General features: G+C 43.6%; 8 protein-coding genes across 23 annotated transcripts; 2 read left to right on the top strand and 6 right to left on the bottom strand.

The window, feature by feature from the left end:
• Nucleotides 1-3,092: 3,092 nt before the first annotated feature.
• inab (internexin neuronal intermediate filament protein, alpha b) lies at nucleotides 3,093-7,194 on the bottom strand. Of its 2 annotated transcripts, XM_040186556.2 has the most exons (4): nucleotides 6,045-7,194; nucleotides 5,464-5,588; nucleotides 4,988-5,282; nucleotides 3,093-4,737 (listed from the first exon to the last, which is right to left on the bottom strand). In XM_040186556.2, exons 1-3 carry the CDS (start codon nucleotides 7,152-7,154, stop codon nucleotides 4,997-4,999), a joined length of 1,521 nt encoding a protein of 506 aa, XP_040042490.2. In that variant the 5' UTR covers nucleotides 7,155-7,194; the 3' UTR covers nucleotides 3,093-4,737; nucleotides 4,988-4,996. The 2 variants fall into 2 exon arrangements, with proteins under 2 accessions (XP_040042490.2, XP_040042489.2); XM_040186555.2 differs by having other exon boundaries at nucleotides 3,093-5,282; nucleotides 6,045-7,175.
• On the top strand, nucleotides 5,873-31,230 carry nt5c2b (5'-nucleotidase, cytosolic IIb). 7 transcript variants are annotated; one of them, XM_040186551.2, is made up of 18 exons: nucleotides 5,873-6,542; nucleotides 15,123-15,242; nucleotides 19,747-19,820; nucleotides 23,818-23,935; nucleotides 24,230-24,325; nucleotides 24,442-24,533; nucleotides 24,696-24,753; nucleotides 25,329-25,422; nucleotides 25,888-25,941; nucleotides 26,065-26,148; nucleotides 26,254-26,295; nucleotides 26,407-26,514; nucleotides 26,739-26,805; nucleotides 26,890-27,060; nucleotides 27,360-27,411; nucleotides 27,727-27,787; nucleotides 28,047-28,223; nucleotides 28,800-31,230. In XM_040186551.2, the coding sequence occupies exons 2-18, from the start codon at nucleotides 15,142-15,144 to the stop codon at nucleotides 29,022-29,024; spliced, it is 1,674 nt and encodes a 557-aa protein (XP_040042485.1). In that variant the 5' UTR covers nucleotides 5,873-6,542; nucleotides 15,123-15,141; the 3' UTR covers nucleotides 29,025-31,230. The 7 variants fall into 7 exon arrangements, with proteins under 7 accessions (XP_040042485.1, XP_040042484.1, XP_040042486.1 ...); XM_040186550.2 differs by lacking the exon at nucleotides 5,873-6,542 and adding an exon at nucleotides 13,298-13,501; XM_040186552.2 differs by lacking the exon at nucleotides 5,873-6,542 and adding an exon at nucleotides 13,593-14,966.
• Nucleotides 31,231-33,831: 2,601 nt separating this feature from the next.
• Nucleotides 33,832-62,525, bottom strand: cnnm2b (cyclin and CBS domain divalent metal cation transport mediator 2b). Of its 2 annotated transcripts, XM_040186547.2 has the most exons (8): nucleotides 60,822-62,525; nucleotides 43,650-43,793; nucleotides 42,010-42,147; nucleotides 40,308-40,477; nucleotides 39,135-39,228; nucleotides 38,134-38,196; nucleotides 35,987-36,165; nucleotides 33,832-35,573 (listed from the first exon to the last, which is right to left on the bottom strand). In XM_040186547.2, exons 1-8 carry the CDS (start codon nucleotides 62,311-62,313, stop codon nucleotides 35,286-35,288), a joined length of 2,568 nt encoding a protein of 855 aa, XP_040042481.1. In that variant the 5' UTR covers nucleotides 62,314-62,525; the 3' UTR covers nucleotides 33,832-35,285. The 2 variants fall into 2 exon arrangements, with proteins under 2 accessions (XP_040042481.1, XP_040042482.1); XM_040186548.2 differs by lacking the exon at nucleotides 38,134-38,196.
• An 875-nt stretch (nucleotides 62,526-63,400) lies between these two features.
• Nucleotides 63,401-67,730, bottom strand: as3mt (arsenite methyltransferase). Of its 2 annotated transcripts, XM_040186558.2 has the most exons (11): nucleotides 67,462-67,730; nucleotides 67,178-67,226; nucleotides 66,868-66,995; nucleotides 66,643-66,793; nucleotides 66,341-66,477; nucleotides 66,184-66,253; nucleotides 65,981-66,062; nucleotides 65,768-65,899; nucleotides 65,125-65,264; nucleotides 64,913-65,035; nucleotides 63,401-64,019 (listed from the first exon to the last, which is right to left on the bottom strand). In XM_040186558.2, the coding sequence occupies exons 1-11, from the start codon at nucleotides 67,476-67,478 to the stop codon at nucleotides 63,912-63,914; spliced, it is 1,137 nt and encodes a 378-aa protein (XP_040042492.2). In that variant the 5' UTR covers nucleotides 67,479-67,730; the 3' UTR covers nucleotides 63,401-63,911. The 2 variants fall into 2 exon arrangements, with proteins under 2 accessions (XP_040042492.2, XP_040042491.2); XM_040186557.2 differs by having other exon boundaries at nucleotides 66,184-66,477; nucleotides 67,462-67,634.
• A 403-nt stretch (nucleotides 67,731-68,133) lies between these two features.
• On the bottom strand, nucleotides 68,134-80,508 carry wbp1lb (WW domain binding protein 1-like b). Of its 3 annotated transcripts, none has more exons than XM_040186626.2 (4): nucleotides 79,848-80,508; nucleotides 74,693-74,795; nucleotides 72,864-73,025; nucleotides 68,134-71,421 (listed from the first exon to the last, which is right to left on the bottom strand). In XM_040186626.2, exons 1-4 carry the CDS (start codon nucleotides 79,905-79,907, stop codon nucleotides 70,583-70,585), a joined length of 1,164 nt encoding a protein of 387 aa, XP_040042560.2. In that variant the 5' UTR covers nucleotides 79,908-80,508; the 3' UTR covers nucleotides 68,134-70,582. The 3 variants fall into 3 exon arrangements, with proteins under 3 accessions (XP_040042560.2, XP_040042561.2, XP_077965029.1); XM_040186627.2 differs by lacking the exon at nucleotides 79,848-80,508 and adding an exon at nucleotides 76,757-76,951; XM_078108903.1 differs by lacking the exon at nucleotides 79,848-80,508 and adding an exon at nucleotides 74,906-75,042.
• Nucleotides 80,509-80,553: 45 nt separating this feature from the next.
• Nucleotides 80,554-86,069, bottom strand: poll (polymerase (DNA directed), lambda). 2 transcript variants are annotated; one of them, XM_040186622.2, is made up of 9 exons: nucleotides 85,894-86,069; nucleotides 84,951-85,091; nucleotides 84,547-84,844; nucleotides 84,253-84,361; nucleotides 83,768-84,106; nucleotides 82,903-83,076; nucleotides 82,434-82,562; nucleotides 81,638-81,806; nucleotides 80,554-81,547 (listed from the first exon to the last, which is right to left on the bottom strand). In XM_040186622.2, exons 2-9 carry the CDS (start codon nucleotides 85,063-85,065, stop codon nucleotides 81,186-81,188), a joined length of 1,695 nt encoding a protein of 564 aa, XP_040042556.2. In that variant the 5' UTR covers nucleotides 85,066-85,091; nucleotides 85,894-86,069; the 3' UTR covers nucleotides 80,554-81,185. The 2 variants fall into 2 exon arrangements, with proteins under 2 accessions (XP_040042556.2, XP_040042558.2); XM_040186624.2 differs by lacking the exon at nucleotides 82,434-82,562 and having other exon boundaries at nucleotides 85,894-85,965.
• On the top strand, nucleotides 85,909-88,100 carry dpcd (deleted in primary ciliary dyskinesia homolog (mouse)). The gene is made up of 7 exons (XM_040186628.2): nucleotides 85,909-85,967; nucleotides 86,109-86,238; nucleotides 86,624-86,704; nucleotides 86,801-86,922; nucleotides 87,083-87,216; nucleotides 87,370-87,472; nucleotides 87,845-88,100. The coding sequence occupies exons 2-7, from the start codon at nucleotides 86,172-86,174 to the stop codon at nucleotides 87,932-87,934; spliced, it is 597 nt and encodes a 198-aa protein (XP_040042562.2). The 5' UTR covers nucleotides 85,909-85,967; nucleotides 86,109-86,171; the 3' UTR covers nucleotides 87,935-88,100.
• Nucleotides 88,101-89,838: 1,738 nt separating this feature from the next.
• Nucleotides 89,839-94,113, bottom strand: fgf8b (fibroblast growth factor 8b). Of its 4 annotated transcripts, none has more exons than XM_040187698.2 (5): nucleotides 93,370-94,113; nucleotides 93,243-93,279; nucleotides 92,459-92,639; nucleotides 90,928-91,034; nucleotides 89,839-90,693 (listed from the first exon to the last, which is right to left on the bottom strand). In XM_040187698.2, the coding sequence occupies exons 1-5, from the start codon at nucleotides 93,426-93,428 to the stop codon at nucleotides 90,397-90,399; spliced, it is 681 nt and encodes a 226-aa protein (XP_040043632.2). In that variant the 5' UTR covers nucleotides 93,429-94,113; the 3' UTR covers nucleotides 89,839-90,396. The 4 variants fall into 4 exon arrangements, with proteins under 4 accessions (XP_040043632.2, XP_077965027.1, XP_040043634.2 ...); XM_078108901.1 differs by having other exon boundaries at nucleotides 89,839-90,690; nucleotides 93,382-94,043; XM_040187700.2 differs by having other exon boundaries at nucleotides 93,382-94,036.
• Nucleotides 94,114-105,315: the final 11,202 nt, after the last annotated feature.

Below are 105,315 nucleotides of genomic sequence, written 5' to 3'. Positions count from 1 at the left end.
CACAGGGCCTGCCTCAAAATGAATCAGCATTTTTTTTGCAAGGCAGAAAATAGAAAGAACAGGTAGCAACAGACTATCTTTAGCCGTACTACCCCGGTGTACCATTAAAGTATGATCATCTGATCCCTATAAATGTTCCTCTATGCCTCCTAAATCCTTTCATATTGCTGCGTTTTGATCTCTTTGTCTACAGACTTTGTCCCTCTGAAAGGTATAAATCACAGAGGCTTCTGAAGCACAGCAGGACGCTAGCAACTGATTCCAAGGCAACAGCGGCTTCAACTCACAAATTAACACTTTGATTACAGGTGCAGCGAGAACGTGCATCAGCATCTGTTGCTGATTCTAATCGTGAAACTATTCATGCTCATTTTTTTAAATGTGCCCGGCCGCCAGTGTTTAAAGGTTAGCAAAGCCAATAAGGGATTCATCTATGTGCAGGCTCAGTGGTGTCTTTGACCTAGCTTAGCATAGCACAAAGCAATAGATATAAGGAAAAACACCCAGCGAGACCTATTTGGACATTTTAACTTTTGTTTCATTTGGAAAAGAAAATAATACAGTTTAATAGGCCGTTATCTTGGACTCACTGACCTCCGTGCTTTCATGAAGTCATGCTGGAGTTGCTGGCTTTGCACATTTCCCCCAAAATCCAGTTGTTGTTTAATTTGCAAAAAGACAATTCTCTTCTTGTGGAAAAAGTATTTTGTGGAGGCTACATATGCGCTTAATTTCATTCCACAGCAATCGGTGTATTCACATTAATGTATTTTCTATACAGGGCTCTAAATGAATAGATCTATCAATATCTGTTTCTGTGACATATGGTTAGCAGAATAAGGCCGTTAGTCGCTACGACGATGTCCGAGAACATCTATTGGTTGCTTGAGCGGATGGTCTTATTTAAAAATTTCACAGAAATATAACCAGTTGCAGAGAAATACCACACATAGAGTTTCGGATTCAGTATGTACAGACTGGTCAAGATAATTGGCTTCAAAGTTAAATTTGTCTGAATAAATCATTTGCGTTTGGTCCTAAGTAGTCTTAAAACTTATATTTCAAAAGGGCAATAAGACCATTTCTGTTTTTAAAAACATCCTCCTGCCCTTTTTTCTATTTCTCGGTTTGCTCTTCCAAATCCACAAGTTAAAATGTGTGCAGAACCGACTCTTCAGTGCAGAGAAGAGGGATGGCTTTGATCGAGAGACGCTGACAAACGGGCCAGATTTACAGCCGCCTCGCTCTGCTTCCTGATTCTCATTTCCACCACCAGCACAGCCCCGCACAGACACTTATTAACAGACAGAACATAAAACATGCTTCTCCCTCAACACAGTCGCCTTTGTACCTCAAGATAGCAAAGGCAAAGACATGAAAAAGGAACAATTCCCATAGTCAGTGAGCAGTGTGTTTGCAGAGATTATATTTATATTACCCTCAAACTCCAGGTACAGCCTAAACAATAAACTTACAGAACTTAAGACAATTGTCCATTTGGCGTTATGCGGTATCGGGTTGGGTTTAAATATTCCCCTCATTCAGATGAATGCGTTCAGATGAGACTTACCGGGATGTTAATGTATTGAGACGTGAGTGTATCTATGAACTAATAGGCACAGTTTATTCTCTGTTCATTTCATTTTCATTTATCACAGCATAAAAACAATATTTTGAAAAACACGAGGTATTTTAACACAAGAAAGTGGCAATAATTAAAGAATGACGCACTTGAGAAATCAGCCAACTGCAGCGTTTGCTGATTGCATTGCTACTGAAGGACTAAACACCCTCAAAGTAATCTGAGATCCTTGAGGAGGCAACATTTGCTGCATGTAACTCATGTGTTTTTATTTCCCTGTAATACTCTTGTTTGTCGGTGGTGATCAAAGGCAGAGAGGCTAAGATCAGACTCAGAATAGAAAGTTGAAGCCCTCTTGAGGTTTGAAGCATGATGAGGGAGGACTGTTTCATAAGAGGGCTTTTACAGTGAGCATTTCACCCAATGGATCCCGCCACACCTTCTAAGCGGCATTGCAGGGGTATAAATCTTTGAAGAACTGCAATCTGCGTCACACATGCACACCCAGCCCTGTACGAGTCCCGCCCCGTTACAGAGACAATCCAAGCGGCCTGAGGTCTTAAGGTCTAGAACTGTGTGCGTGCGTATGGCACGGCAAGGTACAAAGATCAACGTGCAGTACAGCAGCAGGTAAACCATCGTCAGAAGGAACAACAAAGAAGTAAAGGAGACGTTGCTGTCTGGCCTGAGTTGGTTTAAAGCAAAATGTATTTTTACGGATAAATACTGGCACTCAACATTGGACCTAAGAGGTTTTCTTACATTTGCTGCATCAAGTGTGCAACAAAAGAAACTCGCTCGTGCTGAAAAGCGTGTTAAAATCTGCTCAATGTGCTCCTGATATAGAAATCTGGGAAAGGTCTCTCTCTCCTTTCCTTAATATTTCAGAGCATTAATGTGTGGTATAGAAAGCAGTGACATATTTTACTTAGCTGTGAGTAGCGATATCACGGAACAGACAGACATTATATTTCTATATAATATTCTTAAAGGACCAATACAACATGTACTAATTCTGAATTAAATTCTGAATTATGTGTTATGCTAAGTTACGTATTTTCTAAAACAGTTTATTATGATATTGGATTATTATTAGTGATGCAGTAATAACTTTGGCAGCTGGTAAGGACGGGTGGAATTGGGTCATCAGTACTGCTGGGTGACTTGTGAATTTGCCTCCAGGAGTCTGTAAAGTTTATCTTACATGAAATAATACCACATACTTTATTTGTTGATTCATTTTTCTATTATTGCGTTGAATCTGCAAAATAAACAGTGACTATCAAATGAATTTAGTGGAGTAAAAACCCGTAAACTACATTGTTTGCCTCTGGAAAATGGTGGAGGAGCATCAGGAAATAGTCGGGCAAAGTACACGTACCACTGAAATGTACTTAAGGACAGTACTTGCATTAATTTACTTTACACCACTGTCATTAATGCTGTTACACATATATGTAGAACATCAAGAAAGCGACATACAAAATACTCCAATGAAATCCTGCGTAGCCTCAGTAATTTCATGTCTTTATTGAGTTTTTATTATATGTGTCATACAGCAATACATGAGAATAACATCAAACAGAATAGCATGTAAACCACATTCAATTCCTATGCCTTTGTTGTCTAATAAAGATATAATAATGCTTACACATTCCACTGAACATAATCATACACATCACGCACATGGCTAGAAAGAAAGCTGCTGGTGTTTTAAGGCATTTTACATCCTATGGTTATTTGTTCTGTGGCTAAACCTTGATTGGTGTATTTTATATTTGTGACAAACCGGGTTTTCAGAAGAAATGCTTAAAGTTTTTTTCCCCTGAAGGGATGTTGCATGTGCACTTAGAAAAGTTTGGCAGTGCAGTAAGAGTGAACTCTACCTCTTCAGACACAAATGAATGGCGGTTTTGGTCTACAGTTTAAAGATAAAGAAGAAAGGAAGAAGAACCATTCACCCACTGTTACAGCTGTGTATTACAAAATGCAGCTTACATTTAAACTTCTCGTACATTTATTCTGCTTTACACTGGAATCCACTGATTCAAACAAAATGCCCAACTTTCAGGTTCGCTGCCCTCTACATAATTATGATAGGCCACTGTGTAGAGACACAGAAACACTCACTACAGCACTAACACACTATCGCAAGCCTCGAGTATAACAACAGGAACCCAATCCACACCAGTGTGCCGTAGTTTTTTGTTTTCAACGCATGTGCGGTTTGTCAGGGTGAGGGTCGCCGTGATCAGCAGCAGGAGAATAAGTTGTGCTCGAGTTGGCAAAACACAAGCAGAGAACAAAAACAAGCTACAAGACACTCATACCGCGGGATTTCTAGTGGGGAGGTACAGCAGACATTTTGTCCAGCCGCAGTTATAAAGCGAAAATGAAAGTTGTTTCAAAGTTGTGGTGTAGCAGCGTTTCCCTCCTTTGCACCATCTTTGCTTCCCCTTTCCCCGTATCCCTCGTAGCATATTGTGCAAACTGTTTACCAAATTTGGCTGTTGTGACATTCTTACATAAGTGCATTAAAGTGGAACTTTTTATTATTATTATCTTCATAGCATGGAGTTCTACTCAAATCACATCCTTTATGCTTACAAGTATGTCTATTAATGTTATTTATGAGTGTTGTGCATGATGATGCTCAGCACGGTAGATGGTGTCAAATGAGCAATGGGCCGACGGATTCCATGCAAGCATGACATCTACATACACCATGCAAATTATGCTTGATTAATGCATTTGCTTTTTTTCAATTCTCTAATGGCTTAACATACTGTCATGAAACATGTTCATCTTGGCTGTAGACTGTGTGCTTCCTCATTGAATTGTTGTTTCGTATAAGTGGATGCACACGCATGCTTCCATTGGAATGTGTTGAGAGTACTTCACAGTTTGTGGTGGTAGTGGATGACCAGTCCATTATTTACGTCTGTAAGTATCACATATTAAAGTAACATCAGCCCAAAGTGTGACACACCAGCCTATTGGTGTATTTTGAAGGGCCGTGCTTCTGTAAGAGATGTTACCTACGATAAGTGCTGGTTATTGTTTGATGTTGAGTGTGTGAAGGAGAAAGACAGAGCACTGATGTACTGTTGGTTTTTGTGTAGAGTGGTGGTTACAGAAGAGTTACCATTGATTTCCTTTGAGGATCACATGTGGGGGATAAAGGACAGAGAGAGAAAACAACACGTAAAACCAACATATAGATCCCAAACTCAACACACAAAAGTGCGGATGGAAACCAGGATGATCTTATGCTTATCATAAGGGGGCAAAGCCATCCTCTGAGATCCCCACAAGTGTTGGAATGTAAAGGCTCAGGGTTTATTTTAGCTTGGGAAATGAAAAGTGGTATGGGTTTGCAGGGTAAAATGTGAAGAATAAGCTTACAGGAGGCCCTTAGATTTTCTGATTGGTTGAAATGTCGCTGGGGTCTTGCTGCTTCTCCATCTTCTTGGTGGTGGTGACCACGGTCTCCTCGTAAACTTCACGCTGGGACACCTTGGCTCCGGACTTGCTCTGCTGCTGCTGGTCCTCGTCCTTTGCCTCCCTCTTGTAGCCCTTGCTGGGGCTGGTGTATATACGGCTCTGGTAGTTGTAGCCTTGCCCGAGGCCTGCGCTCATGGAGGAGCCAGGATAGCCTATCCCTGTCCCGATGCGGGTCTCCTCCCCTTCCAGTAGTTTTCTGCAGAAAGGGAGCGATGGAGAGAAGGGTTTACGTAGGATTGAGATAACATGCAGAGGAAAGGTGTTGTTATGGGACGGCATTTTAACAAGGAACGAGGGGGATTTTTTAAATTTGAGTGTTTTTGATTTACATTTTACAGAAGAACTGTTAGTGATTTGTCTTTGTGAGAAGAACGTACCTGTAAGCTGCAATTTCAATATCCAGTGCCATCTTGACATTCAGCAGGTCCTGGTATTCCCTCAGATGACAAGCCATCTCACTCTTAGTGGCCCTCAGGTCATTCTCCAGCTCCAGCATGTTGTCCTGTCAACCATCAAACAACACCGGGGTTCCAGATTTCATTCTTAACTTAACACATTTCATGGTCAAATAAAGAGCTCTGTCAATCCCTTTGTTAGCCTCTCATGGCCGAACATTTAAGTCGTTTATGAGCATAATTTGCTTTGCCCTAAAATGTATACTCTCAGTTGGTAAAGCTTCATCTAAAACCACACCAAAGTTGCACACACACACACACACACACACACACACACACACACACACACACTCAGAGGGCGTTGTCTGATGCAGCATCTGAGCCCGCTGTCCGGGGGGAATGAGCTTCAGCACCACGGACAGAGCGCAGCTGTTCCTGGTCTATTGTTCTGAAAACCCTTTACGGTGTGTTAATATTAATACAAATATTTGTTTCATGAATAAAAGATGTGCAGATGTGCTATTTTTAGAAAAACGGTAACCAAGTCATTAAACGATTTTTACCTGGTAATTTCCGATCTCCATGTTGTGCCTCTCCTCCATCTCCCGGAGCTGCTTTTCCAGAGACTCGTTGGTTCCCCTCAGACTCTCCGTCTCAATCGTCTTCGATTGCAACTGCCTCCTGAACTCGCTCAGTTCCTCCCTGCTGGCGCGGATGGCATCGTTGCTCCGGGTGGCCTGATCGGAGAGGTCGGCGAACTTGGTCTTGTACCACTCCTCGGCGGAGTGCAGGTTCTTGGACGCCATGGACTCGTATTGGCCTCGAATCTCCTTGAGGGCCGAGGTGAGATCCGGCTTGGACACCTCCATCTCCACGGACACCTGGGCGGCGTGGATCATTTCCGTCAGCTCGACCACCTCCTCCTCGTGCACCTTCCTGAGGAAGTTGATCTCGTCCAGCAGAGATTCCACCTTCTTCTCCAAGTCCAGGCGCACCATGGTGGCGTCGTCCACATCCTTCTTAAAGGCCTTGAGGGTGACCTCCGCGTCCTCCCTTGCACGGTACTCCTCTTCGTATTTAGCCCTTAACTTCTGCAGGTCGTCTTCAATGCTATCCCTCTCGATGACGAGCTGGGACTTCTCCCCGTTCAGCTCTTCGAGCTGCGAGCGCAGTTCACGGATCTCCTGTTGGTAGAGCTCGGCCAGGCGGGACGGCTCCGCCTGCCGCTGGCGCAGGGCGCTCAACTCCGTCTCCAACACTTTGTTGTGCTGCTCCAAGTTGCGCACTTTGTCGATGAACACCGCGAAGCGGTCATTGAGACCCTGCATTTGTTCCTTCTCATTGGTGCGGACAATTTTGAACTCGTTGTTGAGGACGCTGCTCTGCGTCAGGTCGAAGGTCTCCAGTGGCATGAGGCGGCCGGACTTTCTGTTGTACGCGCCGACGGGTGAAATGTTGCTCCGGGATACCGAGGAGGACCGGTAACCTCCCCGGGAGGACACGTTCATCGGTGTCCGTGATGGAGAGGAGGCATAACGGGGAGAATCCCCGAAAATCTTCCTGTAGGAGGAGGAGGAGGAGGAGAAGGCTTCAGATCCGTAGCTCATCTTGGCTTGAATGGAGACAGAGCAGAGCAGTGGGCGCGTCTCGTTTTTATAGGGGGACCGACTCATTAAAATCCGGACTCCACATGCGCCATTTAGCCCGATGAATATGCCCTTTAATGCTGAATATTGTTCTCGATGTGTTTTATTAACAACAATTAACATCTGTCTACAACAATTCTTCCTCTGGTCCATGGAGGAAGAATTGTGCATATAACACTGTTCTACTGTTCTTTGTGTGGAGCAGATGGAACTGTCCTTTTGGCGCAGTGGTGCGTCGGTGTTTCGTTTCACATATACATTTTAAACTGAAGAGTCATACTTCCTCCAGAAGCATTTCTGTAGAGTAAAGAAAAATATTACGAACAGAGACAGCTCTAAAAATTCCCAAATAAGTGCCCGCCTTAAATGTAATGATGATTCAATTTTCTTCAAAACTTTATCGGTTGTGCATTGTTTTAAATAGCAGGTTACATGCGTTACTGCTTTTTGAAATCATTACAGTGACACTTTCCATGGGTGTCTATGCTAACTTCAAATTAAATAACGTGTGTTTTATACCTGTTCCCAAACGTCTCGAGTGAGAATAAAGAGATGCTGAACTTGACTTTAAGAGTAGCATGTGAGTTTAACTAGAAACGTTTAGCTTGGTGACAAAAATCAGAGGGGTAGCTAAATAGAGAGTACTATCCATGTTAAGATGATGCAGGCGTAAGAAGCAACCTGCATCTTCTTTTAAAGTATTGCATTCGAGGTTGCACTTTAGAACTTTAAAAATAACGTTTAACGTTTAAAAATATTTTTTTTCAGTTAGTGATCTGAATTCCTCTACAGGAATTGAATGGAACGTATCAGTTTTGTCTTGCGCATATTTGGTTTTGCGCAGCGTCCCTTGAAATCAGCGTCCCGGTGACAGGTCTTTGCTGACCTCTGCTGTCAGAGAACAGCACACTACAAGAAAACGAGAACGCCAAAGAAAGATTAGGTTCAATACATATGGGGCGCCGTTTGTAAAATGCCGCACGTTCTAAAATCCTGTGCAGTATTGGTACATTTAGCATTATCATATGGGGAAAAAAAGAACAACGATATTCATATGGCACTTTTTCAAACATTTAGAGAGAAATTCATGTAAATTCATGCAATAACTTTTCCAAGGATAAGGTTTGGCAGTAACACAAAGTTGTTAAATAATATAGATGTTACTGTAAATGTAAATTTCACTGAAGTAAATGTAGCCTCCTGGCAGCTGGATGTTCAGATTAAATGATGATGGAGGAATTGTGAACTGACATGAGTCATCAGGGGCCTTAGACCCCCAGGGGGCCCAAGGCAAGAAGGACCTTGGGGCCCATGGGCACCCCAGAATCATGATAAATGAAGTCCAGGACTACGGATCAGTAAAGAAATCTTTTATTAAACAATTAACATATAAAATAAATAATCAATAACATAACTTTTTGAATGCAAACTTTACACACATTTAAATAATAGAAAAACAAAGATAACATAACAATTTTCAGAATAATAAAAACGGAACTAAGCAAAAAAAACAAACAAACAAGGAATTGAAGTGGAAAGGAAGAACTTAAGACTTGCTGTCACACCGTGGTCCTATCCACAGTCCTGTAGTAGTGCCTTTTTTTTTACTTAAAACTGCTGCTTATGGGCCTTGGCTTCTGCAAATGCAGCCACTATGTCTTTTATATCTAAGGACCTCCAAACATCTCTTTTTATTGAAATCAGTGCAAGTCCCGTGGGCCTTTCCCGGCACATGGTTGAACTCGAATAGGGTTTGATCAACTTCAAAGCAGAGGCAACAGAGACAGGAAGAGTCAAGAGGAGGCGCAATGCAATGCTTAGATCCAGGTTTTCATTGTAAATTAACATGTCATTTGAGCAGGTGGATGCATGCGGCAAAGTGTAGACAGCAGAATTGATCTCAAATTCTAAATAATCTGCCTCGATGTCATTGTTACGTCCTGCTGGGGGTAGACGGACATAAACATAACACAAGATATAATCGGTATTTATAAAGGATATTTATTTTTGAATTGGACAGAACTGAACAGAGCTTACAAAAAGAGAATGGGGCCAATGGGTGCTGTGGAACTCAAAAACAGAAGACAACAAAAAGGAAGATTATCCCAGTCTATTTAAGAAAACCAAAGGTTAAACAAAAAAGTCCTCACTAACTTAATTATTTAATAACCGAAACGTATAATACTCCCAGCACCCCTGAACCTAACGGGACTAGATAACAAAATCCTTTAAATGCAAAAGGTGGTATCAGTATTCGTAAACTTATTCCTCACACTCTCCAACCTGCTCTTCCACAATCTGGTCTGGCAGCCGCTCTCCGCTGCGACCAGTCAGGCCAATTGAGCGGCGGGAACTGCAATGCCCAATTTATCCGTTGAAACAACGTTTAAAAGACGTCCATGGCCGGACGTTGAAAAGAGGCTGCTAATTGGTTTAAAAGTGAAAGGTTTTTTTCAACTTCTATTTGTAGATCGGTGGTAAACTTACAAATGTGGACATAGTTTCTTTTTAACCCTCTAAAACAGGGGTCTCAAACTCACGGCCCGCGGGGCAATTGCGGCCCGCGGGACGATATTTTGTGGCCCCCACCGTAATATGAACGTTTAATGTTAGTGCGGCCCGCAAGTTTTATATTGTAGCAACCCCGTTGTTAGCTGCTGTGTGGGACAATGTTATGATGTTGATGACAATGTTATGATGTTCTGGTTTCCTACTGTGAGCCTGTCCAGTGAATGCGGCATGCATGTGATTGACATGGGGGGCGTGTTTGTGTGTGCGTCGTCACTACCAGACGCCATTGTTTGCTGACTTCGGACCCGTTGGGTCCCATGCTTCTGCTTCTGCGTCTGCGTCTTTACACACCGTCGTGTCGACGCACTCGTTTCAAATCATGGTTCTAAAAGTCTTGCGTGTGTTGCAGAGCAATTCACCACCAGAACAACAGGTGGAGTAACGTGTTTTGTTGAGGACGACCTAGACAGTCACGTCTTTGTGTGTGGAAGTCGTTGGTTTGTTTATATATTTATCATTACATTATTACATCACATCACATCACATGTCATTTAGCTGACGCTTTTATCCAAAGCGACTTACAATAAGTGCATTCAACCATAGGGTACAAACTCCGAAGAACAATAAACAAGAAAGTGCAATTTCCTCAAATAAGCCAATTTACAATTTGCTATAGATGAGTGGTGTTGTAAGTACAATTTAGGTGCTACAATTTGTTAGTCTTTTAGTGGAGGTAGAGTCTGAAGAGGTGTGTCTTTAGTTTGCGGCGGAAGATGTGAAGGCTCTCTGCGGTCCTGGTGTCTTCAGAGAGCTCGTTCCACCATTTTGGAGCAAGGACAGCAAAGAGTCGAGATCTAGTCGAGTGTTTTGCTCTCAGTGAGGGAGGAACGAGTAGTTTTCCAGATGCAGAGCGGAGAGTGCGGGTTGGGATGTCGGGTTTCACCATCTCCTCGATGAATGCTGGACCCGATCCATTCACAGCATGGTACTTGAGTACCAATGTCTTGAACTGGATGCGGGCAGCCACCGGTTGCCAGTGAAGAGAGCGGAGGAGTGGAGTAGTGTGGGAGAATTTCGGAAGGTTATAGACCAGTCGAGCTGCTGCATTCTGGATGAGCTGCAGAGGTCGAATGGCGGTAGCAGGGAGACCTGCCAGGAGGGAGTTGCAGTAGTCCAGGCGGACGATGATACAAGCCTGAATCAGTACCTGGGCAGACTTCTGAGTGAGAAGGGGACATATTCTCCTGATGTTGTAGAGTGAGTATCTACAGGATCGTGTTGTTGCACTGATGTTGGGAGTCAGGGAGAGTTGGTTGTCGAGTGTGATGCCGAGGTTCCTAGCGGTCAAAGTGGCCGTTAGTTGCCAAAGTTGACAGTCAGGTCTTTTCCCGGAAAGAGAAGTAGTTCAGTCTTGTCGGGGTTGATTTTCAGATGGTGGGCGGACATCCAATGAGAGATGTCAGTCAATCAGACAGGCAGAGATCCGTGCCGCCACCTGGGTGTCCGAGAGAAGGAAAGAGAGAATTAGTTGGGTGTCATCGGCATAGCTGTGGTAGGAGAAGCCATGCGAGCGAATGACAGCGCCGAGAGAGTTGGTGTGGAGCGAGAAGAAGAGGGGACGCAGGACGGAACCCTGAGGAACTCCAGTAGTAAGAGGACAAGGTTCTGACACAGATCCTCGCCAGGTTACCCGGTAGGTGCGGCCGTCGAGGTAGGACGAGAGAAGGGAGAGAGCAGAGCCTGAGACACCAAGTTCCTGAAGGGAGGAAATAAGGATCTGGTGGTTGACTGTGTCAAATCATAGACTTTATTGCCCCGTGCATCACCACTGCTGCTTTTCATCACGGACACATTTGTCCCGTATTTTCCTCCTCAACTTTGTGCACTTCTCGACCGGCAAACCGACATTTGTGGAGACCTCCCTCCATGGATGCGTCGAAAGCGAGGCAAGCCTAGAGAAATGGGTCGACGCACGCAAGGAGGTGTGAAAAGGCACGCAAGGGACACGCAAGGAACACGCAAGGGACACGCGAGGGGGTCTTGCGTCTGCGTCGCTCTGAAAACGCAGAAGCATAAACTAGGCTTCATGGCTCCAGTGCCCTGGAGATTGTCTCTGCCTTTCTCTTAAAATGTGTGCTGATATTAAAAAATAAGGTTGCAAGGTCAGTGCAACAATAAAATATCATCCTGCAAGCCAAAGTAAACGTGCAGCTTTTGACGGGGAGGCACGTAGTTATTACGACAATGGAACGCTGATTCCCCGAATGAATGAATTGTAGACCTGTATTGTGACATTTTTATAGGCTATTTATTGAACACTGTCACAGACAGTTGTAGTTTTGCATCTTTGGCAGAATGAATACAATGGCTTTAAGTTTTAAGAGAAGGTTTTTCTAATCCAAAGGGTATAACAGAAGTGAGCGGCCATGAGTAAACACCAAAGCCATTGTTTTATTTTAGAAGGAATGTGCTAGTGGTATTTACATTTTATGCAGCTTTAAACTTCTGCACTCAAAAACATTTCAGAGAGTATTGTGCTTTTTACTCCATTGTATGACAGCTAGTATATAGTAAGTTTTTAGATGAAGAATTTACCCAAAAAATAATCACAGTAATAACCTCAAAAAACACATTTTAATTTTTAACTCCAATAAAAGTTTTGATTCACAGAAAAAGAACAAAGATTAGACAAATGACCACACATTTGTGTGACAGAACTTTTTCTTTTTTCTCATTAATCATGACTCATCAGATGTATCAGGTGACCCTTTGGAGGAGGCCTGAGCCCTAGATTGGTGATATCTGAGATTGACCAACCAAACTCCACCTCTATCAGGTGTAAAATACTTTTGCATTACAACACTACAATGTCACACGTAAAAATAAATAAATAGTCAATTCACATCATTTTGTTTCAGTAAAGGAGTGTTTCTGCCGCCGCTGATGATATCAACCACAGAATACAAGTGTCATCACATTTATCTGCACCGTAAGCACCCAGCAAACCAGAGACAACTTATCTTGACGTTGTCATTGACGTCCATTGTGCTTTCTTGAGTTGTTTCAGTTGGGTTAAATACATACATGTGAGTACTATCAAGGGTTCGGAAAGCCCTCGAGGAGGCGTCACTCCTTTGTTCTCGTCCTGGCCGGAAAGGATGAATCAAAAGAGTCAACTTGCTCAAATTTAAAAATCCAAAAGTATTTAATAACTAAACAACGTGATAATGGATACAGTTACAAAGTGAAATACAATGCAAACAGTGACATCCATCCATCCATCCATCATGCATGCATGATTTACACGACTCTACATTGTGTTTGACTCATATTGCATTCACTTCATCCAACATGCTAGTGTAATAACTACTATCTAATGTCACACAAATTACAATTCTAGACTAAACATTTCTACTTTACTTTCTTCTACACTTTCCATCAATAGGTGTTCTACTTAAATGCCTAACAATACTTCGCGACAGGATTTGAACTCGAGCACTATTCTTTACGATGCTGCGGTTCCCCTACAAGCAACAATTGACTTTTGCATCCAGGTGCATGAATGTTATCCGCCCAGGTGTGCCGAGCCCCGTTGCAGCGCACTACGACACTAAGCCCCGCCCCTTTGAGAGGACGATCTACTCCGCGACCTGAACGTCACATAACGCACAGCTGTTCGCACACACACACACAGAGAAAGACACCGCAGAGAGCAGGTGCAACACCCGTCCGCTGCCCGCCCGCCCCCCCCACACTGAAGACAGAAGGAAACGAGCCCCCCCCCCACACACACGTCGACTCGGCTCACCGCGCATGCTCAGAACGACCGACTGTGCGGTTGTTGTATTCAGGAACTCAAGGAGGTGAGTACAGTGATGCCAGTCACGGCTGATCGCAGTTAAATCTGCCTCCACCCCCTCCTCCACCCTCCACCCCCCAACCCCGCGACACCTTGACGCTGTTGCTTAGCGAGCTACGCGATGTTTTTTTCCCGCTTGCGGTCGGAGCGGAGGAGCCGCACGGAGGCTGCTAGCTCTCTCTCTGTGTCTCTCTGTGTCTCTCTGTCTCTCTCTGTCTCTCTCCCGGTCCAGCGACACGTCGGTCGCTGCGTTGACCTTAAAGAACGAGGCTTCCCTTTGATTTTAGCTCACGACACTTTCGCAGTAAATTAGCATAAAATAATCCGCTCGGCTTTCACCGCGGTTTTTGTTCACAGAAAAGCCCTTTATGTTTACAGGGCCAAATACGACGGTGAAACATACGTGTAACGTTCACATTGTCTTGGGATACACGTCGAATTCATGTTTTGACAGTGTAACACGGTGTTTGTGTGGTTTGCCTCCGCCTGACCTCCTCTGCCTAACTTACCGGGAGGGCGATGAAGAGTCAGCAGCCCCCGCAAAGGCTTCACGTCCCACTGAGGCGGGCGTTCACAAGGCTTTCCAGAGATTGTTGTCTACCTCTTCGGGCTTTAGTCTAAGCCAGGGGTCTCAAACTCCGGCCCGGTACCCCGCGGGTGTCCGTTGGCCGTACCCTTCGCCCCCCCGTTGACCCGTGGAAGTGGGCTGCATCTGGCCCGCACCTGATTTGAGTTTGAGACCCCTGGTCTAAGCCTTTCTGGTTGATAACCGGTCAGTTGACTTCATCACATTACTCACGTGAAGTTTTTCCTTTCACGTGCGTAACATTAGACGGACTAGGTGGAATCGCAATATTTGTAAGTGTAATGTCTTTTTTTAAGTGTAGCAACGCACAAATAAAATGGCAGACTTATGAAGTGGCCAAAATCTGAATGATCAAAGTCCGGCAGACCTGGGTAGTGCTGATCCTGTTGAACAAGTGTTGATGTACCGTAACACACATTACACAGACCTGAATAACTTGTTGGTGACAACCCGTCATAGAACTACTAATAGCCAGCGACACCTTTGTGCAAAATACCGGGCAAGACGATGGCACGGCAAGCCTGGGATGGATGTCACCAGGCTTCTGATGTTTTTGGCAAACTCAGCCGGTAGCCACCGATAACGGAAGATCCCGACGCCGTGAAGGTCCGGGACAACTTTGTTTTCCTGATGTGCAAGAGGTCGAGGACAGCTGATTCATGCCTCCTACTCAAGCTGCTCCTTTCCAGCAAGTAAAGCTTGCTGCAGGTCGATCAACCAGAAGCACAAAGTACGGGCGACTAGAGGTGGATGAAGAGAGGCCATCCCTAAAAATGACATCCAGTTTGAAAGATATGTGGTTAATGGAATTTATTGAAAAGGATTACCCAAGAAATAACCGTAAAACATCAAAAATGTAGAGGCTCCTGTTCAGATCAGAAAGGTACTATTTTTTGGTGTTATTCATGTTGCACAGAACACTAAGGTTTAGTTGCTTGTTTAAGTAAATATGCTGCGAGAGGTTAGGATTTGAATGTTTGTGGTTGACCACACGTTCTTAAACTGAGCCCCTCCGTATGTGCTGCTGCTTTCTCCTCAGACACTGACAGGTTTAAAAGATGACCACTTCATGGAGTGACAGACTGCAGAACTACGCCGACTTACCCGCCAACATGGATGGTGTGTCGATGAAAAAATACAGAAGAGAGCCGTACCACAGGTAAGAAACACGTGTCGAGGTATAATGTGCATTTCTGAGTAACTCAAACTATATCGAGATGAGATAGCAGAGTTTTCTGTGTCATAAATGGAGCAGCCAGACAGTATATGAGATAGACATACATGCATTAATGGGGTTCCCTGGTCAGTTAGGATTTGATCAGGGATACACACTCAGGAAAAAAGCATGACCAACTCGCGTGCAATTCCCTTGGTAGTGGTATTGGTGTATTGTACGGTATTGGTCCCCTCGGTTGCTCTTTGGTAACGGGCCCACCAGGTCTATGGCGCGACTGTCTGACAAAAGGGACGGGGCACCAATAACAACTCCAAACATTCATCATTCGTCTTGACTATAACAATTTGTTCTTTATCGAAAAGTCAATTGGTTTTCCGTCCACTACAGTAACTTGCGGGGGGCAGATTGGGGTCCTCTAATTGGGCTCTACCAAACGGACCTGCTAGAGAGGCAGGCAGAGGCACCTCTTGGTCCATTGGAAACATGTTGTTCAGACTCGCCTCCACTTCCTCCTGACTTGCTTCGGCCAAGTCCCCCTCCGGGAGTTTGGGGGGGTTCCGTTGGCTCTTTGTTGTCCACTTCCTGCAATGTGTGTCACTGTGTATGCAGGTAATTGCAACTGTGTTTGTCAGGGTTGCGTACTGAGCAAAGTCAGGTTGGATCAGGGTCACCATACTCCCCGTGGTGTCCTTCCCGTTGGCTCTTACCGGGGTGACGGGTGAAGGCCCACTCTCCTCAGCCCAGCACGTCGTCGATGTATTAGAGGTACGGCCCCCGGCTACCTCGCTGGCTGAGGCCGTAGGCATCAGGGCATCACGGTTTGGGCAGGACCAGGCGATTTGCCCCGGCTTCTCGCACTCATTGCGCTTCCTGCTGTCAAGAGTCACAAGAAGGCGTCGTCTCTGGAAGCCACCTGTGGGTGTTCCTTCCTGATGAGCCCCGTTAGTCCCAGCGTGCTCCTCCATCCTTTTTCTCTGGCCTTCTCATCGTCCTCTTTTCCCAGGTCATACACAAGCAGGTCCTCTTCCAGAACATTTCGGTACACAGGGGGTAGTCAGCCAGTCCAGATCAAGCCAGTTAATCTTACACTTGGTTAAATCTTATTTTTTCTACTTTCCGCAACTACGTCTCGGTCTACTTGGTCTGGTCTGGTCTATTCCCTCTCTCCTTCTTCATCTCCAGTGGGTTGTTTATTCCCCTTCTTATACCTCAATTACTAAACTGCTCCCACCCTCTCCCCGTTAGGCAGGAAGTCCATACAATGCTCAGCGGGGGAGCCATCTGGCCGCAAGATACCTCCCCTCCATCAGCAACCCCCTCACCTCTCCCTGTAATCTACCACAATATATATGTATATATACATTTGTTAATCAACAGATCACATTCCATGTGACCATATTTACCATGATTCTTAGAATATATAATGTATGAAATCTGATGCTGGACAAACAGAGGCATTTGCTATTCATTTCATTGAGAGGGGGGAAATCATCACATTCAGAAACATAGTGCTAAAACTAAGAATATGTACAGCTCGACTGGCATCATAACAAAGTTTCTTCTCGTCATGTATACCCTGTCTTACACACGACTTGTAATTCAGAGCACAAGCTTTAGGTCATGCCGCCTCAATTTGTGAGTGTTGGTTTTTAAGCAAGTCATGCTGGTTCTTTCAACTCTTCCGACAAATTCCTAAAACGAAATATCACGGGTCTGCTGACGTCAGAGGAGTCCGTTCATGAATAAGAAGCTTGTAGTTGGCTTGAAGGAAAACCCTCCACAGTTGTTCTATATTGATCTCAATGGTTTAACAGATGAAACAATGGCGTCTTTCCATGGATACACTACCTTGTTCCTGTACCCATTGACTAGGAAACGGAAACACCCATGTAGTACTAAAACATGTAATAAATATTTTACTCAGCTTACGACATTCATTAAGATACTCATATGCAAGCAATCATGCGTGCAAAGATTACAAAGGTACAGAGGTGGTGTTCACTAAGACGACTTGCAACAGCAGTTTTTTATCTATCTCACAGACAGACTGGGGCCATTACTTCAAATGAAGGGCTCAGCTCCGACAATGCAGCCCCGAGATCACAAAGCGGAGGGCCGGCGACTCTGCCAAACACACAGATACACGTTCTATCTCTGGGACTCGAATCGCTGTCTGCGAGAGATTAGAGCGCAGCGGATAAATCTGTCTGATTTGGCGCGCAGCTGCACTCGGGGGGAGCGTGAGCGGTCGGGGGATTCTGTTGTGGGACTCGGCCAGGACCAAAGTCGCGGCGGACTCCGGTAATCAGCCACCCCACCCTTCGTCAATATGGGCGAGAGAGCCATAATCTCCCCTGCGTTACGATGCATGAATGTCCTTTACCGCCCCCCCCCCACCCCCCCACGTGCGTTGAGAAAGAGGTCACGTGTGAAATGACAACAGCTCAACAAGATAGAAGAGATTTAGATTTAAATGCCACTCAGAGGGAGTTGGATTTAAAGCAGAGGGATTCTGACAGCGGTAGTGCATTTGTTTTTCATTGAGGTGACTCTATATTAGTGTCTATGGAAGCAGCGTGAGGCCATAATAATGATCTCATAAGCAAACAAATAACTTAAAATATACATTCCACTGTAAACGTTAACGTGTTATTATTTAGGTTTTGCTATTTCTAAAACTAGATGCAAAACCACTCAGTTCAAAGTCTCTTATCTAAACTTGATTTATTTTTTGGATCATACGACTGAATTGTCTGAATTTGATCTGTTTGGGAAATCATAGTCTAAATATGATTATTAATTTGAGCAAGTGGAACAGCCTTTATTGATTATATAAAATATGATCAGCACACTCCTGCTGAATGTGTTGGTAAAAAGTAAGAAAAAAAAGTTTGCTTTTATATGAATGTCATAAAGCGATTCGTCGATGTCGCTCAGGTATTCAGTTGCCTGTTTTTTTTAAATTCCCATAAAAAAAGCATTGCTGTTTAATAAAATGTGCTCCTGTGCAGCCGTCGCTGTGGGTGTTTTCTTGATTCTACCTGACTTGTGATTGTTCTGGATGTCTTTGAGGGCCCACAAACATCGTGCTGCACAACAACAAACCCGACGGGCAACACGCAACAACAGAGAAGGACACGGAATGACCACAATCATTTTTGCAACAAGTCCGAAAATTTCTGAATGGCAAGAAAGCAAAGCGAGAGAGTGGGAGAGGGAGAGAGATGGTGAGGGGGGGGCATTGTTTTTCTAGCTGCCCTGTGTAGGTCGAGCAGGTTTACACCAACAGAGTGTCAAACTGAGGTTTAATTTCGCACAGAATGCATCACCAGGCATCTGCTGGTCTGTCCTCCAAGTGGGAGCTGGTTCACTATGGGTCTGCTGCCAGGTATTTCAACCTTTTTACACTTGAGGAGATGCGTTGCTTTGCAGTCGGGTCAGTTTTGTGTGACGTAGGCTAGTTTGTGTTTCAGCGCGGCATATTTCATTTCCCTTTAGCCGATAGACTTGCGTGTAAATATCAAGGGAGTGTCCCAGATGCTGAAGATGAGATGTGTCGGCCCCGTGCCAGCGGTCAGAGCAGCGGCTCGTGTTTTCTCTGTGCACGTCCTGGCAACCAGGCCATGTCAACATCGTCCCTCACCGTGTCCACGACAGACTTCAGTGTCCCGATTGATCCGTGAGTCAGCGCACCAGAGCGCCGTCTGTCCGGATTGCGCAATCTTCTGGTTGAGTGTTTTGTAAACTTCCTGTAGGTTTTGGCAGCCACTGAACTCACGAGACATGTGGCTTTGGGACACTCAACCGCTTTTCTCTTTTCTTACCCGTTTTAGTGCTGCGCAATTGTGTAGTTCTATGCCGCTGCTGTAGACGCAGGATTTATTTGAAGATTTGAATTGAATGTTGACGTAGAATGCCGAACAAATATTAAGGCCATAAAGTCTTCTGACATGCAGTGTTTGATTTTATGTTCAGTTATCGCAGACATTCCCATGACGGATTACTTTTTGTGTGATATCTTTTACTTGACTTTTCTTAAGCGAGATGTCTTTGTCAGTGAGAAACACAGCGACAGCGACCCGCCTCTTGGTAACTCAAGCTGTGGTCTTCTCTTTCACTATATTGTTTTTCAACAGCTTGTATTCATTTTCAATAATACATTGATAACTCTTGCAATGCATAATCTTTTGCTCATGCTGCAACAAAATATTTTGTCATGTTACCATTAAACCAATCTTGATATAATGGATTGAAGATGATAAGAAGAGTGACAGACTTGAATGGGCCTTTTGAAAATGTCAAAATGAAATTGTTTTTTCCACTAAAAGCACTAAACATCTGGTGTATAAATGTATTTGATAGACTTTTTTTACAATATTGTTTTAGTAGGTCGATTGAGTTCCTTTGAGTCTGCCGGATAAATACTAATCTTATGGAGGCATTTTGCATTGTAACTAAAACATTTACCTCCACTTGTTTCCTGCAGAGTGTTTGTCAACAGAAGCTTGGCAATGGAGAAGATTAAATGCTTTGGCTTTGACATGGATTACACTTTAGCAGGTAAGTTGAATACACATTTACCTAAATAATACTACTAGTGTGGAAACAAAATAATTGCATGATTTCTTTTGAATGTACTCTAAAAGTTAGGATGAAGGAAAGATCGTTTTGTGGTTGTTACCTTTCAATTTGAAGATTTAAATGCTTGTATCACTGTCTTGTTGCTAATTAAATGTGTTTGGATTCTTTTTTTTTAACTTTTACCTTTCACAGTTTGGTACTTATACATTTGGCCATCTCTCTAACATTTAGAAGGCTAAATAATGAAACCAGAAAGGATCAGCCCGGTGCTATAGGTCGGCAGGACGGTTGCGTAACATATTCTCACTTTACATGCACTGTCCTTCCTGTGTTCCTATTAATAATGTAGACCGTTCCAATGACACTTGTAGCCCACATTGATGAAAATGTTTAGCTATGTAGTAAACGTATCCATGCAAGTCAATCCCAAAAACATGTATTGTTAAAAAAGAAAGAAAGAAAAAAGCATTTTGTTATTGCCTTTGTACGACTGAGGGATTTTCAGATCTGTCGCCTTTTTCATTCTGCCCTGAATTCCCAGTTATTGAGTTTCTCATCACCTCGTGGTGTTTGTGTGGATGTTAAAGTCAACAGTATCCCTCCTCTTCAACTCTATATTAGGCTACCCTGCCGTCCCCCCACGCAACTGCAGGTTATTGACCACATTTCATTATCTAGGTCAATACCAGTGGCACATCGAGCTCCCGATAACAAAGTTGATTTTTGGCGAGATGTTCTTTTCCCTACCGACCTGTTACCAGTTAAAAAGTATCCTGATTAACGGGAGCTCTGTGACTCAGCTCCCGGTTTTGGTCTCTCCGTCCTTATAAATAGACCATCCCTGACTTTGAAAAGCAGGTCGCGCTTGTTTACCGAGTTCTCCGGCGATGCCTCCCTGGAGAACAGGGATCACTCGTAGTCCCGGTCCGGCTCCGCACCCCCCCGCGATTTCACACACGCTCAGCTGTTGACATGACTCTCTTTATGGGTGCTCATAACCAAGTGTTGATGTTTACTGGAAGCTCGGCTATCGTATGTCTTTACGGCGGGCGCTCAGGTTTCGATAACAGAGCTTCCCGCCTCACAGAGTGCCGGAGGTGAAGCTTCTTCTCCCGAGACGCTGTTGTTTCACCGTCCTCAGCTTCGCTTTTACTAAAATTACGCTTTTTTTTTTCTTCCGGTTTATCCTCAAAATACACAAAGGTCAATAGTGGCCAACTATTGCAGTGGATGCAAACACATCACACCGTTTAGTCGTATTTGACGCTACTGTGAACCAGATCAACATTGCCTCAGTCACTCTGTGTGCTCCGCAAGGAGAACACGCGGTGACGCTCAGATTGCATCGAGAGCTCTACATAGTTCTGTCCTAGTTTGGCTGCAATGTAGCTCCCCGAGGCCGTGCTCCTTCCCTGCTTTTTGCACCATTAGTTTGACGGTGTTATGAATCTGTGACAAAGGCCTACATTTGCTTATTGTATTCCACAGATGAGTTGACACGGTTAAGAGGTTTGGTGTCTGTTATGTGTGACGTTATTCAGATAAAGTCCCGGTGTGGTCCAGTGGTCAATTAGTTGAAGGGTGCAGGTTGTGTATCTAGAGTAGCTGTGTGTGTTGTGTTTGGGGGGGTACATTAGGCGACCACGCCACCACACCCTTCAGCAAATGGAGCAGAGGGGGTATAATTAACTGGCAACAATGTCATGTGAGACTCAAGGTAAACGATCCCTGAAGCTGAGCGCGCTTCTCGCCCAGATTTTAAGTAGATGGCCGTGTGTGTTTATGTGTGTGCGCGTGCGTGCTGACAGCGTGAGGAATGGGAGAAGGGATTGTCTGAAAGCCGGGGAGCAAAGACGCCTATAAAACAGAAATGCAGGAGGCAAAGACACTGGAACTTATCGGAACGATGCAACTTTTCCACGTCGCTTCCAGCATGGAAGCAGAAATCAATCCAGACTCCCGCTGGAGTCCGTCGATGTGTGAAACCGTGAGTGGCGTCTAGAATTACGCTTCAAAGGGATTCGTCGAAGCCAATTGGTGTCACGTGTCCGTGTGGAGGTGTTTGGAGAAGGCCTTGGTTTTCAATTAAAAGAAGGGAAAAGGTCATACAAATTGGCTTAAGTGGATTGTGCTCAGTGTTTTATGGCCTGTGAGAGCTTCGGTTATGTCACACGAGGGAATTTCTCTATTTGTTTTCCACTGCTCTTCCTTCGGGTCTTAAGTGAGCAGGGCTCAGACAGACAAACAGCATGTCGCACCCATCCGATTCTGTGATATTTTAATCACTATTTTTCAGATTTTTTTTAAAAATTACAGCTATAGATAAAAAAAAAACGTTTTTTAATTATTGAAATATTAAATCATGTAATAAGACAATACTTTGGGATTGACACCAAGTTGTGTGGTGCTTTTCATTTCATGTTCATGTTATATAAAGAAACTAGACGTACTACTTTCAGAGGCCTTAATGGGCCTATAACACTGTGTGTCGAGGTCAACAAGTGGAAAGAGCCACCCGTGAACTAAAGAAAGAGAGTGAAAATAGCAAAGGTGACGGAGGCGAACAGCTCTCGAAATAGTTTTCTATGTACTGTATAGCCCCAGATCCTCCACAAGACTATGATAAGTAGGGGTGGAACGACACTGGATTTAATGGCTATGAAAAGCACTCACAATAAGTCAACGAGATTAGAGTTATTTCTGATTGTTGGACTTTTTTCAATGTAAGCTGAAGTGATTCCAGTATGTTTTTGTTCCATTATGTGAGTGTATTTTATGATTTTAGGGATAATATTGTGAATTGCAATCTGTTTCGTCTGAAACAATCAGGGAAATCAAGTTATTCCACCGCCCCGTGCCTCATAATAAGGGACGGGGCCCCGAGGAGCAAAGGCAATTAAGTTGATGTTCGCTTCTGCTCCGGGCACGGGGCCGAAAAAGTGTGAAAGCTGACGTGATCATAATGCAGAAACGATCTTAAAGAGAAGCGGTGTCCACTGAAGCACAAGCGCTCGACTGAACTGGAGCTCGTCCTGCGACTCCGGTCCGCACCCGTCATGCTTCTGTGTGCGAACCCTGCGTTGGAGAGTGAGACACCGATGTGTGTTCCTGCTTTGTCCCGCGGTGCTGCCCCGCCGCGCACCAACTTTCCTCCTGTCCCAGCAACGTCAGCCAATAGCCCTTCCGTCTCCAGGGGACCTCCAGCACCCCGTATTTATAACATCTGACATATCCTTTCCCCCTGCGCCGCACACCCGGCTTTGTTTTGGTCTCTCGCGCGTGAAGGGGCGGAGGAGAGGGCTTGTCATCGGCCTCTGCAGCGCTCGTTAGGGCTGCTGAAGGTTGGGTGACTTTCGATTTTCACGCATGATCTTGTTTCTTTGTGGATTTTGTGTGCAGGACGTAGTGATCCTCGTGGAGGAGGGAGGAGGGAGAGCGCGGGGCGACAGGGGTGTGAGATTGGGGGCTAGAGGTGGGGGGGGGGGGGGGGGGGGGTCACATGAGAGTCATATCACTGGAGCAACAGAACAGACTCTCAAGTGGAGCACGTTGCCTTAGGAATGTCTCATGCTGGTGCAACACGAGTGTATGAGCCTCTAATGACAACACAGCGCTCATCTGTATACATAAGACAGTTGTGAGCCGTGTGCTCCTCAGGCCCTGCCCTCAGCAGATAGATCGCTTAATCAATGACCTGATTTTTGGATTGAAGGTGTTTTAGATTAATTATCTGACAATCGCCTACTTTATAAATCAATTAATTCTGGGTTTTTACTTTTTTAGTTTACGGTGGCTAATAATTGCTTCTGAATAAAGCAGATTTACAAGCTTTGTAATTCTTTTGACATGCATAATAGTTTTTTTTTTTAAAGTCAACGGCAGAGTCATTTTGTTGGAGATCATACACATGTACTCTGATTCTATTTTGGGGGGGGAATTTAGTAAAAACATTGCTTGTGCTTGTGTTTATTTGTAGTGTACAAGTCCCCAGAGTACGAGTCACTGGGTTTCAAGCTCACGGTGGAGCGCCTGGTTTTCATTGGTTACCCCAAGGAGCTGCTGAGCTTTGTCTACGACCCATCGTTCCCCACCAGGTGAGACCAACCGACCCCCCCCCCCCCCCCCCCCCCCCACAACAATGATCCTCACGAGGATGCTTCCTTTAGTGCCGCCGCTCATCTTAACCCCTTTCACGAGCAAACCGCAATGGATGTAGCCAGGATATTAAGCACCTGTTAAAAGTAAATTTACTTTAGAGCATTTACAGGAGAAAATCCTGCTGACTGTAATGGAAATGATAGAAATGATAGCAGTTAAAATATTAGATATTATGATGTTTAATTCTGTATTGTAGACTTACAGGAGCATTCATTTCCTCTGACTTTCAGGGGTCTTGTTTTTGACACCATGCATGGAAACCTGCTAAAGGTTGACGCCTACGGTAATATACTGGTCTGTGTCCACGGATTCAACTTCCTCCGAGGGTGAGTTTTAAATCACATCCCTGCAGGCCAGATGTGCACATGTGAAGTTGTGTACATTTGGCTGTGCACGAGACACACACGAAGGTTTAGTCTTTGTCTTTTTCTCTTTTTCCGAGGCCTGAGATCCGGGAACGTTACCCAAACAAGTTCATCCAGAGAGACGACACGGAGCGCTTTTATATCCTTAACACACTCTTCAACCTGCCAGGTAGGGCCTCTGAGCACCGAGGGGGAGGCCGTGGGACTGCTTAAGACAATTACAATGAGCGAGAGAAGACGTTTTATCCGGAGCGAAAGCTGACTACCAGAGTGCGTTTATTGGCGGTCCGAGTGCTGACGACGTCTCCCTGCCCGTCTGTTTCCTTCACAGAGACCTACCTCTTTGCTTGTCTTGTGGATTTCTTCTCCAACTGTGACAGATACACCAGGTGAGGAGCCGTTGGTAAACACGCCGCGTCACGCAACACGTTTCTGGCCACCGCACGGTGACGCACAGGGAGTCGCAGGCCAAACCGGGTGGAGAGCCAGCCCTGCAGCATGGGAGGGTCCGGGTGTCTCATCTGCTAGTCTGAGATAATTAAAAAGGTTTAAAAAGGAAATAAATAAATGGGAGTTCAGTCAAAGAGACAACGATTTATTAATCTCTTCTACTGATTTTGTAGAAAAAGCATGAACTCTTTATCATAATGAAATACGGATGACAAATGTTCTCACTAACTAAAGAGAATCACATCTCGATATACTCAACGGTGATCTTTTTTCTAATGTTACTCCAAGGAGACGCCTGTAAATCGGTAGAGAATGTAATCGGGAATGGCTACATGTCCTTTGTCCTCTGAAACCTGGTTGTTGGTCTTTTAGGGGGAGAATACTTTCCTGTTTGGCTGGGGACCCCTCCAACAAGGGAAGGCTATCCCATTTAAAAGCAAACAAAAAGCAGATGTCATGTTTTGAAAAGCTTCCGACGGCTGTGTACGTGTGTGTCTCTGCTCCCCTCCCCCAGCTGTGAATCCGGCTTCAAGAATGGCGACCTCTTCATGTCCTATAAGAGCATGTTCCAGGACGTCCGCGACGCCGTCGACTGGGTCCACTTCAAGGTGAGGTGCTCTTTGAAGGTTTGGGGTTTCGGTCATGGATGTGGACCTGCGGTTGGGTTCTTTTGGTCCGGATCAAGGCCGTATCATGCACTCTAGCAAGGGCTTCAGGTGTGGAGTTGTGTGGTCACACGGGGACGTTCTCTGGTGCTCACGAAGGACTAACTGCTCAAACGCTTTCTCAATCAACACGGCAGGTGATCTTATATATTTTCGGAATAGATCAGCTTTTGTTAACCACCTCCAATGTGTGCTGTCACAACACCATTTTACGTCTGCTTTGCTTTCGCTAAACACGGCAAATGCCACAAGTCATCACCTGTTGCGTCCGGGCGGTCACTTATGGCTGTTACTGAACAAAATGAGATACAGTTTTACAATAACTAACTAGAAGTCAGAATGTTGCAGACTGTCAGTCATTTAAATGTGGATTTTCATTTAGTCTGACTGCCGTTTGTCACGTTGCAGGGTACACTGAAGGCCAAGACCGTTGAGAACTTGGAGAAATATGTAGTGAGAGATGTAAGTAGTTTGTAATCATTGTGCTGTGTTAGAAAACACACACACACACACACACACTTATAGTACAATACATACTCTGCTAGGATCTCTTTTTATTCATTTTCATTTATTCACTCCAACCAGGGGAAGCTGCCTCTTCTTCTCAGCAGAATGAATGAAGTAGCCAAGGTGTTCTTGGCTACCAACAGTGACTACAAATACACTGACGTGAGTACAGGCGGCGATCAATTAAGGTCGAGACCCGTTGCCTCGAATGGATTTCTGCCGGACTTTCGGCAGCTGAATGACTCTCAACAATTCTGTTCCTCACAGAAAATCATGAACTACCTGTTTGACTTCCCCCACGGGCCGAAGGTAAAAACACCAGCTTCCCTTCCATCACACAGTTGTTGTTTTATAGAGGTGGGGTGGGGGGGGACCCCTTTAATATTCGTATGCGTGACTGTGTTGATGGTTTGTGTCCAGCCTGGCACCTCCCACAGGCCCTGGCAGTCCTACTTCGATCTGATCCTAGTGGACGCCAGGAAGCCGCTGTTCTTCGGAGAGGGTACGGTGCTCAGACAAGTGGACACGGTGAGCAGACGCTGAGACAGCTGGTTACCACTGGGTTCACTGCATGTGAATGCCGGCATGTCCCGACAAATTCAACTCTGAAAAATATAACAATTCAAACTTGATTGCCTGATATGGTGCATATTCCCCAAATTGAAAACTTGTGTTTCCCTCCGTGGGATAATTAATTTGGTAATGGGCCGTGGTTCCGGTCACTAATCCGATGTATGTGCTCTGAATTTCAGACAACGGGGCGTTTGAAGATAGGAACCTACACAGGCCCTCTGCAGCATGGCATAGTCTACTCCGGCGGTGCGTCTCTATTGCTCTATTGGAGCGTTAAGTCGTGTGGCCCAGTCGCGGTTGCTAAACCAAAGTCTTGTCATCTTTCTCCAGGTTCCTCCGACATTGTGTGCGACCTGCTGGGGGCCAAAGGAAAGGACATAGTCTACATAGGGGACCACATCTTCGGAGACATCCTCAAGTCCAAGAAACGCCAAGGCTGGAGGACGTTCCTGGTCATACCCGAGCTGGCCCAGGAGCTGCACGTGTGGACCGACAAGAGCTGTGAGTTTTCAGACGCAACTCTACAGTCAAATAGAGAAACACGGGACAAACAGTTTGCTATTCCCGACTTGTATCCTGGTTGCAACTGCGAATTTCAGAACAGGTCATAAAAAGACATGAGTAAGACATGAGCTAATTGGATAAAGGTCATATAATGATTAGGTGCAAAGTCAAAAGCCTGACGCTGGATAGTCCCGTTCTCATGCGTCAGCAGCATTTGTACAAGAGCTAACTTATTGCAGAACACTGGACATGCAGCGTGAATCTACGTCGGTTCAGCGTTTTGTTGTGTTTTTCAGCATTATTTGAGGAACTGCAGAGTCTGGACATTTGCTTGGCAGAACGCTACAAGTAAGAACTCCGTACTTTAGCCTCCCCTCGCCTTCACAATACCCCCCTCCTCAGCACGTCTCTTACATCAGGTTTGTCCCGCTCTTTGCTCTCTGCTGAAACAAGAGTGTTTGTCAGAGAACAAAGGGGTCAAAGGGGTGGGGTCAAACGGGCAGGCTTTTCTGATAACCTGGTTCACTTGTTTGTAGCCTGGAATGACGGGAATAACTCCCTTTTTTTACATTTTTGGCCTCACCCGTTACCTTTCAGCAAGCTTCATATCAATGTCCTCCCCTCCACCACCTTCCTACCGTCTTTCTCCTCCTCCTTCCTCAGACATCTGGACAGCAGCAGTAACGAAAGGCCAGACATCAGCACGCTTCAGAGTAAAGTCAAGGTGCGGCCTTAATCGCCTCTGTTTCTATGACAACGGGTTGTCAGAGACACCTGGACGCACCTCTAGAGACGGCCTAGTTATCAATGCCCATATTCAAAGTGTGTCCATGTGTCTATTGTAGTCTAATGATTAACATGATTGAAGGTACCATTCTTTCTGTAGTTGGGATGATAAACCCTTTTAGGAGTGAGCATCTCTTTTGTTGATATGCCTTTGCAGGCTCCTCACGTTCACCGCTTCTCCTTCTTGCCCTTTTTAGAAAGTGACACACGACATGGACATGTGCTACGGCATGATGGGAAGCCTCTTCCGCAGTGGCTCCAGACAGACTCTGTTTGCCTCTCAAGTGATGCGTTACGCCGACTTGTACGCAGCCTCCTTCATCAACCTACTGTACTACCCCTTCAGCTACCTCTTCAGAGCCGCACACGTGCTGGTGAGTCACTGAATGTCCATTAAAGGAGCTGCAATAAACCGTGTACCTTTGCACCATCTTACTGATACGGACACGAAAGTCTAGCCTGTAGACTTTTCTCTCGGGTCCAAGGCCTTTGAAGGTTAATACAAGTCTCATTAAGTTGGGGAAAATACTCCAATATCAGACTTTAGTGCGGGAACGTCAAGCTCTCTGCTCCTTAATGTTCAGTCGTCCGGTCTTCTCAGTTCACAGAAAATCCATCAAAGGGTCTCCACTGATGTTATTCATCCTAGTACGGCTCTATCTGCCGAGGAAGGGATTTGTATGAAGCCACTTCTGATAAATGTCCGAAAGGTTCCCTCTCCAGTCAATCGGTCCAAAGAGTCAACCTGAGACTGAGGGGGATTGCTGCTATCTTCCTTTTGAAGTAGAGAGAAGCTTTCTCGATAAATAATCTGACGCTTTCCTCCAAGGGAAATGAATTACGATCCAAGCAGGTCCCAGCGGAACACCCACACAAAGGCACTGCGCCGGACCCGCTGGTTCATTAAAGAGCAGACTCTTCCTTCATGTGTTGTCCTCGCTCTTCCTCAGATGCCGCACGAGTCGACGGTGGAACACGCCCACGTGGACATCGACACGGAGTCGCCGCTGGCCACACGCAACCGCAGCCACTGCAGCGACTGCAAGGACCTGGGCTGCAAACGCAACCAGCTGACCCGCTCCTTCAGCGAGATCAAACCTCCCAACCTGTTCCCCCAGACTCCCCAGGAGATCACCCACTGCCACGACGAGGACGATGATGAGGAGGAGGAGTAACCGTATGCTGGACAATACGGAGCGTTTCTGCCTCCTCGTGTTTCCCAGCAGAGTTGGTTAGAGTGAGGCAGGAGATGTGTGTGTGTGTGTGTGTGTGTGTGTGTGTGTGTGTGTGTGTGTGTGTGTTTGTATCAATACTGTATGCACACAAACAAAAACACACGCATACAGGAGATTTCACAAGTAATAAAAATGGACCAGTTCTCAAAAAGGAGTCCATGCTCGTCCTCTAAGAGCCAATCTATGCTAGCTTCATCATACAACTTTTATTTTTTATTTTTCATTCATTTAATTTCCGTTTAATTTACCCATCAGACAGACAAAACATTGCACAATGTTTTAGAATCTGACTTTTAGGACTTTCTGGTGGACTAAATAGATGCAGTCACGTTCTCCATGCAATCCATCAGATATGAATTGGTAAAGTGCAGTTTTAGTACCAACTTTGCTGATTATAACTAAACAAAAAGCACTGATACTGTTTTAAAACACTGTTTTTTTATGCAACATGGGAACAACACAACTTTTTTTTCTTTTTTTTCTAGTAGAGTTTTGTCTGTTTAACTAGTTCTGTGTTCTAACTTGTGTGTAAGGATGTGTGTGTGTCTCACACGGTGCGCTCCATCCTCAGTGACGATAAGCTAAGAATCTGTGGTACTACACTGGAGCACAGGGGCCCTGAAGCACGAGAGTTTGAAGTGATCTCTTTTGAGTGTGCAATAGGAGCGGGAAAGCGGCCTCAGAATGCAAAGAAACTAGGCATATTGTAGAATGTATGGTAAAACTAAAAGCTCCTTGCTTAGCTTGCTTTGTTTATCTTCTTGGTTTTGGGGTTGGTGGGTTTTTATTTTTTTAATTGCTCACCCTGACATGTAGGCATCGTCCACTGGGGGAAACACATCGATAGAGCGTGTTCTTCTCGTGGGACACTTAACACTGTGAAGTGACTATTTCGTTATTGTGTTCTAGCTGTTTTCATTTGAAAACTGGATAGAAATCCAAGTGCACTAATAAATTAACATGAGGTTTAAAAACGTTTATTGTGAATGGCGCCCTCTTATGGACGTTGTCTCGCTCCGCGCTCATCTTCTGCAAAAAGTTTATAAAGTCAATATCAAATAACTGCGGCAGCTAGAGATTATTTCTGAGCCGACAGAAAGACGGACGTTTTTATACCTCATGTGAGATAAAAGCGAAGAGAGAACAGTGCTGATGGAGAGGATGCACAGGAAACACTGGTGTGTCCATTTGTTCCAGTTCAACATGTGTGTCTATCGTAAATGCATCAGTGTTACTATGCAGAACACAACGAAAGCTGCCTGAATTTTGTTTTTCTTTTTTTCTTTCCCCTTTTAACAAGTGTATTCTGCATGTTAACCTTCCTCAACGGTTTTTATCTTTGGTGGTTGACCTGCTGAAACAGTCCCCTAAGTGTTGGACCGGCCTGATGTTTTAGGCCATAAAAGGGAAGAAACATGACATTTGATTTTTGCATCATTTTCTTTTTGGCTTGATGTGGTGAAAAGATGAATGTGTTTCTCTCTCTGTGGGGATTTATCGGCTAAAATTATATTTCCTTTACTTTTCGGAATGAAATATTCTCCATTATTGATTCTGTTTATTAAATATGGAACTCGATGTGCTACATCCGGCAGCCAATTTGGCAAAAGGAAATAGTCAACCGTTTCCTAAGAAATAAGAAGCACATTTCTTGGGGTAGTTCGGGTACTTTTGGTAGTATTGGTTTCATTTTATGTCATTATAGTTTATCCAAAGACAAAAAACTGTTCAAATGAAAAAGAATATATAATAATAATAGTATAGTAAGTAATTAAACTAATATACTAATTGTAATCCATACCATGGGGTTATTTGTTATTGTTCACGACTACGGTTTAAATGGTCTTGGTTTACAGAACTGTAAATATACATTTAGTTTTCATCAAACTGAAGCCTTGTTTTAATGAGCTTTAGAAGATTTGTATACATTATCGTGATGCCCCACATGCGTCCGCGGTAACAGATGCCACAAACCATAGTAATCCTTTTCTTTTATTGCATACTGATGTTTTATTGCATACTGATGTTTTATTGCATACTGATGTTTTCCTGAACAATGTTTTGTTTGTTTGATTCCAGAAAATATCCTGCACACTGTACATTGAAGTAAATTACATAAAAATGTAAAGTAAAGAGTATTTCATAATCTCCGTATCTTTCTACTTTTGTCGGGTTGGATTACTAACAATTAACAGTGTGCAATCCTGAGGCTCCAGGTTTGTGGCATCTTGATTAATTGTTTTGTAAATCATACATAATGAAGAGTTTTTTACACACACTATGTAATTCCCCTGATCACATTCTACACCATCTACTAAAGAAAACCTTGAATCCTTGATCAAAAACTTTAAGAAACAAATACAAAAATTGCAAACAATAATATAGTATTGCAGAAACCGTCTTGCTTCCCTGTTCCTGCAGAATCCTCTGGAGGATCAAGGAAAATTTAAAAAAAAAAGCACACTTGAGGCACAAATAAGACATGCAACATAAAACACAAATGACAGTAAGTAAAGATAATAATAATAATATAGAATCTAGATTTATATTTACGGTTAACTGGAAAGTGTATTTCCGCCAAAAGTAACAGTTCTACATGCTACATACATGTGGCTGACCTATGCAAAATGTATAATGTGCTTAATGGTCATGACTATTATGACAAAGTTATGAAAAATTAGGAAGAACCTGAAGAGTTTTCAATGGTTCCTGCTCGGACGGTTTGAACAACAATCCACCTGAGAATCAGCTTGAAGCACATATTCAAACCATCCACGGTTTGAAAAAGAATCTCCACTTGTCTCGGCATTCGGTCACAATTCCACAATCAATTGATGATGCACATCAAAGTATCGTGACCTCAAAATTCATACTCCTGCATATGAGGGATGTTTCAGAAAAAACAATTCAGACAAAGCTGATATGTATTTTTTAGTGAAGGAAAAATGCTTTAAAAATCGTATTCGACATAAAAAGCTGCATTTCTTCAATATCAGGCTGGGGGATTTTTCTTAATTACAACTCAACCCCTCTATATGGGTGGAATGTCACCGCACCTCTCGACAGAGTCAACATTTATCATTTCCTCACCCAAACACCAGAAATCAAGCCATCATTACACATCTCATTGGCGTCCCGTAATGGTGATGGTTTGTTCACTATTGTATTGTGTGTGATTTGGTCAGATTCCAAAACTCCTGTTAAGCAACTGTCTGTTTGTATTGATGAGGCATATAAAAATAAAAGCTGCAGCAGAGCATTAGATTGAGTACATTGAGCCACCAACTGTCTGTTAATCATTCACTTTTTTATTAAAACCACCAGCTGCAGGAGGCAATGGGAATGTTGTCGCCAGGTAGAAGAAGCATTACGGACAGCACATGGGTACAGCAGCAGCATTGGAACGGAGCAAAGACCAGTCAAACAAAGGCCTGCAAAGCATTGACATAATGGGAGGGAGATAAGCTTGTGTGCAGCAGAGGCCGGAGCCCGTAAGAAAATAGAGAATACGTGTGTGTTTAACAGCGTATATTGAAACAACGCAGCCACAGCCGACGCTTCCCCCAGTGAAACACTGTGGTGCAATTGGACTTTTGAATCGTCATCATGCTTCTTGTGTTCCTGTCAGGCACCGAAAGTCCATAAAGCAGAGTAGGAATGTTCCAAGCACAATCTTACAGCCTTACAATCTAATCATCATTCATTGCTGGAGTGATTGTCGCTGCAAAGCAGGAGTGGGTCTGCTGCATAGGAGCTCTTTCAAGTAAACAATAAACAACAGCGAAAAGCTGCTGCAAACAACGCAGACGTGCTCTACGGCCGGTTCTTCAACCACGACGCCCCTCCTGGCTGTGCAGACGGAAGGGCTGTTTGACCACGTGTGCGGTTTCAGGGGCGTTGCACACACGTTGGATTATAAGTGGAAACACAGTGACCACCAGTGGTTACAAACTGAAAATGAATTTCAAATTAATTGGGCTTCAGGACATTGTTGTGGCCTGTAAGGTGGCAAGAAAACTGCCCGTATACAATTCGTGTAATGTTAATGAACAGGCCTGGAAGTGGAATCAGTCATTTTTAGTTAAAGAGTTAAAAAAAAAAAAATCAACGTCCCTACAGATATGAAGTAGACAAAGTTATTCTACACTATGACTTCTTTAGGGAATATGTAAAGCAGACATATCTTAAAACTCAGTCCTGTCTTCATGAGGTAAAACAATAAGGGTGAAGAAGGTACTAATGCGGAAGAAAACAAATATATAGAATATATTGAAATACTCAAAATTTACACTAATTCACTTTCTTGCCAAGAGTCAGACGAGAAGATTGAGACCATCTTCCTCTTCTCTGCTCGTCTAACTCTCTGCAAGAACACAAGTTTGTATTTCCCACTAGTGAAACAAATAACAAATAAGGGTACAATGTTTCTAAGATAAAATTCTATAGATATAAGTATATAGATATATTTCTATATATCTTTAATAGCAGCATTTGTGCAGAATATTTTTTGATTTTGAACTGAAGTAACCCAAGAACTATTAAACATGGATTAAAATCTTTAAAGTGTGGGGAGCCAAAACAAATAAAGTTTAGCGTCTTTCACATTCGCTACTTTAAAAAATTGTGTTTATGAACGGAACCGTCAGCCAAACGTTTTATGGACACACACACACGTGTACCTCACATGCAAAAAACAACAACAGAAAAACAAGTTGACACATGAGCAGTGGAAAAGCACAGCTGTGTATCATTCATGGACATGTTTAATGTCGAGGTTACTTTTTGTGACGTTGATGAAGCTCAACATGTTAGATGAGGTCATTAATACTGTGCAATTATCAAGTTGGACTATGCGTAGAATTGGCAAAAAAGAAAACAAGACACAACCTCCACATGCATAACTATGGCACTTAAAAGTCTAGGCAACAATGCTCCCATAAGGACACATAGACGTGGTGTTCGAGGTCAAAGGACGCGAGACAAAGAGAAAGAGCGACTGACTAAGGACAGTTTTGCGTTGTGGATGGCTGCAGAGCATTATTCAAAAAACAAATACAAGTACATATACATACAGTACATACATAGAAATATATCTGTCAATTTATATTACAGTGATTTTTTTAAAATTCATAATCATCCCTTAAATAAATTGCTCTTCATTGCACTTTGTTAAAATAATTAATTATATGATTTCTCTTAAAGGCAATAGTGTGATTTTTTTAAGGTGAAAAAGATAGTGTACCACCAGCCTGATTTAGGATAATAGTAAAAATAACAAGTTCTGTAATATACATACTGTATCTGTGAAAGACCCTCACCTCCCCATGTACATGAATGGATGTTCGTCTCCATATATGTAGCAAGTCCTTTTCTGATATGACACGCGTGCCCCACGCACACCTTTGTCTACATGCTCGTGCATGCTCGTATGCCACTTTGTCATATCATGGGTCCACACGTACATATATACATACAATATTATAAAATAAATAAATACAGGAAAACATTCTTGGTTCGTGGTTTTACGGTTCATTCCAAAGCGGTTTTTGGTGCAGTCTTTGACCAACCGTTCTGCTTGTTTGGGTTTGAGTCCTCGTTGATGGGATCAACATTCGACTGAGCTTCCCTGAAAGATGCACGGGTGGAGTTTCATCTGTGAGTGTGTGTGTGTGTGTGTGTGTGGGTGAATGTTTGAATTTGGATGTGTGTGTGTGTCTGTGGGCAAATAAACGCCTGTGTCTAGTATAAGAAAGGGGGACCAAAGTCTTTGGCCTTAGGAGAAAATACAGTGTGTGTGTGTGTATGTGTGTGTGTGTGCGTGAAAGGAACAGGGTTTGCATGCGCACCGATGTCCTCTAGTCCAAGTCACCACTACGAAAGTGTCGGATTGTCCCAAAAATAGAAGCTCAGTCAGGGGCCCCGTCCGAGTGCACCCTCTGTGAGAGCGTGCAGTGCAGCCGGGATTCTTCAGGTGGGGGCGTTGAGGGCGACGCAGCACCCGTCTTCCACACTGCCGCCTCCGTGAAAAGGTCTCACTGACTGACTGACTGGGGGGCTACTGGTTGGAGCAGAACCCTAACTCCACCCGCCTCCGCTACCCCACTTTCCCTCATCTCTGTCTACGCCACCGCTCCGTGTGTGAGTGTGTGTGTCCATGACACAGGGTGGAGGGTCCGGGGTCTCCACCGGGCTCGGCGGCGGCTAGATGGGTCCCTCGTTGTGGGCGCTGTGGTTGCTCCTGCTGAGGCCCACACAGTTCTGCTGCTGGTTGAGCAGGTGGGACGTCTCGTTGGCCACGGACACGGACAGAGCCGGGGTGGGGATAGCGGCGCTGGCCGTGGTGGCCACGACCACCACGGCGGGGGTCTCCACCCCGGCGTGGAGCTCCGTCAGCGTGAGCTCGATCTTAGTGAACTCGCTGTCTGTCGATTGCGGCGTTTTGTCCATGCGTGACGCCATTACGGCGTTCTGGTACTGTTGACGTGTTACCTAGGCAACAGAGAGCAGGAGAGGCATGATGAGGTGGAACGGTTGGGGATTGTGATGATCTGGACTCATCGAAAGCAGCATCTTTTATCACAAAATGCCTCGTATTCATTTTGGTGTATATTCAGGGTGGTTTAAGAGCAGACCACTGCTAAAAACACTGCTTTTATAAATAGCATTATTATTACATCCAATTGTTAAATTGTATATTATTTTAATGAACATTTCTTCTGTATCCAAATACTAATTACTGAACAACTTGGAGATTTGGGCTTGGTTAAATGATTACTAATTATTTAGTTAATAAATTAAATAATTACACATCTAATCTAATGCATCTAATCTATTAATAAATAGTTTAGTAATCTTCCACAAGGGCATCTGAGTATACAGACATGTGTTTTCGGTGTTGTCACCTTTATATACTGCAGGTCTGTGCGCGCTCGCACCGAGTAGTCCGGTACGTAGATCTGCAGGAAGGAGTTGAGCTGGTTGTTGCTGCTGCCGAGAGTCGGGGTGATGGCGTCTATACGATCACTCCTGTTCAGAGAGTCCGAGTGGTTGAGTCCAAATGGCCGTGGAGGAGACTTATTTTCTGTAGAGCGGTGATGTGAGAGGACAATACATTTAAAACCTGTGCCATTATCGCCAAGTATCTCAGAAAAAGTATTTTCAACTTTGGCTCATTAGGGAGTATTTTGTCATGAATGGATGTTTTTCACAAGCAGAAATTATTTAGGCATGCAAAAAAATTAAATAACACCCAGAACTTTCATGCAACAGAAAAGGTGTTGGTCGTAGCCATTGAAAAAAATGATATTTTTGTGGCGTCTTTTTAAATGTTGTGGTATCTTGATTTTATTTATAGCGCCACCATGAGATTTATATAAGTAGCTTTGCAATAAATGTCTTCACAACTATTAGATGGATTGATATACAGTATTTCACAGATATTCAGGTTTGGTGGACATCTGAACTTTCTTCTAGTGCATCAGGTCAAAATAAGCTGTACAGTTGTAGTTTTTTAAAGAGCAAATTATCTAAAGTTAGCAGGTAAACACTCGGAACCAAGATGGTGACCATGTTAAATGGTATTGCTTATCAGCATTAGCACGTTAGCATTGTCACTGTGTGCATTTTGTCAGGTGGATGTTAGCATTTAGCAGAGCTGCTAGCATATGCTGCAGACTTTTGGTCTGTTTAATAAACGGATGTGCCGGCCATCCATCATGTGATAGATCTTCACATCGCTGATGCTCTCATCAAATATTCTAACTTTACATGACAGTCGCTATTGAACAATGTTGTTTTATCTGGTACGGTTCTCGAACCAGTTAATCATACAGTTAATCGTCCTTTGAAAGACATTTAACAAATATAGATTTGCTATAAAGACACTTTTGACGTTCAGCTCCTCTGAAACTACTTTTGCTGCTCAGCCTCTTCAGCACATACGATCCGCGTATTGGGGACATTTTCCAGGTCAGAACTTTCCAGCATGTATGGAAATCTCATTTCTACGCAAGTCTTTAGGTGAGGGGCGTTTCATAGAGCAGCAGGTATCGAGGCGGTGGTCTCCAGTGATGCTGCTTCCCTCTACACACAAGACTTTTTCGTTTTTTTTAATTAAAGCCAGATTATGTTTTCCACTTCTTAGTGAAGCCTAGTGAAAATCACACACAATAAAGTGGAAACGGCTTGGCCCACACTAATGCTACTACTGGAATGTATGTAATCCCACGTCGGAATATGTGTGCAGGTATTTGTGTGTGTGTGTGTGTGTGTGTGTGTGTGTGTGTGTGTGTGTGTGTGCAGATCGAACGCAGTGGGCTAAAGACTTGGCATGTGAACTCTTCGGATTAGTACTCCACTTTCTAGGGGCCGCAGGGGCCAAGTCAAGGGTACACACATAATGTATTTACGTACACGCAGAAACACACTCAAACGTGTGCACGGCGGGGCACCCAACTGTGTGAAAAAGAAACACATTTAGAGGTGAAATGTAGGTCACTGCTAAAGACAGGAAGAGGGTGTATTTGTTGGAAAGTGATCCCGGATGGATGATGGCGTGTTTGTGTTCGTGGCAGCGTGTCCTTAGTTACGCATGCATGTGCCTGTGCGTGTGAACACATGTGCACGTGTGTGCCTTTGTATGTACGCTCAGTGGTGTCCGGCAGGGGGCTGTAGCTGTAGGTCTTGTTTATGTAGTCGGAGGGTTAAAGGTTGGGGGCGAGCGGGGGCGGGGCTTGGGCTCGCTCTGGGGCCTCCGGTCTGCAACACCATTCAGCCACTTGACTAATGGCTCAAGGGGACGAGGGTGTGAAGTCTCGATCTCAAACTGTTTTCCTCTCTGCCTCGTTCTCTTTTTAAACCTTCACATATACATTACATGTTACATTCAGGTACAAGCAGAGTTTCAGGCCAGCGTCAATCAACCTCATGTTTTATTAGACTTTATTAGACTTTGCCCAATCATTATCGTTATTTTTTCCATTTAAGTCGACAGGTTCATTGTAGAATGTGAGAACGGGGGGGGGTGGATACACAGAAAAAGCCACTGTACCTGGAGATCCTGCTAATGATTCAGTCCTACTGACCACAAATGTGCGAGACAGGGACAGAGGCACTGCGGCGGGAGGAAAGATGCAAAAGAAAAAGAAGCAGAAAGAAGAGAGTCCGTCAAAGCTGAGAAATAAACACATTTGTTCATAAAATCTGGTAGAGAAGCATCAGCATCACTAGTAAAACTACCTATTCTTCAACGTACGACAGGAGTTTACCTGCTACTGTGCAGATATAGTCAAAGTAAATTAACATCATCTCGTATCAGAGCATGTTTCATTTCTGACTGCAAAGCGCCTCCTGCACACATGAGAGAGAGATTGTTGTACTCTCTCGCCAGTAGGTGTCTCTCAGATCTCACCGACCACGTGCATCAGACTAGTTGACAACGCCTGAGAATAGCACTGTAGTTTATGAATGAACGGACTCACTAGCTGACGCTTTCTCATGATGTCACCGGAGGACAACCTGTTCAGTCTCACAGTCATTGTTCACAAACATCGGGCTGAATGTAGGCAAAGGAAAGTCCTAAACGGATCTTCACTTTGCTGCATTGCTCACCCAAAGGGACGATGTGAATGCTGACGCAGGACAAATGTGATGTATATTGGTTCTAAAAGTTCTTTTTTAAATCATCTTTACATGACCCAATGACCCGATGACCCGATAGCAAACGGTTCTTCTGTACAATGACTGTGACTTTCTCGTACGTGTTGATATCAGTTCCTAATATCCAAACAGTACTTTTCTTTTCAAGAAACATAAAAAATGCTTTTTTAAATTCAACACAAAGAGGTAAATATCTCACATTGTTTAATGAGGTCACAAGAACAAACAGTAGCAACTAAATACAGTCTGAAATGGGCCATGTTGTGTTTTATCAGAGAGAAAAAAGAATAAAAAAACAAATAAACTGTATTTTACAGTTCCCACCTTTATAAAAGAGAGAAGACTTGCAAACAACAAGCTGCATTGTTTTGAGACAATGACAGGATGTCTTACCTGGCGAGGCTGTCAGAGCCATCATCCCATAGAAGGAGAACGGTCCCGCTTCAAACTTCATGCCCTCTTTTCCTGCCTCCACCTCCACTTTCCCCTGTGACAGACAGATCCAGAGGAGACAAAGCACCATGTTATATGCATTTTGTTACTTTTAATCCATCCTTTCAGACTATACATTTGAAATTAAACTTATTTGTTGCCTAATTCATTCTCAATTGCAGATTTTCAGTGTGGAGCATTACTGATAGTTTGTGTTATGAACCCTTCCTATCTAGGATTTCCACCACAGCTTTGCTGTTACACATTCAACAACAACATTCAAAATCCGCCGCTTTTCCTGCTCAGATATATTTATTCATCTTAACCTCCCTCTTTCCTTTCTTTTTTACTACTTGAAGACAATCCATACTCTGTTTAAAAGCTCACAATCTACTCTGAACCCAGTCTCAAGTGCAGTGACCCCACACGTGTCCTACCTAGACCTCATTTGAACTCCCCTTGAACTTTAACCTTTTTAAAGTCATAACACATGGAACAAGTGGAAAATGTTAGTACTGGAAACATATTCAGACCCAGAGTCAAAATTCAGACCAGTTTTACAACTATGAGGCTACACCAAAGACAACACAATTGTTTTGATCTGCTACATTGTGACTCCATAGCAGGATTTATTTTAGGTATCTGAAAAGAACGTGTGACATGGAAATGCAGAAATACAGCACGGTAGTGGCATAAAATGTGGTGTATTGACAAGACACACAAGATTTGTTTTGTTCTATTTCTGTCGTTTTCTACAGGAAACCGACACCACTGTTGTTTCAATACAGTTCACACTTTTCTTCGGGCTGATATCTTGACGCGTCACAGTGAGTGAGCCGGACTTGTGTGTTACCAACGGGCTGTTTGTGCTTACATCCAAACTGCCCTGCAGTACAATCATACCGTGCATACCTTTTGAGGATGTGTTGCCCCTGTGGGAACAAAACCTGTCGTACAGCTCTGTTAGATGGATGGCTACACTGTGAAAAACTGTGGGAACAAGGGAAACAATGCATTGTACTGTAGAACTAACAGCAGCATGTCCCCGTCTTGGATGTGTCTGGTGCAACGTGTAATGACGTTTGGTAGGGAGAGGAGCGGTTTGGGACTTTGTACTTCATCGCGTCCACACACCTGCAGTATGAGGATGAAATAATCCACGGGCTTGTTCCGGTGGAAGAGGTAGTGCTCTGCCGCCCGCTTGTTCTTGTCGTCGTATTTAAGCTCCTGGATGACGAGTGGGTGCTTCAGCAAACGAAGCAGAATCTTTTCTGACATTTGCACCGGTGCGAACGGATCGACCTCTGCAGAATCAGAGAGAAAGAGAAGAAGTGACCGACTGATACCAGTAACAATGTTCCAGTGTTGAAAATAGTCAGGAATATACAGTATTAGGTGACAGTATTTTGTATACACGTGGAACACTAATAATAGCTTTTTTGTAATTTTTTTGTGTTTTACAAAAAAAAATTCAATGACAATCTCACGAAGAAAAAAAACAAATAAACCTTTGCAAATTATTATTTTATTCAGTATATCATCAAAGTGGTTCATTTTCCGTCTTTTATCTTCGGATCCTAATAGCATATTCTGACAATTCATAGGCTTTAATTGCTAAATCCTTACTAGACAGGTTAATACTATTATGTCCACCTGCCTGAGTCTGAGTCATATATATTATGTTCCTGGTCTCCTAATGCTCCTTGAGATTCCCCATCCGGACCCATCAAAAAAAACAATTTACTAACAAAGCTGAGCCTTATGTGACAAGCTTATGTCAATTTAGCCAAAATCTCATCATTTCATTGCATTTTTTAGGTTGAAAGAAGAAATTTTAGACGTTGCGATAGCTTAATTAATCTGACTTGGAAAAGGCGTACAAGGAAACCTCTAAGCAACAACAACAAGAATGAGAAAATATTGCTGTTTACACAATATTTGTGATTTTGGGCTGTAAAGATCCTCTCACCACATAGGCCTGAGTGGAAAAAAAGAAAAAACGGATTAATAACTTTTGAATACTGTATCCAGGTTACGACTGGTCTGCTTCAACCACCTAATGAGCCAATCAGCTTCTTCATTTGAGCAGCGGTGATACGTCAGCTGGCTGCTGGCTCCACCACCAGGAACTAAACTCCCTAATAGCCTTTAGAGGAACTTAATTAACGCTTAGCTGCTAGGTCAAAGTTCTGAAGCAAATCCAAATGCAATGAGAAACGGGCAACTGCTGCTGCTGCTGTAGTAGCGTCGTAGGATATTCAGCAGCTGCTCCCAAATCCATTTCCCAAAGGAAAGCGGGGGAAATATTTCACATTTTACGCTATAAGTATGTCGACTCGTGTGAGAACCACGATCATAGGCCAAAAATGCTGGACGTGATGTCACTGAGGAACGTGTGTAAGCAAACAGGGTGGTGTTTTTAAAGCTGTGAGCTAAGATCTCAACATGTAACCTTTGTGCATGACACGCAAGCAAATAGACGCCTGCGTTTTTTAGGGATCCGCGCGCAGTCTGCACAGACGTCCCGTGCCGCGCTGCCGAGAGGCCTTCCACCTCTCCACACACACACACACACACACACACACACACACACACAGGCAGACACACACATGCACGCACGCGCGCACAACTCATTCCCTCACACACACAAACAGCAGATACTCATTCTACACACATACTCGCTCCTTCATGCACCCACTCGCCCCAAAAACCCACATGGGCAGATGCACACGCACACATAAACAGCACACACACACACACACACACTCTGTCTTTCTCCACAGTGAGGGGGTGAGGGCACACTGAGGGAAGGCAAGCAGCAACGCAGCCCACTTGCCTGTTGCTAGGAAACGCAGGGTAGCCAGCAGAAGCTGAGGGGATATTTTAACCTTCATTTCATTGTCGGTAGGCTTGAAAGCCGAGAAATCCTGCTTCCTTTCCCGATGGGTGATTTTCTTCTTGGTCTTGTTGTCAGCTGAGAAGGTGAAAAGCAGAGCGTAAGACACAAACTAAAGCTGTTTGTGCAACAACAATAGGTCGATCCACACCACTCCACAGACGGTGAGCGACTCCTCCCGGGTCGCAGGGTGACTAAACTTGAGTTACCCAAAGCTTATTGCTCTTTCCGGAAATGTAGCTGTGGCTTTCTTCTCGGAAATAAAAGAGAGCTATAGGGGGCTACATTGTTAGCTTAGCGCATTCTTAACATTACTTAAAGCCATATGTATTAGGGCAACAAATAGATTGGCACGTAGTCCATGTCTGCGGTCCTTTACTGATACCAGTAGAGTTGTAATAATACTCAGTTCAGTTTGACACGGATGAAACTGTAAGGAACATTTTAAGTAAAACTGTGAAACAATGAGTGTAAAACATATCTATAACTCTCAAGGGCAAAATGTGAAAAAATAACTGTTTAAAAATTGTTTGATATTGTAGGTTTTGGTACACAACGCAAATATATGTGTGTCTTAAATGAGAATCGAAAAGCAGTTCTGGGGAATTACAAAAATGTAGTAAGTAAATATTGTCAAATAAACAAACAATTATCTACATGTGATGTGAAAGGGATCACCTGGAGTGATAAGCCCAAATGTCCTCTCAGCTCTTCATTGCCGTGGCATTTTTCACCAGTTGCTGTGTGATTTGGTATCCGTATGTAGAAGGGAGAGGTATTAACCAATCATGTTCAGCCTGGCTTCGGTTGCATGGTCAACACCCAATCTTGAGAAGGACTATCATCTTGTGATGATTTAGCTTTGTATAAGCGTTTTTGTGAATCTACAGTCATTTGCAGGGTAACCTGGTTCCTTGTTAAACAATATCGTTGCAGACTGTGTCTATAACCTCCTCCTTTGCTGGCTACGCCAGAAACAGGTGAAAATATTTCCCGTCGCCCCCCAGAGGAGAAATAGCTGCCGGACCAATAAGCCAATGACTTCTGAGATTGGTATCCAGGTGGCTTATCAATGTTTTTTTCCCCAAAAAAACAGCTGCCTGCTGCATCTGGAAAACAGTCGTCTAGGATAATCAAAACTGAAAGAATCCCTTAACAGAGCAGAGACAAAGTACAGGGTCAATGTGACCAAGACCTTTGACATTACATGCAGCCGTTTGAGTCTTTAATAAAGCAGCTTTAATTCCACACTTTAATACGAAATCGGTACATGCAAAAAACCCACCATTTAGTTTCAATAACTGGTCCCCTTTAGTTCAAATAATAATCTATTTGAATCAATAAATGATTGTGACCGTCAGTCAGTTTGTTAATGACCTATTTTGCCTGTGTATTCTCCTCCAAAAGTTACAACTGTTACATGAGATACATGTTTCCCAGTTAGACCTACATTAAGTTGGTTGAAATGGTCACTGCTGTGCTTGGATCAGTTCATAACAGCAGACTGCTGCTATAACCGTGGAGATGCCTCGAGGCCTTACAGTCTACGTGGGGATGCGCGCTTCAAAGGGGGGACCTACTGTACAAGTCAGTCTCGTCCAGGATCTCTGACTTGATGATTTCTTCAATAATGTCCTCCAGCGTGACAATACCCAGAACCTCGTAGAAAGGGTCTCCCTCACCCTCATTGTTCACCCTCTGAACTATGGCCAGGTGGGATTTTCCTAGCAAAACACACAAACACAAACACAGGTTATAAAGTTATGGTCATGTAATGATAAAGGGAGTTCCATTTAGGTAAGGGGCAGTGATGGAGGTACCAGGAAACAAACTGGTAGTCAGGGACACATCTTTCTACTTAGAGAGTAGCATCTTATCCTAGATAAAAACGTTATACGTTGTGTGTATTAATTACTGATGTCAGGCAGCGTTTTGGAGGTCATAACAGTGAGGCTGCGGGGTGTAACACAGCAGTGTAACAATCCACGTCCCTCACAGAGCAGGTGACATTCGGTGATCTGCTCACTGAATCAGTTAAGTGAGCAGGGAGGCAGCAAGAAAATGGTAGTTAAACTGTTAACAGTGCAAGCGGAAACTGAAACAGAAAGACAGACTGACAGTCTGACCGTCTAAATGTCATCATACGAGTCCCTTTAGCCCTCCCTCCCCCTACATTTGTGTTCCCAGGATCCTGCGAGCTGCAGCAGCTAGAAAAAAAAGAAAAGAAACAAACTGCTGTGTATGCAGAGAATACTGTCAAGCAAAACGCTAAACAAATTCCCTGTCTTTTCTCAGCTTGTGATCATTTAAGAGGAATTTTCCAGAGGCCGGGCTAATATTAGCCCCTGCAAAATGAAGTTTCCATTCCGCCTCGGCGGTATTCTCACCGAGCGAAGGAACAGACTGGGCGAAGCCTCTGCTGTGTGATCAGATTGTCTCGGAATGGGCCGTTTGCATGCAGATACACCTCGGTGTGTGTGTGTGTGTGTGTGTGTGTGTGTGTGTGTGTGGAGGACGACGTCGGTGTGCTGGTGTGTGTGCGTGTGAACACACGTGTGTCAAGGTGCACGAGTTTATGGGTGCACGTGCGGGGGCGTTGATTCCTGCAGAACACGGACGGGTGCATCACTGAGTCAGTGCTGTTTCAGCTCATTTCGGCTGCCTTGGTGCAGGCGAGTCGGGGCCGAGAGGGCTGAGAGAGTTTTATTGCACCGCAGCTCACCGCTTCCACACACCACGGCGACAGCCAACCGGCGTGCCGTGTGCAGAGCCTCAGTGTGAGAATGTTGCGTTAGATGCAGGATTGATGCTTTCAAGAAATACATAGTCAGACTTCAGCTAACAGGCCGGTGAGGGGGAGAAAGGGGCATTAATAATTGCAACAAAAAGAAATCTACCATGTCAGACTGCAAACAGCGGGACGTATCATGGGGTTATTTTCAAAGCATTTCAGTTAAGATGTCAATGACATCTTTGGCATGCTGCATGGCGACTGGAGGTTGGGTTTTCAAACACAAATGGAGCCTCAGTGGGCAAAAGCAATCGGGTCTCAGAAGTCCTTGAGCAAGCAACTACTCTAAACTCCCCGGAGAGGGAAAGGCAAATGGTGTGGCCAGCAAAGCAGAGTACAGTGAAACAGATCAATGCTCACTTGCTTCTCTTTAATGGATTCCACATAAACACAGCTTCCAAATGCAGGTTCCGTGACCGTCGCACCGAGCTTCTCATACAACTCTACAAGAAAGCAAATCAAATCATTTTAAAACAAGGTTGATTTACAAGCTTTTTCCAGAGCTTTCATCCCTGTCCGCGTGCGAATAGAATAGCTCTACATGTACTTAATTCATGTTTATGTTTCACAATGATAACCAAAATAGTTATGCGTATGATCTCCCCCTCTATACACACACCTTTTATCACACGCACACATGTACTTCGCACAATGGCTCCACTCAAAATCGGTCTGTCTTGCGATTCCACCAGAGGAATGCATACTTTCTAGTTTCCCACAAAGACAGAAATACCACGCAGGCGACAGAAATCAAATGCAGCTCCTGTCTTCCATAAATATATTGCGAGACAATGACTGTGTATTCATAGCTCCTTAGCTGCTGTTATGGCAGTGGGTTTTGTGAGGCAGAGTAGGGAGGCTGACCCTCCGGACCCTCCGGAGCCTGGAACTTGGCAGCGGGCCACGGGGAGAGCGAATCCTTGTGCGGACCGGCCGTCTGGAGTCCTGAGCCGTTGCTGCTTGACATCTGGGGCCGTCTAGCTGGGCTGAGGCTGAATGCATGCTGGGTAGTCCAGCACACAGGCCCACTGCACACATTAGGGTCGGGGGTCAATTCACTTTCAATTTCATCCATGAAATGCTTTGTGCGATTTCTCAAACATTTCTAGGAACAATGGTCGTGTCATTAGGCCGGTAAATGGCAGTGTCCATTTACATTTGTGGTCGGGTGAAGTTAGGACACAAACATACAGGGGATTATTTTGTTTCCCCTAACAACAAAGCTGCAGATGACTTCAGGTACCAGGAGGTGCGTATAAATAAAACAACACGCTGATGAAAATCTCTACTTAGGATGGTCAGGATTTTAGAAATGACTGATTATGGCATCCTCTTGGGACTGAATGAAAACATCTGTTTGGAGACAAGCTGCAATTATGACTAATTTGCATAACTTTATATTAAAAAACGAAAAAAGGAAAACTTAATTCCAAGGGGAAAAAAACACAAATAACCTGACCTCTGCCATTGATAATGGCTACGGCCTTGCTAACTCCGTGGTGGAGGTGCACACACACTCTTTGAAGATACAGGTAGAGTTATTCCAAAAGAAATAACAACCAGGGGACAACGAGTGAAGATACGAGCAGCAATATATTCACAGTGCTCAGTTGAATGATGAACATGCTAAACGATACCCACATTATATATATATGACGGGATGTATCACAATCTTTAGCATCAGTAATCAGGAATATTTATTGCCAAAATACGAGGAATTTGACATGGCGGTAGGTGCATAACATCCAACAGTAAGCATGTCGACCCGCTTTTGATTCAATACAGTTCATAACCAGTTACACCACATAATTATGTATTCATGTGTGGATTAAATACTTTCTATTGAGCGTCATTGCAAAACTGAGCTTGTCATTATACATTTTTAATGTAATATAATATAATGTATTGTGATTTTTTGAAAAAGCATTTATTCAAAAACATGATTCCACTAAAAGGTAATTAATGATCATTTTGAATTCATCCGCCCAGCTATCCATTCTTCCGTAATCCAAAGCCAAGCCTGAGAACCTCCACTCAGGCCTACAGAGACCAAGCCGTGTGCTCTTTTCCACCATTCCCAGCTTATTTATGGAATGCAGCTTTGTCATATTTTTTTCCATAGTGCAATTTCCCCTATAAATAGGCGCGTGAGGCTTGGAGAGTTTGGGTGGGAGTATGAGGGGTCAGTATCTGTTGTGGACACTCACTCATATTGCCCCCCTCCCTGTCCTGCTCTCCCCCTATTTTTCCAAATATTTGACCACTGACAAATATAGTGCAATGTTAGGGTGATGGGAACCCATTGGACCGTCTTTCTTCTAAGTCTACCTCCAGAGAAAGTTTCCACCCATTTTGACCCATTTTTCCATTGACACGGGCAAAAACTTTATCCTGATTTGGTTGACATGTCGACTATTTAAAGCTTTTTCATTTGCATAAACATTTCGTCCGAATACACATCCAACCAGATAACAACATTATTATCTGAAGACAGTGAAATGTGTGTCTATCTGTATGTTTGTGTTTATAAGTGTCTATGTTTCCTTGTCTGCAAGTATTATACAGATAAAACAGAACAAATGAACCATGGCCAGTCATTCACTGTGAATGGAGAGTGCAGCTGCTGCTTTGGCTAAACAGAATTCTGAGGAAACCCTACAAGTGACCATTTTGTTGAAACTGTTGCCTGTCAATACAAAATACTAGAAAAGAAAAGTCGAAAAAGCTCATTTTTACTTACTAGAGTCCTTTGAGTACTCATTTAGACACCCCACTAGCCGAACCCTTCATTGCATACACCTACGGAGGTTTACACGTCTTCCCGCTGTTCCTCTCTTAGTGGTTAATTTGTAACCTTCAGAGCATGAACATCACAGATAGCTTAGCAGGAACTGATCAGGAAACAGTAAGCCACGCGTTCTCTACTTGTCTACTCTCTCTACTCTACTCTACTTGAAAACTACTACAAAATGTATTTGAATGTTATTTCTCACAATCACCAACAGCCATAATGTTAAACGCAATAGTCCCCAAAAACGAAGTGTCCACGAGCATCAGCAGTCAAGTTTTCACACAAATTCATTATTTCACAACCCGCGCAAAAAGACACGGCTCAACTGTCCTTACCAAGCAAACACAAGGCGTTTCAGATCACAATCCAAAAGGTATATTTCATGTCATCACATTCGTATCTCATACTCATTTTTAAAATTCTACTACTATTATTTCACTAGTAATGCAAAATAGGTATAATATTCTACCTCTGACACCAAATACTACCAGATGTGTGTGTGTGTGTGTGTGTGTGTGTGTGTGTGTGTGTGTGTGTGTGTGTGTGTGTGCGCGCGCGTGTATGAAGACAGAGCATTCTGAAATGAAAACTTCCAAATTGTGGTAGACTCATGCAGCCTTGTTGTTAAGCTGCTTGTGGTGAGTCGTCCTGTGCTCAGAAAGCTTTCAGCCGTTTCAATCATCAAGGGTCACCTCATGCATATACAGTTTTACTCATGGCGAAACATTAACAGTATTGACATCACCTAATAACTGTATTATATTATATGTTGCATTATAATAAGATTAACGTGTAAGGACAACGTGCACACCAGTTTGTAATTGATTACTAGTTTTCTCAATCTATAATAATTATCAAATGACGTTCGGGATAAAAAGTATTTGCGGCACATACAGGCTAACGTGAAATAGAAAATCCTCAACAGGTACTTTGTGGAGAACAAAACCAGGCCAAAAAAAGAGAGACACGAGCAGACAAAAGACCCAAATGAAACACTTTCAAAAATTGCGCAATGAGTGATGTAGGGGTTTGTATTTGAAGGAGAGTTTGAAGAGGTGTGATTTGAGAGCTTGTTTGAATGACAATAGGGTGGGAGCAGTGGCGTAGTCTATATTTTTGTAGTGAGTATACTGTGTTTTTCCCCTCCCGACCTCGTACTGGCCTGTCCCAGAGCGACACCCCACACACTAAGCACTGTGACGTCACACAGGCACACAAACACACACGATATCATGTAAGCTACTCTCACTTACCAGGTAACAGTGACGCTGCGGTAAAAAATTTGGGCTGGTTTTCTTTAACGGTAACGTTAACGGTAACCATCGGGTCATCGTGATCTGTGGCAGCTGCAGACTCACCTGACGCGGCACTAAGTCGTGTTACATGGGTCCGTTTACGTTTCACATCTCGTTACTTTTAAACTTCGTCCCAGCTCTGATAGAGAATGGCCGTGACCGGCTCTGACTCTACCTGGTTGCGAGAAAGGAAAGGCCGCGCAAAGAATGACCGCCAAACAACTTGTGGTTGCTTAGTAACGACGTTGCGTCAGAGCGAGGGCGCGGCAACGGAAAACACCAACGACCCAAATGTCAGTGCTTCACAACACTGAATTTTTGTAATGAAAGTTCACAGCTCACAACGATGTTGTTACATATCGTTGCGCTGTTGTTGGTGGGTATACGGCGTATACCTACATATCCAGGGTGGGAGCCTGGCGGATTTGGATGGGGAGGGCGTTCCAGGGGGCCTCAGGTCGGGTCCTCGGTCCTGATGGTCTTTAGGGCATTGGCGGGCCTGAGGGCGTGGAGGGGGACGAGGTCTGAGAGGTAGGTAGGGGCCAGGTTGTTTGAGGCTTTGCAGGTGGTGAGTAATATTTTGAAATCTATCCTGCATTTGACCGGGAGCCGGTGGAGGTTACATAGGACCGGGGTGATGTGTTTGTAGGTCGGGTGGAGGTGAGCAGTCGAGCTGCAGAGTTCTGAACATATTGGAGTTTTTTAAGTCAAGTGCTTACACTCCACCACTTGTGTTCAGTCGCCGAGGCTTTGGCTCCTCGGCCTCAGGGTGCGGGGGTCAGACAATACACTTAGCAAAAAATATGGACTTATCGAGGCGACGTCTAGTCTGCTCACGGCTCCTAGCAGTCATTGAGGGGCCTTGGTCACCAGATCACTCTGCTGCTACTAGCCAGTGGTGTTTCACTACACGCACACGCACTTACAGTACAGCCGCACACACGCACACTGCTGGAATTACATTGTTGTTCATTCAGAGAAGCAGCTTGCTGTCGTAGCTGGCTGCGTTTGTTGTTGAAAGGTCCCCTGGGTGGAGATTCCTTTGGGCCTCAGTCATAAGGAGAGGCATCAATGGGAAACCAGTAGGGATAAATGAATGGGCCTGTGGTCAGGTGCTGCTCTGTTATGCGAGTGTTGCAACTGCTGAGTGGTGAGCACATCACACAACGGTGACAAGAACCGAGGGGTGTATTAAAGTAGCAAAACACATGAAAGTAACATTCTGTCCATTAGGAGGTTTTCCCTTAATATGCAAAAAAAAAAAAGTTGTGGTCTCAAAACCAGTTAGACGGACGTTAAACCATCAGTGTGCCTCAATCAGTATGTTGAATCACTAGAATTCAGATTATTTCACTGTCACAGGGTTAAAAATACAAGTTTGTCGGCTCACATTGTGCAAAGTATCTTTCTACACAATGTTAGCATACCTTCCTCGACAGGAAGACCATGAACTAAAAGTAAAGAATGTACTTTGTTGCACTTTCAACTAAAGATAGGGCTGTCAATCTTCTTGAAAAACATTTTGGATATTTTTGTTGAAATTCTCATAACATTTTGACAGCAGTTAACGAATACAATGCTCTGTTGTCTTCGCTTGTCACACTACTCTTATAAACCATTCTAATCATTACCTACCTGTCTGTCTACCTACCAACCCCTCTATCTACCTACCTGCCCGTCTAACTACCTACCTACCTTCCTACATACCTACCTACCTACCGACCCCTCTATCTACCTTGCTAACTGCCTGCCTGTCTACCTACCTGTCCGTCTAACTACCTACCTTCCTACATACCTACCTACCTACCTACCTACCTACCAACCCCTCTATCTACCTTGCTACCTGCCTGCCTGGCTGACTACCTAACAACCCCCCTCTACCTACCTGCCCGTCTAACTACCTACCTACTTTCCTACATACCTGCCTGGCTGTCTACCTACCTACCTACCAACCCCTCTATCTACCTTGCTACCTGCCTGCCTGTCTATCTACCTACCAACCCGTCTAACTACCTACCTACCTACCAACCCCTCTAAGTACCTGTCTACCTGTCTGCCTGGCTGAGTACCTACCTATTCTGTCTACCTACCAACTCGCTACCTACCTGTCTATGTACCTGCCAGCTTACATCGCTGATCAGTAAAGTCTTCCAGCAGCTGCTATCTATGACAGCTGTGAGTACTAACAATAGCCGCTCAATGTTAGTTGACATTCCTAACAGTCATTTGGGGGGAGTGGCTCTTGTGGGAGACCTGAAGGAAAAAGCTTTCAGTGTTGCTGACTTGGCGTCTTTCTTCTGGACGTTTGGATGCTGCCAACTACTTTCACAGGAAAAGAGTTGGCACTGGGCTCAATTTCTCTGTTAAACAACATTCTTAGCTTAAGATTTTTTTTTTAAAACAACCTTATTGGAATTATGGAATTCTAAAAACATTACAATTATTATTCATTATAATGTAACAATTACATACATAATCGTTTCATACCAAGAATAATTTAATAGACATAAGTTTACTGCTGCGACAAGTCACTTCAGGTGACTAATGGTAATTTAGATTTCACTACAGATAAACATTTCAAGGGTTTTCAACCACTAAATCCCAAAGCTGAAATTACAAAAATAAAATTCAGGGTTTCATTGACGGGAGAATATCAAACACAGAGAAAGCCACCTAATACTGAAGGGGAGGGCAAGTTAACGGGACACAGGTGGGTGGGTGGGTAACACTGTTACCAAAAGTGGAATTTACTTCTTGTTACCGTAACAGTGGCCAGTGTCTATCACAGAGATATCAACACTAACCTCTGAGAATGAAAGTAAATACATCCAATTTTCCGTTGCATGTTATAACGTGGAACTATTTTCATGAAAACAGTGGTGAAATAAAAGTCACGATTTAGGCGACCAGCTAACCTCGGCCGCCAACGAGGGCGATTCAGGTCGAATTTCCATTCTGATGTGCAGGCCGAGGCAAACAGTTGGCTGCAGCTCTGCATCGTGCCACATTCCCTAAGCCTCGTCCGCTTTTCAGCAATGAAATCTAATTTGAGGGATTTATTCTTAAGCCCTCTAACAATTACACTCGATTCACTATTCGGTTTTCATTTTGCAAACGCACACATCACATTTTGGTGGCTAAAGACGCTTCAACGGCTGCTCTCGCGTGTCTTTAAGCTCGGCGTTGTTAGCATTTTATACATGACACATGTTTCGAGTTGACTACACACAACACCACACGGTTCACACTGGATAGCGGTTATTAGAAGGAGGAAATGCTGAGTGCAGTAAGCCGATGATCATTTGAGCGGATCGTCAACAGTGTCGGCTGTTCAAACCCCGCCTGTAATGTGTGTGTGTGTGTGTGTGTGTGTGTGTGTGTGTGTGTGTTTGATAAAAGGCTGTTCAAATGCAACTATACTGCTTGCCACCACTAGTTGTATTTTTAGGAAGCCATACAGTTGAGTGTGATAGTTCATGAATGTGTAATAAATTGCTGACACGTTTAAATTGCCTTGTTGTGATGCGTCTTTTAGGTGTAATGTCCGAATGATGTTTGTTTTAACCTTTTTAGCGTTCTGTATACAGATTATTGGCAGCGAGCACTCGAAGCTTTAAAACTCATAATTAATACCTCAATAAATTAGCCGAGTTAAAATCCTTAAAGCTAGAATGAGCTAAGTACTCAATAAAACAGCTCCTGTGCTTTGTGCAATAGGCTTTGAGAATGTGGGTTATTGAAGAAAACATGCAAGAACATCCTGCGTCCCCCTAATTTCATGACTAGCTACATTAATTATCAGAATGAGAGAAACATGATGATGTTTTTAAATAAATATGCACGCTGGTGGAAATAAAAAGATCTCATCAGCTCCCGGTTCAAATGATGAAGGTTTTAGCTCTCACCTTTAATAACATCAGCTTGAAGGGCATGTTAATGATATATTAGGACGCTAACATTTGGTGTTAAGTAAATAGTCTCAGTGTCAAAGAGCTGTGGCGAATGATAACAATATTAACCTCACAGTAATCATTAATAATATGATAATAAAGCCTGTCAATGGATACATGTTTGTGCTAGTTAAAATACCGCCACAGAGGAAAGAACACAAACACATGGTTACAGCTCTAATCTCCAAAGGGAAAATCCACCCTAAAATGGAACAAGATTTACTAATACTGACTAAACACAGCTCACTAACACATTTCCAACAGGACAGGAATAATAATTCAAGCTGGAGGGTCAGCGGTGGGTGCGGTTGAGGTTTCAAGGCCGTATTCGGGTCTGGAGGGTCAGCTGGAGCAGTGGCGGGGGTCTGCGGACCATAGTGGGGCTCTACTAGCAGTTTCCCCCCCTTCATGCTCGTTGGGAGACTCCGGGGAGGGAGAGAAAAGGGCCGGCTCACTAAGGGAACTGGTCGGCCTACAAATGCGTCAAGCTGCACATACAGATCAGATTTCTGTCTGACTCGAGTGGATTCAAACTCCCGTTACCCCGTTTATTCTAACCCTTATGAATTCTTCACCCGTGTCACATCATGCAAAACATCTACATTGGATTATAAAAGAAGCCCACATGACTGTTTTTGGAGTTTTTTCTTTGATTTTTGTGTAACCTGTTAATGGACGTTGTGTAAAAGTCGGTTAAGAGTACCATTAATTAAACTGAAAATGTATGAAGTTAACCAACATGAAATGCCACTAGGGGAATTGAGTTCATTAATTACACATATGTTTGACTTGTTATAGTCAAATGAAAGCCGTGATGGGGTAGTATATGTTGTTGGTGTAGAGATGGTTATGAATTCTGAGCCTAAAAGGTGGATTTTACTTTTAAAAGTTGTGTAGCAGGACACAAAACAAAACCGTGCTGGTTGGTTTTCTTTAAAACCATGAATCATAAGTTTTATTCATCATTGACGTCTCTTGTACGAGTAGGACACACTAGCGCTGCTGAAAGGCAGAGAAGTAGGCTCCATCGGCTGATTCTAAAAAGTGCTGGTGTCCTTCGGGCCTGTGAAGGGCCCGTCTTGGGCTTTTTCCCCTGCAAGTAAATGGAGAGACGGACAGTGTGCCCGGTGTTATCAATGAAGCCAGCCTCTTGGCTCTCCAAAAAGTGCAGCTTGGAAGGCGTCCACGGCAGGGCTTTAGGCCTGGAGGTCTGTGTCGTTTGTAATTTATAACACTGAGGGAAATGGGCAAGAGGACAATATGGAGAGAAGTGGGAGAGAGGGAATGTGGGAGGAGGGGGATGGGACTGCTCGCTGCACAAGCAAGTGTCTCTGCTTCCCTGAGTGTGCTGCGCACAGCCTGGTTACTAGGCTGACCAAGCTGGAGGGCTTCTGCCCCTCTCTGAGGCACAGCCTGAAAGGGCCTCACTTTTCCTTTTGCTAGTCAGAGGGAGGAGAAACTAAAGAAATACGTTGCCTTGAGTTTCATATATATACAAAACTATCCGTGGGAAGAAATGAATGCTTTCAAGAGTAAATCAAATATTGATTGCCGACTGAATGAGATACTGGGCCTCAAGTACTAACGCTGTTGCGCCTACTTCAGGCGTCTTTGCTTCGTATTCGGCGGTATGTGCAGAAACCGGCCGTGAAAACGTGCCTCGGTTTTGCGGTGAAAATTCTGCGCCTCTCACAAGCAGGTGTACGACACAATGCGGGTCTCCTCCGTATGCCTCCTGGTGAAATGGCAGCAGTAATAAGAGCCAGACGGCGACATTGGCCAAGGGCACGAGCTGAAACCTTTTTCACCACAAGGATCATGACATTCTTTCAGTTGAGTGAACATGAAATCATTACGTGTTACCGATTAAGCGGCCACGCAATAGTACAGTTACTGGAAGAAATCAAGGATGACATCGCATCTCCGATCCCATTAAACTCCTCGCCACGTTACAATTATTGGCATCGGGATCATTTCAAACCGTCACGGCATCAGCAGTGGGAATAACGCAGTCTGCACTCAGCCGTGTCACAGCAACAGTACGTAACGCTTTTGCTACAGCGCACCAGTCAATTAATATATTTCCACACCACTAATGCCCAATAAACACATCGACTTCGTTGATGACCCAGCGGACGCTTCCTGCGGGTTGGCTGTTGTGCTGGTAACGCTACGTTTGGTTCACGTCAAAGAACTCAAAGGTGTCAAAGGGAAGCCAGTGAATCAAAATGCATGTCATTCATAAAGAATCACAAGCTCTCGGTTTCAGCATTGCACCGGACCTCCACGGCTCCGTTACTTCCCCGATGTGACAGACTGTTACTGGGAGGAACATGATACTTAGAGGCAACTGTACAAATTAGCAGATTTCAGCCCTCAGTGATCATCAGGAGCATCTTTCTCCTCCTCCTAATCATCATCCTCATCATACAGCAACACTAATAGCAGCAATTTCCCTTCATTTCACAAGAATGACATAACGCACAACACCCAAATTACTATGATAAAATCTTAACGACATAACAGCAGTCAAAACAACATGTCGATGACTTAAAGTATTGGATTTCACTAAAGACTTTTCAAAGTCTTTGAATTAATCTCAATTTGATGTCCTTTAGCGAGGCAAGATCTGCCACTGAATGCAAAATGACCCTCTTTGCGTGTTCTTGATGTGATGACTTTACAGATTATCAAGAGATGTTTTACTTCTGGATGTTAGTAACGTCTTGAATTCAACTGTTTTGCATTCTAAATTGTATTTCTTGTTCTGAGATGCGTCATTGAATTGAATGAGGAGTGCCTTGGACCGTTTAATCATTACAAGGATTTCACAAAGCTCGGGATCCCATAACCAAAGAAGAAATCTATAGTGTGATCATTTGATTAAATAGAAGTAGCGACCTGTTCCTTTACACGCATACGCAGTACTTATTACTCTGCTGTTAGGGTAATACTTCTCCTGACATGTAAATTCTAAGGTCTAGATAATCTGTTTACGCCTTGGTCCAGTGTGATCTCTGTTTTGGGAAACTGCTTATTAAAAAGGAACGTGGGGTGGTTGCATTCTGGATTGCGTAATAACAAACTTCCCTCAGTAGTGCATGACTACAGATCCCTGGCAACTAAAAAAACCCTTCAGAAATCATCACAGACACTACGACAAACGAAGGTAGTTGCTAAACGGCCCAGTAGTAAAGTTATTCAGGAGAAATAATATGAGGCAGCATGTGCAACTGTGCTGAAATAAAATCTGTGTGCAATTTAGTGAATACTTTACACTGTCCACTAGACTATAGAAATACAGAAAGACCAGTTTACATGTTGCGATAAGTGCCTGTGATGAATCCCGTTTTGGATATAATACAGGACTTATTCTTAACTGGCTCTATTTCAGTTGACGCTCAGAAGAAACCCATTGTGCCTTAACAGAGCCGACGAGGCCAGATTACGAAGGTTTGGATCAAACGTCTTCCGTGAAAGAAATGTGCTATTTGCTCTTCAAAGTGAGGCTTCAGAACATGTCCCCTTCAATGCAACTTGGACCTCGCTTTGCTTTTTCAAAGACAGTAGCAGGTTGGATTTTCCGTCGCACCCTTTGTTGCTTGCACACGGGTTTGCCAAGAGAGTTTAAGCATTTTCCAACTCATGCCAAATATAGCAGGCTGACTCCCACACGGTCGTTGGCGCGGCGAGCAACTCGCGCCGGAGCGGTGCAGGCAGGGCAGCATCACATAAGGGCACGAACCTGCTGCAGAGAAAACCCATGTTGTGTTTGTGTTCAATGCGTAGTATGTGGGGTGCACAGGAGAACAACTATACATAAAGCAAAAGTCATAATGCCAGATCAGACAGGCTTTGGGAATGCACTGCGCCTAGATTCACACTCAACTGTTGTACTAATCGGGTCTTAAAAGCCTACTTCATGTTGTACCAGAATCTGAAGAATGTAGGCCAATTCAAAAGCCAGTCTCTAACACAACAAACTCTAGAGTTCAATCCAGACAGCATCTAAATCACTTGAAGTTAATCATCAAGTCGCTTATTTTTATATCAAATTGCGATTGGGAAATCCTCATTGGGAACACATGGGGAAAAGCACATTGCGTGAAATTCCTATATTGAGCATTACCTCCAATGTCAACAAGAGCATCCTGTGCTCCGGATGCATTAACGGATTCAACAACATTAACTTTACTACAACGTTTAGTCTTGATTTACCGCCTGCAAACCGTTGGTTTCTATTCAACAAGACTCAGATCTCGCCTTCCAAAATCCATCAAAGCAAACATTTCATCGCACAAATTCTTTGTTGAGGTTCTGTTGTCGTGGAGTGCTGATTCGTTTGTTCAGGTTTGCTTTGGAAACTCTGCTTGGCCGAGGCACCGAAGCACATCAGGCGCTAGGGCCCAACATCAAACACATCGCCGGTGAGCACCTGTTCAACATTCTGCCGTATCGAGAGCCAGATATTTCCTTATGGTGTAAGACAAAGGAGTTGAGTAGGAAGATTGATTAATGACTTCCATTTGACAGGTCACAGGAGTAAATGACCGAATCCTAACGTCGCTACACGTCTGCTGGATGTACGTATGAAGGGTGACTTGACTAAATAGGAAACGGGTTGCTAACTAAATGTAAAGACCCTTTAACTGTGATGGATCGCCTGCTTCCAAGAGGTTTCAAGTCGGTTTTAAACTGTGCTTTGGAAAAAAAAGAGTTGGCAGTAGTATTCAGGATTTGTAGGATAATGGGCTAAATGATGCGAAACACCAGGTGGACCCGTGGGAAGGTTACCATGCAACCGCTTTCTACCACAGCAGTTTTTGCCTGCTCTCTTAAAGTGAGTCGCCAAATGGGTTGCATTAAAAATAGTCAAAGACTTACTTAAATGATACTCAATATAAAAGATAATTAGCAACTTTTGTTATCTATGCTGTTTGCAAAATGAAATTCCATTGACGAGAAAGAATCTACAGGAAATGCTTCCTCCTGTAACACAAAGTACTGTGAAATGCAGGCAACCTTTGATTTGAGGTCATTAGTTTACTAGTTTACTCATCAAGAGACATCAAGAGTTCTTACCAACATAAGGCCATTTCATCTGAGCACTTGTAGCAGCATTACCACCAAGGGTTACCAGGCAAAACACACCGTTTCTAGACAATTGCCGTAATACACTTTGCACAAACATCCAGCAAAAACCACAGCAAAAGGTCTGCTGCTATTTCAACGAGGTCGACAGAGAAAGGAGTTTCACTTTAAGACAAAGCAGTGAGAAAAGAGACCGTGAAGGCTGCTGAATCTGAATTAAGCATAGATTGGCCTATATTGCAGCAGGGAACTAGTTTAAGACGTGCCGGGCCTCATTGTAGGCTTTATTACACTGGGGACCTTACGCCCCACCAGTGGAGCATGTGCACCCTGGACTATAACCCATTAGCTATGAAGAAACTGATGCTTTAAAAAGGAACAAGCAGGGTAACTGCATCGACTTTGACACCAAGTCAGGCGAGTGGCCGGAATACACACACAACCCGATCTGAGCTCTCTCAAACATCCAGACTAGATACCTTCCTCATCCCACAGGGCTGGTTACACCGCATGTGTCAGTGACTCATTTTCACTTTCAAGAATGGCCGAAAGTCAGGAGGGCATTTAAATTCCTGCCTCTGACTCAACTGCTTGGTCCGGTCCCAAACGGCCCTCGCTGACCTACTCATTAACCGGTAAACCTGCAGCTTGACAAGCAGCCCCTGGATGACAGTAATTGTTGCAATGGCAGAAGGAGGGCGATTAATGAAAAGGTCACAAGTTTCCAGAGTGGTGTCCGCCTCGATTAAACCGCTCCTGCGTGAATCTCGCCGTCACCTCTGACCTCAGGTCCGGGGGTCAAGCCGGGGGAAATCATAATGACGGCACAGCTGGAATCGGCACTTTATTTTCACCACCAAGAAAATGTTTAAAGTTCTTCAATGCCCTCTGAACTATTCATACTTTCCTCCTTGGGCGGGGGGGAGGGGGCAACTTAAAGATCAAGGTGATCTCTGAGTGTGAGCCAACAAATCTCCAACAAATCCAACACAGAAAAGAAAAAGGACCAGAAGTTCCCCAGAAGGTTTATACCAAATGCTCAGTTTAAAAAAATTTTTTTTTTTGCTACAGACTTCAGACGACTGTGCAGCTGCGCAAGCGCCAACATATTAATTAACAATGACTTACGATACAAAGCACTTTGAACAGTGTGCGCTGCGACCAGAGCCGGATTGACGGGAACCTTTGACCCCCGCAGGCCTCCCTACCACAGGTGCTTATGACTTCCATCAGAGCCGGATGGCGAGTTCCCTCTGGCTCAGCGCCAGACGGGACCTGCATGAACGGCTTGTGCCAACATGATGCACACGTACAACAGACAGCAGTCGCCAAATACCAACGGACCCGCGTGAGCAGCAACAAAGCAGATCCAACATGCAGGCCATTATTCAACAGCTATTGGAGACATTTATGCTGAAAATCAGAATATCTTTTTTTTTTTTTTTAATTCTTTCTTTTCATATCTGGCTCAAGTCAAGAGCATCCATATCACTTAAAAAACAACATATCAGCCCTCAGATGTTCACAGTCCAGTGTAATAAGTGAGAGATACGGCAAGGGTCATATTTAGTGATAATGTTATTGTAATTGTCTGTAAAAGTCTGTGAATAGTCAATGTGATGAAAACAAACACCCCCTCCCCCCCAAGAACGAGTTTATTATGTAATGCTGATTTAGCATGGAGAACTACACCTAATTCTGGTAATGGAGCTTAATGATTTACTTCCCCCCCCCAATTAATCCTCCTAGAGCGACGCAATGCATCACTCATGCTTTTCCCCTGTATTTTAGGTATTGAAGAATCATTTGGTCTCCAGGTGTGACCACGAGTCACGCTGCACGAGCATCGCTGGGCCTAAAGACAGAGCGGACTGGCATCTGATATACACGTACTGTGACGGACAACTTTGTTCAAGGAAACAACGTGGAGGGGGGAGCGCTATATTCGAAACGCCAGGTCCGCCCCGCTGAGGTAAACAACGCTCTCAAATGCCACGCGCATACACATTTCACACACACACACACACAACGCACTCACATACAACACACGGGGGGCTCGAGGGTGTTAGAGGCTGTTATTCATTATCCACACGACTGCATTCCCGGGCTGGACAAAAGGAGTTATCGCCACCATCATTCAGAGGCAAGTTCCATAGAGGTGAAAAGGGATTCAAGCAGGTTCTCAAACAAGATGCCCCCACCTGATAACCTTAGCACCATTCCCACCTGTCCTAATGCATTCACAAATCACAGAGAGAGAGGGAGGGAGGAGAGGAGAGCAAAAAAGGCTGAATGAGAAGAGAAGGTACGCGGAGGAAAGCATAAGAGAGAAATCGTGCATTAACACAGAATGGAAGTGATGGAGAAAGATAACACATAACACCTCCTCAGGTGCCCCTCTCTACCTCCTCAGGTGCCCCTCTCTACCTCCTCAGGTGCCCCTCTCCACCTCCTCAGGTGCTCCTCACTACTGATGGTGGCTGCTTCAGAGCTCAGGTAAGAAAGGTCCCAAGCAACTGCCTTTCTCCAATTTTATTCCTGAAGATCAGGTTTTTCAATATTCAAGATTCACTTGCACGTGTCCCCACAATGTGACCTTTTGGCGGACAGAGCATGACACATATTCAATACCTACCTGAAGTAACTCTACCGTCTACCCTCCCGAATGCAAAGGGTAAACAGGTGAAAGGCAAACCATCTTGTGCAACGACCTTTGCCCCCTGAGTCAAGAGAGCGTTAACTTAAAACGAGGAGGCAGACCTCTTAATTTGGCACCGGAATCATACATTGAAAGTCTAATAAAAGGGAAAATAAGTCCACTCTAGTTGTCTCACCTTTTTTAAACTCCTCCAGCATCGCGTCCAACTTGGTGTCATTGAACACAAAATGTAAGGGGTGGCTGTAAAACTTTGTGATGGTTTTGAGAGGTGTGCAATCGTCCGGGTCCACAAACGCCAGGTCCTTGACAAAGAGCAGGTCCACTATGTTGGACCTCTCGCCCTCGAAGACTGGGATGCGCGTGTAGCCGCTCTTCATGATCTCGGACATGGTGTTAAAGTCCAGGGTACCGTCCCCGGGGATCATGAAGCAATCTCTCAGAGGCGTCATGACGTCCTCCACGGTCTTAGTCCTGAGCTCCAGCGCGCCCTGGATGATGTTCAGCTCCTCCTTCACCAGGTCGTTGTAAGGGTCCGTGACGCGCAGCATCTCCAGGAGCTTCTCCCGGTTGTACACGGTCCCGATCTCCTGTCCCAGGAGGTAGTCGAGCAGCTTGCTCACCGGGTAGGAGGCGGGGAAGGTGAGCAGCATGAAGAACTTGGTGAGGAATATGGTGTTGGCCCCCACGGCGAGGCCGTGTCTGGAGCAGATGGCCTGCGGCACGATTTCTCCAAAAATGACTATTCCAATGGTGGACATGACCACGGCGATCAGCCCCGAACCGGCGATATCATCCAGCAGGATGGTCAGCGTGGTGTTCACCAGCACGTTCCCCAGCAGAAGCGAGCAAAGCAAGTAATTCCCTTGGCTCCTGACCGGCTCGATCTTCTTGGCGTAATTCTTCTCCTTCTCCGTGCCGCAGTTCTGCACTATCTGGAGCTCCATGGGGTCCAGAGCCATGAGCCCCAGGTTCAACCCGCTGAACATGCCCGACAGGCAGAGCAACATGGAGATGAAGATGACCTGGAGCCAGAAGGGCAGCAGAAACTTTTTCTCCTCCACCACTATCACTTTGGTGTCGTCTCCGTCGTGGTAGATCCAGGTGTTCTCCGTCCACGGGTCGTACATCCCGGCCACGGCCGCCGTGGCGGTCGCGGTGGCGATGCACAGGTAATACTCTTTACTCCTCTCCGTCTTCCGCAGCGGCTTGACCTCGATCTCGACCACCCCGGACGTCTTTCGACTCACGACGATGTTGGGCAATATAATTATATCCGAAGTCCTAATGCCGCAGGGATGCGAGCCGGACGAGTCCTCCTGGCTCTGGTTATCCCCCGAGGAGCTGTCAAGGATCCCCAGCGTCCGGCTGCGCTCGTGTTCCGTGAAAGAAATTTTGGACCAGGTCTCGTTGTTGATGTTCTGCCCGTACACCCTTAATTTCACCCGAGAACGCTCACTCACCCGCAGGTAGCCCTTATCCATGAAGGAAATGTCGTCCGTCTCCTCCAGTCGCAGCCCTATGATGACGGTCTCCTCGGACCCTTCCTTGCCGCTCGTCGGGGTGACACAACAGCCAGTGACAGTTAGGAAAAGCATCGCTAAAGCTCGGACCCGGTTAAGTGACGCCATTTTTGCAGCGGTGGGTGCTTGGGTCAACGGCCCTGCCATTATCGATAACCGTTGGCAACCGACGTCCTGAATGAAAAGGGCTTTTAAAAATCAGAGCCAGTCGGAGTCCGCCTTCATCTCCGCCGAGGGTTGCCGTGACTTGCGCATCGGGACCTGTTCGTTCCCACTACGTGTCCGACAGTGACGACTCGCCAGCGCAGGCTTATGGGCCAACTCGTGCCTCCCCTGATGTCCCCGAGACAGGCGACAGCAGCGACCAATCAGTAGGGCCCCCGGGCCCGGGGGCGGGGCGTGCGCAGCCTCCTCGGCGAATCAAATTCCAAAACAAGTGCACCTCATGTTAAAGACAGTTGGAGAATCGATGGCTTTTTTTTAAACGTACATCGTAGTACAGTGGATCACATGACTGTCCTTGATTACAATGTACACATCAATAAAGATAAGACACAGTGACATGAGAGCACCATAAAACACCTCAAATCGGTGCAATATAACACTATGTGCAAAACAGCTATAATAGTTCTATCTGTATGTGTAATATTAAACATCAGTTATTTTGGATTATTTTAAAAATGTTCCTTACTTCTTATTTTTAATAAGTTTTCAAGTACTATGTCTATGTTTGCACTCTAACCGTTTGACTCTTTGTTATTACAATATGCAGAAATAAATTTTACTTTGTTACATGTATATTGCGACTGTCAGGGGTGTTAACTTGACTACATAGTATTATCATAATCAACATTAGAATTGAAAGCATTATCACCTTGTCACTGTGTTTGCTGGTGCACTTTTCTTTTAGCTTTTATTCCTTTATTTTTAAACTAATCCATAGAATTATATTTTATTTTATTCCTCTTGCACTGTTGTCTTGTCGTCCATTGTCGTCCTGTCGTACACGTCAAATTCCTTATATGTCTTGACATATTATGGCAATAAATGTTTCCTGATTCCTGACCTTCCATCAAGGATAAGTAATTAATGTGGATGTAATTTAAAGGCAGTTAAAACAAGTTCCACCTTTCCAGATTTCATGTCTTTCATGAGATAAAAAAGATGTTTAAAAAAAATGTATCATTATATATGTAGTCGACCTTATGCCATACTGGTGTAAAAAATCCACAAATTATATGTGCAAAATAGTATGACGTGTATTGTTTTATCACACTAATGCAAACCCTGTCAACATACTGACTAAACAAATCAATTTCTTTTGTGGTGTTATTATATCGAGTGACCCAGTGGTCCAAAGGTGGGACAGTCTTCACAAATGCACATTCAGATCTCTAAGATTGCAGACATATGGGACAAATATGTGTATAAGAAGAAGGCACCAATAGTGTTCAAGTTTATAAATATGGCTTTTTGGATCCTGCCTCAATATAAAGACAAAGTTATGTTATTTATTATTAAAATGAACCTTTCCAGTCTTTTAAGTATTCACAGAGCATCAATGAGACACATGTATCTGTTTAAGTGATTCATTTGCTGAAATCTGGTCTCAGATGAATTAGTTAACAAGATACAAAATACAGACATTGCATCATGAGGCATAATACAAGTCAGTACATTTGCACTGCTTCTGGTATTTATAGAAAGTGATGCTGGGCCCGTATTTCTCAGCGCTCTTCCCACCATCACTTGCAGCAGGCAGCAGACTGTGTGCTGCAGCATCCCCCTGTGGCTGAACCTGGCCTTTGTTTCTCCAGCTGAAGGACGAGCTCAAAAGGATCCACAATGCCTGCCTGTGTCAACAGATCAACAAGATAGAAATCAGTCAGAATTCCTAACATCCAATTCCAGTGACATGAAAGTCATTTAAAAAGTTTGAAAAGTAAATTGTCTCATTTTCTGATTTCTAGCTTCACACACAATTGAATATGCAACAAAAATTGTAATGGCAGAATAAAAGTTGTGGTTCACTGACCTTTTAAAGGCATTTTTACAGCTGATAACAGTGTACATTTCAACACACACCAGTTGTTCCTCAAATTTGCATTTTATGGTAGCTGTGCTTCAAAGAACAAGGTCAAACGCCTTTTTTTTAATGATCATCAATTGTCTCCAATCATCAACTAGCCGCGTTGATTGGAGACAAATTTTCCTTCATAGGAGAACAAGTCCAACGGCTCAACACTCGGACCATTTGAGGTGAATCAGAGATTTTCAATTGACTTTGTTTCTCCAAAATAAATAAAACCCCTTCAAAAGCAGTATGAAATGTCACGGGTGATCACATGATTAGTTTAGTCATTGAAAAGTGTGTGTGCGCACAGGACGGCCACAAGCACTGATATGATGGCATTCCATTAGCTGAGAAGAGAACATTTCTTCCTGTTCAAGGTTTCTCAGCATGACTCCACAGTCTGGTTATGACTCCAAGACAGCTGCTTGACCTTGCGCGAGTGGATGTGTGCGTACGTATGTTTGAGTGGGTATGCGAGTGTTTGTGTGTGTAAGGAATTGCAGCATGCGTCCTGGTGCACACATGTGCGAGTGACTATGTGCACAGCTTAGACAGAGGGGCTCTCTGGGCGTGTCACACTCTTGTAACTGACACCACCAACACACTGACCTCGGGACCGCAAAGGAAAATCACTCGAAAAGACATTTCCCGGAATGAAGTTGTGACACTGACCTTAGTTAGAGCTCCACAGGACACACTGCGGCCTCCCGCTGGCTGGAAAGTGAAGTCGTCCATAAATCTGGACTGGGTCAGGATGGTGGCCACCTCTCCATCCACCTCCACCACATTATCAACCTGCAAAATACACTCGCATCTGTAATTGTTTGCATACAATGCATGAGATGAGGATATTGGGTTTTTCCTCCACTGTGGGATGTGCAGACCTTGAATGTGTATTGACAGTCAAACTGGAAGCTGTCTTCTACACCTGTAATGCTCCCGTTGTATATGACCTGACTGGGCTTGGTGTTGCCTTTAGGGACTTTGAACAGGCGGTAGGTGGCAGAGACAAACTTGAAGTCACCTGTATTGCCAGAACAGGTAAGAAAGATTTGTGAAATGCATCAGTCAATCTCAACAATTTACAATCTACTTCATCCCCTACACAATGGACAATAAAGTTGCACCAATAAAGATGCAAGACTGTGATAATGGTTTAGTGGAATCCAGTTTAATGTCAGTTAAACATTAACCAGACCTGTGCAGCACAGATTAAAACCAACATTAGATTTGTAAATATTAATTATGAAGTAAACTAAGATATAAATTCTATTTTTTTTTTTTAAAGGTACAGACAAGTCTTTAGTTATTAACATCCCTCATGCTGGAAATATATAAATATTAAATCTAGTCAAAATGAATAGAGGTACAAAAGGTCTGTGGTTAACACAAAATGAAGATATTTTAACATCTTGTTCTCTGACATAAAACATGTCACTGAATACTCAAGGCATTCACTTAAGTGATACTGCGGCCCTCTATACACAAAACAAAGATGAAATAACAAAGAAAACAGTCATATCCAACCTAAAATGTCCTGCAGCTCTTTGTTGTCTACAGTGATGACGCTGGCGGTCACCAGCCGGGGGGGGCTGAAGCCCACTTCTTCGGCCAACTGCAGCAGATCTTTCCACCAGAGCGCTCCACCAAGACATTCGCCTGCCAGGGAGAGACTTACAGTGTGACGCTCTGCCACGTGGCTCTGAGCGTTTATGGCAGAAGGATATTCATTTGACGCACCCCACAGGACTTTGTGATTTTTAATTTCCTCTGTTAGTCTTCCGCTGCTGTAAACATCACTGAAGTACAGCTCACCTCCATCCTAAAGACAATATGTGTATTGCATTTCAATGGAAACTACATATTGTTCTGCCTCGGCATTGTTTGCATGTGAGCGTCTTGCATGAGATTGGAGAGAGAAGCCAAAGGTCGAGGCAGTGTACCTTGAGCACACTGTAGGCTTCAGCCAGAACTCTCTTCTTGTCTGGAGATAGATTCACCACGCAGTTGGAACTGTGGCAGAAAATCAGCGCTTTCAACTTGATTTCTTTAGTTACAAAGCAGAAACAAATGAAACAAAGAGAGTAATTGACTTCGCACATGATGATGTCAAAGGAGTTCTTTTCCAAACCCGCTTCTGTCAGGGCCTCAATGTAGCCCTGGACGAAACTAACATTGGACTCCTTGTAGCCAAACTCTTTGGCGTGATGGTCCACATATGTCCTGGCCACATCAAGCTAGAAGAGAGCACACTGTTGCATTTAAAGCTGTACCAGTCTTACGTTAGATTGTGGAGAGACAAATGTTGTCCATCTAAATCCAGGATTGGAATTGTTTCTGCGCACATCATTGTCAGCCTGCCGAGCCACAAGGCCATAATGTGATGCGCTCGTGTCCATTACCTGGTCCCCGGTCATGTCAATGCCAGTGACGTGGCCCGTCTCGCCCACCAGCTGGCTCAGCATGTAGCAGTCCCTTCCGCTTCCACTGCCCAGGTCCAGAACCCTGCAGCCCTCCAAACACTCCGGCACCACCAGACCGCAGCCGTAGTACCTGAGGCAAAAGGACCCCCGCTGTGAGCACCTTGTGGGTCAGCGATCGTGGCGGCGTGACAGAAGTCCAGGGACCTGTCGGTGACTTCGGGGTGCACTTTCTCCAGCGCCCGGCGGATGAAGGCAGGCACGGATTTGGCAGGAGTCACGCAGGCATTGCTCATCAGGTCTGCGGACTTCTTCAGCACCTTCCCGTAGTAATCCTGTTAAGGGAAGAAAAGGCCAGTCGAGGATCGGCGATTGGCATCAGTGAGTTTGGGTCAGCGGTGCAACACATCATCATCATCATCATCATCATCAGAGCTGTGCGACAAAACTGTGTTTTAAAGCAGCGCTGTAACCACCACTGTGACGTGTGCGGCGCGGCGGGTGGTGCGCGGCGCACCTTGACGTCCACGTGGGTGGTGGTATCGACGAAGCCTCCTAAGCGGACGCTGGAAGAGAAAAAGCGTTTCGTTACGTTCACGTCAACGTGCACGAAACGCTGTGTTGCTGTTAGCTGCTAAGTGCTAACGGCGAACTAATACGTTATTACTCGTAGCCATTAGCTAAAGTTAGCGTCACTTTAACGTTTCTAACATATCACAACCGTTATCTCACGACAGCGTTACGTGGAAATAACACGATACGATACAACAAAAACAGACACGAGATGGGTTTTATTCTGACCTGCTTTCTTCAGCCATTGCACTGAAATTCAGTTTTCGCCGTTGACAGAGGAAGACTTTTAGCAGCGGGTTGACTTCCTTCTGAATCCGTATCTGATCTGACGGGGGAACTTCGCCCGTGCGACCTGCTCGCTGCTGGCGCGCGGGTCCTCGGGACAGTGACGTCACTGAAGGTGTGTGTGTGTGTGTGTGTGTGTGTGTGTCTCCCCCTGCTGGTGTCAACAGTCCCTCCTGTGCGGGTGATTTTCAACGCAGGAGGCTTCACTGGACGAGGGTCACAAGTTTCCAGCTCCATTATTTTTTTTAAGGATTTCACAAATTCGTCTAATTTTAGAGGTTTTTTTTATAGGGTCCCCCCCTCCATGCTTACTGCTTTTCATTTGATAAGACATTGAATAGGGGATAATAAGGGAAGAGTACGTCAATTTGCCACATATCGTTGTCCTTAAATATATTTTGATGAGAAGTATTTTTTATTAGGTTGAATTTACCCAACGTTAGTGATGATGTTACTAACTTAATGTTAGTGTCTAAGGGTTAAGAGCGAACTTGGTCCATTGCCTGTAATATGACAGGTGCAATAATTGCCAACAGAAACGTAATATGTATACTGAATATAAAATATTCTAGGTAAGTGAAGAAATGTCAAATCTTGACAAACAAAAGAGTCAGCTTGAATTTAAAGGGGCATGTTTATTGTACATACATCCAGCTTGGTTGTTGTGGTAAATGGCTTGTAATCGGAACATTCAAAGAATATGTGCAAAACTAACTTACAGACACTGGTAAAGAAAAAAAATGTGTCTTAGGTAACAGCAAGACAACAAGTTATCTACCGTCTTTGTTAGTCAAACGTACCCTCCACAAAAGAAGAAAAAAATAATACCCATGAAGAGAAAACAAATTCTGTCCATAACCATAAAGATAATGATTTCATAACATTTTTTGGTTTACAAACATGTTACACAATATTATACACATTTTCAAATATGAAGTGGTTTAGAATTATTTTTTTTAAAGGATTCAGCCGATATGAAAATAGCTTGTCTTGGTACTACATGTACCACAATCACACTTTCTAGATCACAGAAGCATGAACATGTAAAGCACTTAAGAATGTGTTCAGACATTCATGGGTAACATTAAATAATCTCAATGTAAATACAGAGAGGTCATCTAACAAACTTAACTTGTAACTAAGTCAGATTGTTTTATGGTAAATATAGAAGTCTGTGAGAACAATTGTCTGAAACATTTGTGCTTTGCAGACATTGCATTGTGTGCATTTTTTGAGTGTGCTTAAAGAAACTCTGGAAAAAATGATGCGATGTAGCCTTGACCATATTTCATTAGTTTCAAAGAATGGGCCAACTTAGATATGACTTAATTTGTAAACGTTTCATACAGAGCGCTTACAATATAATCAGTGGCGTTTTCCATGGCACAGTTATCAACTATCACAATCTACTTTATTATAGCTATTGTACGTTTTGGATTTAAAACAGTCATGTTCTTTAAGGTCTTAAGTAGATACATTGATGTAATTATGTTGTTTTGTTTTGCCGTATTATGAATACCACTAAGTAACTTCTACATCTTTTTTTTATTTTTTTATCTTGTGATGTAAATCTGTGTTCATAGATATTCCAATATTAAGCCTAACCAAACAAACCACCAAACCACCTCTAAAATTGTCTGATTCTTTGCTTTTGTGTTCTAACGAACACGTTCCACTCAACGCACAGCTGTTAATGACATTGTGTCGACTACATTATGGAATAATTACTGGAGATACACATTCACTAAAATAGATATTTTAGGCTATTAGGAGCTTTTAAATGATTGTCAGGGCCACACATATTTCTTAGGTTATTTTCATGTAGGTGAAAAATCATACTATGCCAGTTGATTCAAATCAGCCTCCGTGGACCATTCAGGGAGCTGCTATAATTGTTTAATTAATGAATACCATAATGAAAGCTAGATAACATTGTGCTAGTTTGAAAATCCAGACAAAGACAACACATGTTGTATACTGTACAGCTGGTGACGGTGGTCCTCTACGTGGCTGACACAAAAAAGTTTGAGGTCTGGTGTTGCCCATCTCCGTGGTAATCTCTATGCAGCTTTTTATTCTGTATTTCTTTTGGTACCTGCTTTCTCAGCTTTACTGAAACGTATCATTGTTCATCAAGATCTGCATTATTTGGTTAAGCACGTGCTACACACATTTATTAAACTAATACAAAATGATTGTGTACAAAGTGAATCTGCCGCATTCCTTACTGACAATCTGGAGAGGTCCATTTCCTACGGTTGTCTCAACAAAACCCCACTAAAGACACCGAGTCATGTACTGCAATCCATGACTGAAATAATTAAAGCATTTTCAATTTTGTATTTTATTTGAATTATTTAAGCTTTCTTTATAAAGATAAAAACACTTTGTGCAAAATAGGAACTACTCACATTAGGATTTGTATATGCACCTATACTCCTCTCTCACTAGCAGGGCAGATAGAGAGCAACTACAACAGATACAAGGCTGAGCTTAAGATGTACAAGTCTAACGGGACGCCTACACAGTCTTGTTCTCGTGTCCCTGTACAGTACCGGTTTGCAGAAGTACGCCCTGTGTTACTCCACATTGCACTCATCCAAAAATGATCCTGCTGTTTAGGGGACTTTTTTATGTTTCACTACGTAGCTCTGTGCCTTCCAGCTTGGTTGCAAGCGGCCGGTGAGGAGCGAACATTCTGTCCCGTCGTCACAGCTTCAGCTATCACATATTTCACTGTGTCAGCAGCTCCTGGTGCACGAGAGGAACAACTAATGGACTTTGTGCGTGTGTGTGTGTGTGTGTGTGTGTGTGCGCGTGAACTCTCAATGGCCACAGGCAGTTAAAGGGCTCGAACTGCCCAAACATAACCCCAAATACACAGGTTAAGGCCACTGTTCCAGTGTGTGAAAGAGGAGCAGGCGATCTCAAACTCTGGATCTCAGTCCTACTTCGTAGATTTCCCCTTCCTGCTCCCCACACCTGCTTCATCTAAGACGCGCACATTCTATTGTGTGCTCACATACGAAGGCTGTCCCTCGTGTCCTCTCCTTCCCTCTGCGTTTCAGCCCTGAGGCTCAGTGCTGGTACTGTGGTGCGGCCCCTCCTGCTCGTTGATGGTGTGCAGGAGGAGGCACACCGGAGGGTGGAGCGAGGCGCTCCCTATCTGCTGAGCCGGCCGAGGAGTTCCCGGCGACGCGCGTGCGACCAGTCTATCCGGCCCGCACGGTGCCTGCTCCTCCTGCGCGCCGTGGGCGGCTTGATGGCCGCAGCTGTCGCAGAAGTCGCCCGTCTCCTCTTCCTCCTCCTCCTCCTCCTCGGGTCCCTCGCGCCCTAGCAGGCTCTCGAGCTCCCTCAACTCCTTGCCCTCCTGGCCCGTCCCTGCAGCCCCGCTAAAACCGCTGCTCCCACGCGTGCCGCACACACACACCTCGATCCCAGAGTCTCCCGTGAACCGCCTCCTCCTTCCGTTGGGGAGTCGGTCTTTGTCGTCGGCGCAGCCCTCTGATGGCTCCTTCAGCAGTGGGTCTTTGCAGGATTCGTCCCCACTTTTGCTCCCCTTCTCCCGGCTGGCGGGTCCTTCCCGGTTGTCGAGCCCATCGGGCAGGAGTATCATGCTTGACTCGCGTGCAGTCTGCAGGGGCTTGTTGTCCGGCTTTGGCCTCAAGTCTAAGGGGAGCGGCTGCGGCTCCTCTACGCCGGGTCTGCAACACAGAGTGTCAGAGACCGGCGGCACCGGAGTGGACTGGATGGTTGGACAGCGTCCCTCCGGCTGCTCGTGAGCCAGCGGGCTAGAAGCCACTGAGGACGGGCCAGTGTGTAAGGCACTGTAGGGCGGGGGAGGAGTTTGCGGCCGGTTGACCACCTCTTCGTAGTCCGGCAGGAGGTAGTTAGGCAAAAACCCTGACGAGGGAAAAATAACATTTACAGTTGCGCAAAGAATTCCGACAACTAAACATGTTTCACAGGGCATTCAAAACGCACATGGGTTGGTTTTCCCGCTTGACCCCCAACACATTTCAGTCCGACCTAAGTGAACTTCCCAGACCACTATTCAAACATTCTCAAAGCAATAGGGGGAAAAATGTGACAAAAACAAGCTTATTTTTGGGTCAATTCTGTGCCGAAGGCCGGCGCAGCGCTGTGCGAGATGGTGTTGCAACAGTGGCGTGGTACTGCGGGGAGCAATGCAGGCAGTTTCCTGAAAACTGGGGCATGCAAACAGGGAAGGTTCTGACGCTGTGTGAAACCAGGGATACATGTCAGTGCAAACATCACATTTGAGCCTAAGGACCCATCCTTTATTCACCAGTAGCTTTAAATTCTTTCATTTGAAGGAAACTGGAAAACTTCAGATTAGAAATTCTTAATAAAATATTATTCTAGAGTCCAGGCTCAAATCGTCGAGAAGCATTGAGAAACAATGAAGGCAGCTACTGGATTACATCTTCTCCTCTTCATCCGGCCTTCATACTCTGCAGCTGGGAGGCCTAGTAATGCGGTCAAGTACGGCAGATGTATACAAACCGATTGTACGACAAGACTATTTATATACTGTGTGACATTATGTTTACTGGGTACCAAAAAAAGCTTCTGCACGACAAAATGGTTTTTAGTTTTTTTTTTAAGTAGGTGATTAATGCCACAAATGCTATGTGACCATTCTTTTGTACAGAAATGTTTGGGGGAAAAGACCTCGCCTGAACAGACCAGACAAGCAGTCAATGCTTTACAATGATGTGGACACAAACCATATGTTGCTGCATATGTCTGTGTCACCGAGTCAAATTCATCTACCCAGAGTCAATTTTTCTTCTTCTTTTTTGCCACTTGGGGGCAGCTAACACATCATCAGCATGCATTTGGAGTCGTGTTTTCTGTCCACCTGACAAATGTTAGTCAGATACTCCTCTTTCAGCTCTGTTCTGTTCTTTCCCAGCTACTGAGAAAAAACAGTTTTGATTGCTGCGAAATGCGCCACTGTGTTCACCGGCAGGTTCTGCTTGTGCCTGACAACATAGTAGCACAGAGCCAATAATAATAGCAAAATAAGACCGAGGAGCTGAAAGGAGCTAAATAATCCTAACTAATAATGTAGTTCAGCAGACAACTCCAGAGTTAGGTGATGCTGCAATATTAAGCGATCCCTTTCACACTATCTCCTTATTGGGTCCATGTGTTAATATGAGAATGCTTTAAGTACTTCTATCCGTTGAAAGGAATTGACAATTCAACAAAATTCCTACATCTGGAATGCAAATAAAGTTCCATCTCAGATTTAATCCCCATGCTGTGTGTGTTTGTGTGTGTGTGTGTGTGTGTCTGAGCGGCACAGTAGCTCTTACTGAAGTAGAAGGGCACAGACGAGTAGTTGTGTGCTTCGCGGTACGCGATGAGGTTGATCTCGTGCTGCCGTTGCTGCTGCTGCAGCCGGTGTTTGGTGCGGCGATGGTGACACACACAGCAGCAGCTCAAAAGGAAGATGATCGCCCAAACCAACCAGAACCCTGAAGTGAGAGGAAGATCAACACTGCCATGTTGTGTTTACGACAAAATAGATTAAAAACAGTAGAATAACCTCACACAGCGGTGAATAGCTTTAACCAGTAAAGTCTAGGATATCCTCAATGTTTAACTGTACCAGCTGGGCGTGATGTAACCAAAGAGACTGCTGCCAACATAAACACGGCAGATCAACTCCTGTCAACGTCGGGTTCTCACAGTGAAACGTTTCCCATGATTCTATGCTGTATCTATTTGCATTACAATGCATGGGATCTGATGCATCCAACGACCGTTGAGAGGTCAGAGTCGGTTCTGATCTCGATACCAAAGATCCGACAGGTTTCTCTTTGGAGAAACCCCAAACACACGGCGTCCCTCTCTGAGGTGTCTGGTTCCTCACTTTGGGAGACATTAGTAAATGTTTGTGAGACATTCTGCTCCAACCGCACAAGTGAATCAATGATTGCAAAGGAAAAAGTCATTAATGTCAACTTTGAACTATGCCTGAGGCCTTTTTTTTTTTTTTGGATGTACTTTGACAAAAACAAGTCGGCACAACGGGAATCTTTAAGAATGTTTTCCAGCATTATTTGTGGAACTGTACCATCGAGAATCTTGTCTAAGCAGCAGCAAGGAGTAACGACTTAGTTAGTGATTTCTGTGATTGGTCAATACAACTCAGAATACAAAAAGAAACCAGATGATACGTTTGCAGAATCTGTGTATGAAGATAATGCATCTACATTGTCGAAGACCTTGTGTCATGATCGCTAAGAAACAATTAAGGCCACATTGTAAAAGACTTTCTGAACACAGCCTGTGCGGAATAAGATATTTAATGGTTACAGTACATCACATCATGATGACGTGACAGAAATGAGAATGAGATTAAGCTAATACAGGAAATTCTAATGGTTTCACGCTGGAACTGAAGTATCTTCAGTGCGTTTAAAACTGTTTTGGAATCAATTAAACATACGGTTTATTTTAACAAAAATCGAGTCTCCTTGCAGTTAAATCATCCCCTAATGTGTGAAAAATAAGCATGTTGGTAGTTTCATGTCATCTGTGTAGTCAAATTAAAAGACAATGACAACCTGTTTAAGACGAAGGTTCCATTATTTCAAAGATTTAAGGGTCGATGTTTTCTTCACCCGCCTGGAGGTCGTACACACTGTGGTCACTGTGAAGAATGAAATCCTGCTCATCTTTTGGGAATCTGACATCACCATCTGACCAAGGAAGTCTTCAGGTGACTCTTGAAGGGACATTTGAGTCCAAAATCCGGACCGGACCCAAAGAGATCACACCACCGGGCCTTTCCACCGGATCTCAACGAGTTGTACAGCTTTCTTTCCCACATTTGATTGATAGTGGACCTCTTTCCGAGAAGGCCGCTTACGGTCGTCCCTCCATCTCTCCATAATAGAGGAAGGAATTATGAAGACATGGCCATTTATATTCCCAAATTGTTCATCTTAAACTAAAAAAACCTGTTTGCGGAATTTGAATAAATTCCTGAGGAATCCCATTCATGAGAATGGACGGATGCGAGGTCACTGGGACCTTTGACCTCCAAAATCAGATCAGAATCAGAGCGAAACTGTAGCACATGGCTAAATGAGGTAAGAGGGGGTGAAGAAAAAGCAAGTGTAGGCAGGACACTTACACCAGAGCTCATAGTAGTAGCTGCAGCACTGAGAGTTCCCGCAGCAGTGTCCGGACTCACAGATGTAACTCTGGTTGTTGACTCCATCGCAGTGCAGGAGACTCTGCAACAGACAAGCAGTGTCCCTTTAAACTGGAAAGTATCATCAACATCTCAAGTTAAGACAAAAAAAAGAAAATCCCCCCAAAAATCCCACTCGAGGCGTCCGGTTACCGTGTGCAGGAACAGAACAGAGCCCCCCACCATTTTCCATGCTTGTTTTTGGACTCACACAGGGTGAAGTTACCTTTGTTCGGTGTCCTACACTGATCAACAGGACCGCTGTTTATTACCAAAGTAAAAGGAAATCTGGGAATTGTTAAACATGGGGTCCAACTAGAAAGTCCAAAATCGCTGGTTTGGGAACTGTTGCCCAACTGTTTTAGGAGCTACACAACAAGTCATACAGGAGTGCATTTAAGTTAGATACAGAACGTTATATAAGAGGACATTATGTAATTGCAGCCTCTGACCATAAAGCCCATCTAGGGGCGTAAACATGAAATGGTTCACTAAGGCCGGCATTTTTTGTGTTTTTGGAGTGCTGCTTTCTTCTTGCATTTTTTTCTTATTTGTAGTTTCAGTTGTGTTTTAAATGTTCGTGCTAGATCCATACTAGTTTCATTCAGTCATTTGTTTTAATTCATTGTACTTTGTGTAATTTTAGATCCAGATGTTTCCATCTAGCTTCATTTATTTTATTTTCAGTTGGGTTGACCCTTAGAGGGCACACCTGTAGTGGTCTGACCTGACCAACCGTCTGTCATCTTCAGAGCCACATCTGTCCCTCCCGCCGCTCCTGCATCTTGGTAAACAGAATTGCTACGAGTGACGGTAGCCTCTTGAATCACTTCCAGAGGGACCCCTCTTTTTCTTGCATTGGGTCACATATGGAGAGCTGACATTGACAAATATTCTCTTTCCATTCAAGTGTGCCATCACAGTGAGACGGCATGCACAACACCTGGGCCCTCAAACTGAAGACACTTGATTCAGATCATTATCTGCACCCTTGCGTTATCTACTGTGACACATCAACAGGTCTTCTGGGGAAAAAATACTTAGTATAGTACTATAGTACTTCCCCCCCCCCCTTCAGCTTACTGAGAAATGTACTGTGTCCCAGTTTCCTAAATAACTACAGATTTCCAAATAGTGTTTTCGGTAGCGTAGTGTACAGTACACACTGGAGAGACGACAAGAGCATGCGTGTGAAGAAAGGGAGGTAAGTTAGAAAGTCCGTAAGCGTGCGTCAATCTTTTTTGCGTGCCGTTGATTTACCGCAGTTCTCTCTGAGGAGTTTAATCTTTAGTAGGATTCTAAAGACGCATTTGATAGCACCGGTGTTCAAAATATAAAAGTGTATTGATTTTGTATAGACTTAATACAAATGAAAGGTAGACAATAGAGATTAGCGTATAGGATTGTAACAGGATGTCTTTACCTGCACTGATCAACAACACTGATCTTTGCTTTAGAATAGTGACACACTGCAGATATCGAGCCGCCGACATTATACTTAGCTCTGGGGTAAACAAGTCCTCAACACTTATGCTGGTGAGCCGCTTGAATTTCATTAGGGTTTAAAAAGGCCCATATCAAGTGCAACTTGCTCAAATTTAGCCAGAACAAGACCCCTCAGCACGTCGCCTCAGATCTAATACACAATTTCAGAGTTTAGCCGAATCACAATCACAAACTACAAGAAGGTATTTGACTCAAAGTCCACTTACATCCAAAATCAAATAAATCACCATTTGTCTCAATTCCAACGATGGGTTACACGTTTTTTGCTGTAAATAAGACCTCATAGTATCCTAGGAAAAAGGCTAAGTTGTGAGAGCACACGGGCGAGACGATAATCAGAACAGAGATCTGCACGCCGCCGAAAGACAAGGGAGCACTGTAATCTAAATCCTTCCAGGGGGCTGCGGTGCCTTTCCAGCAGGATCCCTCAGATGTTTTCCTCCAGATTAGTTTAATGATTAGCTAGCAAAGCTTCTACCGAGGGATTGTTTAGATTACCAGCGCAGGTCCCAGATCGTAAGACATAATGATCCAGGGTCCAAAAATCCCAGAAACGTCCTTCAAAACTCATGGGTGATTATCCCACAAAGGCAGTGAAACAGCTCCCAAACACTCTCTGTCTCTACCTCGGCCTCCCCCGCTCTCTTTCTCTATCCACCCTAACGCACACGCACACACACACACCATCACCCCACTCCAATCCAGCCCCAAACAGTGGACAAGGATTGCTCTACGGAAATTTCCAAGCAACAGTTGAGGGCCGGCTCCTGGCTGGAGCCAAAAAGGCGCGCAGGGCAGCGAGAGGAGTGTGTGTGTGTGTGTTAAGTGTGATGCCCGGGGAGAGCGGCGAGGAACGCACTGAGAGCGCCACACACGCCGGTTACACAGGAATGATTCGCCGCGCACGCGATCAGCACAGACTGAATCGCCGACATTAAATCCGGCCGCATATTCAAATAGTCCTTTTCTCAAACAGCCGTTTCTGCCTCATCAAGAGGATTTAGAGTGACTGTGTAATAGACAAAGAATATTCTGTTCCTCCACTTAGTCTCTGGTAACTTCAGCTGTTTTCACGGACAACCCCCCCCCCCCCCCCCCCCCACATGCTCTCCCCTTGGCAGGCCTTTTGCAACTCAATACAGATACCCGTCCAGTTTGTTTGGGTGCTCCGCCTGTGCCGAATAGAGACCGGCCGAGTATGAAAAGGGGCCCAGGTTTGGCCAACAGGGCTCCGTAAAGACAAAGGGCTCCATCTAAGCTTTAGGATGTCAATCAAACAGCTGACTCTGGAAAACACGCAGGTCGTCGGAGGAACGGTCCTCCCGTGAGACAGACAGTGACCAGGTTAAGAATCTGGACGGACTAGATTCCTCCGTTTGCCATTTAAAACTGGCTACCGCGAAAACAATCCACCACTGTCATGCTACACTAGAGGATCAACAGGGGATTCGGTTACCGTCCCAGAAGCGATCGCTCCGTTACAAAAAAATCCACCTTTTATAATGAGAAGCTGTTGAAATGAGCGGACAACGGGGACAGTTCAAAAATCCCCCGGGTGACTATCAAAATACCGTAACGGGAGATAACTGGCCACAGTTCTTAGTTAATTCGAACGGCACAGTTAGAGTCGATCCACTTAGCACAGCCCGGTGCACTTATTTATTAGTGTCCTGCAACAAAGAAAGGTGCTATTTAATATTCATCAAGGTTATGAAGGAATACCACGCTGACGGGTGTTCAAGCCACAGTCAGTGCCAAACCCTTTCACGTAAGAACCGCTAAGGCGTTCACTTCAAGAAGCAGGCTCATTTTACCTCAAAGTTACAGCATGCGGTATATTTGTTGTCACTTCTGGATACAAGACTTGGATCCCACATTAATGGCGTCCTGAAGCCACGGTCAAGCTGAACCTCTGAGCTATAACTGGCCGGAAAACAATTAGGTCACAAATATTTGCCATAAATGTATTACTGACGTTGAGATTTTTGTTTCAATAACAATGCTGCACCATTGAGACGGTTCCGGTAATTAAAAGGAAACGGTTTTAAGACAGGCGGTTTGGAACTAAGCAGTATTACATAAAGGTTCTTTTAGTTTGCTTTTGGAGCGAATGGGACTAAAATAGTTGACTGGAGTTGATCATTTGAGCTGTGTCTCGCTGATGAGAATTGAGCTAATGCAAACGGACAGATAGTGAACGCTGGTAACGAGAACGCTGCGACACAGAACTCTGTGGTTCGTGCTGTGACGTCTTTGCGGGACTCGTAGAAAGCAAATGAACTTAAACAATCAGCACTTATGTCAACCTTCAGAGATTTTATGGCACATAGATGACTGATAAAACAAGCAGTGTTATATCTTGAGTATGCATGGACTGATTAAGTGCTGATACGGGACTTAACTTACTCTTAACAAATGGAACGACAAATCGTCCACATTTACAGTAATAACAACACCCCACATTGCAAGTTTTTAGGCCTATAGCGGCATATCCATCTAGGCAACACAGCTAGGTTATCATGAAAAAGTAGTGATGCATTCCTGAGCCTGTAATCAGCAAAAAACGCAGATGAAAGAATGCTGCATCTCTTTACTTCCGCTACAGTCACATGACCAAGAATAATTGCTCACTAAATGTATGTATGTTATTTGCTAATCAGGTAGATCCTGAATGACTAATTCATTCCACCCCCTAAAAGTATATGTGCAAAGATGTAAATAGTAAAGAGAAACAAAACAATATGTAATACCGAAAGCGCATTATCATCAGCAAAACATCAAACTGGGTCAAACTGATGAGATTGAGAAAGATCCAATATCCCTGCTGGCAGGTGAAATTATTTTTCAGAATAGTTACTTAAAGCTCACTTCTAAGTTCTATCACTTCAGAGGTTAGAATGAGAATTCACTCAAACTGAAACAGTGAACAGTGAAATGTAAATCACCATCATCATTATCATCGGTCATTACAGTTTCATTAACGCCCGATCGTGCAGATGTATAAAACACATAATACATGAAGACACATCTTAAAACATACTTTTTTTATAAAGAATAAAACTGCCAAGGGACGTGATGACTAACTCATCAAAGAAATGTAAATTATAACATCGTCACTGTCAACACACTCCAAAATCTAGTATCTTGGCCGAAAACAGCGTGTTCGTTCACTGAACTACTGTTGCACTGGCAAACATTAATGGAGGACTGTGTTTACCCGTGTGGCAGGACTCGTACCTGAATATCTACTTTTCACTGTTTATGCAACGCGCTTCTGGCTAAAATGCCAACCCGTCACCATAAACACAACAAGAGAGAGAGGCCCTGGCGGGCGAGCGTCCCTCTGAACGCGCTAGCGTCGGTACGTTAGCCTGCGCGGCTAGCGCGTTAGCCCGCGAGCATCTCTGTTGACAGCGCAGCACAAGTTGGGTCAATAGCAAAACAATAACAGACGGGCTTTGAGGCAATAATGACGGGATTGTCATGTAAAAAGCGGACAAATTAGCCGGGTAACTAGCAAGCTGAAAGCCCACGGAGAGAGAGGGAGAGGGAGACTTGTTTTTTGGACTTCTCAACGCCGATTTATTACCGTTTCTGCCGCGGGCTCGGTGGGGATGACAGGGCCGACGGCGTGCAAAAACAATCCCATTGCCACGGCCGAACACACGCCTCTCGTTCCGCCGAGAAGTAGCTGCGGCTTCGGCAACAAAAAAACACACGCGAAAACTGTTGTTTTTCTCCTAGAAACTATTTCGCGGGCCCCGTCGCGCCGCGATGCCGCCTCGTGCGCCGCCTCCTCTGCGCACCGGGCATTTCAGCGAGGCGCGGTGCCGCTGTCGGTGCCGCTGGCTGATGCAGCTGTTACACAAGCCGTTCCTCCCGGCACGCTGCCTCGGTCCCTGGGTGTGGCGTGGTCACCTCGACCCGATCCATGTGCGCAACGTGATGGGCGTTTGGTTGCGTGGAGCTCCAGATTCGCTACTGGTTTGGCGGACTGGTCCGTGATTGGACGGCCGCGGCCAGCTGGGCAGCGCCTGGCCAATCACCGATCGGTGCGTCTCTGGTGCGTGGCCGTGTTGTCTTCCTGTGTTCCCCTTTATCGAGTTTATGAGAACACACGTTGAAAAGACAAGTCGTCTCTTCCATCTCAACTCTGTCATCCACCTATAATAGACCACATTTAAAGTCTGCTAGTTGACTGGATAACTTCTACGTTGTATCACTGATATGTAAGACAGAGTACAAAGTATGCTAATGTGTTTGGAAAGAAATGAAGACAAAAAAACAGGAATATATACGATATAACCCTTTTATATGTTTTATTACCATTACTAATTTTTATACAGCTTCAGGCATTGTCTATATTAAATGTCTTTAAAAAGGCCCACTGCACTCAATTGCAATATCACATACCTATTTTTAAGTCTGATCATGCATATATTTTGTGTTTATACAATTTTTTAGATACTTGCCGGAAACCTTTGCTTCCAGCTTTCATAATCAAAGTTTTAATGTTAACATTGTTATTCAACAATCTAAATTTCACCAATGTTCCAACACTGTATTCAAATCCAGCTACCTGAGCCTGAAGACGTTTTCCCAACTAAATAACAATTTTGGTAAAAGATTCTCTGGATCTCAAAGTAAAATATAGTTCATTGTATTGATTCAGTGTGGAGTTTTAGAGGTGGACATCTTAAAACCTTGACACATACCACTTAAAAGTCAATATAAGACATCAAATAAGTTTTTCAAATAAGCATTTCAGTAAACCCAACTCTTTAAATGTGTAGAATAAAATTAGCACTCAAGTAAAACAGGGCTCCTTCGTAATCTGTAGATGTGTAAAATCATCTGTTTGCACATAATTGAGCCTTGCATTGTCATCCTTCATGGATAAAACCCGACATAATATTGCGGCAAGCGCTCACCAGTCCCTTTCATGAGGCTGCCTGTACGGTATCCCCAAGAGGCTAAAAACGTCCTCCTCTGTCGGTGTAGCAAATGGAGTGCCGCCGTACACCTTCAAGTTACCCCGACGCACCACATCTTTGTTCAACGAGTGCTCCGATAAGCTCATTTGCTTTGTCTTTGCGAGGGCTCTCATTGAGCGGTTAAAGTGTGCCGATCCGGTGAAATACATGCGAGCACAGGCAAACTCTTTGTAGGGCACTACGATGATGTCCAGCCTCCGGTGGCGTTGGCCGGGTCCTGGCAAACGGCACACACCCATGTATTTCTTCTGCTCACCATTTTCCTCGTGGCTCACCAGGTCGTCTTTCAAAAACCCTTAAAAAAGAAACCGCTTTAGTTTTATTAGGTTTCTCTTTAGGAAGACCGAAGATTAGAATAAGACATACTAAAGAAGATGGAGCTTACCGCTCTCATGGAGGCTCTGTAAAACTTTGCTGAAAACCCCCTTGTGGGACTTGCCATCAGGATGAGATATCAGTATGTCAACATCTCCACATGTGGCCTTTCCCCGACGATAGGAGCCACACGCCATCGCCATGAGGCCTGGATCTATGGCCTGGGTGGCATCCTTCAGCTGGGTATATACAAAATACAGACCATCATCTATCCTAGAGTGATTAAGATTTGTTTAGATCGTTGGATTCCAAATAATAGAAAAGCAGTGCGCTGTGTACGTATGCTTTCTTTGTCTTTGCGCTGCTCCTGTCAAAACAAGTGAGCTGTTTACCTGTTTTCAGCACTGCCAGTTAGGCGTGCTATTCGCTTATTACTTTGACAAGCCCGAGGGAGTACACATGCTTTAGTCATATATCTCAGTCAGCGCTTTCTATCTGGCAGCTTTGAAGGAAAAAAAAAAAAAAAACGGTAATACAATTTGACAACTGGCGCTGTGCACTCTGGAGTGAGCAGGTATCTGTCGAACAAGATGCAGCTACTTCTAAGAGTTGATTTTCCCCTCCGGGATGTTCCACTTTGTAAGAACACAGTCTGGTTTTACTATTATCAAGCACTCAGGGAAAGCGGACCCACAATGTTTCCTTCTTCAAGCTTTCTGCTGACTAAGGGTTAAACGGGAGAATCTCTTTCAGATGTATCTTACCTCTATGTGCTAAGATAAACGTATCAATCAAGAAGCAAACATATTTCAGTTATCATCACAGAATGATACCTGTAGATATTACGACAAATGAAGATGCATTACCACTTTCTCTATGGCTGCTGCTTCTTCTCTGGGCATGCGGTCTAAAAAGTCATCGTAGTGCTTGAGTCCTATTTTCTGAGTGTTACTCAGGTGAGCTTTTGTGCGGATGTCCTCTAAAGTGCGAAAGCCCTAAAAGACAAACACATCTTGTTAAAATATCTTGCGTGAAAACCGTATGTTGTATATTAGACCTTGAATCATTAATTAAATTCATCTCAATTCAGATAAAACTTTATAGCCCACAGCTTTTAGGGACAACTCAATCAAAACGCTCCCAATAAGATAACATTGGACCAATATCGGCATGGCCAATTTATTAGTCAGACTCTAATGCGGACTGTTGTTATCTGGACTGTTCTTCTTTTACATTATCGGATTATCTTGTTGAAGTGAAAGCTTGAAGTCACATGAAATTCAAGAACGCCGGTGCTATTTAGATTGTACATGCTAGTGTGTTTGCGCGCCTTACCTGTTGATACCACAGCTGTGCAGTTTTAGTTCCTGCACCCCAGATGTTAGTAAAAAGCTCCAATACTGGCATGGCATCACCAAGGTGGTCGAGCTTCCGCAGATGGCCGCTCTCCGTGATCTCGTCAATTTTGTCGGCCATGCGTTTACCGATTCCTGGGATCTGGCAAGCCTCCTAAAAACGTAAAACAAGAGGTTACGTCTCCTGACGGAATTCAGCATGCGAGTGTCTTTGTGTGTGTTTAAGGCCCGGCGCCTCTCTTCAGTGTTTGATAAGAAAACCTGCAACTCTTCAGAGCATCAGCAAGAAGTGACTTTTTTGTTTGCTTTTTGTGAAGTTTGCCCTCATGCAGCAGAGCTAAATACTGGGGAGGTTTTGTTTTAAGATCCTTGTTTTCTTCTGTTTGGTGGCTAGGCAGGGAGTTCAGTATTGTTTCTATTCATCTCAATGGGTGAGCTGATCTCTTATTTTCTAGTTACAGGAGGGGGGTTTGTTTATTATTTTTATGTTTATTATTATTTTTGTTGGTTTATTCTCTGGTAACTCGATGGCCAATAAATGTCACGGTTACTAACCTCCGCTAGCTGTCGCTAGCTACGTTTTGTTTCACCTTTTGCACACAAATAATCTAGTGCTCCCTTATGTAACAGCCTGTAACCCCAGGCATTCCAAAAGGCTGTTACTCAAGTTCTGATTTTAAAAAGGAACACACGCAAACTAATCACTGCATCAAGTTCAAAAGGCAATCCGTCATATAAAAAAAAAGGACTCGCGAAGTAGTGTAGATTCAACAACTGTACACATTACTGACACTATAAACAACACGATATATGATATATGACACAAGCGCTCTACGTTGCGTTACCTGATATGATGTAATAGGCTTGTGGTAACTCTTCAGCGCGTTGACAGCCTTGGAGTAACCCAGCGCCCGCCACCTGTCCCCCTGGTGTGTGTACGCCTTGGCCAGCACTTCTAGTTTGTCTGTGATGTGTTTGTTGAAGTTATTTTTTTTGGATTGAGAGGACTGGGCACAGACCCACTTTCCTGAGACCACCCCTTGAGCAGCACCGTCTGGACTGGGGTCTTGGCTGAGGCCGGGAGTCTCCTCTTTGGGCTGCTGGCCAGTGATGAGAGCATGCAGGTCACTTTGTGAGACGCCGTCTTCTTCTCCTCGCACTTCCTCTTTAGTGTCCAGAACTGTCTGAGGGTAAAATGTAATGTTAAACTTTGAGAAATACTGATGGTTGTTTGCATGTGTTGTGCAAGTTCAAGCCCCCCCCCCCTCTATTGTAGAAAGTTATTACTGACAAAGAGTGCAAAACCGGTACACAGGATTTGGAAACCTACCACGTCTGCGGTCTTCTCTTGCTTGTTCGGATCCAACGCTGCCTCTGCAATAGTTTCATCAGCTGGTTCGACATTCAGATGATCTTCTTCATTCCGTGATTCAGATTCTCTATGTAGGAAGAACATGAAAAGATGTTAAAAAAACGATGACTTCTTAAATTTTCCAGGATACATTTGCTTACTGCAATAACAATTTGAATTGGTAAATGTGCTACTCAAGTTAAAAGTCATCATCATCATCACAAGAGACATATACAAGTTAGCATTCTGAAACAGTGCTATTAGGTCATTAACCTCTTGGGTAAAAGAAGGCTGTAGGCGTCAACAGCCAGTAGTTGTTTTCCACTGATGCACAAGCTCAACCACATGCATTTCAGTAGTTGGACTCTAGGGGGCATACAATCCACTTTTAGTAGGCGCAGCGCCCTGTCCCCGTCCATGTTGTCATCAACAACGACATGAGTGACACTGGGACACAGTGAACTCTCGGTCTGTCCTCCATTCTGCTGGATTTGTCTTTGAAAGATCTGGCATCTGGCATTTCCTATTCCAGCAGGGAGGATGTGCACTGTGATGCCATCAAAAGTCTTTCCTGGGACAGAAGAAGAACGGGTTACAAAAAGCAAATATGTTGCATTATCAAGTCTTCTCACCCACGCACAAACACGCACGTACGCACGCACACATGCAGCAGCAACCTGTGATATCAAATTCTTCTGTTTTTTTCTTTACTGGGGGTTCATCCTTTCTCTGTGACACTCTGGCTCGTTTGACTTTAGGAAAGGCTTTCATTATGCCGTGACGCTGCTCCATCTTTCCTGAAGCGGGGAGCCAGCGGCCTGTGGCACAGCAGAAGAATTGCGTTATGTACAACTTGTTAAAAAAAAAAAAATACAAACAAAACTGGAGCAAAAGCTGTGTACTATTCATTTTGCACTAAAATGTGGTCATTCGAACAATGTTTGAGTATGTTTGTATTGAATCTCTTAAAAAAGATTTGTTTGGCCTATTATTATTATTTTTTATTTTAGTTCTTTGTCGTAGTTTTAAATAGTTACAACTTGACATTAGCCCTATTACACTTTCACGTGAATGTAGAAGAAAATTCGAAAATGCCCAATACGTGCAGCGGAAACTTCAGTATTAAGTAGCATCAAATCGAAATACAAGGGATCAGGATCTTAATTCTGGGGTCCTCTTACATCACGTTATGTGTGCTTTCTGCAATTATACCTGCTATCTCAAATAGCTACCCGCTATTGTTAATGTTACATTTATCGTACAGTTGTGCCTAAAGGATTCATTGTCAACAAGCAACAACACGCATTGTCTGTACTTTTATGTAACTAGTCAAATATATAATATTTTATACAAAATAGCGCAGCTACGTAACGTGAATTGGATGACACCGCAATTAATTGTGCAATATTTGAAATAAATCCATGTTGCAGTAATAAAGTGCTATAACAAAGCTAATTTCCCTTAGCTTGTGCTAACGTGCTAAGCATTCAACAGCCAGGGTTTTGGAGGCTTTAACTTTTGAAACAATATTCAAATTCAATCTTGAGTAAACATAACATATTATTACAGACCAATATCTGAATTATACAACTCATTTAACCGTCATGTTTTGGTTCTTACCCCTGTTCAGATGGAGTCATTCGCACAGAAACGGGAGAACAGAACGCGTTTCAAGGGTTTCATTTCCGGGTCAAGTGGGTTTAGTTTTTTTAAATTTATTTTCTACATTATAGGCCAAAATGTACATATAACAATTGTTTTCAAATTATAATTATCGCAGTAACTTTTAATATTCCATGGTCTGTTTAATTAACGTATTATTTGTATTTACTTAGTGTATTGACCTCGGTTGCTGTGGTTACGGACTCCGGAAGTTACCCAGTAACATTTTGAGAAACATGGCTTCTCAAAAGAGCTGGATTGATATCCTAAAATCATCAAAGAAAACATCTTTTATACACGATGGTAAGTAGCTTACACGCATTGTATTTTGTGAACTCGCCAGTCTTTTAATATTTTCACCTAACGTGAGTCATTTTCATTCACTCTGCTATCGTTAGCTTTCCAGCTAACATTGATCACTAGGCAACAAGCAGGTGGCTCAACTTGCCCTGCAGCATGTTACACATCGCATCTTGAAATAAGTAGACGGCAAAACAAACGATAAAAGACTTTAGTAATGTATCAGCAGCTCGTTGCCACTATATTGCACAATTTGAAAAGGTCTCTACCTGAAAGCGACGTAACACGGTAACCAACAATGTGAGTCGCTGCTGTTTTTGGTGTCTTTACAGACAAGTCATTTAAGCATCCATTTTTCTTTCTCCATTTTTTCAAATTCTACCTCCAGGAAAAAGAAAGATCCACTTCCTCTTCACAGATGGAAAAGAATTGACAGAGGAATATGATTTAAACACAGATGAGCTAATCGGTAAGTAAGAGTTTCACACAGCCACATTTAGCTACTTGTGTTCGGATTTTCAGTGGAATAAATTTTTTGGATCTTAGATTGTTTTGTACTTTTCAGTACGAAAGTGGCGTCATAAAAGTACCCTGGGAGCTCAGGGCCAATGGCAGGTAGAGGTGGGGGAGCCCCTCGCAGGTCCTGTCACCTCTTCAGAATCGGAGATCAGGGAGAACTGCTTCAATGTGGGTTTCCTTTCATTCATTTTGTTTCTATGACTTCACAAGTTCAGTTGAACCCCTTCGTTTTCTAGTGGCAATCTTTGTTGGTTTGAATTTACTTTAGAGAAAACACCATTAAATGTAATGTATGTTAAATGGATTAAAATGTTTCTTGTCTCCACAGCCTTTGTTCTTGCGCAAAGACACAAAGACCAGCTTTCAGTGGAGAGTTCGCAACCTTCCCTACCCCAAAGATGTCTTTAGTGTATTTGTGGAGCCATCTGACAGATGCATCATCATAAAAACCTCAAACAAAAAGTAAAAATGCACGAAAAAACTGGGGTTTTCCTTTAATTGGCATTGCACACTTGTTGCATGTAATCCTTGTTACCTACAGATGGCACTGTTTACATTATATTTGTCTACACAATAGTATGACAACAGCAAGGCATCCTTTCCATGTCTTCACAGGTATTATAAGAAGTTCAGTATTACTGATTTAGATCGCAGTCAGCTGCCGTTGGACGACTCCGCCCTCAGCTTCACTCACGCCAACAACACTTTAATTGTCAGCGTAAGTTCCACTCAAATGAAACATTTCTTTATCTATACCATCAATGTTATGGTGCCAAATCCTTTCAAATAAAGATCTAACCATCATAAATGTTTTCTTTAATATGTTTTTCTAACATAAAATGTTGAATCCAGGGACAAAGATAATATAACCTCAGACATAGTTTCATTTACTATTTCATGCAAATCCTGAGGATTACAAACGGATGCATTCTCTTTTTTTGTTTTATAGTCAGGGTATGTCTCTGTATAGCAATAATGTATCTTTTTCGTGGTAATTGCTTGCTCTTCCAACATTGTTACTGTGAGGGATCTTAAGGATAGAGACCGGAAGAAAGTTCAACTGATTATTTTCTTCTCTCCTATCTCTCAGTACAAGAAACCCAAGGAGATCTTAACCCTTGAACAGGAGCTTCTGAAGGAGTTGAAGAAACTAAAGGTGACCAGCGAATGGGGATTCTGATGGCAAAACTGAATGAATTTGGACTTAAGGAGCAAGAAGATGATTATATGTTGCATTTGAACAATATCTCATACATTTTCATAAACTTTGTAACGGATCAATGTGTGTTTTCTCAAATAATTTCCCTTTGATAATATACATATTTACATTAAAATGATGAATTGTATCACAACAGTGTACCTCTTTGCTTCTTGTTACCAAACCTACAGGAGAGCAATTTTGATGGGGGTCTCATAACCTACAACCCTCCTTTCATCAATGTCCCTGTAAAACACTCAAAACACACAATGCCTCATCCCTGCTGGTTCCAGGGTCACTGTTACGAGCACATCCCATTTGGGTTAACTGAATACCCTCATGTTCCTTGCATGTAGCGGGCCACCCTGAAAGCCATTACTGAAACTAGTCAGCGAGCGAGCTAGTGTTACTGTTTTTCTTTACAATAAAAGGACCTTCTGACTCTGTGGTCTCCGGCTAAAACGACATACACGCAAGTTGGAAATATGTCAGACAGTCGTAGTGCAGGTTTGAAAAACCGACTTAATGTTATTATCTAACAAGGTCAGATACAGAAAAAAAAACTTTTTTTTCTCTAGAGTACATATGACAAGTACAGAAGAAAACATTTGTGTAGATTAATGCTTTAAAATGAGATATTTATCTATTTTTTTAGTAGTAAAAGTTGATTAAAAAAAGCACTGTCCAGTCACAAATACATAAAAAAATAAAACATTTCTATTTAAAAGATACATCGATTTAAATATAGCTTGTTTTAACCTTATGGTTCTTTGCATTTTTTACCACTTGTCCAACCCCAGAGAGCAAGTGTAAAAAGCACAGACAAAACCAGAGGGCTCGCTCACTATTATGCTTTGTCTTCCTGCAGATGGAAAGAACAAGAATACAGAAAAACCTTTTGAAACCGGCCTGTCCTGTTGTTTTCTAAATGGCAGTGAGGACCTTTTTGTTAAACATTTTATATATAGATATAGATATTCATATATCCATATACACTTGAAAAGGAGCTTGGTCAATACTTAAATATATTTTTATATATATATATATAAGTAGGACGTTAGCCTATTCTGTTGGTCAGATGCCAAATCATTCATTGTGAATTTTGGTTATTTAGTTGAATGCGTTACAACTTTGCTGTGCAAAGCTCGAGCTGCCGTCAAAACAAATTCTCGCGGCAGCAAAACACCAACCAACAAATTGGACATCCAGGTCAGGCGCTGTGAGAGCAGCCGAGTGTTCGGGGTCTTCCTCCTCCCCTGTCGTTTGGCCTCTGATGGTCATGCTCAGCTGCTTCTGGGAAGAAGGTTTCTGTTCTGCCTCCCTTTCATTCACGAATGCCTCTTCCCAGCCATTCCCCCTCTTTCAGCCGATGCCACATTTCGCACAGGCCCCGATGCTTTTTCTGCAAACCTTCAACTCCCTCTCTGCAAACCCCCCCACTCCCCCCCATCCCCTTACCCCTCCCTGTGTGACTGGCTTCTTTTTGATAACTGACCCCTCCTCGTGTTATTATTCGAACCCACTATTGTATAACATGCCCTTTTATATGAGGTTTCACAAAGGGCCCATTTGATCAGAGGGTTACGGTGTGCGATCGTGAGAAATGCAACTACATGGTGGTAACCTTTGTTTGGGCCAAAATGGTGGGCTGACCTCATCGCTTTTAATGCATAGCTCAGGCCATTCAGGCCCAAGTCTCACTTGCTGAGCACATTGAATTCAGTAGCCTGTCACAGATATTGCCCCTCAGTTATCTGGGTCTCCAACTTGGAGAAGAGAAAAAAAACAACAGTTTTGGGAGGGGGGGGGGGGGGGGGGGGGGGGTAACCAACGATGTATGCTAGTCCTAAAACAACCACACAAGAAAAGCCTTGCAGCTTGTGAACTGATTCTTTAGTGGTTTTAATATACACTCTACAATAAATATTTCCATCATTCATTTACATTTTTACAGTAAAAATATATTCATATATGTAGAAAAAAAGCAGGTTAAAAATTCTCCAGAAGGACCTCCTAAAGGCAGGATAGCATGTCAATGAGTCTCCGATGCTGCAACCACAATAAAATCCACAGATAGCTGCCGGGTCTAGCTTCATTGTACGTATTTCTATTTTAACATTCTTTGTTGCTGAGCTGGCTAACATCCAATCGGAGGTTTTCATTCATAAGTATTCTTGAGCTCTTTTGTACTTGTGACTGCCACCCACCCAGACTTCACCAATAAAAATCCTCCTACAATTTGTCTGAATTGGAAATAACTAGCAGATTAGATAATCAATGGTTACATACAATCCAGCACAAAGAATTACACAGTCCACAAAATGAGGCAAGACGTGTATGGGCACTTGACTGTAAAAGTTCATTCCTCTGAGAGCACTTGTTTCCCCTTGTAGTGGTTCTTCTGTGCCGGTTCGTCAACAGTTTTCCCTCAGTGGTTTCGGTGCTCAACGGCCCCCCGAGCGCTGGTGGTGGGAATGTTTTGTCCGCTTGCTCAAAGGGTGCGCAGGGACACGGAGAGGAAGGGCATCAAACGGTCTCCTCTCGCTCAGCAGGTGCCCCCTGGGTAGACGCTTCATGAAGTGGGCCTCCCTTTGGTGCTGCTTGGTCTTGGAGGCCTTCCTCGGATGGCCCTTGCGCGTGAAAGCCATGTACCAGCCCTCGTACTTGGCGTTCTGCAGCGCCGTGTAGTTGTTTTCCAGAACGATCTCGGTGAAGATGCAGTCTTTGCCTCGTCCTTTCTTCTGGGGAGGAGAAAGAGAGGGGGAGGTGAGTTGAGGTATGTTGGGCGATTTCCAGGGAGCAGAAAACCTTGTCTTTATTTCCAGACAGTCAAATACCCATTGAGACCCTGAGAAGGCTGCTAAGAGAAATTAAAGAAATCTAATTTGGTCCGGCCTCAATGGACATTTCCAAGAAACAGACATAGTGCGAGACGATGCTGTATCCTCATGCAGCCACTTTAAATCCCAGATTACCTTGCCGATCAGCTTCCCCCTTTTGTTCATGCATATGTAGTATCCCGTCTTCACGCCTTTGATGCGAACACGACTTCCAAAAGAGTCCGTCTCCACCTCCAGTTTAGCTGCACACACAAAACGGATCGCACGCAATGAGATGACACAGTTCTGACAAGGTTGCACGAAGGCAGATTATTATTTTTCAGTTTGTGAGTCAAATACATTCCTGATGTTTGTCACAGGGCGTAATGAATTACATCGTGTCACTGATCATTTTTGCACCAGTATCATGAAGATGACGTATAAATCGCCTCTTAACCCTTTTGTGGTCCAGAAGACGCCTTTAACAAAGGGAGCGAGCCTTCCAAAATAGCACCAAATGATAGTGATTTTGTACGGCCCGATTGTTGTTGAATGTCTTTAAATGGTGTTCTGTGATGCAGCTCGAACCAGGAATAAGGCCGAGTGAGAATACTGCGGCCAGGGAACCAGCTACAAGCACAGAGCAGCGGTCAGATTTGGGCCGCTTTCAAAAGTGACACCCACTTAGGATGTGTAGCCAATGTGTCCATGATGTGTGCGTGTGTGTGTGTGTGTGTGTGTGTGTGTGTGTGTGTGTGTGTGTGTGTGTAGGCCGAGAAATTAAAAAGACAAAAGAGCACACAGGAGAGGCAAGGAGAGGAAAAAGGTATTAAGTGAAGATGCTGACTTCAGCGCTCCTTATAAATTGAGTCATACATTGAATTGTAAAGCAATGAAAATTCCTCATAAAATACATTTCCAAAAGAGCAGGCAGCGGGCACGGAGGAAGGGATGGATGGTGGTGGTGGCTGCGGTGGAAAGATGGCTGCACACACCAAAATGCTTCGGTGACAGGATTTCTGCTCTCTTTAAGCTTCGGACCGCTTTGCCCTGAAGTCTATCGTAACAGGTGTCAAAGACTTTCTAAGGTAAAAACAGAATAAACCAAATAAATCCTCTTCATGCGGCCATAAAGGATGGCATCATGATGCCACTACTGTTTATTGCTACTGCGGTTTCTGGCTCAAACATGTTGTTGCAGGAGGCCAAAACCAACATTTTTTTTTTTTACTGCGCTTCAACACTGGCCCATGTGTGTGTGTGTGTGTGTGTGTGTGTGTGTGTGTGTGTGTGTGTGTGACGTGAACACGTTTCACTTTTCATTGTTTTCCCGAGGTTTACAAGCATTGCAATGTAAGAGAGGGAGGATGGCCTTTAGCTGTCACCCATCTGGACTGATCAACACCGCACTGAGGCTTTAGTGTTAATATTCTTAATCATTGCAAAGACAACCCATTTGGACATTTTTTCTGCTATTTGTAATTAAATTAAATATTAAATGATACGCAAGCCTCGTTTTCCTGAGAGATTCATACGCTAGTTACACCTATATTCTCTCTTTAAAAAAAAAAATATATATATATACATAAAATACCCATCAAAAACTCCACTGATGCTATTTAAAAATGCACTAAAAAGTGTTTTTTGGCGATCGTAAGTGGCGTTCTGTTCTTCCTCCGCGGCTCACCGTGCACCGCTCCGTCGTCCCCGTTGGCGTTGACCCTCCTGTTGGCCAGAACCTGGACGTGTTTCCCGCTGGTGCGGCTGTACAGCTGGTAGGTCCGAGTCAACCTGCGGCTCATGCGGTCCGACAGGCGGCTCTGCTCGGTGACATGGTGCTTGAAGTTAGGAGGGGACTGCACTGTGTTCTGAAAGAAAGCACATGTCACCAAATGTTACATTCGTTTTTAATGTCGCCGTTTTTTTTTTTTTTTTTTTAAACTTTACAATCATTGGAAGCCTGCAAAAAAAGTGAACTAAGAGGAGGCGAAAGCTCGCTGGTCAAAGGCCTATAGGCCCACAGTTCATTGAATAAATAATATAATATATATATAATAATAATTCATTAAATCATTTATTTGTTCCAAGGCTACAGTACGCGTTTGAAGATGCTTTTCAATGTTCCTTCGGGATGACATCTCCCTCAAAGGTTTTTTTTTTTTTTTTTTTTTACCACCGATGATCTTTCACCCCTTCTTGACTTCTTTTTTTTCTCTCCGCGCAGTCGTTCTCCATCCACATGTGTTTTAACAATTACTTATAAGCTGGAGCTTACCTCTTTTCAAGATGTTTGAATTGTTGCCAATTGCCATAGCACTCATAATAAAATGTTGTCATTGTTATTGCAGCCCATTGCAGATGTAGAGACGCTCAACTGTAAGCCGGCGTCTGCTTATTCGGTTGTACCTTCTTAATTATAAAACTTTACGCAACAATGATCTTTTTTAAATTGGATCGGCAATATGAGTTACCTGTGCGTAAAAGCAAAGCGCCGTGAATTGAAGTAACCTTGGGAGAAAGAAGAGAAAAACAATTAATCGGTTACTGAATTTCAACGATATACATTCCACTATTTAATCTTGTCACCTCTTTACTTACAAATAGCCTAACCTCGATGTTCTCAGCCTCATCTTGTAATAGTTCAAATATTGCTTCATGAATACTCCACTGATGCGGTGCTCGAAGCTTTCGGAAATAAAGTTCCTCCTGGTGGGAATCTCAGCTCACTTTCATCCCCTTCTTGCGACATGTAGACAGTGATGACCGTGACAATTAAGAGATCCCGCAGTGTCAGTGTCCCACGCAGATACAGGATCCACTCGACCGAAACAGTAAAAAGTCCAGGTGATTTAACGCCGCCGGTGCCAATCCAAACCGAAGGTCCCGTGTCGCTGTCACCGAATCACCTCCAGCAAAGCTCTCCGTGTCAATCACTCTCTCTGTGCCGCAGCTCTTGAATCACGTTTGAAGTCAGAAAAGCCTCTGTGGCATTCTAGAGCAGAACAGAGCTGAGCGTTTGTAGTTTTACGCACGGACCTTTACGCATCAGCGATCGGATGAGTGCCGTGAAAATGATCGAGTGATTAAATATATATGTAAGTTGAATCCCACGGGGAGCGACACGGCTTTATTGGTCTGATGAATAGTCAGAGCAATGATGCCACAGCGGTCGCTCCATAGGGTGCTCGGTACAACTCCAACGTCAACCTTCCTCCCCCACGTGTGTTTCTTGCGGTCGCCTGCAGTCCACGGCATCTGTCTCCCAAATACTTCAACTTGCGGGAAAGTCAATATCCTCGACGAAAGCAGGCGGAGCGTTCGAGCCGGAGCCAACTTGAAACTAAATACTTAATAAAACACGTTGCCTCCACCTATTTGCTTCCAAATCCACACAAAATCCATCAATGAGTTGAATGTTAAACAAGATGAGGGATTACAATACGAATTACTGTACGTCACAAAGAGAGGAGCTAATTTGTGGGTTTAATCCTTAAAAATATCAGCATGTATTCCAAAGTGTTTTTTTTAACTAAGCATTTATTCAAAAGCACAGTAAATATAAGTCATGCACATGTTGTTTTACTGTTGTCTTCATCATGTAAACTCTCAGGGCACTATAGGTTTTCCCTACGCAGAATTGTCCACATGGAAACATTCCCCGGCTTGTAAGAAAATCTACAGTTACATTAACTTATTCCCTGACTGCAGGTTAGAGGTTGTTTGGTGGTCCCTCAGGATGGGCTGTGATGTACTTTTTCATCCTACACATGTAAGTAATATGTGTTCCATGTGAATACATGACAGAATGGTTTTCACATAACATCTAAGGCCTTTTGCAAAAATGGTCTCCCGCTCACGATTTTCACAAACCATGGTTTTATTTCAGAAGGCGCAGCACAGCCTCGTACACTACATCATACAGTTATATTCTAATTATTCTTTGTGACAACAAAGCGGCAAGCAGACATGACTCTTCCACACTCGTCTGATAGGCAATAAAGTGAGCGGTTTCAAGTAATCTAAACTTGATCGATCGTCGGCAGGCTTTTTTTTTAATTCCAACACAAGGAAAACTTTGAAGCAGCTCTAGATTAAGTTTATACACACATGCACTCTCATAACTTAAGTCAAAGTGTTGCTTGATCTCTTTAAAATGGAACATGTTACTCCACCTGCATGTTGGTTTCACATGTCCTCCATGACTTGGAGACAGAATAACTGTCGAATACATTTGCACTAATTGTAACTTTTGTGATTCTGAATTGAAACGGAGAACAAATGTTACGTTGAGCCCCATTAGAACCTGCATTCACTAACTGTGAGACAAAGCTGAACACAAAAACACTCGCATCCGCCCAAAACCATCTTTGACTCTTACCTGTGAATGTTCACAAATGCAGTCCCATGTTGTAAGAACACTATGGGAAACCTTTGCACGGCACAGCTGTATAGAGCAGGCCATACCAAATGTATAATCATGTGAATTTGGTCAATGTCTTAGCCGTAAATCAGTCATTTCAGCCAATGCAGCGGATTTAAGGGGTGAAAATGGACCTGCCTTATTAGTTCCAGTGGGACATTGTAACAAGTGATTTCACCAGCTGGAACAATTCAGCTCTTTGTTCTTTCATATTTTGACCCCTGTGAAGCAATGAAGCACATCTTAAATCTGAAATCCACATGCAATATAATTAAAGAGATTGAGTTTTATGAAGATCACACAATGACTCATCAAAAGTGATTGTTTGACTGTCTGAAGGCACATTAAGTACAGTCACAAGTAATTTAAAGGAAATCTGATTAGGACGAGGAAACCTGGAAAAGATGGTGGGTTTTTGTACGGTTGTAACATTGTAAAAGTCTATAACTCTAATTTATTTTTCCTTTTTATTCTCCGAAGCAAATGTCAGTGACAGGATTCATTCAAACTATTCAGATAAATGGGTAGTTTCAATCCACTAAACTGCTCAATATGTCAACAACCACCTTTGTCAAAAAGCAGCTGAATGTCATATTTCATTACAGGTCTTATTCTCTCTACTTGCATGCTTGCGTGGTCTTGTCCTTGCCTTCGGTCAGCCGAGACCCGACAATGACAGAAGTCTTCATTGGTGGCAAAGTTATTCACTTTCTACATTTTAAATTAAATTCTTTAAAAATAATTTTAATATCTTAAACAACATACCTTAGATGTTTATGGTATTATGGTTATTATGTTAAATAATAAAATATCTACACAAGGTTTTTTCAGTTTTTGACAAAGTATGCCTGCAGATAATATATCATTCTTTTAAGTCTGTGTTTTATTCTTCTTCAAAAGCTTCTAAGTGTTTCTAACAGATGAAATCAGCAATCATCTTTGCTGATTCTTACCTCACCTCTTCTCCTAAAGGAATTATTACAAATTTGCTGAAAGTTAGAGGAGAAGATTGATTCCACTCACAGTGTAAGTCTACACTCGTTGCTAGGCAACCTGGCAGTGACTCCAGGAACTCACGACACCCGGCCAAGAAATAGTTATAACCCAGAGTGAAACCACAACCTGTGGATTAAAGAAACAAGTTATAGCGTGATAATCAGAGAGCTTTAGGTAGGTATTTCTTTCCTACCTTTAGACAGTCGGACTAGCTGCTTCCAGCCTTCATGCTAAGCTAAGCTAACGGCCCCATATCAGCCTGCAGACACTGGACTCCTTTCATCTGAGCAAATGAGTTAATTTCCCAAAATGTTAAACTATTCCTTTCATTGCACACAACATCTTAGGTGGTTAATCTCGAATACTTCGACCGGGAACATTTGGTCGTGCACTGTGCATTTGATATTTCTCTCTGATTCCACTACATTCTACAACAGCCATTTACAATTTAGAAACAATTCCATCTCTGCAAACTTGAACGGCATTTGGTTGAGAGGACCTGTCAGACAGGTTTGGCTACAATTCCACAGACTGTACATGAAAGGTTCCTCTGAAACATGTTCAAAAGCTATCATTTTTTGTTCTGTGTTTTTTTCTCGACATACCTAACTGGCTGCTGCCTCACTCCTGAGATTCTCTAGTGACCAGCGTTTCTGGCCTCCTAATGAGTTGGAGAAGAGTTGACGCAGGTCCAAGTTTTGCCTCAGATCCCGACTCCCTTTGTCTTCTCTCTTAGTCTCCCAAAGCTGCTTTTCACATTTGGATCAAAGTTTGCTAACTCATACAAAGCCCTGGTATCAGCGAATGAAGCACAAAAACAGCAATCGTTGTGAAAAGAGAAACGTTTTGGGAAAGACACACATTCTTTATTCTTAAAAGAAGAGTGACTGAATGTCTGAAAAGGCCCCAGAGCAGACTGCCATTCAGTGAGAGGTATTATTCCTCCTAGCTAATGCGAGACATAAAAATACACACTCTTGCGTAAGGCAGCGCCAGTGGAAAGGTAGACACCATAGAAGACGAGGGAAAAAAAATCTGAGCCAGTGAGGAAGACGGACAGAATATGAGAGAGAGTTAGTGTGGAAAGAAGATGTGGGATGCTGTGGTTCCCAGAGTCATCTGGTGGCGATGGAGATCGCCGGCTAAACCTCAGAGACTTTTGAGAAGAAGAAAAAAAAAACCCCTCTTTGATCACTTGTTGTAATTATGCACTGCTGCTTTGTTGCAACAACGTGAACCACGTAATGTGCCGGTAACCGTTTAACGTAACCGCTTCACCACACTCGCCCTAAACTGGGCCGAGAGTGCTGACCGTTTGTTCCTGGTGCGTTTCCTGGATGCCATGGAGGACCAACGGCATGCATCTGAAGCAGAATTCTTTAATTACGTATCTTTTTTGATTTAGAGGAATATGTGTAATAAACACGTTTGCAACTGCAGACTTGGTTCACTAAAGACGTATAACAACTTAAGTCTGACTTATTCAATTCAGCTGCAGCCTTATTGAAACATTGGAAACGCAACCTGGTATTAATGACTTGTGTGTGCAGACCATTAGCAAACGAAAACTTTTGCTGTGTTTTTGCAATGAAAACAATTTCCTCACTCAATGAATCAGAATTACAATACGTGACGCACCTACAAATGCACTTTCTAGGAAGTACCCACTTAGTAAACTGAGGGATGTCAGGAATGGTTGTCTAGCGTCTATCTTCATGCTCGTTCACAGAGTGGAGCGGATCTGGTGTGCACGAGTACGTGTAGGTGGCGGTTTCCAGAGCCTGAGAAAATTGTTATGGTGAGAAAATTTGGAAAAGCGAGTCAAAGTTCTGGCCACTGAATGACGTTTGAAGTACTTACTCGTGTAACTGTGCACAGCGGAGAGCTTGAATGGCTCTTTAACTGGATGAAACGACTGTCTGGGAATGACCCCGGTGTGTAGAAGTGATTAAGGGGACCCAATTTTGCCCTAACCCAAATGTGTTTGCGTAATGACTTTGCGCGGTGTTCCTGGTGGTGTTAAATAAAGCTCTCCGTTGAAGATTTTAACAACTGTTGAGTGGAGCAGCTCTGTTTTGCCATTTGTCATATAGTCATAGTTGTTTTCAAGAATCTCATCACCAATTTCCTCGTCAGTGAGTCTAAAGAAACTCCCACGTTCTTGTAAGAACCGACGAAATTAAAAGCGGTGAAGACAAAGGGGCCCCCGGTGGCGTCCCCGTCAAATCCAGTGTGTGTGTGTGTGCGGCGTGGCGCGCTGGCACTGAGGTAGAAAGCTGCAAAGTTGTCGTTGGCTCCTTGAAAGTGATCTTCCTTCCCAGAGACTTGAATGTTTCCCCCCGTATTTCACCCCATAACCCCCCACGCACCCCCCCCACCCCGAGTGGAGCGTGATTTACTGTCTTGTAAACACATAGGAAGTAGCATTGAAAATGGTTTAACAAAGTCAATAAAAGCAGACATCATTCCTGGTATCAGGGGGTGCAGAAGAGAAGGAGGAGGAGGAGGAGGAAGATAACTAGCGTGGCTGAAGGAAGGTATCCTCCCCGCCTTCTCTACCCCCCCCCCCCCCTCTCCTGCATCTTTTCATCTTCATCTTTTCTCCTCGTCTGTCATCCGTGTCCTCTGTTCCTCACCACTTCTTTGAATTTCTCTTCACCCCTCTTTTCAAATCATTCTCTTTTTCCTTCTTCCACCCCCCCCCCCCCCCCCCTCCTCTTTTCCTTGTGCCTTTTTTGTTCATGTGTTGTGCAGTGGACAGCCAGAGCAATGACTTTAACAGACCTACCTGCAGGGCTGCTTAGGGTGGCTCTTTCATCTGGGCTCTGGAGAAAGAAGCCCCCGGACCTGAAACAGCTGCGTAGACCTGGGAGTGAGAGGACCATGAAAAACGTAGAGAAGAAAGAAGGGAAATTCAACGGTCCTCTGGGGAGCAAACCCATGCCTCTCTCTTACTTTTTTATCCTTCTCTCTTTCTCTCTTAATGCTCTCATTTTGTTTATCTCTCTTTAGAGTGCATCTTGTAGTTACAACTTGCATCCATCAAATCTGAAACAACTTGGTTTAAATTTAAATCTCGGTTTAACCCCAGTTTAAACAGATTTAACATGCGGATTCTCACTAGTAAATGGCCAAATTGCTTAAACAGCGTATTGAGATACAGAAAGAAGTTGTGCCCATCAATGAAGGTAAACTCTGGACTGAAATAAGGTGAGGAGCTGGGCCGAACCCAGCTGACAAATTAAGTTCTGGAAATCAAACCCTCTGCAACTTTTTTATTGATTCATTTCATGATGAAATATTTACTTTTTCATGTCCTACTAAAATGTTTTGAATGACTGTGGATCCGTCTATGATGTAATATATGCCAAATATACAGTATATATAGTTTATATTGATCAATATCATACCGCATTACTGTAGTAGACATGTCAGAAAACACATTTGTGTTAAAAAAGAGAATCCATTACAAGTTGTCTGCATTTCTCCCTTGAAATAAAATGGTAGAACCTTTAGCTTATAGCACATTAAACATTTAAATATAATAAATTTAGTTGTTAGTTAGTAAAGTTTGTTGTTAATACAGAGATTACAGTTTTATTTTTCCCTGCTGCAATATTGACAAATACCTTGCAGCTTTAAAAATCTTTAGCATCTATCTACATTACTGAATACATTATCTACAGTATTAATTCATTTCTCAATAAATCTATTTAAGATTTCCGATACAGAACCTACTATATTTGTGCAGCTGTTATCATACAATAGAGAATGAGGGCATTAATGTGCCCATTAACAGCAGCACGAAACACAGACTGATTAACAAATTTCCCATCTTCAGCATTTTCAGCCTCAGCTTCTGAAGAATAAGAAAGAGGAGCTGGAGTTTTGGAGCTGAACGTAATGTCCCTCATGCATCATCACCATCAGTCCACTCTGTGATGAGATCACCGTCCTGGTTTCAAAATTCGTCCTTACACTCCTTCAAGTGGTGGGATATAATAAAAAAGAGCAATTGGTGACAATCCACACCACCCCCATGGGTACTGCTGAAAAAACTCTGTTTTTTAAGTGCTCAGTTTTAGGCTTTCTAATCCTATTGTTACCACACTGTGCGCTGTCTTTGTTCGTTGATTTGTTTGTATTGGACAGTCTCAAGCTTTCTAGGACGTATCAGGGTGGTGACTCGGCTTTGTAATTGCTTTAGATTGCTATAAGTGTGCACTTATGGCAATCTCAAGTTTAGGATGTATATCCCTGGGCAGGGAGGGCGTGTGGGAATGAGAGTAGTCAAGTACCCAGATGCTCAATTTGGTGGAATTGACTTTCCTTGGTGTGCTAACCCTCCTAGCTAACAAGTGCCATGTGTGGCTTTTGTGGTCCCAACACTGATGGACATATATTCTAATTAATATCATGTGTGAGCCATGTGTGATTTCCTTACGTGCACAACACATTTTGGCGGTTAACACAAAGGTGTGGACTCGGCTTCCTGACTTCCGTCCCACGGTTAGCTTTGTTTAGACTGGAGCCACGGGGACACCGCTAGCTAACTGCGTTAAGGTTTTATCTCATTTTGAATTCAATTCAGTGTTTCAATCCTGAAAAACAAAAAGTGCATGCATGTACAAAATACACGACTCAGTAGTAGTTTTCATGAGACAACATGCCATATCTTAAAAATCTATTATCATCATCTTATGCTTCTTAAATATATGACAGTATCATGTGTTGATAACTTTTCTTTCCCAAAATATCAGTAGAAAAAAAAAAGGAAAATGCTCTCTGACAACTGGGGCATTCTGTCACATTTAAACAACATCTACAGAACCTAAAATAGGCCAACCAGGAAGAATCGTATCACACGTTTTTCCATTTTCTTATTGTCAAGTGTTTTAAAGGCCACTTAATAGAGGGGCCTTTGATAGCATCATAACGCTGGATTACTCGTTAAGTACTCCAGCAGCCCCGTTTCCCCTCTCAGTTTAGGGCCAACTACAGAAGATGTTAAAAACTGACCGGTGAATCACCTGGCCCTTTCCCCCGTCTGCCTCCCTCCCTCCCTCCCTCCCTCCCACTCCTCACCCATCCTCTGCGGGAGAATCTGCACAGAGACCAACGAAAAAGAAAAAAAAAAGGATGATGAAGGGTTGACAAATATGAGTGGTGGGTGGCTGGTTAACACAAGGGGCGCAAACTGAGGGAGGTGACAGAGTGAGAAAGCAGAGAATGAAAGTACGAAAAAAGAGAGTGCAGAGTGGACAAGGCTGGTGTTGAGTGCTGTTGTGTTTGTTTAGTCCCCTTCAAAGGCCAGCTTAATTATTTTACCAGCCCATGAATCCTGCAGAGACTGCAGGATTCATGGGCTGCTCACAACCTCTATCTCCTCCAACCAACTGAGGCCTGACCCTGGAAACACTTCAAACATTCACGCGCAGTGGAATGTCCAACTTACCTTTTCAGGATGAAGGTACTGTATCTTCAAATATGTGATTACAATAACACTTGTGGTTAATGAAGTCGTTTTTTTTTTACATCTCTGGAATCCACTTTCTGAATGATAGAAGATCTCTAGCGGGACGCTGAGCCAACTGATGACTGCACATCTGGCCCCCGTCCGATCGTCCGATCCAGCGGAGCATCTCAACACAGATGAATCACTCTCACTTGACGGGTGCTCGCTGTCTGCAGAATAGTTTACATTTCATCACTAGGTGCAACAAACTTGAAGTTGAAGCAGCTCAGTAAAAATGTCATGGAAGGTAAAAATGAACACTTCTCATATGGAAACAGTGAAAATAGCTAAGTTTGATTGATAGCAGTTTTGTTTGTGTGGTAAATAAATCATGAGAGTGGCGTCAGTCTTCACAGCCAACTTTCAGTAAGGATTCGTTTGGTGACCAAGGACCATATCGTGGGTTATTGAATTGAAACAGACAGGCCGGCCGTCTGGCTGATGTTTAAATCTGTGAGTTCCCGAAAGTCAAAGTGGTTAGTTCACTGGCCAACCTAGTCACAGTGTTGCTCTCATTACTTTGTTAAATTGCTGGATGGGTTCAGCTCTATAAACTTGTAGGGAAAGTGTCCAATAACCTGTGAAAAGTCCTGACACATAGTTGAGAAACCAGATTTTTTACACTTTTTCAAGTTCTTTTTAATTTAAAGGTGTGGTAAAGGCTTACATTTACAAGATATTTGACACATTCATAACACATCTATGAATACACCATTTAACATCTGTGATACATATTTTCAAAACATCTGGACCGTAATAGTTTATCCATGACATTATTTGACTCCGGCTGTACTTCAACTTGGCAGAAGGTGTGCATGGTAGGAAAGCAATCCATTCAATAGCTTTAGAGATAAGAAAAGGACAAGATGTGGGGATTTGAGGTTTTAGTGGATTAAGGCGGAGGGGAGCTCCATGGATTTATACTAATGCCATAAACGCATTACTCCATTTCCACAGCTGCAGTATCATGTAAAAAAGTACAAGGCTTTTGAGCATTCCAACTTAGCAACCCCTTCAAATAAATTGTCCAACAGGAATATTGTCAGTGATCTTGTTCACTCGGTCCTTGGAAGCACACAGCAGATCACCTTACGTCAAATAGTAATGCCAGTCACTCCAGGAGTTTAGATGTGTTATTACTGTGGTCTAGACAGTCTCGGACAGATGTCATGGAGATGCAGAATTGGCCCTGATCCATAAAATAAATGAACTATACGGGATGGTGTGGGAAATATAGAAGGTGTATCATAGCAAGTCCTTAAAAACATGTGAAATGTATCGTTCAACATACTATTCCACGTGTAGCTTGAATATGGAACAATGTTGTAAAACGCAGCAGATTTCGTCATAATAAAAGCATTAATTTAAGGAAGTTCTTCAGCAACTTTCAAGTGTTTTCTGTCTGCATTGGAGTTATGGTAAGTTACTTCTCCCCACAGGCAGATTTTTCTTCAACCGTCTTTTTAAGAAAAATAACATTTTAAGAGCCCTAACTAGATTAAATGACTTGTAAGATTTCCTGCGGTGTGACAGCACCCAGGGTGATTTTTCTGGGAATACCATTTTCTGCTCCATAACTACCAATAATACCGACTTAAGCTCATTGGGGTATAAAAAGAAATAAATACACTGAGGACTCACAAAGTCACTCCTTCATCTGCTGAACAGTTCCAGATTTTACTTCAATGGCATTGGACTTTGTGCTGAGGTTTTCAGACACTTGAGTTGACTAGTCCATTGTCTAAATGAGCAGGTATATTATATTTCCAACTTCTACAATACCAGGAAAACCAATTTCACACAAGAAAAACTGTTGGCTCCTAAAGCACACAAATAAAATATGTTAAACAATCAAGCACAATTGGTTTACTTTTTATGGGGGTTATAATAACAATGTTTAGACTTTAAATATCTCTGAGCAGACAAAACCCCAAACATGTAATGGAATATTATTTTTTAAAAACTGCAATAAAAATATCATTCTAACTAGGCGAGATAGATTGTTCATCACATGTTCAAGCATGCTGCTCTGTTTGTGACCTTCAATTCAATGAATTTTATTTTATGTAGCCCAAAATTACAAATTTGTTTGGGATTGGGATTGACGCGAATCAGATGCGTCATACAGCAGCATATCACAACGTTAGCAAAAAAAAAGAAACTTTATAGAGTTCTTGCAAACAGGAAATACTCTAGCAGGGATTTGGGGAGCGGCTGAGGGCCTCATTCTCCCAGCTGGTGCACAATCACCTGTCTGTGGTTTTAAAAGAGTTCCCGACCACAACAGACCCACAAAATGCAAAGAAATTGATCCGGGACCCATTTGTGAACAAACCAGGTGCATCGAGCATGCGAGAAAAACGACTGCTGGAGATCGCAAATGACGGCGATCTTAAAAGAATGTTTGAGGCAAAATCTCGAGCAGTGTTCTGGATTAAACTCAGGACAGAATATCCTGAGAGCACCACGAACACACTGAAAACTCTGCTTTTATTTCCAACACCCAATTTTTTCCTTGAAGCAGCATTTTCTGCAATGAGAGCAACTGAAACAAAATGACAGAGCAGACTGGACACAAAGGACACACTTAGGGTGTCGTTGCCATTGTGCCTGAATGGGGCCGTCTCGTCTTTATGCACTTTATACTTGTTTTGGTGCCAGTTGTATGATTTAATTCTTTCATATTCATCCCCCACACCTTGAACGCCTTGAGGTCCGCAATTATATTGAAACCGTGCTGCAAAAAAGGTTGGAGATTGCTGATATTTATCATCCATCCCTCCATTTTACTGTGTTTTAGTGATGCACCTTGATTTCAAGCAGGAAAGGTCAATGTAAGACCTAAGAATTGCATCATGGAAACAGGACCCCCAGTCTTCCTTTTTCACGTCTCCCCTTCCTGCTTTGTCTCTCTTCTGTCTCCTCCATGTATCTGATCTCATGTTCTGAGTCTAAAGTCCCCCCCAGCAACTCCCCATGCAGTCACTGCCCCGATCCCTCCCCCTACACCCTTCTCTTTCCCCTTTTCTCTCCTCCTGCCATTTGTCTATCTCACTCCCTGCTGTGACCCCCCCCCCCCCCCCCCCCCTCTCCTTCCCTGTTCCCCTTTTTCCTCTGTAGTCTAAAACCTGTGGAACCAATTAGACCTCGTAAGCGCGGGGGGGCACTGTCGTGTGGTCAGTTTAACCTGCCCGCTCCAAAAAGGACCGTGTCTCATCACGCGACCACCACCACCACCACCTTGCCTCAGTGGGTGGGTTTGGGACGGTGGGGTGGGGGTCTATGTGACCACGGGAGCTCAGGGACCACCAAGGCTCTTGTGAACCACTGTCCTGAGTACGATCCTAAATGTGGGGTTGACTTGCTTTACTTTAAAATAGAAAGGATAACCCATTTCAAAAAGCACAATATATATATTTATATATATATTGTGCTTTTTGAAATGACAATAACATGCACAGAAATGCTGTGAGAAAAGGTGAAAAATGATCAAAAGATTTCATCCCTCCCTTTGTTTTCCGTCTTTATCTTTTGAGCGTGATTACTTTTCAGGCCCGTTAGGATATGGTTCATCCTCTTTCGGGGCAAACAAACACCTCTTTTAGCACCAGAC

This window comes from Gasterosteus aculeatus, chromosome 9 (assembly GCF_964276395.1).
Source record: "Gasterosteus aculeatus chromosome 9, fGasAcu3.hap1.1, whole genome shotgun sequence".
NCBI lineage: Eukaryota > Metazoa > Chordata > Actinopteri > Perciformes > Gasterosteidae > Gasterosteus > Gasterosteus aculeatus.
Note: the sequence above shows the minus strand (reverse complement) of the source record. Positions and strands in the feature narration are given on the sequence as shown.

Coding starts and splice junctions, on each gene's coding strand:
- inab (XM_040186556.2), bottom strand. CDS start 7,154: ATGAGTCGGTCCCCCTATAAAAACGAGACGCGCCCACTGCTCTGCTCT. Junction 5,589..6,044: donor TGGAGATCGGAAATTACCAG/GTAAAAATCGTT, acceptor GATGGTTGACAG/GACAACATGCTGGAGCTGGA. Junction 5,283..5,463: donor ATTGAAATTGCAGCTTACAG/GTACGTTCTTCT, acceptor CCCTTTCTGCAG/AAAACTACTGGAAGGGGAGG.
- nt5c2b (XM_040186551.2), top strand. CDS start 15,142: ATGACCACTTCATGGAGTGACAGACTGCAGAACTACGCCGACTTACCC. Junction 24,754..25,328: donor AACTGTGACAGATACACCAG/GTGAGGAGCCGT, acceptor CCCCTCCCCCAG/CTGTGAATCCGGCTTCAAGA. Junction 26,806..26,889: donor TGGCATAGTCTACTCCGGCG/GTGCGTCTCTAT, acceptor ATCTTTCTCCAG/GTTCCTCCGACATTGTGTGC.
- cnnm2b (XM_040186547.2), bottom strand. CDS start 62,313: ATGGCAGGGCCGTTGACCCAAGCACCCACCGCTGCAAAAATGGCGTCA. Junction 43,794..60,821: donor GCTGGAGGAGTTTAAAAAAG/GTGAGACAACTA, acceptor GTGTTTTGCTAG/GAAAATCCCACCTGGCCATA. Junction 39,229..40,307: donor ATTTCATCCTCATACTGCAG/GTGTGTGGACGC, acceptor TGTCTGTCACAG/GGGAAAGTGGAGGTGGAGGC.
- as3mt (XM_040186557.2), bottom strand. Junction 65,265..65,767: donor AGAGCTGCAGGACATTTTAG/GTTGGATATGAC, acceptor CTGGCAATACAG/GTGACTTCAAGTTTGTCTCT. Junction 65,036..65,124: donor ACTGTCAATACACATTCAAG/GTCTGCACATCC, acceptor TGTATTTTGCAG/GTTGATAATGTGGTGGAGGT.
- wbp1lb (XM_040186626.2), bottom strand. CDS start 79,907: ATGGGATTGTTTTTGCACGCCGTCGGCCCTGTCATCCCCACCGAGCCC. Junction 73,026..74,692: donor CTACTACTATGAGCTCTGGT/GTAAGTGTCCTG, acceptor CTCTCACTTCAG/GGTTCTGGTTGGTTTGGGCG. Junction 71,422..72,863: donor GTCTGTGCCCTTCTACTTCA/GTAAGAGCTACT, acceptor TTCCCTCGTCAG/GGTTTTTGCCTAACTACCTC.
- poll (XM_040186622.2), bottom strand. CDS start 85,065: ATGGAGCAGCGTCACGGCATAATGAAAGCCTTTCCTAAAGTCAAACGA. Junction 81,807..82,433: donor CAGCAGCCATAGAGAAAGTG/GTAATGCATCTT, acceptor GTATATACCCAG/CTGAAGGATGCCACCCAGGC. Junction 81,548..81,637: donor ACAGAGCCTCCATGAGAGCG/GTAAGCTCCATC, acceptor TTCTTTTTTAAG/GGTTTTTGAAAGACGACCTG.
- dpcd (XM_040186628.2), top strand. CDS start 86,172: ATGGCTTCTCAAAAGAGCTGGATTGATATCCTAAAATCATCAAAGAAA. Junction 86,705..86,800: donor AAACACAGATGAGCTAATCG/GTAAGTAAGAGT, acceptor TGTACTTTTCAG/TACGAAAGTGGCGTCATAAA. Junction 87,217..87,369: donor ATAAAAACCTCAAACAAAAA/GTAAAAATGCAC, acceptor ATGTCTTCACAG/GTATTATAAGAAGTTCAGTA.
- fgf8b (XM_040187698.2), bottom strand. CDS start 93,428: ATGAAGCAATATTTGAACTATTACAAGATGAGGCTGAGAACATCGAGG. Junction 93,280..93,369: donor ACATCGAGGTTAGGCTATTT/GTAAGTAAAGAG, acceptor CTTTCTCCCAAG/GTTACTTCAATTCACGGCGC. Junction 91,035..92,458: donor GGACGACGGAGCGGTGCACG/GTGAGCCGCGGA, acceptor TTGTGTGTGCAG/CTAAACTGGAGGTGGAGACG.